Genomic DNA, 144,179 nt, shown 5'->3' on the forward strand with positions numbered 1-144,179 from the left:
CTTCATGCAAGGTATCAACACCTTTCAAAGGGATGGCTCCTGAGATAACCTCGACAGGATGTGACTAAAAGAACCTGCCAAAACAAATCTTTGGGCAAAACAGCAATGCATAGTTGGGGATTGAGTTGCCTTTTCTCTTTGATTTTTTAAAATAGGGCCCCATGGCTCTGCCAAAAACAGTGTCATATATAATAGAAAAGATACATGTACAAAGGTAAACCTGTCTTAAAGCTTTTTCCTTTCCCATCTAAATTCCTTTGTCTTAAATTTGACTCTGTTGCAAATGAAGTGTCACCCTCTCCTCCTTTTGTGGTATTATTGTACTTTCTTCTCTGAACTGAAATTTAAATGGAAAATTTGCTGAATCCCAAGTCCTCCCTTTGGACACTGATGCAACTCTGCTTCTATCAGGATGTAAGGGATGCAAAGAACTAAAAATATAGGGGGAAGTCTCTTGAAAGGCCCCCCACCTTGAAGCCAACATGGTAATTCTGATGGAAAATAAGTTTTTACTCCTTAAAATCTAATTGTGTACCAAAGTCAAAACAAAACCAAAATGAGACCCAAACTAACCCCCAAAATAAAGTAGACTTCAGTTTTGCCATACCAAGATATTTATTGAAAACCTGAATTCTCATCTGCTCCTAGCAGCTTCTTTGTTTTCTACAAGTGACATAAAGATGTAGTCAAACATCAGGTTTTTGCAGTAGTTGAGAAATGAGCTCTTGAGCACAGCCTGCACATGTTTTTGTGATGTTCATTATAGTTATCTCTCAGCAGAAGTAGCAACATTTCTTTATGAAGAGAATATGAGAGGAGTTTAGGGGACAAGTGATATGTTTTTCCTAATTATTTATTTGCTCATATTTTTTTCCTTTTTTCTTATATTGTCAGAATTGACTTTTGCAATTATGAACGTATAGTTACTTTTTGGTGATTTTTTTTAGGAAGCCATGATACTGCTTAATGTGACAATATGCATATACACGCTTCTTAATAATTTGGAAAAGGACAGCACTTAGAGAAAAGAAGGTGGAGGGAATAGATGTGTTTGTTTTCATGCCAAAAATCCAGACAAAATTATTTCTGCCAGGGGAGAATTACAAAGGACAAGACAGGCTTTGTCATCCATCTCCCACTGAATTTCAGCAGGCTTTGTATGGCCTGCCTTTTAGATAATCCTCCATTTTTCTTTACAAAAAGTTGTTTATTGTTGCCCTTTACAGCACAAACACTTCTGAACCTCAAAGTAGAATGAGGTTTCTTTGTGCAAACAGTCTTAGTAATCATTATCTGAGGTATGTGTGAGATGAAGGGAAAAATTCAAGTTTTCATTTCTCCCTATGCCTTTCCCATTGCTGACCTGTCTCTTCTGTGCCGAGTGTGGCCTCCACCAAACATCTTTTTGTGGCACAGCTGGTGACAGAGGGTTGAGCTCGTGGGTGGTGGCAGCCTAATCTTAATCCTGTCATGTTGAGGTGGCTCTCTGGCTCTCCCATTTCCCAAACCAGTATCTGCAGAAGACTGACCGTAGCATCCTCTGAGCTTTGTTCCCCAGTTTTCAGCCTATGCCTGCATCCCAGCTCCAGTGTCTCCCTACCAGGAGTGTGAGAACATCACTGTTAGCAAGGAAAAGGTTTTTAGGCAGGGCCTGGGAATGAGACAGCCAAATATGACAAAACTGAAAAGGTAGCTATGCAGAGATCCTGAAGGAAATGACCCTTAACAGGAGTAAATATCTATTAACTTAAAACTGATATTCTGGTGTGATGCTTTAAGCTCTTTTGGGGTTTTCTTTTAATTCATGACTATGTGACGGAAAAGTTGCTGGTCTGCAGCCTTTTTCAGAGTGGGAGGTGAACTGTAGGGGTGTGAAATTGGTACAAGAAAGAGCACAGACAAACTCACTTCAGTCATGTACCGAGCACCATAACTCTGGTAATACTTGGCAGCTGAATTATGAGAAAGGTGATCAAAGCAGCCCAGAAGAGATGGCGGAGATCATTTACTTGTCTTTTCCTCTACTTTTCTATGGGATGCAAGGCTTTAATTTACAATAGAATACACAGAAATTTTGTAAGCAGGTTCCACCAAAAGGATATTTATAAAACGAAGTCTTGATATGTTTATTTTCCTATCAGCAAGGGGAACAAAGTTAGAAGTGGAAGAGTTTAATTTATCTTTTGTAAACTTGGTATTTCAAAGATAAACTTGAAAGGAACCTGCATTTATCTGGATATATGGTGCCATATCTCTAATTTATGGAAGCAAACTAATGTCTGCCTGTAGAGAGCTTTCCGCTCAGATAGGAACAGCTTCTTGTTTTATTTTCAGTCTTGCCTTTATAAATTATTTTCTTATGATCATATGTCTTGGTTTTTCTTTAAGCTCAAGTGCTAAAAAAAAATATGGATTTTCTACTGAGTTGTTTTGCTCTTGTTTGGAAGGAAAGCCTAAAAATTTTAATACACAGAAATTAAAAAAAATCTGTAAACATATCTTTGTTTCAAACTGATGGTTTCTAACTGCTATGATAAAAAAAATATCAAACATTCTGTGAGGAGCATAATATGAAATCTAAAATGAAAAGGACAACAGTAAATACACGATTTTTCAGCATTTTTGAATTACAAATCAAACACTTGTTTTTTACCCCAAAAAGTTGTCACGGAACTGTTAACACCCCATATGCATTATGACTGCAATAAACTGCATTTTTGTCTGTCCCATGTTTCAGCCAAATGTTCACTACAAGTGGTCCCCCACCTGTATGTAGTGACCCATTCCTCTCTATCAAAGAGATGAACAGTTACAAGGACTCAGAAAGTTAAATGAACTGCAATTTCTGCGTTCTCTTCCCCACCTTCCCTCAGCCTTTCTGTAATTAATTTGAAACACAGTTGGGAGCTTCCCGAGGCAAACACTTAGATTTGTTAGTAATTCAGGAAACTTTCATCACCCACGTGGGTGGATTTCTCGGAGACAAATTTTTGGATGTTCTGATGTTTTGTTTTTGAGTTCTACTTTTCAGTCTTTCCTCTGATGCAGGATCTCTGTCCCTAACTTCACATACCCAGTCATTTTCCTCTGGCCCAATCATGGTCGACAGACATCTTTGTACCTTGGCTTTCTTCCCTTAAGTCTGCTGCTGTTGTTGGGTTTTGGTTTCGTTTTGGTTTTTTTTACACTAGTATTTCCAGGTCTTGTTTAGAAGCTTTCTTTCAGCCTATGAGAGAAATAACTATGAGAAACAGCTATGGTAACTCATACATCCCCCTTTTTATCATTGTGCTCAAATGGTCCAGATGTGTGTTTTATTAAAATCCTCTTTAAGACAGTCATGGCTGGTTGCCAAATCAGCCCAAAGTGGACCAATAGTGGCTGTGCTTTCTCTGAACTCATTTACTGTGGTTTCAGCTTTTCTTTCCTCATACCTGTGCGGCTCAGTACCAAAACAAACCAGTTTAAAGCTTGCTCTTATACACTGTCATAAGATGATCCACAGCAAGGCTGGCAGACAGATATACCTTTAGAGTACTTCTGGAATCCTTCTGAAGTGACTTTGATCCTGTAGCTGAAGTAGGACAACTTAGCAGTGAGTTGGTTGGCTCAACTTCCCTAACAGTTCCTGATAGCATTTCACTCTATTCTTTTCATTTTATACATTCAACTACACATGTTCTCCTGTGCTCTTGATGTGTGGAGAATGTAAGTTCTTTATTCTTCTATAGTCTCTTGTTCTTGCTTTTATTCAAATAAGTCTGGTCATTCCTTGTCCTTCTAAACAAGTTTCCCAAACAATACTGCCTCACTTTCTTTCGACTGTGGGCTTTTAAAATACGCATCGAGTTCTTACCTTTTGAAATCTCACGCCTTTTTAATTCCATTTCTGTGGCTCAAAATGTAGGTATTGTCTTTGAGCCTGCTTCTAAGTCCACTTAAGGCATGCATGTTCACTTCACAGCTTCAGAAAGATAGGTTTAAGAGAGACTCAGACTTGTGCCAAAGGATGCTCATGTGCTTTGCTCTCTCACAACATGAAATTTAATTATTGCAATATTCTGTTTCCAGCTCTTCAGAACGCTACGGCTCGTGTAATTGCTGGGATGAAAGCAATGTAAATCTTGTACTTGGGACTGACTTCCAAAGCAAGGAAGTGAGTTCTTACAATTTCCTCTGACACACTGGTCTCTTGGCACGGTACCATCCTGCGCAGTCCTCAGAAAAAGAAACATCTCCTGTAAAAGTTAGTACTTTATTTACCTCATAATGAGCACCAATTACTTGTTGTAAAATAACTGTAGTAATTTAATGGTTGCTTAAAAATGTAGCCAGCAATCCATTTGGGAACTGGAATCGTTAAACTAATTTCATATGATTTATTTAAGCACTGTTGTAGTTTTTGACTGGTAAAGCTAGTATTGTTGTTTATTTGTCTTTTGCTAGATAAGCCAAAATTATATGAGTAACCTTGGTCTCTTTTACTGGGCTGACTGATGAAGTTGAAAAAAACGCAGGTTTTTTTGATCCATCATGTTTATGACATTGTTTGTGTCTGGGAGACCCTTAATATCCTGTGACATGTCAGTGAATAAATAGGATACAAAATCAAAATGGCCTTTATGACACAGACTAAAAACTGATTGAATGCTAGGTCCTTAAGTATAATTAAAAACTGGGAATCATTGCTGGAGTTGATTTGATTCTGGAGAAGTTCCAAAGGACTGGGGCCAAAAAATGATCTCTGTAAGATCTTGCTAATCCAGTACATCAATGTAAACTCATTACTGATAAAGTTTGTAGGTTGAAGAAGGAAGCCATAAACTATAAAAGAGAGGAGTGCTGGGTGATCTGGATTGTTTGGAGAGCTCCATGGATGTAAATGACATGAATTGTGGTCAAGTACGGTAATATATATCTAGGGACAAAGTTCTTTGGCCATGCAGGGTACAATAACCTGTCCTAGAGAGCAGCAAACCTGAAGAGGGCTCACAGGCAATGAGAGGTGTGTGAGTCAGCATGGACACTCTGCTGCACATCAGGGAGACTGAATGGAATCCTTGGCTGGTGAAACACTGGGTTCCCAGTAAGAATAGAAATGTGATGTAATATCCATTTAACACTGGCCTGACCTCTGCTGAAAAAATACCTGATGCAGCTACAGTTCACAATTCAAGGAGTAAAAAGATTTAATGGGAAAGGTTGAAGGGACAGAAAATATGCCTCACAGAAAGAGACTCAGGGAGTGCTATCTATATCTTTATAATCACAACATTAAAGCTATCAACCGGGGGTAATAATAGTTCAGTAGTTCCATGAACAAATTCATAATAAAAACAAAACCTAGAAGTCAATGCAGGACCAACTGGTGTTCTAGAGAGAGGTAGAGTTATAGCTTCTTGCAAATGGCTCTAAGCAATCATTGGAACATTTCCCCAGTGGCCGTAATAGATCAGTCTTGATTTTTAACTCAAGATTGGTACATTAAGGAAAAAAAAGGACTACAGACCAGATGGAAGAACTAATACACATAAGCCCTTCAGCTTTCATAAAGCACTGGGTTAGATATCCCAATGGTCCTGTCTGGTCTTAAACTTCCGTAGTCATCAACAAAACGACCATTTATTTAAGTGGCCTCTTTGGGTGGAGTTTTCTCTTCTTAGTGTTATTCAGATTGGACTTTTTCACCCAATCTTTTCTAACCTAATCTTTTTCTTTTTATTATTTTTTTAACATCATATAGACAGAGCCATCAAAGCTTGTCATGGTGAGGTTTATAAGCTAGAGCCAGTTGGTGCTATCTCCTTGGCAATGTCTCTTTAGTGGCAGCAGCTTGCAGAGCAGTACTGTCAGACGGCAGTCGGGGCTGTCAGAATGTGCACAGCAAATGACTTAGTCACACCCCTCACCCAGGCTTGTGATATGGTCCCAATTTCTGAATGTGTGCAGGATTTTCCTTGCTGGGTTTCTCCATTGCCTTTGTTATTGATGTTCCTCTTTCTATGGACTAGCAACAAAATGGAAAGAGGTGTGTCAACCAAGGGAAAACCTCTGGGTGAAGAAAGGCTTACACACACACATACATACATAAATATATATATATGTATATTTACAGATCAGAATTTAAAGTAGAGAAAAAGCCTTTCCCTGATTCTGTTTTATTTTCCTTTAGTTTCTGATCCCAAGGAACATCTGTAGATGGAACCCAGTAGGGTCTTCATTGGCTGTCAAGCAGTTGCCATCAGGTATTACTGGTCCAAGGGTGTCACAGGCCTCAAGTTACCCAGAAATGCACCATGCAGCAGAATGGGAAGGATACTGTAAGGAGAAGTGTTGCTGAGTATTGATGAAAACAAACAGCTTGGCTTAAAGAAATAACATATAAAGTTGTTTTTAATAGCTGTCTGTGCTTAGAACACGCATCTAAAAGCTGGTTTTTATCGACATAATCTCTTAATGAGGCTGCAAAGCTGTTTTCCTTCTCTACTGTGCTATTTCTCATGTTTTACCTTTCCCTCGTGTTTGATTTTTTTTCCAACATCAATCATTCATTTACAGCCCTTCTGTTGATGTAAATGGGCTTTGGATCAGGCTCCAAGTTACCATTTCCCTTCTGTTTGAATAGGGATTTTCTTTTATCCAGAGGAAGAAAATCAATAATTTGCATGACAAACCAATGCTCATTCGGATTCACAATCATGTGATCAGCTTTCCTGTCATTTTCTAAAGCATTTTAGGATAATGGAAGAAGAGTCTCACTTGTGATTTCTGCTGTTTTCCTTTGTTTTCCTCAACTGATTTAAGGTCTGTACTTCCTTTCAGCGTTTGCAGGACAGATTACAGTAAATCTATCTTTTTGTTTGCTTTAAAGGCAGTACTAACTTTCCATGCCCTGAGTTCTGTGCCCTGAGTCTTTCCCAGGGGATCATTCAGGGATCCATCAAAGGATTAACCTTTGGCACGACAAATTAACAGATGTATCTGTAGAAACAAACTAAACTATACCTTGCAGTAAACTTGTATAACCTGTACCATTCCTTTCCACTTGGAGTTTTGCAGATGGCAGGTTATCTACAGAACTGAGCTCCCATCCTTTTTAGGTGCTGCTACCTCTGCAATCCCACCAGTGCACAGAACACTCACAATCCTTGGCTGTCTCAACACAGGGAATGCCCAGGTGCTTTCCTGCCAGTCTTCCCCTCCAAACTCATGTTTGGGGATTGCTCAGGGAGCCTGGACTGCTGTGTGATCCTGTGCAGGCTGGCAGAGCAGGCTGGAGGTCAGCGCAGAGTGGGGAGCCCTGGGCCTGATGCTTTCCCCTGACTTTGTCCTAGGACTGCTTGATCACCTCCCTGTGCTTTGACTTTTGCAAAAAGAGGGATGGGGACTGGTTGCTGATGACCCTGTGCACAGTTGGTGTAGGGTTCTGGCTAGAGAGGGAGTTGAGGGGGGAACTCACTGACACTTTTGTGTTCGCTGAGCTGGAGAGGGTTTGGTGCAAGTGTTTCATTCTCCCGTCCCTACAGCCACCTGTGTAACATTTCCTTCTCTGGGGGTTCTGGCATCATTCAGCAGTCTCCTCTCCTCGCTCCAGCCCCACGGGAAGAGCTGGAGGGGTTGGGGCAGGTCCAGGGCTAGGCTGGAGCTATGGGGGGGGGGGGAGGGGAGGGGGAGCTATGGGGGGGAGCTGGTGCGCGGCGTGCGGGTGTAATTCTGGGGGCGCGGCTCTGGCGGGGGAGGACCGAGGCAGGTGGGTGTGAGGTGTGGGTGGGGTGTCGAGGAGACAAGAAGGGGTGTAGCGAGCGCCGTGGGCTGTGCGGGGGGGAGGGGGGGGAAGAAACAGGGCGATCCTCCCCGCTCGTGATTGGCAGCGCAGCGTGTTCCCCCCTCCACCCATCCTTCCGCGGCTGGTGCTGCCCTTCGGCCGCCGCGGAGCGCGGGGCGCGGAGGGCCGGGCTCTCAGCGCTCACACATCGCACCGCCGCTCCCCTCCTGCCTTCCGCCGCTCTCGTTTGTTTTAATTTTAATATTTTTTTTTTTTCTTCCCTCCTCCTTTTCCCCTCCCATCCTTTTGGGCGCTTCCCCGCTTGCCCGCCCGCCCCGGCGGGCTGCCCTCCGCGGGCGCGCAGCGCGGGGCCATGCCGGCGGGGCCGCCGGTGCTGCGGGCTGCCCTCCTCCTCATCCTCGTCCTCCTGCTCTTCCTCGGCGCCCCCCCGGCCCGCGGAGCCGTGTACACCAACCATTTCTTGGTGGAGCTGCGCGGCGGGGGCCAGGCGGAGGCCGATCGGGTGGCGGCGGAGCATGGCTTCGGCGGGGTGCGCAAGGTAAGCCCCTCGCGCAGGGGCGGCGCGGCGCGGTGCCCTTCGCGTTGGGATGTCCTCTCGGGGCCATCGCCGGCACGGTGCTGTCCGCTGCTCACCTGCGGGAAGGGACGGAGCGGGGCGCGTCCGGCTGTCCTCGCGTTAATCCCCGCTTCCCGAGGGGGTTCGAGGAGTAGTGGGTACCAAGCGCTCCTCGGCGGCGGCGCAAGAAGGGTGGCTGTCTTGGACTGGAGAGCAGAGGAGTTTCCCCACATGGTTGACTTACTATGTAAACATCCTGCCATTGAGGAGCTCCCTATCCTGAGGGGCTGGGGCTGCCGCCCAGGGCTTCCTGAGCGCGGCAGGAACTGTTTGGAGAACCTGAGAAAAAAATTAAAGCCTGATATCCATGGAGAAGCTTGCACACAATTTAAATGGAAGATTTCGTAGGGGGGTTGACACTCAAGTTTGCGAGGCTACTGGCTTCTTAATATCCCTATTATTCTCCTCGGGAAATAGGATGACCTTAGGCTGAAGAAGCTGCTTGGTATTAAGCATGATAAGCAATCAGTGCTTCTCACTATTGAATGTAAGTTGGGAAACTTCGGGTACCATTGGAGGTTGTTTTCACTCCTGAGGTCCCAGGAAATCAAAGGTAGCCAGAGTGTCAGGGAGTCCTCTCCTGGCTCCTACAAATAGCTCTGCTACAAATCTTTCCCATTCAGATAATAATTAGACCTCTGAGTATGCTAGGGTACAGTCAGACCTGGGGTGAAGACAAGGGTAGAGGCTGATGGAGTGCCCTGGTCAATATAATTCCTGGCAGACTCGGCTTGGAGGAGCACGGAAGGAAAACGGGCTGTGAGCATTCCTCCTGCTGCTCTTGTTTAGATTTTTTCTTTCCCTAGCAGTTATGCAATGAGAGCCTGATCCTACTTCCAAGGAAATGAATGAGAATAGCATCCTGAACCTGGATGAGTGAAATGACTGAAAACCTTGATTTAAAAATAAAAATTAAAAAAGCCTATCAAGTGAGACTCTCTCCCTCGGGTTTGCCTTGTTTCAACTCCAGTGGGAGCTTGTTAGAGAAATGAGGACAAGATCATTGTTGCTGTGACCACAGCCAACTCCTGCTGCTGATAAGATGCTTTTGTTTTGGGCTCACAGCCTTGTCCTGATAGTGACAGAGCTGGGCTGCTGTTGCCTTTGGGAAAAGATTCATTGTGAGGAGCAGGTTTTGTTACATGAAATTTATATACAGCTTTTCAGTCAACAGTTTTCCCTTTTTATTTCCTCCCTGTTTGTGCCCCCTCCTGGGGATATCTGACTGATAAGGCCTTATGAGGAGGGAATGGTACTTTTCTGCATAGTTCAATTTCTTATGACTTTTGGTAGATGCTATCAGGGGAGAGAGGATTTTGCAGGATGGAGAAATGCAGCTTCTGGGCTGTCAGAATCCTCTCCCCTCCATCATGCCTCTCCCCAGGATGCCTCGGGCACATTAGGAGACATGTAGCTTCATCATGGAAATCAGCCTTGTAGCTCATCTCAACAGAGAGCTGGAGGGAAGTCCCTTGGGTGTGTGAGAGGAGAGTACCTGCTTTCCAGGACACGCTGGGGGGGTGGAGGTTGGCTGTTTCGCATGGACACGGGTGGCTCTAGGAAAGAAGCCCTGCAGAGCCATGGCATGCCGTGTGTGTGGCTGTGGAGTGGGGCAGCAGGTGGTTACAGTGGCTCCTGTACCCGGCACATGCTGTCCCAAGAGGTTTCTGGGTTATGTCATCCCAGTCCCTGAAAAGCTAGAAAGCCTCCCACCCCCTCCTACACAAATGTGAAAGGAAATAGCACCCTCCTATCTGCAAGGTAGTAATTTTAGGGAAGAGGAAAAGTTGGTGGGGTTTGACATTTTGCTGGCTGTGTCGGAGGATAATTCATGAGAGGCTGAGGGCAATCTCTGTTCTGCAGGGGAAACCCGTAACGGGGCTTGGGTGGCGGTACTTGGCTGGGAATAAAAGCTTGTGCCATCTACTCCAGTGGCTCTTCAGTATTGCTGAAGAGCCTTCTCTCTGTTTTGCTATCATCAGGCTTGTCTGGCATCTCTGCTTACAGTCTGCAGACTCAGCTTTAATGGCAATAACGTTGGTGCAGAAAGTTGAATGTGGCCATGTGTGTGTAGAGAGGCAGAGCTGTTAGTGGCAAACTCTCTGGGGAAAGTACCACATGGAGATATGCTGTCTAATGAAATATTCAAAAAAATACCAGAAAAAACCTCAAATTATACCACAAGGAGATGTGATCTTTTGATACTTCAATGACACATGCTGTTTGGATGATATAATGATTTTTTAATGTAAAACAAATCCAGTTACCTTTACCCATACTGGAGAAAAGCCATTGTCTGAAAATAATCACCTTTATTTCAGTGCAGGGATTTTCCCAGTAGGAGCACAAGGGCAGATTCAGCCTTTTTTTCTATGTGTGAATTTAAGATGTGTATGAGAAGGATTTCTTTTATGCCTGCTATGTATCACAGACCCCTTTTAACATGACTTTATGGGAGCTGATTTTTAAATTACATATTTTTAGTGCATGTTTTTTCCCCAGTAACAACCAATCTCTGAGCAAGTGCATATTACATTTACTTAATAGCAGATTTCTGCAGAAATACATGAGAAAACATTGCCTTGAAAATTCTTGTTATGAACTATGTGATGTGCTTTTTAATTGATTTTTTTGGCCATGCTTCCTACCATCATTCTGAAACTACTACAAAACTTCAGGTGGGCTAAATGTCTACCTTAAATTCAATGCTTGATGAAGAAGGGCTTGGTACTTTACATAAACAGGTGCTTATGATTAGATCTGTGATTCTAATGTGAGTTAGAGTGTCAAAAACACTAGCTAATTTTTCTTTAACCTTCCCTGAATGCATCCTGAATTCATACCTCTTTGTAACTCTGATTGTGCTCTTTGATTTTTATTTTTTTTAATGTTTGCAATTTTTCAATCTGTTTGTACCTACCAAAATCGATTCTCTGTATTTCTGGTGAAATACTGTGATAAAGCATATTTTTTTCTTAAAATGCTTAGCCTTATTATCTCTGAGCTTTCAGGAGTCATGAGGATGCCCCCCTAGTATTGTGAGAACTGCAAAAGGAACAAGTTTTTTAGCTTTGTTTGGTGTGTTTTCCCTTTTTGTCTGCCTCCTGGCATCGTTACCGCCAGAATACATTTCTTAATGCAGGCTGAAAAAAGCTTCTTTCTGACCTTGCCTGGCAATTCTTAATTAATTTCTAACAAGGAGAGTTGGAAGAAGCATTTAGAAATGCTCCTATTTTGGAGATCAGAGTTTAGGCATCTCTTTCCATTTCATCAGCAGCACTGAGACAATCTACAAAATGCCACAACAGCTAAACAGCTAAATGTTCTGCTTCTGGTAGCACTGAGGTGAAGGGTTTTAAACAATTTGGATTCAACGGCTTCAGATTTTAAAATAAGGACCAAACCAGATTTCAAAGCATGGGGATTTTTATGTTCCCCAAAGCTGATCTGTTTTTTATCTTGATGTATAACCTGATCCCTCCTCCCTCTAAATCTTGGAAAACTCAACATATATCTCACAGCAGTGACTTCTCTGCTTCCAGTTTTTGCTCTGGTTGAGGATCCAGCTTTGTGGAGCCTACCAGTAACTGGGAGTTTTTGGGGTGGTTTTGTTGTTTGTTTTTTTTTTTTTTTTACATTGCATAAATACAGACTTACTGAAAGCAAAACTTAACAGGTAAAGAAGCTGTATTTCTTGCTGCAAGAGCCCACTTCTCTGCATCCAGGCTGGGAGCCTGTGTGGTGGGAGTCGATGTGATATAGAAGGCAAGACCAAGAGGCAGAATAATGACTTTGCAGCCTTAGGAGCTCTTTGCAGGGATCCTGAAAACTTCATCCTGGGGTTTATGCACTAAAGCCTTGAAAATCCCCTCCTGTGCAGATCAGCCTGTAAATCTGGAAGTGTTTGCCTAGCTTGGCTATCTAAGGTGCCAGACTATGCTTCTGCATGCCCAGGAATCAGTGTGACAGACCGATGGGATTCTGTGCGTGTGGAAAATGCTGGCTGTGGATGTGGGCCTGTTTGTGTTTATAGGTGTGTGTATATTATATACATATGTATGTTTCTTGTTCCTTTTCCCTAAATACCCTTGCTTGGAGCAAAGAAGAGTAGAGAAAGGTGAATTCTTAGCCAAGCTCCTGACTGACCCAGTGTGCACAGGTACTAACCAGCCCACTTGTGCATATAGGTGGTGGTCCATTCTTCACATGCCTGTGTTACCTTCACGTGTGCTGCTGTCCTAAGTGCTTGTGCAGGTGTTAGTTGTGGCCAGATGAAGGCAGCACAGAGGGTGCAGGAATGCTGAGGCAATGAAGCATCCCGTGCAAAGAGGAGGCAGATTGCTCAGGCCTCCCCACATGAGGCCGGCTGGAGTCCAAGGACTTAAGATCAAGCCTCAGACTGCAGTGTTTCCGTGCATTAATACATGTTTAATAATTTATTAGCTTTGTGTTTTATGCTGGTGTAGAAGAAAGGATGTTTGCTTGCAAAAACATTTCTTTATTACAGAAGCAGAAAAACCTGGTAGACATAGAAGGTACAATGTAAATTTTCTGAGGAACCCAAGAGCTTTAATTTCCTAGATTTCACAGTTGCAATTTTGTATTACTAAGACAAAAAAAAATGTAAATTACATGCAAATGCTAATTGTGCAGCACTGAGATTTCAAGAGGCATAGCAGCTCACCATAGCAGCAAAAGCTGCAGTTTGCGTGCAAGAGAGAGTCTGAGCTGATGTATTTAAATAAGGGGGAAGAAGCAATTAAGTAGCATGAAAAGTTTTATCCTGCTGTGGGCAGGCACGCTGCTGAGTGGTGATGTAGAGCTCCCTTTTCCAGAAAAGCCTTAGAAGAAAGTAACTGGAGAGATGCAGAGAGAGCTGCTATCTGCATCTGGAGGGAGCCTTGTCAGCTCCTCACAGGTGGAGTCCAGACATGTCACTGGGCACAGGCTGAAAAGGCCTGTTTGCTCGTATTTACACTCAAAGACAAATATTAGTGGAATTAAAAAAGAGTTTTGCTGTGCTAGAAGTGAGTTTGCCTCATATATGGAAATACTGTGTTACTTCAAAATGTTGCTTTTTTTGGTTAGAGTTTTTTGATTTTATTCTATTTTGCGTTCTCCCTTGGATGCAGCAAGAGCCCCAGGAGCAAACACTGTAACTGGCTAACTCAGAACAAAAAAAAAAAAAATAAAAAAAAATCTCCTGTTACTTAAATGTAATCACTTAGACATATGAAAGCTGTAACTGTCGAGAAGAAGAAGATGGTAAACCACAGGCTCAAGTACATCCCTAACCCAGTTTCTGTAGAGCTCCTTCTCTACCAGAGACTCAAACCGACTGTTTGTTGGCGGTGAGTGTTCTGTCTGAGCTTTAAAATAATTACCTTGACAGATTTTCAAAGCATTTAGTATTTGAGTGTAAAACAAGAAGGTCAGACTCCCCTACCAGAGATCCCTGCTGTAATTGCTCTATTACTGTTTTGAATATGTGGTGTAGTTGTTTCTTGGCAAAGCATGCACATTAAACCTTACCTTTCTAGATTTTTGTTTTGTTTCCTGAACTACAGCTCAGTAAACACAAAGATATGAAATTTTAGCTGTTTATAAAGCTGCCTGCATTTATAATTTTGTTTATTCCATATTGCTTGAACCCACTGGCAAAATAGAACATGTGGTAGAGACCCAGGAACTGCATCACAAGTAATTCTTTTTTCACTTGTTTTTTGTTTGTTTTTGTTTTTGTTTTTTTTTTCTGATGCTCAGACCAACTGGGGATGTGCAGTTATTTGTTTTCATTTACGTTATGTTTAGTTTTGCCAGTGTCAGGGAGAAAACACACAAAGAATGTGTGATCCCAGCACAGCAGAACTGAATATGGTGTGTACTATCCCATCTCCTGCCATCCAACCCTGAGTGCCTGCCCGATGAAAACTTGTTGTGGGGTGCTATGAAGGCACCTGGGACACCTTTCTGCTCCAAGAAGTAACTCCAGGTCTGAGAGGCTTAAGCAGCTGAGACATCTGTGCTGGAAGTGGGGATACTGTGGGGTGCCATCTCCTGCTTTCCCAACCTTGCAGAAGCTGCTGGAGCAGAAACAGCTTATCCAGGCTCCTCCTGACCAGAGGCTGCCTGCATGCCACCAGGCCAACAGTTCCAGGACAATATGGCATCATGGACACTGGAAGTGGCCAGTGGCCCCCTGAGTACTTTCCTAGAGCCCCTGCTCTGGACGGTGCTTGTGAGGTGGGGGAACCACCAAGCAGAGCAGCTGCAAGTTCTTTGGTGAGAGCAAACAGCCTGTTGCCCTATACTGTGTGTCTTAACCCTGGTGATGCTCCTTTCCCTGGTTTTGTGAAACCTCTTCAAAGTATTGCATGGAGTGACATCAGCTCCCCAGGTTGTTTCTATCCTTTGTGCACCTCTGTGTAAAAGAGTTATGATGGTGTGTGGAGATTGCTGTGTCATGCAATTGAGGTTCAGGATTTGCACCACGAGAGACAGGATTCATATATAGGAAACAAATCTCTGGCTTTGCTTCACTTCAGGTGAAGCCAATTCCTTAGCTATTTCAGACCTGTGCAGTGGAATTTATAGTCAAAGATGTTACTTCAGTATCACCACTAAATAAACAAAGATCATTAGAATGGTCCTGCTGTAAGTCTAGGGTCTCCTTCCTTCTGCCCAGATAGCTTTCTTGCAGATGACTTCCAGGCTATTTCTGGGCTCTACAACATGCAGATATATTAATTGCCTGTATATGTTTGAACTTTGGGATCCCATATGCTGTGGGTCTGTGTATGGTCCTCCTTAAAGCCCTGAGTAGGCTTTTCAGGTGCTGAAAGCAGTTTGAGGGCCATTTCTGAAAGGCAATATGGATATCTGTAGCTGTTAACCTACCCAGAGTTGAATTTTCCCCCTGATCTTTGGCTGCAGAGCTGTGTGGCAAAAGGATAACTGTTTATGCAATAGTACCCTGCCTTGAAGACTTGGTTTTTGGTATCAGGCCAGATATACAGATCCCATTGTCATGCTGATGACCAGACCCAGATGGCTTAGGTTGCTGAATGAGGGAGAGCAATTTGTTTCTAGTTGGGGAGTTCAAATCCAGATTAAAGCTCTAGACCAAAATAACTTGTCAGTTCACTCCCAGCTGGAAGTGCTTCCATCTGAGGTCCTGTGGTATCCTTGGCATTTTTTTACTAGCAGGCAAATGGTTGCAGGGACTGACTAACTGCTAGAGCTTGGCTTCTTCAGAAAAGGACAGAGGTGTTAGAATTTGTGTTATCTTTTTGAAAATCCAACTATCGTGTGGAAGTGGAAGATAGTCTTCTAACCTTCTCACAAAATAGGACAGATGACAAGATGTAACACCCTACCCACCCTCAGAAAACTTTTACTGCTGTAACTATACTGATGTAGTTAAAATGGGAAAACAAACCCAATTGCAGTGCTGTTACTATCAGTGTAGGAGTATTGACATGTTCATCTCATTCCAAGACAGAACAATATTAGCAGAAATTTAATTTCAACTAGATCTTTTAACAGTAAGACCTCGTTGATTTAAAAAAGTCTCCCCAAACCAATCCAACAACAGCAACAGAAAAAAAGAGCATCAAACGTCCTGGAATAGTTATACTGGTAGTACTTTACAGTGTAGCTAAGTAGAAGTTTGCATGTGATCCTTTCCCTCATCCATCTGTGGAATTATTCAATTAAAATTAATACATAGAATTCAAGTTTCAAATGCTTGTAATAAGGTATTTGCAAAGTAGTTGCTGAAGCTATGTAGAATTTATTTGGTAGATAGTTTCGATTAGTAAGTTCTGAGAAATGTCCATGCTCATGGAAAATTCTGTGAGCTGGAAATCAAGCCAAAGTGCTAAAATGAATGATAAATTCTGCCAGTTCGTATTAAAATATTATAGCCTGGAAACCCTCCTATGTATTTCCAGTCCATAGCATGGGTGGGTAGTTCTGCGAGAGCTGTAGTGACAAATTCAGGGCTGTTGTTAATGGATGTAAAATTTACCTTTGTCCTGCAATGCTATTCCAGGCGTCAGAAACCCTGTTCTTTTTTTTTTTTTTTTTTCCTTTCAACTTTTTCAGATAATTAAATGGGTCAGGTCTCTACAGGATGCTGGCTGCTTGGTGGCTATAAATATTGCAGTGAGCAGCCCAGAGCTTCCATCCATCCCTGGCCTCTGGTGGGAGGAAGCTGAAATGCTGAACTATTTGTCAAAAACAGTCTGGTGGGTTGCTCTTGTAAATCAAGGCGAGCTCTACATTTAACTCTCATAGGTTTATTGAAAAAACAAACCATGTGATACTGAAATGGAGATTTAATTTCAGTTCAGCCTATGCTGTGGGACAGAAAGCACTGTCCCAGAGAGAGCTGAATTCGGTGTGTGCTGTGTGAAATCCTGCGTGGCCACAACAGACAGTTTATCATACAGTGTGAAATCTGGTTTGGTCATGGATTTATGATAGGAGCTCAAAAGTGTAATTCAGCTGAACGCTGGCTGTGTTCAGCAAATAGCAGGAGCTTGGACCTAAAAAGGAAATTATGAGCTTGCCCAGTCTTACCATTTATACACCAGGATTGTAAACAAATTGGGTAGTGAAAGCTCCAGTTTACCCTCTCAAGGAGTGAACTGGGACATAATGTTCTTTGTCATGTATTACCTACCTTCTCAAACAAAACTTCTGTGTATATGTTACATTCTTAACCACTTTGTCCACAGAAAGCAAATGGAAATAGTGACCTCAGTGTTTATATCAAACCAGTCAGCATGTCCCAGATACTCCTGACTGAACTAGATTATTTGCTTACCTGATGAGTAAGATGGGAATATGTCAGAGCTGCTTTCTCCTGTAGAACCAAACTGTGAAAACCTGAAACCTAACAAATAAATATTTAAATTTTATTTTTATAAGTAGAGAAACTGATACTGTTTCAGATGGTTGTTGGATATCAAACTAGAGCCAAACAGGTGAATCTCTTCCTTGTATAGGTAGTAAAAGAGGTGGAGTATAGCCTCCCCTTTCCCAGTGACAGAGGATCCTTCTTTCTGCGTACTCACTCTTTATTAGATGCCAGTGAAATGAAGGAGTGCGACTCTGAAATCTGCTCTATGGGTGAGCACTGTCTTTGTCACCTACTGTGCAACACCAAGTTGCAGCAGAAGCTTCTGTTTAAGGTTTTTCACTGCAGCCAAGATACGGTGAATTAGCTATAACCATGACTGGTGGATTCCCATCAGTCCCATGAGGACCTTATGCTTCCCTGTATCAGTTAATTTTAGAACGCTTTCAACTGAATTTAGCTATTTAGAAGTTACTCCCAACTGGTTGTAAAGTAGAACTGTCTGTTCAGAATTTGGGTGAAGAAGCGTCAAAAATCAGGACTGGAACACATTTGCAGGTTTGGAGGAATCGGTTAACATTGGTGGAATGATGGCTGTGGATCAGGATCCCATCTGAAATTTGCTCTTTGCAGCATTTCCACCCGTTAATTTTTACATTACCATTTAAACCCCCAAACTTCACAGGCAAATGTACTTTTCATCTCTTAACTGTAAAACCATTCAACTTCTCCTACAGTTAAGATACAGTTCAGAGTAAAACCTGGTGTAAGTAATGGCAGAATTTGCCTCTGACCTGGTCTTGTAATAGTGGGGATTAATGTCTGTGACTTCCTCTTAGCAGAGTCAAGAAACTTCACAAAAATGAGGAAAACAGCATCATCCCAACGTGTCCTCTTTTTCTTGGCTCTGCTGGAAGTGTTTTTCTTAAAGCTTCCTTCTCCTGCTCTTCTCAAGCCTACTATTTTATGTTGTATAAAAAAACAAAACAGGAGAAACAGTGTGACCCTCCTGTCCTTTAAAGTCACAATTTTGCTTCCAATTGTTACCCATCAGCTTCTTTCCCATAAAGCACATATTTTCCTCCAGGAACTGGCTGCTTCTCTGATAACTGGAAGACTTGTTCAGCGTGATGTAACGGCAGAAACTCCCTGTGAAGCACTTTCTGTCAATTGGCTACCGCTTGGCAGCCTAGCATTAAACAGACATGGAGAGAAAAGGAAAGGATAAGGGTTTTGAGTTGCAAGAGAGCTCAAATCTTCTCTGAGTCTTGGTAAGGGCTTGAATCTTTGCATTAGAGTAATTCACCTTTTCTGTGCCTTCCTGAGTAGCTCTTGTCAGTGAACAACTAATTCTGGTCTGAGCTGCTCTTATAGCGCTACTTCATTAGAGTTTGAGTTCCTGACTTTGCTTTTAGGGGCCACATGAGCTGGGCACGTATTTATATTCTACACACTTTGTTATGTGGATGTAGATTTAAAAATAATGCTGACGTGCCTTGCAGAAATTCATGTCCTGTCCCTTCTCCATCCGTGAGATATGAGTACCAGTAATTTGTTTCTGGGGCACACTGCATCTTAATTTTTTTTTTTTTTTTTTAAACAACAGAATTTATCCCATAGCTTTTATCTCAGTGTTTTTGGAGCTCATGTGATACCAGCTTCCTGTGTGACAGTAGTGGTCAACCTGTTTGGTTATGTGTTTAAAAGGAGAGATGGGTTGTAAACCAGGCGTGAGGCAAAGTGGCTCTTGTTAGCAGTGCTAATTGCTGTCAGCAGTATTGATCCAGCTCAGTTAGAAGTATACCATGGTCATTCAAATTTGCAGACTCAAAGCTGTTTCTTGTAGTATGAGTTTTCCTTAAGGCAGCTGTACTGATATGAAGAAGAGATTTCCACCATATATTAATTAAATATATTAAAGTATTTACCAAATATTTGATGCTGAAGAAGTACCTGATTGCACACAGATATATTATATCTGTAGATATACCCATTAATATATGTTTACAATGGCACTTGACGTTTTATGGTTATAGTTTTAAAGCACAGTCTATAGTGCTGTACAAACATAAATTAAATGAATCCTATTAATAAATAGAATAAATAAACAAGTACTTATTATAGTGTGCTATTTAACATGGGATGGGACTGAAACAAGAATATTACAGCCCTAGTTGCCTGAGATTCTCCTAATATTAGGAGATACTGGAGTTACCCAGCATCTCTGAAGATGCTGAAACTCATGTTGTGTGAGTTTTAGTCCTGACTCTGTCCTATAGCAGAGTGCTACCATATGAAGCAACAGCAAGGGGGAAATAGCAAAGAAAACAATCCTGGATTGAATGAACTTGGCAAGAAAGCTATTTGAGGCATGAAAACGTTTACAGAATATTATCACTTTGAGAGATGCTTTGAAAACACAGCAGAACATCAAAAGAGTGACAGGATACCCTGAGGAGCCCCATTGCACCAAGCAGGAGACAGGCACTTACAGCAAAAGTTTTATTCACCTTTGGTAATAAAATGTGGAACTGGCAAAGCCACTTTTGGGTAACCATCCTTTTTCCTCCCTTTATTCTTGAAGCATTAGCTGCCACAGACTAAATGAATTATAGTTAATTAACTGGATGAAGTACTGACCGACTTTCTGTGCCTCTGAAGAATGTCTGGAGTCTGATTTCTCTTTGTCTTTTTTTTTCCCCCTGTTTTTTGTTTGTTTGCTTTTTTGTTTTTTTGTTTTTTTGTTTTTTTTTTTTGGAGGGGGGTGTGGTTGTGGTGATGTTTTTGTTTCAACTGGATGGCAAAATTCTCCCAAATTGTGGAAAAAATTCATTTTCTGTTACACATACCTATCTTAAAGAAATTTAATTGATTCAACTTCTGATGGAATCATATTTACTTCATTATTATAAGTGATGTGTATGTTTATCTGGGTGGTTGTGGTTTATCTATGTCTGTTTGTTTGTGGGGTTGGTGTGGAGCCATGTAGCTGAATGAAGGATGCTGTCTCCTTTTCCTTATGGCTAAAAATGACAACGTAACTGATAGATGCTCACAGTGACTTTTCTGCTGCTGGACTCCGGGATTTTTCCTGGTGCCCAGGGCTTGAGTAAGGTGATCTTCTTTCAGGATACTCAACATTTATATAAGAGGACATAATGATGATTGCTCAGCCTTCATTTCAGGCTGCCAACCAAACAGTAATAATCACCTACTCCAGGTAATGACAATCTGGATTAACCCAGGCAGCCCAATGTAAGTGCTGGTGTATAAGCAACAACATTCTCCTTGAAATCTGGGGAGTACCCTGCTTTCATGGTGCATGTGGTAGGATCGATAAGGGGGCTTACAGTTACTAGGGAGTAACAGATAAAACTCTCTGAACTGCACAGATCCATTCACATAAACTAGAATAACTCTCTTAAAAGCCTCAAATGGCTTCTCCAGTTCACTGATAAAACTATCAGCAAATCCACAGTCCTGTCACTGATGACTTATATGACTGTTATGGGCTTGCAGGATGGAGCTCTTCAGTGGCAAACTTAAGTGATACAAATACAGTCAAATGTTACACCTGTGTGATTCATTCAATTGCAGATCAAATTCCAAATACCACTAGCTTGTAATCAGACCAATGGAGCGGTGTTTTGTAATTGCTTGGAAGCACTGGGTGTGATAATGTAACAACGAAACTGATGAGAAAATGAGAACTAACTATTTAACATCAGAATTGATCTACCTGAATGTGAACAGCTGTGCCTTTCTTACAGACTCTGGTGTCAAAGAGCTGCTCCGGAGGCTTAGCTCTGCTTGTATTTTAACATGGCCACCTAAAATAGGTCAAATGAATCATGCTTTGAATGTGCCACTTTTTTTTTTTTTTTTTTTTTTTTGCCATGAATTCAGATGGATTCCACATGGACAGACTGGTTATGTAAGGATTATAGCAGTCCACAACCGGTTCTGTTTCTTCCATTTACTACTGTGTATTTCCTAAACTCCTCATGTCCAGCTGTTGGGAAGACTGTTTAACCTTGTGGTTGCTGCATGCAAGAGGGACTAGCCAAAAGGCTTTGCTTTATCCTTTTGGATAAAATAAAATCCAAAGGCATACGTTCTGCAAAGTCTTTGGAAGTCGCTTTTGACATTACTCTGTTTCTAGAGGAAAAGACATTTTGCTATGGGGGTGAGGGAACCTTTCAGAAACCATTGGAAACTACTTCTGTTTTTTTGAGAAAGACTTAAAAGAACTTTTTAAGCAAGGTTACTGTTTTCTTATAGGATAATCAATACCCTAATTAACAGTAACAGGTGGCCTTGTTATCATGTGTGTTACCATATTTCTGGATTTTATGACTTCTGGATCTCTCTACTTGGTCATGGCCCTTCTTTACTACCACCACCTCTTGCTGATTCCTTTATGAGGTGGTTGGATATTTATATGAAACAGAGCTGAAAACATATCTAAGTGTCTAAGTCAGGCACTTCTGAATTATTTTGTAGGAGAATGCTTCACAGCGTCTTAATCAGTTGATTTCACAAAGATCATCTGATGATATTTTAATATGAAATGTACATTTTGGGTAATGGCTAACACATCCACCTGCCAGATTTGCCAAGAGAAGCAGCTTAGGTTTTGGTGGAGGCAGCTGAATAACACATGGGTACCATGAGAAACGAGCCAGGGAGACTGAGCCGTGACATGTCGTGACACTCAGACCGGGGCCTGACTATGCCAGCTGTTTAGAGCTTGTGCAGATCCCTGGCTCCACCTGAGATCTTTATGCTGAGCTTTCGGAGTAATTATAGGACACTAATGAGAAAGTGTGAAATCCTTGCCTGGGGCTGTGGGGACATGGTGGACTGGATTTCATGTTGGGCGAGCTCTGGCACAGCTTTAGTCCTCTGTGCTATTTCACATTTCTCCACCAACGTTTGAATTAATCCTTTCTTGTTCGTGCTTTGTTCTGTGTTATTTTGGTGCCTGGGGCTGCCTGTGTTTCAGGCTGGCTCTTCTCTTACATGGCCTTCGTCACTATAGTGAGTGAGTGCTTTTGACTTCAGACTTGGCTCCCATCTGTGTATTTAAAAGTAAAACGATTTCTAATGCTAATTGGGGTGAGGGAAAATGAGAGAAAGAGACTTTAAAAATTCATATTGAATATTTATAAGCATCCTCAGTGCATTTGGTAAAACTCAGATGAAGAGGTTTCTAAAAGGTTTCTAATTTCTGCTCCAAGGCACTTTGTTGTGCTGCAGTGGCAACTGAAGGAGTGGGGCCTGTGGGGCCTGTGAAAGCTCCAAATACATTTACTTGTACGAGGTTTAGGTCATATTTTCCATTGGTGTAATTACTGATAAGTAATGGGATGAAAGAGCTCACCTATGCTGATTTTATGGCTCCTTTTAAAGTCAGGAGTGATGCTTGGGCAGTGCTTGGACTCTGCGGGGAAGAGATGTTTTGCGTTACACTTTTTTTAAAAAAAAAAAACTAAATTTTTATTTTAAATTATTTTGGGGATGAGTATTGTGAGGTTTTTTTTTCTCAGAGCAGACAAAGAGTTTCTTTAGCATCAGTGTTTGTTTGACCCATCGCATCCATGTCCGCACATTCATACTAAGAAAGGCAAGGAGCCCTGAGGAGAGTCTTTGTCAACCTGGCTGGATGAGGGCTTTCCATGAACCTCATTCACTGATAGATCCATTTATGCTGATTTTGATGACCAAAGAAGGTGACTCTGAGGTAACTTGCTATAAGTTGCCCTTCGCCTGTATTTATAAATGAGTTTATTCAAAAGAAAGTTGTTACAGACATTGGTAACTTGGGAGAGGAACCTTAATAAAAGGTTCAAGTAAGCTGGTTTTAGAATATTATGTTTCTGGGGAGAAATCGTTGGAAATGATGCACAAAAACTGGCACTGTGCTGTAGAGATGTTACATTATGTGAAACAGGCCTGGAAAGACTGGGCAGAGATCATCCCCATTAAAATAGGAGGGGGCAATCCAAGCTGCTCTTAAGCTTTTTGTGGGCCCTACAATTTGCTTGTGAGATGTATGTACATAGAGCCCTGAAGTGAGTCAGTAAAATTTAATGTTAAAGATAAGCCTGGGAACCAAGGTACCTCTTTATTTTCATATTGTTTTTGTCACTTCTTAAAACTAGTGCCAGGCTGTGAATGCTGGACCTCTCACTGAGAGCCAGGTAAAATACTGATGCCACTGGCAACTTTATTCAACTTAGTTTTTCCTTTTAAGCATTTATTGCTGCTTCACAATACTTTTGCAATAGATGGGCTTTTCTGGCCAGGTGATGGTGATTGTTTTATGGTTGTTTTCAGTGTTAGCTCTGCCCAAGGTGGCCCTAGTGCTGCAGTTTTAGAATAAAGAACAGTGTCTGAATTTAGTCTTTCTATGGCGTCTTTTCTTTAAATCCCTGCACCACTTTGCAGCTGATATTGTCCTTTGCTTTGTGACAGGCAAAACTACGTCTGGTGCCACTGTGTGTATTGTCCAAGGCAAAACCAAGAAAGAAGGGCCGTTTGATTTTCTCTGCCAAGTAGACAAGATGGGATGGGAGCTATGTGTGTGCTGCCCTATCCTAGATCAGGTGCCTGTGAGGAACAGGCTACCTTATACCTGATTTTTGATTTGTGGAGCAGATCAGATCAGTAATTGAGGGCTCAGCAGTGGACTGTAATTTTTGTTCCGCTTCCTTCTCCCTGTCAGTTTTAGGGAATGGCCTCCCAGAAGCATTGCCCGAGCCTGGCAGGGGAGAATTGTAGCTGCCTGTTCACAGCCCTTTTCCCAGGAGGGGCATCAAGGGATACACAAAGGAGTTTCTCGCTCCTTTTCCTTGCTGGGGAGAGACCGTCATAGGTAAGGAGAAGAGTACAGAAAGGCTGGGAACCATGAATTTAACTTACTTATTTTTATTTCAACAATAATTACACCTGGACTACTGTGGTGGAGCAGTAGTCTGAGAACAGCTAAGTAATACTTCAGTCAGAGGTATTGGTGCTAAGACTGTGCACAATATGAAGTGTTTCCTACTTCTTTCTCTCATTTTAATAGAATCATAGAATCGTTAAGATTGAAAAATACCTTTGAGATTATCAAGTCCATTTTTCTTTCACATAAGCCTCTTCCACTGAAAGAGTTTTTCTTTCCTCCATTTAGTTGAACACTGAATTTTTAAAACACATTTTCTGGTCCACGTCCTTTCAGGAAGGAGGTTAAACAGATTTCATCTTTACTTCAGAAAGTCTTATTAATAACCATAGGGAGGCTGCAGATCTGAAGAAAAGGAGGAATCAGGTGTATGTATAAGGTTTTGCTCTACTTGCTGTGTTGTATTTGTGATTCTGGTTTTGCTTGTGTGTATTTTTCCGCAGTAATTCTATACAAATACTGAAAGTGACAAAGTGCCTGTATATGCTGAGAGTCTTGCTTTGTACTGGACTGTGTTTGTACATCAAGGCAATAGTAGGCCCTTTTCTAATTCTAAATAATCCTCCTCACTTGAATATTCAAGTGCTTTCCAGTAATTAGTTATCTTACTTAATTGCTAATTTTTCTCTGAGGGCAGGAAGCGTTGTTTCTGTCTCACAGAAAGAATCTGAGCCACCAGGCTGAGTGCATTGTTGTTCCATGGTACATGCTGAGCCTGCTGCTGCCAGAATAGGAATTTTACTCAGATGCAATTCTAGCTTTACAACGAGAACATTACAGAGTAGCTACTGCTGGTGACACTTCGGAGACTTCATGTACAGGAGCCCTTCTGCTTTCATTTCACTTCATTACATGCACTGCTCATTTTGCTATTTGCCCTTTTGCTGTAGCACCAAATCAGAGGAGACCTCCCAGGGAAGCTAATAGTGGGAATGTAAACCCTGCTGGGAGCTACCTGCGTCCTGCAGTTTGGTTGCTGCTGAGGAGTTACTGCCTTGGTAGCAGGAGTTCATCAGAACTGGAGGCTTCAGTCATTGCTTGCGGTATTCACAGAGCTCAGTGCAAAATCCCCATCAAAGCCTGTGACATTTTTAGGCCCTTTGCTGGCGTCTGACTTCCCCCGTGTGTACATTCATTAATTTTAAGGATTTACTGCAGTGTTGAGATTCTTCCTGCAAATTGCTTGGCTTCTCCTACTAAGTATTCACAATCCATGGTGTTTGATCGTGTCATCTTTCAGGTATTGCCTCACTGAGCTGCCTTCCTGTGTGTCCCCACCAGCTTCATTGATCCAACATGAAAACCACATGAATTGTAAAATATCTGAGTTCCTCAAAGATTACTGGGATAACTGTGGAAAGAGTGAAATAGTCAAACTTATTCATGACTTTGTCCATAAATCTGGTCATCGTTGTACTAAGTGCAATTGCAGGTCAGACTTGAATACATTAGCTTTAAAAGTTTGCTATGTAATATATTGCTTCATTCTGAGAGGCACTGGAAACTAACCCTAAACAGAAGATGAACAGCAGATACGTGTTATATATTTCCAAATTGCTGAGACTGTTCCTTAATGGAAGAACATCAAGATCAATATTTGACTGAATTTCATTTGAATGGTTGATACTGGGATAAAAAGGAAGGAAATAGTCTGGCTTCACTGAGAGAATTAGAGGGGTAATTGGGCCACAGCTTGCGATGGATAGTAATGGTTTGCATGCCAAGATGGATTTCAAGCTGTTACTGATCTGACTATTTAGATGGTGGGTTTCCGTTTTTTTGTTTTTTGGTTTTTGTTTTTTTTTCCCTTGCATGTTTTTGAGGCATAATGTATCCAATGTGGGGGAAGGACCAAACTCTGGATTATGGAAATACCGGATTACCCAGTTAGTAAAGATGTCAGATACAAGCTTAAATGTAAATCTGCTTTTTAAAACAATTACCTAAACCCAGAGAGAATTTGAACATTCAGAGCTGTGACTCTGAGGGTATGTATGAAGCGGCCACTGCTGTAAGCTTTCACAGCCTCCTTTCTCCTTCTGCCTCAGCTTTTGTGTTCTTCACATGTGTATGCAGCTGATGCAAAATATTCTGATTATTCGCCCAGAAAAGGTCTCCATCTCCAGCTGGCTATGCAGATCAGCTCCAAGGAACCACAATGATTTTGACGAAATCTTCTTAACCTTTTACATACACTTAAAAAGGGATCTTTTTATCATAACAGAATACATAAATTTTATTTTTTTTAAGTTACTTTGCACTGATGTGGTATGTATCATACACAATGGAATTTTAAATGTGAAAATGAAATGCTTTGATGTCAGTGATAGTAGAGGTTTCAATTAACATAAACAAGGACTTTTTAGGAAAAAAACCCACAAAAACAAAAACCCCAACTCGCATACTCATGGTTGAAATGTGACCAGATTTTAAATTTTCAGAATTCACTGTCTTCCATTTTCACACTGCTTCACAGGTTTGCGGAACTGCACCAGATATAATGATACATTGACTGAAACAGGAGATCATTTTGTAGAAGGAAATTTAGATTTGTGTATGCACCTGTATGCAGGAACAGAATCTGTTTTATGACAGCAGGATCCTGCTACCCTTATTCAGCCCAGGTTTTCACAATGATTATTCTGTCTAGACATCAGCCTCAGCACTTCAATAAAGAACTTTGAACTCCTTCTAAGATGTTTACGTTATCATGAAGTATAGATAATAAAAAGGAGAGAAACAGGGCTATTACGGCTGTTCTGGAATATCTGTTTTAAGTAGTTGTTTTAAATACAGGGTGGTCAAACCTTTGAAGTTGAAATGTTCACAACATCAACATATAATATACCTTCCCAACCATTTTTTTTCAACTTTTACAAGGAGAAAAATTTTTACATTTTTACTTAGCTTAAAAATGCACAGTTACTTGCTTCAGTTTAAACATTCAACCAGAATGTCCCTACTGAGTTGGAATGGGGAAAGAGCTGTAGAATTTGAGATGCAAGTTGAGCTTCCTAATTGACTGCTGGAAGTGGGGTGCTGTTCTCCTAACACCATGTCTTTTAGCCTTCTCAAAGCTAAATGTCTACTACCCTTCCAGTATTTCTCTGTCAATTCTGAGGAGAGAGGTGAATTTAATAATGGCCATACACCTTATATCCTCAGCACCTGCCTTCAGTGGGGCTGGGAAGCCCTCAGGAGGTGTTTCCTTGCTGCCCAAAAGTCTCGGACATTAAAGCTGCACCAGACTGTTCCCACCTGGACACTGAGCTGTCTGTTTTCTTAGTATGCTTTGTATGTTCCATTTCGTGGCATTCAGAAGAAATTCCAAGTATCGTATTTTTCTTTGCTTTCTGCCTTATTTGTTGCAGTGTCAGTTTGGGTGCATTATAACAGCTCAACAAAGGATGCTCTGTGTAATTTCAAATCATTTGCAGTTCATTTTGTTCTTTTATTCTGGTTTTTTTTCAGAAAATAGGGAATACATCCTGCTGTGATTAGGCTTGCATGTCAGAAATATTGGCACTGTTGATCTTAAACATAAGGTGAAAATAATACTGAGTGTAGACAAGTGAAGTTACACATTGTAAACCTGTAGCAAACAACTTCAGTGCTGCTGGGCACACTTTTCAGAGTAACTTAGGAGTGACATTCCTAGAAGGATTTGGGCTCTTTGGCATAGCTCTTTGCAAGTCTTATTGTAGATGCCTGAGTCACTTCACAGGTAGTTTTTTTGTCATCCTTACTAACAACCAGATAGCTCCATGATGGTTTTTTTGGTTTTTCTCTCTCTTCTTCAGCTCCCTTTTTTAGAATCTGGATACTTCTTTTATCACAATGGCATTCCTAAAGCCAGGAGAAAACGCAGTCTTCAACACAAGCTTCGTCTGGAAAAGGACTCCAGGGTAAGTGTTTCCTCATTATATGCAGCAATCATGTTTTCTTTGTGACACAGACCATTTTTTTATGAGATTGGGGTGATGATCAAATTTGTGTTTATGGCTACATTTTTTTCTCCATGCTCATTTCAAGCTTGATGGCTGCTGTATGCACACACCTCCCAAACAGCCTCAGCTTTTATTTTTATTTCACTGCTACAAATAGTCCTGTATTCTCTGAGTTGTATCCTCTTTCCAGTAAGACTCAGTGATCTCATAGCCCCCAGGACAACTCTGTGCACCCTGTACTGTGTGGAGAAGCCAGCCAGGGTACATCTCCTCGTTGTCCCCTCCACACATCCTGCTATCCATAGATTAGCCACCCTTGGAGTAAATGTTGGCACTTTGCAATGACACTGGAACTTTTTCTCAGGGAATGATGTGCACACCAATTGCTAAAAGACTGTACGCTGTCAAACTTCAGTAGCTCCTTAAGAGGCTCTTGATTGCAGTCTGCAAACAATGTGCTCAGTTTTCAGAAGCATAAACCCCTCAGACAGGAGAAAGAGGCCCCTTTTGTGGAAGGCTATGAGCTGGCAAATTCTTTTTTCTTTTATGTAGAGTTTCTACACCAGTTTAATACTGGGCTGGAGTTGGGCCAGGTAGCACAAAAAGTATATTTACTGCCCAGAGAAAGTGGATAAGCCAGAGGAATGATATGATGACAGCAAATAGATTATTTTTTAATCCTTCAATAGGATTTAAACTCTCTGCACTGTGAGCAAAAAAGAAGGGGGAACAATTTCATTCCAGACAGAATTTGACTGTCAGTTATTATGTGGTTTTGGAGCACCTGTGACAATGAAAATCTTGAGTAGGAAGAGAAGGAAAATAAGCTAAATAAGATCACGATTGTTGTTGTGACACCAGAGCAAGCAAGGTCTGATGAATTCCCAGCTTCCTACTTCTGCAGAAGTTTCAGGTGGTTCTGGGCCCATGTCCAGCTGGGATGCCCATGTCTGGACTCTCCTGAGGCTGAGGGCCATGTGAGTGAAGCACACAGGTTCCAGGTGCTGTCTGCCCCATCACTTTGTCCTGAGATGCTGATAGCTGAGTGCTGGCAGGTTCTTAGGGGGTGCTGCTGGTCTTCCAGTTCTCTAGGGTACCTTTTCCTGGCCCTCTTCTCCAAAGCTGGTACCAGGTACAGATGAGGGGGTTTTGAGGACCCATTCAACCTCCCTTGAATAGAAATTCTCGGGCTTCCATCATTTTATTTACTAAGCAGAGATCAGAAAGCAAACCACTGAGGAAAGTCTACAGTTAGTAGATACCAAAGCAAATGTCCTGAGAGAGGTATTTCATTTCCTTGAACCACCCAGTCTTGTAAAATCATTTCAGAAAAAGCACACAACTGAGTACATTGCAAACTAGTGGCTGAGTACAGTCATTCTGCAGGTGACTCTGTACTTGAAATAAATAGTTCTGTAAGCCTCTGAAAATTTTATAAACACCTGTAATATTTGTATGAATCCACCAATTCTGTCTGCAGCCTAATATTACATGTCTGAGCACTCCTGTACTAATTCCAGACTGGCTCTTGCAATGATTACCTCTAGACTGTGTCTGCTATTAAAAACAGCTTAAATGAGTCTGCCTTCTTGTTCAGAGATGTTCTCTTTTGTAGTCATCTGATATTTGCAGTCTCTAGACTCCTGGTTGGCTTCTGTCACATGCAGTGAAATCTCATTTTTTGCTGTTAATCTCCACCTCATCCTGGTGCTGCATACCAATGGCTCAGCTCCCTTTGGCTTCTTCCTTTGATCTCAGGGAATAAAGCCCTCTGTTTAAATAACTGAGAATATCTCCTCTGTGAGAAGAAGGATGACCCTGGTGTATTCTGACTTTGTGGGTTACTGTGGAGGATGTAAGGGGGATGAAACAACATTTCATTTTCCACATGTAACATGACATTTTCTCATCTAGCCGTCCTACTTACTCTGTCCTGTCTTTGAGCTCTTATGATACCATATAGGCCAGTTGCTTTGTGTAATACAGTTTGAGAGCAATTAAAATCATTACTCTTATCTCCCTTCTTCTTTTATATGTGGAGTTTGGAGAAGTCATTAAAATTCCTGTTGTATCTGAGTATAAGTGGAAACATGAGTTGTGTTGACAGTACTTAATTTCAAACTCCAGAAATAATTTCTAAATTTAATGGCAGCTTTCTAGACCATTTACAATCAATTTTACTTAGCAACAAATGTCAGCACTGTCATGGTTAATATGTTAACACATGAAGCCAAGAATAAAATGTTCCTGTTGTCAGGCTATCTAGGAAGAAAACTTCCACCACAGGGCTGTACAAATCAGGAACTGTTATGGTAGATGCTGTAGTTGCTTGGCCCTACCCAAATGTTGTGAGAAAGTGGGCTGCACCTATTCTGTATACTTTTCACTTTTAAGGACATTACAATTCCTAGTTAATTTTAATTATTAGCTGAAAAACAGCACAGATGTTCACTCAATTAATTAATGTTCTTTAATCAAGCAAGTCCCTTAAGGAACCATGTCAGTTTTTCAAGAGTCTGGGGAGATAGATGACAGAGAACTGTGTAAACAGGTTACTGCATCATTTCCATGCTCTGCATGTCTTTTAAAATGCTCAAAAATGCTTTGTTGTGTAAAATTTGCTGTATGTTTTGACCAAAATAATTTGGAGACACACTAAACACATACAGAAGTTGTGTGATAAACATCATTGCTGTCAAGGGGGTGGAAATGGAACATCATTAAGATTCCTTCCTAGAGATCCAGCAAGAGCTAATCTTTGTTCTGAAGAACAGTCTCAAATACAATGGTTTTCACATTATTCAATACATTTGTGTTGCTGAAGCCTGAAGCAGTCCTGGCAGCAGGTGCAGGCACCTGTAATGGTACCACATGGTGTATTGTGCTACTGAACTGTTCAAGAAAAAAGTGCAGGCATGTGAAGCACCTTGGCTTTTTCTGTCAGTACTGTCCTGTCACGATGGCAAATGCCACAGTGAATTGAACTGCTTCAAATGGAGACTGTTTAGTTATTTGAATTACATTCTCTGACATACAGAGAACCTTCCAGGACTTGCTCATGAATGACTCTTTTGCATCAGTTGCAAAGTTTCATGATTTCCAGGTGCATTTCTATTTTGCCATTTTAGCTTATGTACCTTTGGTGCCAAATAAATTGGGAGGAGGGTTCCCTTTAAGATTTTTACATATTTAAGCTGGAGTTCTTAATAAGCTAACACATAACAACAAGATTTCCAACATCCTCTATGTGAAATTGCATTTTTCTCTGCCTTTATCTGTTAATTGCTTCAGCAGAAATGTCTCAGACCAAAAGGTCAGCTGTTAGAGTTGTTTGGCCTTGGGAGACTTCACTTAAGGAGCTGCTGTACTTTGTCCTTGCCATGACCTCTGGGCACAGACAGCTGGGAGGAGGTGACAATAGGGGCAGGGGCTTCGGGTGACATAAAGCCCTGAGGAGCCAGAGTAGGATGGGACCAGACATCTATGTGAAGGTGAAGGGAGAGTAAGTGGGACAGGCTGAAACAAGAGCTCAGAGTCAGAGAGAAGGTTGACTTATTTGGGCATGGAGGAGCCTATATACTGAGTGGGACATGGAGCAGCACAGGGATGGGCTGGAGAGACTGGAAACAGGGCGTTCAAACGTGCTGCCTCCTGAGTGTAGGTCACAACACAACCTGAGAGCAAAGTGATCTTTAGAGTCTACCCTGTGAGCAAGGGGAAATACAGCTTCTGCAAGAGCAAACTCAGTTTTTAATAACGAAAGACAGTGGTATGTTTCATCATGTGATTGCCATGGAAAAGTAAATCAGAAATACAGAGACACTCCATATTGTCTTGTTTGTTCGTACAGTAGAGGCAGGATGGGAAGCAGAAACACTTCCTGCTCCACTGTAGCTAAAAGAAAAGAAATCCACAGGATTTGCTACATTTTGATTTTCAAAACTGACTTACATTCTGGCCTTCTGTGTTATTAATGCAGCTGTGGCCTCAGCTGTATTATTAACAAACATTTTGAAAACTGGCCACATAAGTAAAAGGAAAGAAAAAATGCACGGTGGTTATGTTACCTTTCAGAGTAATACTTTTTGTATTGCTGTTGGTGGATATTTTCTGTTAGTAAATAGTCTTCCACTGAAGGAGCAAGAGTTGAAACATAGTTTGTTCTCTCGAAGATTATTTTGCTTTCTTTCAAGTTTTAGATAAAACCATTTTCTTCCCACACAGTCTCTCTTGTCAGACAGCTGCCAAGATTATCCTACTCAAGAAAGAGGCTTTAATATACAGAGAAGAGCTGAGTCCCATTACTTATATCTGTATGTGAGTGCATCTGTGTTGGTGTTGGGGGAATAAATACATATGTGGAGGAGGGAAGGTGAAATGAAAATCTTCCAGTGAGAGTGAGTTTGGCACTTAGATGATGACTTCTTTGGAAATAAACATCCCAGTGATGGCAGTTGTTACGCTGCAGAAAGAGAGACTTGGCTGATATCTGTGCTGATACAGGAGTCTGGGGAGGGGGATACAGACTTCTTCCAGGGCTAGTTTGTAGGTGACCATGATTAACAGTACTTATAAACTGCTTGTCTCATAGGACAAGGAAGAAAAGGGGACTGTAAATGCAGAGGATCTAAGCTTTTAATTGAATAAATCAAAATCTCCCATATCCTTCATCACCTGAGATCCTTCACATGCCCCCTTAACATGGCTGGCTTGTTTGTGATGGGACCATTGCAACCTGTGAAGGCAGAACTGTCCTCTGATGCCAGGCAAGGGGCAGCCAAGTGCTGCCAGAGCTTGATAGTTCATCCATGGTCACCTTTAACAGAAAGAGGAATGGATGGCAGTTTGAGAAGAAGGAACACAGCTGCTTAACAAGCAGCAGCCCTCAGTGATGGCAGAGCAATGTAAATCAACTTTCAGTGCCTTTTTCAGCAGCGTTAATGACAGGCTTGAGCTGGGTTAAAGGCGGAGACTTTTGCCTCACTCCCTTAGATGCAGCATAGATCTTCCCCTTTGCCAAAGTGAAAATCTTCCTGATAAGATCAGGAAAACTCAGTTCTTCAGCCAGTGTAGAGTGCAGTGACCTGGGGATACAAGGGATAGGAGCTGTCAGAGCTTTTCTTGCAGCTTTGATCAGACCTCCGTAATTACTCTGGATGTGTAACTTGTTTCTCTAGCCTTCTGTTACTGGAGACAGGCAACATTCTGTCCCTGGAGCATAGCAATAAGAGCTATTTACAGTTACTTTTATTAAAATGGCAATATTTGTCATTTTTACTCCTTCCCATGCTTCACGTAATGATTTCTCAGCTTCCTGACCAGTGCTGGTGACTTTCATTCCCCGGTAAGTTTCTGATCAAAGGTTGGAAGGTGTATCAGGGTGCTTCCTCCCTCTGAGAAGAACACTGGTTTGCTCCTGAAAGCAAAGGTGCAGCAGGAAAAAAAAGGGCCAGTGCCCTGTTGTAATCATGCTGTTGGCTCCCTTTGTGAGTACAGGGCTTAGTTTCTGTGCAGTTCACCACAGCAGTGACCCCAGAGTCATACAAATCTTCCAACCACTGTAGAGATAAACACAAATGAATGTAATGCCCAAGACTTGCCACTCTCAGCTCTTCAGGGAGGCTTCAGTTCTCTGCCAGGCAGGGAGTTATGGATGTGTTCTTTAGGATAAAGAGACAGGGGAGAATGGCAGGACAAAAAGCCCTTCATGTTTTCAGCTCTTTTATGTAAATTGCAGATGGTAGAGGTGACTGACTTCCTAGTGAAGTCTATTTAGCATTTTGCTGTAATATCTGCTGCCATGGGCTGGCATGCTGGTAGGATTATGCTCAGGAAAAGTTTGGAGCTGCCATCAATTTTATGAGACTATAGGGCAGCATTGCATGAGCATTGGTGTTATCCTTTTGGTAGGAAATGGAACATTAGGTAATAAAAGCTCTGCTTAAGTACCTGTAATAAGTATTGAACAGCCAAGGAAAACTCATTAGGGGAAATGTCTTCTTTGCAATGCTGGAAAAAAAACCCAACCACCCTCAAACATACACACCGTTCATTGAAGCTGCATTGGCAACCTGTTTACCAAATAGGAACTGAAGAAATTTTTGTCATCAGTCATCCTGAAAAAATGAAGCATGTTGTGCAGAAAACAGACAGTGACTTCCACAAATGGATCCCTGGGTTATTGTTTCTGGTTTAGGTTGTCTTATGCTTTATCCATTGTATTTGAGGAAGGGTTTCCAAGAGTCTCTTCCAGTTCACAGAGGGAGGCCTCTTCTTGTACTACTAACTTTTTCAGGTTGATACCATCTTGAACTGTATTTGTTTTGCTTTCCCGTACAGCTTTGGACCCTTTTTGAAGATTTTGTGTTTCTAATTCATAATGGAACCAGTTGGCAAGCACTGAAAGGAAAAAAAAGATTATTTTCTTGAGGAAACTCTAACAGCTATATATCATCTGATAATTGATCTGGTGTATGTCTAATTGCTGAGAGAATTTAATGTTTAAATTTTTTTTTCCTAATGATATTTAGACCCTTTGCAGATGTTGGTGGGTAGTTCTTGAAATGTGCAAGTTCATGAGCACTATTATCTGATAAGATGAAAGAAGCAGCAGAGATTACAGCATAGTGTTAAATAAAAGGTCACTTGGAGTTCACTTCGTGGGACGGTGGAATTCAAGCTGCGTTTCAGACCTGGAAAGAGAAAGGGTCCTACTGCCAGAAAGGCAGAGATAAGTAATTGTAGGAAACATGCTTCATAGTTGTATGAACTGTGTCATTCCAGACAAGAAATCAACAGGGCTGCAAAGAGGAGATTTAGGTGTCTGGTAAGTGAGGAAAAATATTTTCCCACTACTTCGCCATTCTTGCACTGAAGACAGAAGTAAGGGGCTGTTGCTGTGCCTCCGGAGTGCAGAGGATAAACTAGTCCTTAGGTCATGAAATTGTTTGTTTCTGTGATAATGTTGAAAGAAATATGTCAGAAATTCAATGAGTTTGGTTCATGACTCCAGTATACACATAGCATGGCTGTTGTCACTGCAGACAGTGATTGCTGAATTACCTGTGATTGCTTTTAGAAAACTGAATCTGAGGGAGTCCTATTTCTTGTTGTCCCTGGCCTTTGTAGACTCTGTACCTGCCCAGCAAAGGTTGATGGAGTCTAACTCCTCATGGAAAGCCTGCCCAGCTGTGTTTTGTTTAATTGACCAACAGGGACTCCAGCTGTAAAGTACTTAGCTGCTCTTTAATTGAGATATCACAATTATTATATAACAGTCAGTTTCTGTAATACGAATAAAAAGAACTCTCTTTTTGTGATAATAAAAAAATACTGAGACCTAGAGTTACTCAGGTATTTAAGCTGTCACTTAAGTTGACGCGGTAGTCCGCTTCACTGCAGTGTGAGTGTGTTAAGCATGTGCTGAAGAATTTCACAGTTTCTGAGTTTAAATTCCTCATACTAAGTGTGGCATTGCTGGCTTGTATTTGGACTGCATAGGTATATTGTACTTGTGATGTACAATACAGTTCTGAAGTAAAATATCACCACACTATTGAGTATGGAACATTAAATATTTCAAATAATTTGCTCCTGGAGCAAATGCAAGTATATCCAGCACAATGTAACAGCTCAGCTTAATTGATCTATTATTTCTATTTGTTGCTAGAAAGCTAGGAAGAAAAAACCCCAAGCCATCAACATCAATGTTAAAGAATGTTGGAAATCTTTCATAGCTGTATTATATCAAAAAGCACCATTAGCTGCACACAATAAAATAACAGACTATCAAAACAGCACCAAACTCCAACATACAATGCCTTTTATAAAAATACTGTATAACTGAAATTACAGTGTAAGGTAAAACTATTTCTATTAGAAAAAATATAAGTGAATGTACTGCTGGCTACTGATAAGCAAAGGCAGTGCTGTGCAGATTCTTGCAGAATTTTCCAAAACCAAAAGTAGTGATGGCACTGGAGTCCTGGTGCGACTGGTGGCTGGGGAGTCCACATATTCACTGGTTTTAAGACAAGGTTAGGCAGTGATCACGGCTGAGTTGGATGTGGCCGATTCCTCCCTGCAACCCTGGGATGACTCAGGTGACCTCTTGAAGTTGCTTCCTGTCACATACTGCATCATTTTCGTACTGCTGAACGTGACACTTGGGGAAAGGTGGGGTAAGGCAGTAGAATGAGCTTTATCCCTCAAAACCACTTGTTACCATGTGGAAGTTCAGTACTTTTACAAAAACCTGTTGTGACAGCTGACCACATTCAGCCTCTGCTCTGGTGCCTGTGAATTTGTGAATTGGCATTAGTTAAGTTTTCTGCTTTATTGTTGATGTCTGTTCTTTTGAGTACAGCATCTCCTCAGTCTCCCTCTGCCTTTTCCTGTCTCCCTGTTGTTTCCTGCCTGATGAATAGAGTCTCTGTTTTGTGGAGCAGGCCTTGATTTTGTTATTTGTCTGTGCAATTTCCAGCCTTGGATCTTCAGAGGGGTCTGTTTAATATTATATTACAATCAGTGGCAGTGCAGAGAATACATGATTTGGGGTTTTTTGTTAGTAGGACGTAGAGAAGAATGGACAGTGTAGGCCAGTGGCTTTGAATTAACATGGAACCCAGCGTGATGCAGAAGTTTACTTTGGTTTGAGACTAGTTTGGTTTGGTTTTGAAAAAGGAATGCAGTACTTTGATGAGCTGAGCTAACAGTCACTGGAGGTCACGAGTGTCTCAGCATTCACTGAATCCAGGAATCCACAGGAGTAGTGTTGATGATAATCATGCCTTTCTGCCTTGGGAAGCTTGAACCAGCTGCAGCCTGTGTTGGTGAAAAGAAGGGAAGCCCTCTCTGGGCTGTCACTGGATCCTTGGTGGCCCTTTCCCTTTCTTTTGCCAGGGCTCAGTTCAGGACAGCTGGGGTTGACTTGGAAGAGTCAGTTATGTCCTGGGAGCACTTCTGCTTGATGAGGGCAAAATACGTGGGGGTTCAAAAGTGACCAAGTCAACAACATTAGAGCTATGACAGAATTCAGACTGCCAAGTGCAAGTTTTTTTCAGACTGCCAAGTGCAAGTTCATAGAATCGTAGAATCAACTGGGTTGGAAGGGACCTCCGAGATCATCAAGTCCAACCCTTGATCCACTACCGCTGCGATTACTAGACCATGGCACTGAGTGCCACATCCAGTCTCTTTTTAAAAATCTCCAGGGACGGAGAATCCACCACTTCCCTGGGCAGCCCATTCCAATGTCTGACCACCCTCTCTGTAAAGAAATTCTTTCTAATATCTAACCTAAACCTCCCCTGGAACAACTTGAGACCATGCCCTCTTGTCTTGCTGATCATTGCCTGGGAAAAGAGGCCAACCCCCACCTGGCTACAACCTCCTTTCAGGTAGTTGTAGAGAGTGATGAGGTTGAGTTGATGAGAGTGATGAGCCTCCTCTTCTCCAGGCTGAACAGCCCCAGCTCCCTCAACCTCTCCTCATAGGACTTGTGCTTGAGTCCCTTCACCAGCCTAGTTGCCCTCCTCTGGACCTGCTCCAGGACCTCAGTATCCTTTCTTCATCTTCAAAGTTACCTTCACTTTCAGTTTAGAAAATGTGCGTCTTCAGATGTACTTTATTTTTTCCAGTACGAGTAAATTTTATGCTAGAAAAGCTTCCTCAGGAACAATGCAAGACATTTTGGAGTTTTCTTTTGGCAAATCTCAAAGCCTAACAGAAAATATGGAGACCGGAAAACTGCCTTTGCATTAAACCCTTTTGAAAGACTGCAAATACATTGTTTGACATATAACAGGAGATTATAGAATTAGTTAATATATTGTGCCTGATAGTATATGATGCCCATGTATTTTAGACTGTGAGATGGTAGCTCTGGAGTGAAACAAAATAAATTTATGACAGTTTATTTTCTTCTTTCTTGTCTTCAGAAAATCAACTGTTAAAACAGTTGACTGGGTTTCTTATGTGTACAGTGAGATGACCAGGACCCTTTATCGTATATGACATTGACAGTAAATAAATGGGGGTACAGTTAAATCAATAACAACATAAGATTGGAATATTTTGTAGTGTAGTTTTTGGGCTATCTGAACATGCTGTACAAGGACTTGTGTTACAGGGCTGTGACTTTAAAAGCCCCATCACCTTTTTGCTGAGAGACTTGAGCTAAAAGAATTGGTGCAACGGCATATGCTACTATATCACACAATAAATATATTATGTATTGCATCCATTTAACATACTCTACTGTTTAAAATTTGATGAGTGTTTTCTGAACAGCATTTTGGTCTATTGGTTTATTGCAGCGTTTTCCAAAACACTGTTGCTACAAGCGTTCTGTGTTTCCAGATCTTCATAGTGTGTATGCATTATCTTAAGTATAATATTAAGGGTTGGGGTTTTTTTTGCCACCAACTCAACAGCCCAGAAGTCAACAAAGAGTTTTAAATACATCTGAGAAATCATTGCTTGTATGCTCATGTGTTCTGTGAATAGAAAAAGGCGTTTACAAAGTTGTTTGCAGTATTTAGAGACACAATGGAAATAAATTAAAGGTTTAGATTGAAGTTATCTCTGAGGAGTTGGCTGCAGTAATTGTTTGAGGCTGCATTGGAACATGGCTTTTTAGCCAAATGGGTGCCTCTTAATATCTGAGAATAGCCAATGGTAATTAAAATGCTAATACGTGTGTCATGGTTTAGTGAAGTTGAATAAATATTTCTTGGACTTTTGAACTTCCATACTGAGGGAGAGAACAGGACTGGGTAGAACGAAGCACTGTGAAATACCTAAACATCTCCATGGTACATAATTTTCCTAATTAATTGTAGAGTGTAAGTCCCATACTATTATAAATGGACTGTGGTCAGTATTACAATTTTGTTTATAAGAAGTGATAGCTGAATGGCCATATTTCTGTGAAGATACAGCTTTATGTTATATTTTGATAGCCATCCACTGTCTGAGTGCTGGTAAGAAATACACTGTTAATATGTGTAGGTTTAATATTTTTTAAATGTAAATAGTCTGTCTTCATCCTTTTTATCTTTCTTGATACAGAGGAGTACATGTAAGGGATTCATGAGCCTTGCAGATGTGAAGTCTTCACAGAAGAACCAGAGCTGGCAGATCAAATTATTATTGTTATGCTCCTGGTCTCACAGCAGTATCACTAAACTGGGCTCTAGGTTATGTAACACTGCAGTGCTGTGCTCCACATTAATACCTGGTTCTCTTCTTCCTTGCCAGCTCCTCACGCTCCTATCCCTTTTCTTTGGAGGAAGTCCACATGCACTGGATGTATCCTCGTCAAGAACCTGAAAAATAGAATAAGCCACTGGGGCGTGGAGATGCCCTGTGTTTTGTCTTGGAATCTGAGAGATCGATTACATTTGTTGCCATCTAACTTGGCTTTGTCATCCAGCAAATGTGATAAATTCAATGCTGAGCCCATCTTCTGTGTTAGGCTGCTGCTTTCCCTGGCACTCAGCCAGCCTTGCCCTGCAGAGCTTCTGAATCACTCTTGTCCTCCCTGTGGTTCCACCAAAGTCAGGGCTATTGCGTCTGGAGGCATTTTTCTCCTGGCAAAACAAGGAGTTGGAGGAGCTGTCAGCTCCAGCTACTCTGGGCTTTGGAAAAAACGCAGTCTAGTCAGTGACTACACAGTGACTTAAAAATGTGAGATTCCTCATAGGTACCATTATAGCTACTCTATTTCTAAATCCAGACAAGCTGAATCTTGTAAAACCTTCATGCATCTACTGGGTCTGCTACCATGGGGCAACAAAGATCTCTGGCAGAGTTTGGGCAAAAATGCTAATTCTCTTAGGTCAGGATATAACTGACCTAATTGTACAGTGCTTGCTCTGTTTTTTTTTTTCTCAGCTGTGATGCTCTCCTGGGAAAACATTCACTGGAATATGTTTTATTTGTTTTGGAACATGAGGTTTTCTTGGAATAATTCCCTTGATTGCTATTGGACTGTTTATTTCCTGAAAAGAGGAAGGGAATCACCCATGTCAACCTTTAATTTCCTTGTTTCCAGTTCTAACCATATACATGTCCCATAAATCTCAAGGGTCCTTCCCCAAGTTGTGCAGGGCATGTTATAAGAAAAGCTTATGAAAATTTCTTCATTGGACAAACAACAAGTAACTAAAATTACTATTTTCCCAAAGAAAAAATATTTTTAAGACTTCAACTCATTATATTTCTGATAATGAATCACAAATAAATAGAATCTACATTTTCATGTTTGAAATACTTAATCACAAAAAAATATTTTATAGGATCAAATAATTTTATTTAGGAAAAAAGCATTTAGCATTTTCAGTTGAAACCTTATAAGTTTTGTTTCATGGTCATTTTTGACTGTTTTCTTCAGTGTCATTGTTTCTTTCCAAGTGAACATCCTATTTCCGGATCTCCATAGGTCTGACTCCAGTTTCCACAATGTGAAAAATATGTTTCTTGCAAGGAAAAATAGCTAGTGGAAGACAACCTCTGAAACAAGGATCTGATGATCAGCCAGGACTCCAGCCTTCTCCTGCTCATAGAAATGGGTATCTAACTGCTCACTTCACTGCTCTTCTTAATTGACTCTAAATGACTAAGAACAAACTTAAAAGGCAGCAGTGCCACTGTGAGGATTAGAACTTCTCACAAACAAATCCAGGGGAGCTCCACTCACCCTGCCTTGTTTAAAAGCATTAAAGGAGGCTGAGATTTTCCTCTGTAAGAGCAGACTTAATATCTTGAACTCTGTTCTGAGGAGGCGATGGGAGCTGAGTCCTCCAAAGGAGGAAGCAGTTTACCCATAGAATATAATTCATTGAAAACTGAAAAAAAACCCCAGTAGTTCACTTGAGATATACAGAAGGTAAGATATAAATAGTATTTTTTTAATTACTTCCTGTAAACTAGCTGGAGAAAAACCTGGAAAAGGCGTTATAAAAATAGAAATGATTGGATTTGGGTAGTCGTCTTTAAGGATGAAAACTTTGTATGCGGTGAGCAACTTGCCATAGCAAGAAAATGCTTTTTGTTTCATTTCAGCGTTACCATATGCAGTCTCAGTGGAATTTGTAGTCTGATGATGAATTGTTTTCACTTTCATGTGTCAGTGAGGTTTTGAAGAAAGTTGGAATGTATGAAAGAAATGCAAATTCCAGATGGACAGGTATGAAAAAGGACATTGCTTTTAGGAGTATGAGTCAATCTGACATCTGCTGGTGTCATGCCATTCACTGTGGAATACTGAACATTTTTGCATAAGGAGAGGATGTATTTCTGTAAGGACAGCTGTTTACATGAGGATGTTGTTTGTCAGGAAAAATCTATTCATCGTGGTTTCCTTACTAGCACTGCACTTGAGAAGTGTGTGCAAGGTGAATTACCTACCTGACTTGCAAACACTGAATAATTTAGTGTGAGCCAGAAAGTCGAATAAATCTTCCCAAATACTTTCTGCCTGCCTACAAAATAGAAAACAGTGAGAAAGGGACTGCTTTGGTGACTTCATACTTGCAGATCTGCCACTGAAATGATCTGCCTCTGAAATGATCTACCTGTTCATCTGAAATAATGTCTGGTCTTTTACAGTATTTAATAAATTAAATATTTAACTACAGGTTTCAAAGCGTGTTTCAAATATGGATTACGTGTGTTTCACAAGTGCTGGAAATGAAGGGAGGAAGAGGATTTTAAATTTTCCAAAAGGTCATACGGCAAAGCAGAGAAAAAGTGGAAGTAGATCTGAGATGGCCAATTTACCGTCTGGATGAAAAAAAAAAAAAAAGAGGTTGGATTATAGCCATTTGTAGTCTTTATAACACCTGGGCAATAAGAAAACTGAGATGAGAACAGTGGGGAAAAAATAAAACCCCAGAGATTAGCACAGATCCTCTGAAGCCCAGAAGACTTAGACAAAGGACAGTAACCTTAAACTGTAATTACTGTTGTCGTTTAGTGTTTCCTCATGCATGATCTGGAGGCTCAGGGGAAATTACTGTGCTAGAGGCTATCTAAGCATAAAATAATAGCAGAATTGTATGGAGTCAGAGCCCCTGGGTATAATCCAGTACTAGTGGTCCTGCCTTTGCTCCTGTCCTTGCTTCCCCATGGCTCATTCCAGCTTTCCCCAGGTGCTTCTTCATCCTGGGTAACAGCAGCAGCAGATGGAGAAAACTTCTCTGGCGTTAATAGAGATTTGAGGGAGAAGACTTTGTGCTCAGGAGACTGTAACCTAAGTAACATTTTTTATTTTACTGTTTCATTCTTTGCTGTCCAGTGAACAACTCACTTTTTGTATAAACTTTGCACAAGTTATTTGACTGAACGTGTTTCAGTTTATGTGTCTAAAATACACAGATGCAGTGTTTCTCAGAAGGTAAAATCCAACAGCCTCTTGCCTTTGTATTTTCAGATGAAAAGAAGCAGGAAGTTGAGGAATTGTGTGTCTTTGTACTTCCTTAGACCAACTTTTTAGGCTATACTACTGACCCCAAACTTGTGTTGATCAGCTGGGGAAGGTACATCTCTTATTTGTCAGAGAGGTGTATCAGTGATTTCTTAGCAATTAGGGTTGTGTAGGTGTTGCAGGTTTTTATTTTAATATTTGCTCATGGAAACTGGAGCTCTCCTGGGTGTCTGACATTTAGCTCCTTGCAGTTCTCCTGCCTCGGCTGCCAGGAGCATCAAGTAGAACACAAGGACAAGGCATCTTAGCTCCGATCCCAAACTGCAGCAACGCCTCCAGGCCAGGGTTTTGTTATCTTTGAGTGCATTACACTCAGATGGAGATGGGAAGTAAAATGATAAACAGTTTTTATCCCTTTTGTGAGGTGATTTCAAACCTGTTTTAATATGTTTTGCCTGATTGAAACAGCAGCTGCCTACTCAACCTGACTAGAGGAGCTGGTGATCTTAATGAAAAACATGATGAATAATTTGCTTGAAATTTATGTGTGTTTTTTTTGTCGAGTCCTGGGTTAAATTGAGAGGGGACATATGAGGGGGGAATAGGAGAGAACTTTATTCAGCTCTGCCTTTGTTTTTTCTTGTGAAGATTAATAACAGGAAAAGTGAGGTTTTTTTCTTTTCAGCCCTATTTTCCATAAGGACCTCAAATAAGTTTTTCTGAACAACACAGTACATTTCAAGGACTCTGTTTTCATAACAGATCTCAAGAAAGACAAAATAAACATCTGCTTTCTTCATCATTGACCAAACCATGACCTCAGTTATACACTCATGTAGGGTATGAGGAGCTTATGCTTTCATCCTCTCTGCACTAGGAGGTCTCTAGGTCATGTCCATGTGCCCTTGCTGCTTGAAGTGCCTGAATGTACCAATTTTCAAAGCTCTGCATGCTGCTCTGTCTTGGTAGGATGCACCTCTTCTGGGCATCCCTGATTACTCCTTCCCCCTCAATATCTTAGTGTCTTTTCCTCACCTAGTAGGTTGTATATTTTGATTTGCTTACTTCTTCAGAAACAGGTGTTCTCCCCTGAAGCAAAGAATAATAATTTGTCCTCACAAGTTCAGCAAGTTCAAACTGGAATTCAACTGGAGGGAGGCTTTTAGCAGTGTTTTTTCCTCACAGGGATGGTAGTAAACACAAGAGACAGACGTTTCTCCAGTTTGCAGCAGTGAAAATCTGAAGTAATTTCACTGAAATGAATGCAGTAAGTCTGTATTTACCCTTGGGCCAGAGGAGGTAGAACCTGGGTCTTTGCATTTCTGGAAAATTGAATCTCAGCCAAGAAGCTTAATACCAAACATACACTGTTGTTCCACTGTGGTGGTTCACCTGATTTTTTTCTCCGTGGTGTTCCTGAGTTAAGCATTTCTGCTTCTTCCATTCTTACTGTTTGTTCTTCTGACACCATTCACACTTTTTTTGTTGCAGGGATAGCTGGTGTTAGGATAGGGAATATGATTGCATTTTAAAAAAGTTCTTTCTAAGCTAGAGCATTTCCCTGATTTCATTTGCAATTCAGTCCAGAGTGGCGTGTGGCGATATGAAACAAGAGGGAATAACTTAAATTGAGTTGAACCTTCCTGGAAGAAAAGTGAGGAGTGATGAGATGCCCTACACAGTAAAAAGTCTTGCCCAAGACATGCAAGACTATCCCAATCTAGGCATCTGTTTGAACCGCCATAAAATCAATCCTTCTCCTGTAGTAGATTTTCCTAAATCTCCCTTTTTTTACTCTGGGAAGTTCTGGTAAACTCAAGGCACTTCTTCAGAGCTTTCTGTAACACGGGTTAACTCTGGCTTTTTGGAAATATGAAGGGCCCCTGAATGTGCATGCTGCAGGCACTGTTAGAGTCAACCAGAGATTCATCACTTCTCCTACCAAAGAAACGCAGTTTCATGAGGAAAGCTCTTCTGTTAGATTTTTGCTCTGTGGAAACCGTAACATGAATTGGGTCTCAAAGTTTGGACACAAAGAGTGATTTTCATGTAATTTGTGCATAATTTTTGATTGCCTGCTGTGAGAATCCTGAGCAAATTATTTCCTTCCATGATTTGCTAAACATTTGTCTCAATGGAAATAAACTAGAAAGGGAAAGAAGTGTATGATGAGGATAACCGTTTATAGGAATCTATGGAAATCTTCAGTGACAGACTAAACCCTAAATATGCTTTTGCTTTTCTCAGTCCCTTTGGGTACAGGCTCCTTTCAGTGCGTGTGAATAGAGAAGTCCCTATTAATATTAATGCAAGTTATGTATGTGCACTGGGAGCAAAATATACCCCAAAGTCTAATTATTTTATGCTAATAACTGAACTGAAAAGATACTTCCTCATTCCTAGCCAAAAAAAGCAGCGATAGTTCAAAGAATTTGCAACAGGATGATCATTTTATAACTACATTTAAACCAGCCTGTGCTCTGATCCAGTGGGAACTAGGGAAAATTCTGGTACCAAAATCCCTGCCTAGTGCACATGCAGATGCAATTAATAATGAGTTTTGTAGTCTTCAGGGCCCACTTTACATTGCTTTAGGCAGTGGATAAATAGAGGGGCTTGTGACAAATCTGAACCACTCAGATGACCTGTTCCCTTGAAATCAAGGCAGAAATCCCTTCGTTTCTAAGACTTTTGAAAAGAATTTTAATTGTGCAGACATGCTTTGCAGAGAGGCTTGGCCAACAACCAGTGGGACAGGCTGCTAGAAAACATGGGCAGGGATGTAAAAAGCCTCTCTACTAATGGAGGTGCAGAGAAAACCGATAGAGAACACTTAGACCACACTTCCATGCCTTAGAATCACAGAATGGTTTGAGTTGAAAGGGACCTCAAAGATCATCTAGTTCCAACACCCACTTAGGCCAGGTTGCTCAAAGTCCCATCCAGCCTGGCCTTGAACACTTCCAGGGATGGGGGATGCCATGTTTCTGTGTTGTCACAGAGAACAGTGTCATCTAGGATAAACTGAGCATGTTAGTACTTGTCTCAGTTTCACGGGTTTTTCCTTCTCTGTGTGCTCTGTTTTGCTGGGACCAGCTCTATGCGTCTCTCCCTGCATTGTTGACCCCACCACTGCTCTGTGTTAAGTCTCCTGTCTACAGTCTCATACCAGGTGTGATTCCTTTGCCAAATCGCTCATGACCTGGTGCCCCTGTTGTCAAGAAAAGAGCTGCAGGCTTTGCCTGGGGGAATATGTGTTCAGTACGTTACCCAAGCCAAGCGCTGGGCAGCTCAGGAGTTCAGGGGCAGAAGGATGCTTTCCTGCCACATGATAACAGCCAGATTCTGGGATGAGGTGGGGAAAGTGTCCTGATGTGGATATCTCTGCCCTGGCTGTGCTCTCTGCCATGGTGCTGGGCACCAGCGAGCTCTGCAACTGCACTCTGCAGGCTCCAAGGCTGGAATTGGAAGATAACATTTGAAGATTAAAATTAAGGATTCTGATGTATAGCATTGTCTTGACAAGGATCAAGCTCAGTCCTTTAAAAGTATCAAATTAAAAAGTGATTTGGACAAAGGCCAAAATAATAGGACATCAGCTATTTCTTTCCTTTTTGCAAACCAGTCTCTTATTCCCCCTTTTTAATACAGAAATTGTTTTCTAGAAATGACTCTGTTTTGATGCTTCCTGTGTGGCAGATGGCCTGTCCCTGGCAGTTCTACTCTGGTAACCCAGTGCTGTACAGCAGTGACACATAACCCTCTGCTGATTTTATTAACATATTTTGTGATGGGGATCCATAAACATCTGAATCAAAGAACTGAAAAAGCGTAATTGCAACCTGCACAGCCTGGTCAATATAAATCATCAGTTGCTTCCAACTGGGCTGAGAAAGGCAACCATGGGAGCAAGCTCCAGTGTCTTTTCTGTTCAGTGTATTTATGGTAATAGAATAAAGAAGTAGCTGTGCTATAAACAGCTACTCTGCTGTTGGGTGCATGAGCAAGTATGTGAATGTGAGCAGCAGCATAATTGCAGTTTTCCCTCTGTCATAAGATTGGCTTCTGTTTTGTGTCTGGCTTCTAGTTATGAAATTTCCTGAGAGAAGACATTGTACAGCCCATGTAATTCCCACTAGACAGCACTTTAGGAAGGTCAGTGGCTTGCAATTCTGTATTCTCATCTCCACTGCGATAGCAACAGAGCTCTGAAGGTGTTAAAAATGGACAAGAAAGGCTAACTAATATATCACTACCACTCACGTGAACATTGAACTTTTAAGTATTACAGGTGTGAAATATTAGAATAAGCTTAGATTCTTTTGGCAGTTGTTGCTATATCACTCCAGGCAGGCAGCTTTGTAAAAGCAGGCTTTGCTTTTTATTAAAGCTAAATGGGCCTTCTGCAGATGTCATTACCACCTGGCTGGGAGGTGTTGACAGCAGTGAGCAGTAATCCATGCTAGGAACCTATCAGCATGGTGCAGTGGGGATCTGAGTCAGACTGCAGGAGCTGCTGGAGGAAGAGTATGTGGCTGTTTGTGGTGTCCTCCTCTCCTTGTGCAGAGGTGCTCCCTTCCACGTTGGCCAAAGCAGATGCCTTTTTGGGAGGTGTTCTCCCCAGTTTCAAACTGCACCATTTGCTTGCAGAGCAGAAGAAACAGGGAAAGGAAAAATTGTATTGAGCAATGACAGTGCAGAAGAGGTTACAGAAGAGAAGATTTGTGTTCTGTAGGGCGCTCACAGCGTTGCAGCCAGGAAAAAGAGATCAAAAGGCACTTATGACTTTCCTGAAACCAGTTTAGAGAAAGCCTAGATTCTGCCTGATGAAGCCAACATTTTCTTCACTGTCACCCCATGACTCCAGGTTTTGAGGACCCACAGCCAGTTTTAAATAACTCTTTTAATTCAGAATTTCTTAATTTATATTAGATTGATTTTCAGCTTGGTTCATGCACTGCCTGTAGGACAGCAGCACTGACATTAGTCTGAGTACCTTCCTTCCTAGACCTATGATACAATTTTTATTCTGAGAAACTGTTCTTTAGCTGAGATTCTGGCAACAATTTTGTGTGAAAATATTTCACTACCACTGGATCCAGTGGTGTCCATCTGCTCAGAAGGAGCAGAGGTAGCTGAAATAAACTTTATTCTAAGTCCCACAGCATGAGGGGAGTCCCAAACAGCTCCTGCCATGGTTACCATGACTGAAAGCTGTCATTAGGCTTGGGGGGCAGCTCAATAAATATGTTTGGTTTCTTGACTCAGAAGGTATTTAGAGAAAGAGTACAAGTAGAGAGCAAAATAAATTACATGAAGGACATGGCAGCTCTTCAATGCGTGTGACATTATGGTGTATTTACTGTAACACAGGAAGGGGATAATCCATGCCAGTAATTCCATGAGCGAAAATGCATGTTATATTTTTCCAAGCAGATGTTTCAAGGCGAGTGATGAGCTATTAGGTGACATTTGAGTGGGAAGGAGGCTGTGGGGAATGAAATGGAAGTATGATGAGTTACAGCACAGGACAGAAGGCAGTTTTTAAGTGCAGAATCACTTTGGAGATCAGGGAGTCTATTTTCAGCATATGCTGCAGACTTAGTTTAAAGTCTTATCCTCTGCTGACTCAGTTTCCTAAATGATGATGCAGACCTACATAGGTGTTTTGTGAAGCACTTCCAGTGTGTCCATACAGAGTACGCTTAATGTCTGTAGAGCAAATTGGCATCTTGGGAAAGGAAATATATGAAGTTAGAGGTAAAGCTGCTACAAATGATGCTTTATGACTTCAAATGTTTTTGAGCATTAGCACAAATATTCATGCATTTACAAGAAGTCTCTTCCATGTCAGAGCGAGTCAAGGTACACTTCAATAAAAAGTTTAGTTGTCAGTTGAGTCTTCCCTTAGAAACCAAACTGTGCAGATTTTTCTCCAAGTGATATTTTCTCATGGTCCTCACTTATCTGGAGACTAGCTTCGTGAAATAAATTAGCTTAAAATCAACAGAGTTAGAGGAATCTTTAGCCTGTGAGCACTCCTGTTCTCTTGGGATGTATCAGATATTCATTGCTTGTGTGGAAGCAGCAACTGTACTAATGGAATCTTTTAAAAGGAGGTTTTATAAAGAATGGACTATGTAGTTACATATCTCCTTGTAGGACCAGTGAGCTGTTGTGAAGTAGGAGGGAAGTCCTTTGCTGGCCAACTACCCAGGGGTATAAAAAACAGTCACAAATGTTACAGAGAGAATAATCAAATTAGAAGATTCAGCATCATGTGAGCACCTTTCTTCTTTGTACTGCACAGATATAGCCAAAAGGTTTGCAGTCTTAAAGATGAGCTGGGCCTGATTTTCATTTAAACTAAAACCCTTCTATACCACAGAGAGGCTATGAATGTAACTTAGACCTACTTTGGTTGTCACCTCAAAGGCTGATGATGGCCTTTGTTATAAGAGAAAATCGCTTCATGAGAAGACTTACTATTGAGAAAGAAGAGGGCAAGGGTTTTTTTCCAACCATGGTGATTAAGGAAAGGCCTGCAGCATGTGGCAGAGGGATGTAAGAGAAGGGAAAACTGACTTGCAGAAACTAATTTTGCAGCTAAGAAGGGAGGATCTGCAGTTGATAATGCCCTACATGCATGAGGCCCAATTTTCTGTCACCAGGCATGCTGTTGTTTATATCCACAATGAGGGGTGGTTATTCTGATTGATTTGGAGAGGCTGATCATTTCTGTGACCCATGTGACTGGTGAGACAGCAAAGTGCAAAATTTACCCACAGGCTGCTGATATAGTGTCCTTGTGGTTTGCAGGCTCCCCAGATCTACTGGAGAGATGTGGTTATAGCCCATTTCCAGGGAATTTAGTTCTTACAGAGATGGTTGATTTTGTAACTAACTGTTCTTTTTTTCTGCTGTCTTGCAATAAGATGTTGTCTCTTCTGTCGTTATATAGAATAAGAAGCAGGTTTTCATTCCTTTGGAAGTATCTTAAGATTTCAGAAATGCTCCTCCTCTCGTGTTGGCTCATCTAAGCAGTGAAAAAAATTGGAAACAGAGTTCCTAGAATAGCCAGCACCTGTGATAGTGTAGATCCTGATATGTCCCTCATGCCAAACTGAGGAGAGAACAGAAGTGTGAAGCTTGTTCTTGAGACAGTGCACTGCATATCAAGATATCCAGGGCTTTTTCTCTGTCTCAGTCTTTCCCCTTAATAAATTCTATCCTAAAGCAAAAAAATGTTGTCAAAGAGGGCATGATCCTGTGAAAATTTCTGGTTTTATCCAATTGGCATTTTTTCCACTGCAGCCCATCCATGCTCAGCATTCATTTTACGTTGCAGTCTGAACAGCTCACTTGCATTTCAAAGTAGAAGCTAGAGGACGTATTGATTGCTTAGCTGAGCAGGTTGAATATGATCTGCAGCCTCCTCTTACACATTGATTCCTTGTCTCTTTACTCGCTGCTTCCTGAATGTCACTGAACTGTGAGAGGCCTGCTAAATGGACAAAAATATTGATTTCTTTTCCCCTTCTTTTATTTTTTGAAAGCTCCTTATTTACCAAGCACTGAACTAATATGAGGAAAACAAAAGGTCACAAAATAAGGCAGAAGCAAGTCAGTTCTTTCATATTCTTTTAAAAACATATGAACTTGGTTGAATCTGGAGTCCTTTAAATTGTGTTTCCATCAAGAAAGTTTAATGCTTGAGTGGAACCTTTGAGCTTAAGCTGTTCAGCTTCATATTTTACTATTGTCTGATTGATGATGAACTTCTGGGGCTGTTTCCTTAATGACCATACCTCTGGTCTTATGATTTTCCGTGAATTTTTGCAGAGAAGTTAATGAGCAGTCCCAGCTCTGCTAGGATTTCCTGTGGAATGCAATCAGTAAGTCTTTTGTTAGAGTTTATGATGCATTGTTTGTCCCTGTTCTGTTCACCTGGAAGTGTGATATTTTGCAATACCAAGTCCAGAGAGATAGAGAAATAGTTCAAAGAACACAAGGTGAAGTCAAGTAAAAATGAGAAGACATGCCAAGAGGGATGGCTGGAGACAGCATAAGTGTCCAGAGACTTTAGGATCTGCTGCTGGTCTGTGTAAGCTTAGAAGTGTTTGGGCAGGCAAATGGGGCTGGTTAGAGAAAGTGAAAAATTAGAAGTGGTCCAGAACATCCAAGTGTAATAAGCAAAAAAAACCCAGCAGGTCCTTGATACCCAGTGACTCTGTTGCAACTAGTAACAAAACAAAAAAGTAACAGCAAGGTAGAGGGATGGCTAAAAACAACGATAAAGGGATCTATTTTAAGGGGACATTACTTTTCCTAGAAACCAAAGCAATTCTCATACAGTCTCTGCTTGTCATTATGAGAATAGCCATTTAAAAGCATATAAACCAAGAGTTATGCAAGTATTTTATGGAAAGAGATTTTTAAATTGAAAAAAAGAATTTCTTCCTCTGCGCTTTGATTAGAAGTGGTGGGGAAGGTTGTGTTGATAAACTTTGAAGTTTCTAAGGACTTGTGCTTTAACAGCTGCTACGTCTCTGCTGTAGTGGCTCTAACTGCACCTGCCGAGGAGTGGCAAGATATCCTCGGGCAAGAGTCCCTGTGCAGAACACTCCCCAGGGATTAATGGGTACGGTAGAAGAGGTACTTGAAAGCTCTTATGAATAATCCTCCAGAAACACCTATGTTTAGCAAATCATTGCTAGGTGTGGAGAGATCCATGAGAGCCTTTGAAAGTCATTAGCTTGCTTAAGGGGAGCAGTTGTCATTTGATTAGTAAGTATTGGATGGTCAGCGACACTCACAAGGCCCCTGACATCTGTGCTCATTCTTTCTAGGCCATGAAACAGACTCAGAAAGATTGAATTCAAGTAGATGGATCCAGCCATGTCACAACAAAAGGCATCAATTTTCTGTGTTGCATTGGCTGGATGGAGTTGAGCAGCTTCACCACAGGTTATAGAAGTGAGCTGTCTCCTTTACCATTTCAAAGTGCTTCAGTTTTGCTTGGTTTATCTGGCTTTGGTTACAGTTCAAGTAGATCTGTACTTTATTTTTGCTAGTGAGGAGCTTCAATGTTATTTCTTTCATTTTGTGGTGGAGACTCACACAAAACTCAGTTACTTTGTGGCTTTAACAAAAATGTAGAATGTGAGATAGGTGCTACTCTCTGACATTGTATTTCCCTAATATGTACATCTTTTCTGAGGATGGAGTGGATAGTAAAATTAAATGCCTTTTTGTTTACTTAGGAAGAAATCAGAGATGAAAAAGACACACTCGTTAACTCTTCATGAGGTTTAGAAGCAGGGGGATGTCATTTTTGGATAATACCCCAAAAAGCTGTTGTATGCACCTGATATCCCATTCTCATTACTTTTTAAAGAGTTGGCTGTGCATATGACTGGCTCACTTTAACTTCTTTGCTCTCTCTTTTGTTGCCACCATGTTTCTTTGGATATCAGAAATTAATGATACCAAAAGTCAGGACAGGTTTCTGCTACCTGAAGGTGGTTTCTTTGATGATGTCTTTGTGCATCTGGACACACTGTTTCAAACCGCCTTCAAGGGATGTTGGTCTTCAGTTCAATTTTTGGGGCCTAAGTCTAACCACCAGCCTGGCTTCTCCAAAAATACAGGCTATGAGTTTCTAACTTCTTACTTCACTTTCAGGAACAGACCTGTGTTGATCCTGAGACTTTAGAGAATAAAGAACTGTGACTTCCTTTGTTTGATCAACTCATGGCTATATGTTTGGGGTTTTTTTTTAAGAAGACAAACATGCCTACTAGATGTCAACAGTTGGGACTGCCTTCTTCCTCTGGAATTTGGCCCAAATTCTCCTGTTCTGAAGTTGATTTCTGAGGTTGGGGTTGTGTGTACTGTTCCACTTTTGTACTTTTGTACACCCACTGGTATAATTTAGTAAATCTGTCATTTATGCTCAGTATAACAGAGTCATTTAACTGCAGGAGCTCACCAGTACAATTAACCCTGTTCCATCAAAATGAGGAGCTGATTATCTTGGCATTCATGGGAGCAGGGAGCACAGTTACAGTGCTGTGGTTTCTGGCCCTCCCAGAGCAGTATTGCAGTCAATTGATTATTTTGCTAATTTGTTCTGCATCGGTATCCTGCTGGTTTATTATCCTCCGAGTGACTTCATGCACCATGCATAAGTACAAGTATATTAAAAATCAATACTTGAACCTTTTTTTTCTTGTAAAGATCTTATCATCCATGGGCTACCTACTTACAACACGGCTAGTAACTTTTTCATGATTTAGTCCTATGCTAATAAAGTAGATGCTCGGATTCTGATCTCTACTTCATCCTCTATCCTAATGAAAAAGGAATAATTAATTAAGAATGAAATAAACAAAAGGCTGTTACTGTAGATAAATAAGCCTAATTTTGAGATGGTAAAATTCATGGTATTTTAGTAAGAAAATCTTGTTGCTTCACTAGGCTCTAATAAGTATCATGCTTCACAGGCTTGAATCATTTAGAGACTATTATCAGAAGCCTGAGTTTTATGAATGCTGTTTTTCCTGCTCCAGTTAGAGAAACAAGTATTTAAAAGATGTCATGAGGTTATATGGTACATGGGATTGAGGGCTGGATGCCAGGTCTGAACTCCATACAAGTAGGTGGGATTATGACTGTTACAAGAAGTGAATCTTTTCCAATACTTTTCTAGTGTTGGACATGCAGAGGTGTTGTCTCTTGTATGTGTTGCTGAAGCATTTTACCTCCGATGTGGTACTTAAATGCATTTTGGTTACTGATGTCATGGGGAGGCCTACGTTTCTTTAAGAAGAAAAACAAGAAATAGAAGCAGAATCAGATGCATCCCTCTCCTGATCTAGACTAGATATGAAAATATGAGTTCCCAGCTCTGGAAAAAATACTGCTTTTCTAATATGGATACCCAGTTGGTGAGAAGACTGGGATTTTACTGAGTCAGCTGTCTGCAGCAGTAAATGAGCAGTTTTCCGCTCAGATCATTGGATTTGCATTATCATTTTCCAAGTTTGTTCTTTGGGGATTTTTTTATCTGGAATGTATGGATGTTACATGCTCTTGGGATTATTGCTTTCTGTACACGTCTTCATGAGGAGAAATGTAAGTTCTTACCTCGTGCTGGCCGAGATCTTCCTACAAGGCAACTGAATGAGGCAATTTGATGTGAGAAGCTACCAGGACCTTACCCAAACCTTTCAATTTATTTCATGACAAAAATCCTTAATTTTTTCTGGATTTGACTGTATGATTTGGATTTGATTTGTCATTTGCAAATGTGATGAAAACCCCCTTGTTTCTATAGTGGAAAAAGAGGGCCCGTAATTTCTGAGGCTGTTATATCTGTGGATGGTAACATCCTGTATGCCCTTTCTCTGACTGAAACATTCAGAAAACAGCCTGCTGAGTTGTTTCAGTTCAGAGAAGGTTATACCTCTTTGAGGGATATATTTCCTTGTCTGAGGAACTTATAGTATAATGTAATATAATAGAAAAGTAAATTATATTTTATTGTGAAGATGGAACAAATCAGACAAATGAGATGATCCTGAAGAGGGAAACCAGCCCATGCTATTTCTGCAAATTACTCCCCCTCTTTCCTCCAGGTTGTCTTAAAGACAAGCCAGGGTTCCGCAACACTGCTTTTTAATTAGTAGAAATCCTTTTGTACTAAACCCTAATTCAGTGCCTTAATGCAGCAGGTCCTGCAGAGCCAGCAAACTCGTGTGGGAGCACGAATACATGAAATCTTTTTCCTTGGCATCCCTCTGAATGAAGGTTGGCTTCTGTTCCTAGTTATCTTCTGTGGTGACAGCTCGAGGTTTGCAGTGGCAAGCAGGGAGGCAGGGGTGGGAAGGGAGGGAGGGAGGCATAATGACAGGTGATTGCTCTGTTGTCTCCATGGCATCACTGAGCCTTATCTTAGAGGTATCAAGCACTGTGGTTATACCTTTCTTTGCTCTGTACAGCTACCTGGCGCCACTAAGCACACAAAGTGTGGCTCCTGCTTCGTCACTTAGTCACTCTTCCAAACTTATTTTATGTTAGGTTTTTTTCTTTACTCTCAATCTGCTACACTTTTAATGAACTTTTATATGTGAACACACATATAAAAGAAAGCACTTACCAATTCAATATTTTACCATTTGCTATCTTTAGTTAAGAAGTTAAAATTCATACAAGTAGATTGTTAGAAACGTTTGACTTTTCAGGGCACACTGTGTGTGCCCCTTCCTGCTCTCTATGAATTGGTATTAGGTTTTTGGGGTTATAATGAAGCAATACAGCTCTGAGGAAAATAGCTTTCAACCCCCGTCAGTTAGATCCCAGTTTAATCTCTGCCTTAGACACCTCACTGAGCACTGTCTTTTGAGGCTCCTGCTTTAATTAATGGAGACAGAAAAACACGTCCAAGAATGACTCAACTGACCTAAGATCTGATTTAGCCTTTGGATGAATTTCTCCTCTGTTGATTTTGACTGACACTGTATATATGAGTTGCTGTGACACAGTGATGCAACTCCTGGATACGCATTTTTAATCTGAAATGCCAAAGCCACAAAGGTAGAAAAGGTTCTCCGAGTTATTAGATTTATTTAATAACCACGCATTCTTTTCAAGAACATGCCTAAGGAAATGTTAGGGGGCTTACTGCCTTCTTACTGCACCTCCAGGTGTACTCAGTTTATGGTTTTAAGCACTCCTCTTTGATCAAGAAGGCTAGATTTTTTTGCTTTTTGTTTTTTAAATTAAATGCTGGGACTCTTCATGCTACCTTGTTTTCAGATGTTAGGCTGAAGAGTACAAAATGAGTATGCCAAACTTGACAGCACTTTTGCAAGGTCTGTATGGTAGTACATGTTACAACTCCAATTACAACCATTCAGTAGTCTCCTCTAGAAATGCTCTTTTGCATGAGTACAAGTAAGGTGAGTATGGCATTTGAAGCTCCTGTCTCCAAAGATATTTGTGTGTCTGACTTCTTTTTTTTTCTACAGTGCTTGCTTAAATGTTTTGTGGATTTGCTGTGCATAAAGCAAATGATTTCTAAAAAAACTATGGCTACTTGTGTTTCATAATCTGTATTTTTGTATCTTACAAAAGAGCCAGTTTGATCAGTTTAGTGGCTTTCCTGCCATGTAGTTTTTCTTGCCAATGTATTTATTTATCACTTTTATATTGCAAGGATAATCCCTGAAAGAAGATCACTTTCAAGGCACATTTTTGAGAGCCTCAGGAGTATGATGAAAGTGCACACCACCAGATTTTTTTCTCCTAGCAAACCTCTTTGGCAGGAAGGGCTATCTAATGCTTTGATAATGCCCTGGAGAAAAATTTTTAAAAAGTAAAAATGCGGTTGAGACCTTCATCCTCATTTTACCAAATGTCTGCAGCTTGGAACTGTGGCATATTTGGAATTAGTTAAATAATTTTAGGTTCTATTTCGGTGGCAATGAAAAATAAAAGTATGGCAAGAAAATTGATGATAATAATGATGATGCCTGGATAGGGGCTTGCTCTTACACTGATTGTTTGGTGTCTAAAACATGCTCATGTTGTAGCTTTCCTTCAGATAAGACACTCTGAGTGTCCCTTTCCCTCATAGCTGGCAGTAGTCCTGGAGTTCTCTACCTCTTTGTGAATTTTGACTGAAATCTATTGCCAGTTTAGAAGTTGCAAAGGAATGACGTAGACACAAATAGAATGATTTCATAACCCTTATCTCTCATGAAAGAAAGATTAAAAAAGCTTCATGGTCAAGAATGTTGAGCTAAAGATGTAAAAATTAACTCTTCCAGGTGAGGAAAGCTGTGCAACAGGAGGGCTTCAGCAGAAGGAAGAGAGGATATAGAGATATCAATGACATTGACATCAACATGAACGACCCTTTATTTACAAAGCAATGGTACCTGGTGAGTTTTGAAAGAAAATCACAGTGATCATACCTAAATAATTGTCATTCAAGCCATTCTGTGCTGCTGCAATGTTTTACAAGAGTTCTTTCCACCTACACCACGAGAACTTGGGAATGGATCCAAGCCTCTGTTGTGTTGTTTTTAATTGTACCCCTTTTATACTGGGAAGACCCAGCATGTTTCAAGAGCTAAATTTCATTTCAGTCAATGGAAAGGTCCTTAGAAGGCTTGAAAGAGAACTGTATTGATGTCCTGTGGGCATTCCTGGTGTGCTGATGTGATCCCTAAAACTGCATATGAATCATATCTTTGATCTGATGCCAGGTAAAATATTGTTATAGATTTAGAACAAAAAGTTCTGGTATCTTGACTAGCAAAAGTTTAGGGTTTTATTTTCTTATGGAAATTTGAATATTAATTGATTTTCTTCTGTCAGACTCAGAACAGCTGAAAAATGATGAATTTTGTCATCATTTGTCATCAAGCTAATGTCAAAGGAAATTAATATTTTTCTAAATTGTTTCATTTTTAATGTGTCATATTTTATAGGGAGAAGTCTTTAGTCTTAAAGGATAAATCATATTTTTATGTGAAAGTAAAGAAATTTCTATGAGTATTAAAATGATTTTTCTGTTTAAAAAGTTGATAAAGTAATTCTGGTCAGTTTTAACGTTGCAATCTATTTATGATACTTAAAAAATGCAGTACTGCCTCATTAACTTTAGAAGGGTCTTTTTACTTAAGAGCAATGTTTCTTATTCTCTTTTCTCTTAATCCATTTCTTACGTTTTATGAATCCATCCAGTATGGCTGTGGGTTTTTTTCATAAGGCAAGAGTTTTCAGATGAATGGGGCCACATTAGCATGGATGGGATTTCATCCTTGATGAGTTGATAAAATAAAGTGTGGATTTTTTTTCTGGTACTTCATCAAAATATTGCAGTGATAAAAAATAACAAAAATTTAGGAAGCTATGTAGTAGATCCTTGCTTTCAAGAGAAAAGGATTTCCTGCTCGTAAGTAAGTTCTCTGTAAAATCCATTGGTGTAACTTTTTTCTGGATTGACCCACTGGCTTGACATGCTTAAGCAGAAAAGTCTTTTTTGGAGTCCAAAAGATTCGGTGTTTAACCAAATCTTATAAACCACAAAAAATTGAATTTACCCAGTATTGGTTTTTTTAGGGTTTTTTTACACTTGCATTGTTGCAGTAGATATGATTATGTACAGATGTGCACCCCAAAACAAATGGGATATATTTTCCGTACCAAAGGTACATGCAAAGACATAAAGAAAAATTCCGTTGCTGTGGCAATATGTCAGTCAAGTTAAAAAAGCTATTTTTCTTTTTCACTGATGTTATTAGATTAACACTGGTCAAGCAGATGGGACTCCTGGACTTGACCTTAATGTAGCTGAAGCATGGGAGCTGGGATACACAGGGAAGGGAGTAACCATAGGAATTATGGATGATGGTAAGTGAATACTGAGTGCTAATTTAATATTTTTAAGTAGCTTTTTTTCATGTAGTCAAAGTCAAAAAAAATATTAAAAAGTAATACTAGATTGCTTATAGTGGTGAGACTATTAGCCTCCATAAAGACTTTGAGATCTTCAGGGAAAATATGATATACAAAGACTTCACTAGGGATACCGAGGCATGGATATCCAAATATTAAAAGTAGTTTGCAATTATCACTCAGATATCTTCCAGGGCAAACTGTAATGGCCCTTGAGCCAAAGTAAAAACTCCCCTTAACTTCTGTAGGCACTGATTAGGGGATGTAATTGCTCTGCAAAAAATACTTAAGAAAATGTTTTCTGGGTTACATTATTCTCAAAGTCATACTTGACAGCTGAAATAATTAAACACTTTCATGCTGAATGTCAATGAAGATCTGCATACTAAATGTATTACTAATTTGAGGCTAAGTTCAGGAAAGATGAACATAAAAGTTACAGTTGAAGTTATAGTTGTTCTACTTATGGGTTCCTTGCTGAAGTACAGGAATTCTGTGCAATCTCTCAACACTTTTCTTTGGAATAAATTTTGAATATTTTCCTTTTATGAAGAATGAATTATATTAAAAATAAATAACTAAAATATTTGAATCCACATATGTTTTCTAGGGTCAACTGAGATATGTCCTCACTTACTTCTGTTCCTCGTTTGCTTACTCCTAAGACAAGGTTTTTGTGGAAATAAGAAAGTAAACTGGATACTAGGAAGAAATTCTTTATTGTGTGGGTGGTGAGATACTGGAACAGGTTGCCCAGGGAGGTTGTGGGTGCCCCAACCCTGGAAGTGTTCAAGGCCAGGTTGGATAAGGCCTTGAGCAACCTGGTCTCTGTATATTGATGAAAGATCAGTCTCGTGGGAGAGATGATCTCTAATGTGTCACAATTTCATTGATCCCACAGAGGCAGGACTTGGCTTTCAGATTATGACTGTGATGGGAATGATGGCAAACTATTCAAGCTTCAGGTCAAATTGAGCCGAATGCCCATCAGATACAGCTTTTAGAGAAAGCTTTGCCTTATAATTTGTTTCCAGTAACTCCAGAAAAGACGACCTGAATAACAGGATTCTTCACTGAGGCTTTTGTTGCCCATTTACCATTTGGATCAATAAGGTACAAGGGTCTCTCTTCATAGAAATCTAGTGCTAAGGACACTACAAAATTGGAGATAATCTCTCATCAGAATAACCATGATGATATGGCATTCTAATTGCAAATAAAATAGAGCTTATAATGGTGTTGTGGTTGGAGAGACACAACAGAGTAATAATGAAAATGTAATATGGGATTGCTGGCCATTTCTTTGTATGTTTTAACTGGATATGTAATAGCTCAGGTTATCCCATTTGAATGTAGATCTGCTGCTTCTGTTACACCTTCCACTAGGATTTGTACATTTGCCATTAGAATGAGTATATTCCACACCAGAGCCCTGTTACAGTCTTTGCCATGATCATTTTCCTATGGTTGCAAGGGAATCTTGTCCTGTGATCATTTGAAAATTTTTTTTGAAAGTTGTAACTGTTGGTTTCTGTTCTGTCATTGTCTTATTGCAGGAATTGATTATCTGCATCCAGATCTTGCATCAAATTACGTAAGTAAACGCTGACCTTTTCTGTAAAATGTGGATTTTCTTATTATTATAGTCCCTCTGCTACAAAATTTTAAATAGTGAGTAGACCAGCAGTGCACAGCTGAACTTCTGATCTTACAATGATGAATTTCCCATTGAAAGAAGCAGACTGAAAATGGGACTGCCTATGCAAGGAATGGCAAGGTGACAAGGCTCTTTGTGAGGAATGACAGTGCTACATCACATTGCATAAGCTACAGCTTGCAGTATTGGATTTGGGACTGAATGAGTAACATGTGAATTGGCTCTAAATCCTACTATTAAGATGCAGAATGCTGCTGTCACTTGGAGGGCCATGGAGCTGTGGGATGTGGCAAGGCTTTTAAAAGCCTACAGGAACAGTTTAATTCCTTACTAACAGGTGTTTTGATCCAGTGCTTCAAAGCACATACAGGGCAGATTGTGTGTTCTCAGCACATACTGTACCAGTTGATTGTTCCTCAAGCCTCAGATTTCATACCTTTGGACTAGAGATTTTCATATTTCTTAACTCTTCCAGGCTCTCTCCAACCCCCTGTTGACGCTGGCACTCCTATCTCCAGGTGCCTACGAGGGCTCCCAGCACCCATGGGCTGCTCTGGCACTGTGCTTGTGCCAATTCCTTGGGCCATGGGCAACAAGAGGCTCCTTGCCAGGGGAGTTGGAGTGTCTCTGCTTGAGGTCTTGCTTTTCTCCTACGGTCAGTGTCTTCCTGAGGGAAGCCCAGGCTGCTTCAGCTGAGCAATGCAGTTTAGTTTGCAATTGCAACTAAATGAAAAAAAGAACAAAGACAGCTGGAGATTTCGGTACAAATATGAGCCATTCAGATAGAACAGCTCCAAAATCAGAAAGGCATACATACTTGCATACTTTTACATACTTGCAGATTGGAAACTAATAATACACAGAATGAAAACCTATTTGTTGTTGCAAGTAGCAAAGCACATTTGGTAGATAATAAATGGTTGTAGAAGGTGTTTGTGTTGCACAAGGGTTCCGGAAAACAACTGACCACAGAGTGCAGATTAGCCAGTTTCACTCCTTATGAACTGGCTTAATAACTTGATGATAGCTAATTAAACCCTATGCCCCGACTGCAAAATTCTCTCCCAAGAGAAATAATTCAGTAGGATGTTCCCAGAAGGATGTTCGCATAAAGTGATAGAAATAAAGAAGATTGTAAAAGACAGCCTTTTTCTTTGCAAGAATTGTGCTCTGTATATGTTCTAGAATGTGATGTGGGCACAGCATATGCTCTACACTCACTTTTCAGCAGCAGGCATAGACAGAGAAAGTGGGAATATTATTTTTCCAAAAATCATATTTCAAATAAAAAAGCAATAAGTCTGTACAACGTATGTAATGTAACAGTTCTGTTGTTAACAGTGAATTTAGGATTATGCCCAGAAACCAAGAATAGATTTCGCTGTAATACAGTATTTTCTCTTTAAATTCCAAAAATATTTTCTGTTTGATGGATTCAATTTGTCAGGCTTGGCAGAAATGTATTGTTTTTAGAGTGGCATTAGTGAGTGTTCTGGAAATGAATGGAAAATGACACAGAGAATGACTGTGCACAGACATGATGATAGAAATCATGAAAAAATGGAGCTAGAGAGAAATCTGAGGATCGAGAAAAGAGATATATTGGGGTGAAAATTGAAGAAGAAAAGCTGTCTGGGCATGGGGACAGCAAACTTTTAATGGCAGTCATGAAAGATTTGTGAGGAGACTGACCTTGAGATGAGAATCTGAAAAGGTTTGTGTAGGATTGACTTTGTCCAAGCAAGGAGAGGTTCTGTAGTGGAGCAGTGATCAGGCTGTGGAGGGATACAAGAAGATTGTCTGGCCAATACAAGTTGCAGAATTAGGCAACAAGGATAAGACAGTCATTAAAGGAGCAGCAGAAACTCCACATGAAAGATCACAGTCTTAAAGGAGATAACACCCCAATGCTTTTAATACAGAACTACAAAAATACGAGCTGTCACATGAAATCTCTGGTTCCAGGCTGTCACAGCACTGTGTCTGAGAGGTGGCTGAAAGTTGACTCCTTCTCCTGCTGCTAAAACCTGCCAGCCCCTCCCTCACCCAAGCACAGCACAGCAGTTGCAGGGTTTGGTTCACCTGTGCTTTGCCTCTTGCCAAGAGGCTGCATAGGCCTCCTTGAATCCCAGGATATCCTGCTCTGGCAGCATCTGCTGTCTCTCAGAGGCCACAGGGCCCTTTCTTCCCAGTAGGCAGTAATTTGGGCATGAACTGAAGGCAAGGACTTAAATTCAGCTGAAGGAAGCATCAGTTTAGATGTAAAAATGGAATGAAACCAGTCTCTTAAGGAACGAGCTGTTACCTCGCTTCGGGCTGGCACAATTGCAATCACTTTTGTATGACTCCTGTACCACATGTTTGCTGTTTCACAACATCTGCACTTTGGGGCAGCCTTCTCTGAAGTTATATTGTTTATTTTTTAGGAAATTAAAAGCTTGTAACTTATATTATCAAGTGTGTAAGTGCCTGCGTACCCTGGCAATGTCTGTACATCTTGCTTGGAAAATCGGGAGCAATTAGAGAGTCTCTCAAAAGTGGTGGTTTTGGCAGCTGAGCATTTTCAAGTATAAAAACTTGGCATTGGTTAGTCAGTTTAATTTGGCTTTTACAATTTTGACTTTCAGGGTTTCTTCCATGAATAGTTTAATGGGGGTTAGCACTTAGATGAAATGGAGTGTCAGGAAAAGGTCTTTCTGAAGAAAAAAACAATTTGTATTTTTTCCTAAAACTGCTGAACTTCGACCTGTCATATGGAGTGCACTTCTATCCGTATTTTTCTTTGGAGTTTTTGAGCTTTACTGCTTGAATCATCCATTTCTGGTTTTAATGCACTTTATATACATGGAAAGGAGTGTGCCTGCTCACAGTCAGGATGCACTGCTCTTCCAGCACCACCTCCCCAGCTTGCTGCAGTATATCTACTTGCTTTTCTGGGATACGGGGGCTATGGCAAAGCTGGAATTTTCCATTCTGCACTGTGAATGCAGAGAGACTCTTTGTCAAACAATCTATATTTTCTTCCAAGCCTTGGAAACCCTGCAGAGGTTCAACCTTCAGGAAATTATTTTTTTCCCCATAAAGAGAGTCCTTCATTATGAACTGTTAATTAGAAAGCTGGAGCCAAATGTACTCTATGGTTTTCTTTCAACTCAGAATGTACATATAAAGCCAGCAATTTTCAGGACTGACTTCTCCAAGATACAGCATCTGAGTGAGAAAGAAAGTGAAGTTACAAGGGCTGCATATGAGGTATGTCTAATAAAAGAAGAAAACAGCAGCCGTGGGGGGTGGACATTACAAATTTCAGTACATTGTTTTAAAGAAAAACCTAAGAGAGCAAACGGAGATTTTTTTCATGTTTACAGAAACATAAGCTGAGCTCTCTCTCATATCAGTTTGTATTGTGGTATTTTATACTTAGCCACTGTCTGCTGGTGAAGGTCAGTGTAGCAGCATTATCCCACTTAGAGCAGCAGGGAGCTGATCATCTCCTGTAAGTGGGTTTGTCCCTGATTAGCAGTAGTGAGGAAAATCAGGATCCCACCAAGAGACTCGGGCCAGGAGTTAGAAAATTGCCGGTTTCAGTGTCTGAACTCTGCCTGAAGCTGAAAGCCTGTTTCAAAAAACCTAGGGAGGGAAAGAGAACAAACACTGTAGGAAAACCAGAGGCAACCGTGTGAGTAGGTAACGTTTTCACAAAGTATCAGTAAATGTAGGATGAGAATCATGCAGCAATTCTTAGTAATAGATAGTAATTGAAGATACACAAATAAGAAAGAAGATTTTGAAATCTGTGAAATTACACAGATGTAACATGCACAAACTAGTGGTGCGCAGTCATCTGAGCAGCTCTTCATTTTTGGCCTTACCCAAACTTCCTGTCTTTTCTTCTCTGTACCATGGATCATTATGGTGCAACCTTATCTTCCAAGGTTGTTACCAGCTGTCATTCAAGCCGTACATGGGAAAGGCCCTATGAGGGAAGACTTTTTGGATTTACCCCAGGGTTAATTGATGTTTTCTGTAATCTACCATTTCTTGTTCAGATGTGAACAGCAGATGGTCTTACCTGTCTTCTCTTTACATTTTGTTGACATCTCCAAACACTCCATACACTTCGTTGAGCCTCTCTCTCACAACTTTTGGTAACTTGTCACCAGCTAATGATAACAGCTCCCCCTAGCTTGCTGAGAGGCAAGTGGGAGCATATTTTTGGAATAATTATAACATAAGCAGTGAAGCAGGGAAATGTTCTACTTCTGTTACGAGCGGCATTTGCCATTGTTTGCTAGAGGAACAAAAACATGGTTGAATAATCTTTTCAGCCACAAAAGAAATAAGAAATAGTACAGGCAATAAATTATATGCTGCAATATGTGCAGCAAAGCATAGTGACAGCATAAAGGATCTTCTTTCTTTTAGAAAATCTGTTTTTCCTTCATTAGCATGAATTTCTGAGTATGCTTTGGACTCCCTGCATGCCACCAAAAGGACCAGCAAACTGTTCATTGCCTGATTACAGTGATTCACCAGAACAAACAATCAATATCTCTACTAAAATCACTGGGACCTAGTTGTGGGGTTTTGTGAGTTGACAGAGCTCCACTGACATCTATTGAACCATGTGCTGCTTTGACCCTGATGATCACCCCAAAATCCCAGCTGATGTAATTGCCTGAGTCAAACAGAGTTCACGTGTAAATGGTGGGGAGAAAAATGTTACCCTTCCAAATCTAATATTTGTTGGAAACACTCTGAAGACCTTGAAAAGCTCCCAGTGTCTCTGCATGGTCATTAATGTCAACCCAGGGGACCCACAGGGATCGCAGAGCCAAACCACAGCAGAGTCAGGGAATGATTCCACTTGTCTTCATGAGACCCGATTCCTACAGTAGGATTTTCAAAAGACCCTGAGACACTTACACTGCCATTTCCTACTGCATTTCAAAGGCTTATTGAGCACATGCACTAGACACTAAATTTCAATAAACCCTTACTGCTAATAAATCAAATGTATTTATTTTATGGGCAAACTCTGTGTGCTGCCCATCGTTCCTAGTGCCTAGTTTTAATTGTAATGTTGAAATAGCACTTATCAAAAAATAAAGAACAGAATAAACTTGTTTCAGGTTTTCCAGCACATCACTAATTAGATTTTGGGTTGGTTGGTTTCATTTGTGTTTTTTGGTGTTGCTTTGGAGTTGAGTTTTTGCTAACAGGTCTCTAAAATAAAAACACTTTATAACAATTAAAAATTATCAGCCAAAACCTGGGATAAATTCATAATACGTCCTGCTAGCACTAAAAATGCAGTAAGAACACTGATGGATGGATGCTGTTGCAAGCAGATTGTGGCAGAAATTTCATGAAGAAATTGCTGAGACAGAATGAAGGAGAGATGATTTGTGTTACAGAGTTGTGTTTGCAGCTGAAAACTGGATTTCTCTCGCTGAAAGATGTTATGCAATGGCTCTGCTAGAGCCCATTTTGAGAGATCTGGACTCTGAATGCTTGACAAGTTCTGGGGCTTGGTGCTTAGCACGATCCATGCTGGAGCTGGCACGGCTCCACTGATGTGGGCCTCTCCAGAAGGATCCACTGATTTACAGTGGCTGTAAAATATCCTCAAAACACAGCTCCTTTGGATTAAGAAGATACTAACACATTGTAAGTGTATTTGCCTGAGATTATTTTCAGAGCACTGAATGCTGGCAAAAAGTTTCCAGCTTTATTGTATATTAGAACCACCTGAAAGGGATAATCTTCAAGTTAAATGCACTCCTGATGTGTAAGAAACATGAGATGGTTCCAAAGACACTCCTTTTGCAAACTAACAACCACTCATTGTCCACAGCATTTATTTTTCTCTATAATCAATGTACTTAATTAATCAGCTGCACACTGAGAAAGTGCAAGGTGGCTAATTGCTTTAATCATTAAGCACTGGCATTAATTTTCACTTAAGGCATCATCTGTGGAAAGTAAATTAAGATTGTTGAAATGAGAAATGCACAGGGATGGAAGAGAGCAGTGGATATTTCTACATCAGTTCTGGCTAGTGCTTTTGCAATTGGCTTGTGCTTCTCTCCAGGGTCTCTCCAAGTAAGTCTTTTGGAAATATTTTCTTCTTTTATTTAGGCAAGAAAAGCAGAGGAAAGATGTTGGTCTTCACTGTTTGCCGTGGAGGGAGCTGGCGTTGCTTCGATTGTTTTTTTTTTTTTTCTAATTGTCTGCCTTTCTGCAGACCAATTAGCTTTTGGAACTGGCCAGAAATCTTCCATTAGAACAGCAGTTTTGCTAGTAAAGATTAGTGGTTTATAAAATTAAAGTGTCCACTGGAAAATTGAAGTGAAATATTTTTGTTTTGGATCAGTTCAACCTAATTTTAAATGTTTGACTTCTAGAACATGCTGAAATAAAACAGCAGCAACAAAATCCCACTCTGATGCATGGTCCACTTGGGAGAACAAGGTCAGACACACAGTCCCCTGGAGGCAATGCACACCATGGAATTTTAAAACCAAGTTCAACAAATTGAAGGAAAGAGCTTTTATTTCCCCAAAGTGAAAATAATACATTTTGGGTTGAAAATGCTAAAAAAAATGGGAAGATTTTTCCATTTGAAAGCTTTTATTTTCTGTTTTTCTAAGAATAGTTATTTTAACTTCTCATAGTATGTGGAAATCTATGAATGTCCATCAGTATTCAAATGGAACTTAATTAAAATTCATGCTGTAGTTACATTTTGGCTACCGAGATATCACCAGGGAAGTCTAAATTGGTGCATGTGGGGAATTGTAGTCCCTCACAAAGCTTCATCAAAATCTGATGGGTGTTAGAGAGAGATTTTTGGGCCCAGTGATGATTTAGGCACTGAGAGTTGCAAACCCACTGTTAACTAGTGGGCATGCAACTGGTTTTACAAGGAGAGTTTTGGCCAAGCCCTCTGGATAAGCCAAACTTGCAAAGCAAAAGAAGAGAGGAGAGCAGGGATGCTCAAGGAGTCCCCTTTCTCCTGCGAAACCATAATGGCCTAAATACAGTAGATAAAGATGCAGATGATCTGCAATACTTTAAACATCTATCTTTCACTGAACTTGTAAATTAATTAGGTTAATTTGAAAATAATATAATCTTTTCTGACCTGGCACTTCATCTTGGCATGGTTGTTTGCTTTGCATTGTTTGATTTTAGTTGTAATTATTTTCTCCATATTAATACTTTACTTCTTGGTAGCTATGTAGGTGGTTAAGATATTTTTAAACACCTACCCTATTTCGGATTGCTCTGATTTAAATATAATTTTCTTCATTTCTGTTGCATTCCCAACAGAAGCAATAAGCATAAGAAACATCTCTTACCAGGGAACAAAATGGCAGCGCACAATGTCTAATAAAATTTTGGCCACACTGAAGTCACTAATAGTTTTTCTGTACAGTTCAGAGAAATCCGAAATTTGGCAGATCCTACAAATAACAGGTTTGTAATATTTCTTCTGCTGTATATTCCTTTTTTTTTTAATCATCACGGTAAGAGGCATCAGCTTCAATAGAGCAAATAATGATACCAAGAGCTATGGAAACATGACTGCCTGGGATAACATGTTTTGCTGTAGAACAGGAGCTTGTATGCAATGAAATTTTGGCTACTTCCAGTACTATGTAGCTGCTGTTTGGTGAAATTTAAATGGATATGGTAGCGCAGACCGCAGTCACACGTCCCCTCTGTTTTCCTTACTTGTAAGCATTGATGTAGATTGAGGATTGTTGGAAATGTTTTGCAGGCAGGTTGTGTTCTGAATTTTATTAAATGAGGTGAATCTCTCTTTGAATATGTACCGAGGAGAGCACAAAGATTGTGCTGTGTTCAGGGACTTCATAATTTCAATGCCGGCACATGTTTTTTATGAGAAACTAAATCACTTTAATTCAGTGGCACTTAACTCGGTTGCAGAATTAGTCAACCATGATACCCTGTCTGACTGATGTAATTATGAACTTTTCTGTCAGTCAGCTAATGATACCTAGGATATTTCTTGAATTTACACATTGAGTAAATTACTGTAAAAACATTCACTGTGATTAAATATACTAATCTTTAGGAGAAAAATCTGGAATGATCATGTACTATTTAAAAGCATAAATACCTGCAGAATATACTATCTGTGGATTTCCATGAGAACATTCTGAAGATCCCACCTTCTCTTCCTGTAATTTTGGATTTAGCTGTCCATTGGTTTGGCTGATTCCACATGGAATAAGCAATGCAAACTTTTTAATTAATGCAAAGGCGTATAAATTGGTGCATTAAAATCCCTGAGAGCCCAGCATGTCTTAACAGATATTATTCACATAATTAATACTCCCCTGGCATGCTCACAAACCATGCTAATGAGGTCAGCGTGCATCTGGAATAAAGCAGAATAGATCCTCAAGACCTTTTAACTCTGAGGCTTATAAATCAACCTGTGTTTGGTTTCTGTGACAGAAGAAATGTAGATAATAAGTTTGCATTATGTTTTTGAGTCTCTTTGAAATTTTCACCTCCTTTTGATTCACCTAAAATGTCACTTTTGTGTCCATTCGTCTTCTTCAATATTTATGCAATTTAGGTGGAACACGAGCTGTGCAGTTATTAAGTTTCTTCTCTTGTTAGCTGAGAAACCTTTCACAGGAAGGAAAACATTCAACCACTTTTCTGTCTCGTCTGTTCTCACTTCTAGTTCCTATGCATCACCAGATTAGTTCTCCCTGTCCTCCCCTCTCCATAACCACTGCAAACCAGGTCTCTCTGTTGTAGCTAAACTCCCAAACCACCTAAGCCACGTTGATTTGCAAAGCCACAGTTTGTCAGTTCCATAACAAAGACTGGTGTTACCTCTGAAGGTGGTCACCCTCAACAACCTGCCAGGTTTGTTTTATGAATGCCATTACAACCACGGGCCCAGCATTCCTGCCCTTTGCTGTGAGCATTGCTGACAACTGATCAGTTTTAACGACTCTGTGATGCCAATACCTGCTAACCACACACCACAGCAGAGTGTTGGCTCTCCCAGCCCAAGTGATTACTCTTTGCCCAAGACTATGTCATGCTAAATGACTGGGCTTGAATGACTGCTGAGTTTGTATTGCAGGCTCTGAGCTATTGATTTTCTTACAATAATGGACAAAAATTCTCCCTTATCCCCAACATGCCACTTAAGAGACCTTTATGCTGTGATCTGAATCTCGCTGTGCTTGGTGGGAGAGCCCATGGCAGATATTGGTAGATGTTAGATTGGGCTCGTTGACAGAAGCAGGAGTTTTTAGCTCCCCTTCTCTTCCCACTCATAGCTCCAAGAGGCTGTAAGTGCTGGCTGCCATCAAAACTCTGCTAAGACAACCTTTACTGCAGCTCAGCACCCAGCACATATTAGATGTAGACAGACTTGTCAGCTATTTCTTATAGGGATATAACTAAGAATAATGGACCTGAACCTTATTTCTCTGCTGCCAGCTTTATAACTCTATTACTCTCTCAACTTCAGTAGGTCACACCAATACATAATCAAAGTATCTGAAAGGGGAGAAAAACTCCATGTATTGGAAAGGGAATGTGGGCCAGGTTTTTAATAAAACAGAACACTAAAGCTAGGTGAAATTAGTGTTCACAGTATTTTTCAGTGAAATCATTGCGCGATTTGTATTTCCTACTATGGTAAAATAATCCAATGGCTCATAAATCTCTAGCAGCTCATATGCCAGTTTCCCCTCCCCCCCTTAATTAAAGAAATCAAGGAGTTCATTCCATAATCTGAAGCTTTAAAGCTTTAAACTTACTACTTGCCTTGAAAATATTTTAACAGTTACTACTTGCTTAATTTATTTGTGTTTTACTAATTTTATTGTTTTAGCCAAATAACTCCCTGTAAACATATCTCCTGGTACTTTGTGGTTACAGCTTAGAGATTCTTCTGCATCTCCTCTGAAAATTAAGGAATGTTTGGCTGAGCAGAAATAGGTTTCAGTGTTCTGTAGGTTAACTTGCCTTCAGAGCTTTGGCTCTGAGTAATTAACAACTGGTGATGTGCTTCAGGTTTTCTCCACATCAACCTGAAAACTGTGGAGCAGCCTAAGAATGCCAAGAGGTGAATCATGAAGCAGTGTCTCTGTTATAAACACAAGTTCATTTGGCTGCTTGCTTTTTAATAAAGTGTCATGCCGCCCTCAGTTTCTTACCTGTTTCCCTACATCAGATAAAGATGCAGGGGGAGAGGAAATGAAAGGTTTTTCAATAAGCTAGTTCTATTTGTAAAAATTGATTAGAAAAAAAATTCTCCACCTCTTAAAAATTCTGCCCAACCTAAATTTTCTCTGAGTCTTTGTGATTCCTTTTTATTTTTGGTCCTGTTTAACTATATACCTCTGAGCCAAGTGTTAGCAAACAGCCACAGGGTTAGATGGCATTTAGCTGGATGCATTTGGACTCTCATTTTGTTCACTGGAAAAACATTCAACAATCCTGGTACCTAAGAATGGAATTGCTAATTTCTTCTGTTCTTTGGAGCTGGAAAATGTTTGTGCTTAGTGTGCTATACAGCACTGCTGTACTGCCCATCTGCTTTATCCCCATGTGAAATAAAAAGCATGTTTAGCTGCAGCCTTTCTTTTTGAAGATGCTTATATGCTGAAGAGCACCAGCCAGCAGTGTAACTCGTGTTGGTTTTGTGAATTTGTCTGCAGGGGAAGTAGGAAGGAAATTAGTGGGGAAAAGGTAAAATAAGTGATTCTGTGACATTGCAATGTGAAGTGATATTGTAGAAGGATCATCAGTTACTTGACAAAGAAATCTGTTTAATGTAGAAAAGAAAACAATTTGAGATTATCTTAGTGAAACTATTTTTCTTCATAACTAACTGTAGCTTTAAATGCTACCTTAATGAAGATAAATGTTAATGTGAGACTCCACGTTTTTTTCAGCTGCCTTTTTTGTTTGTTTGTTTTTAAAACTAAGCAGTGAAAAACTTTCAGCCTTGCAAAATAAGTTAGATCAGAGATGGGACAGCCAACATGTCTTCCTATAAATTCAGAAGCTGGATTATTAGAATTCTTACTGCTTGTTATCTCAACTATTTTTACTGGTCTAAATAATAAGTAATCACCTCTTTGTTGTTTGCAGTCAGTTTATCGTCTTTTGTCTGTAATTCTACTAGTTTTGGCCTAATCCCAGATGCTTGGTGGGTGTTGAAGAAATTGAAGGAAGAACTTTTTCAGTGCTAACTACAAAATGAAATCACCATTGTGGTCTGCTCTGTACTTGCTCGTTCTGTGGCCAAGCAGAGCCTCTAGTGAATACCTGAAACTGGAATACCAGAAGGGCTTATGGGCACTTCGGGTGTTATTCTGGGCCAAGCACACTATTCCATCCATTTCAAGTGATGCTCTGATGTATTATTCGATGGCTGTTTTGAAAAGGAGAATAGCAGACAAGTGTGCTGCTGTCTTATTCATTATTCAAGATCTGGCTGGTGTTGTCTGGCTCAGTATTTTTACTTGTATGATGTACCTGTAAGAACTGTAATTTTTGTTTCTGGAGAGAGATGGCAAAACTCACCAACTGTGAATTTGCTCTTGAAGGTTAATATTTTCGAACACAACTTTGTATATATTCTCTGTGTTGACAAGGTCTTGAATACAGCTCTGAATTTGCTGAATAGTAATATAGGACATGTCCATTAGTTCATGTAGAGGTACAACTTACGAAATTGCAGATTTTTTTCTTTTTCATTTCCATTTAAACCCCCCCCCTCAAACCAAACCAAAATAGAACAGTGTGCTTCCCATGGCAGAGAGGAGAGGGCTTACTGTATGACAGGTGACTGAGCAGCAGTGCCTCTGTTTTTCATTAATGACCTTTAAGGCTTATAGCACCTCTCCTAGGCTAAATATCATGTTGACTCCTTTTTGGCCTCCTGGTGAGCATATTCCATTTTCTTAAGCTTGTGTGTACAAAACTGAATTTCATTTTTCCACCACATGACATTGGGAGTTATTTTAATACAGTTTCTCCGAGATGTTCTATGTTGTAATTTGAGCCCAGGGGGGTTTGCTCACTCTTTGGAACAGTAAAGAAATCAAACAAGCAAAAGGTATCTTCTGCCTGAGATCTCTAAAGATTTGTAGTTACCTAAGAGGGTAAGACCAGATGCCATCTCTGTTAAAAATGTTTCTCTTCTTTGAAAAGATACAAATCTCTGGGCTAAATTCGCCAGTGCTTTAACGTCATGAGTAGAATCAGACTGTGACCAGTGGGATGTGTGTCTTTAATTGTGTCCTGGATTAAGTAGCATGTGGGCATAGATATATTCCTCGAGTTACAGAGAAAAAGAGAAGTATATGTGAATTACGATACAGAGGCCTGTAAAGTCATATAAAAATTTATGGGCTTGCTGCATTATTCAAGGTATATAATTTTATTACAGAGCTGAGCAACACATGGGACAACTGATTTACTGTTATAGTCATATTTTACATAATGAATGTTTTCCACAGAAGATTTTACTGCATATATTTTAAAAAGTACAGGGCAATTTTTGGAAAATTCTGGTCTGATCTTGTTTTTAAGGAAAGCAGAATTTTATACACAGGCAAAAGTTTAATCATTTGTGCTGTGGTATACAAGCTGTTACTTAATAAATGATTGAAAGGGTCTCATCACGTGATCCAGTACTCTTCTGTTAGCATTTTATTTGGCATAGAGGCTAGAAAGCAGAAATAGAGATATGCCTTAAAAAGCAATACCATTCCTCTCTGTAATAGCTTTTTTTATTATGTAATAGGTGTTTTTCGTAAGTAATTGTGTATATGTGGTGACTGATAAACATCAGGTTCAAATCACTTTGCAACAATGAGCTGGTTTTAATTGAACACCAGGGATAGGACTCATCTTGTTCTAACACTGAGTCCTTAATGACTAAGCTAAGACTAGATGCCAGTCTGTGATCGGTGTCCAAGATTGGTGGCTTGAGTCCTCCCTGGAGGAAAAGATCTGGCAACTACCTTAGATATTGAAAACCAAGTGAAAGACACTTCAAGTCCAAGAGAAGGAACTGCCAGTAGGTTAGTTTGGCATTAAAACTGGACACTGAATCACCTGAGTGGAAAAGCAAAGTGTTTTCATTTCAGTGTGTTGTTGCAGATTCTCATCTGCACTGCTTTTGATTGCAGCCTCCCAGGTTCCTACCCTGATTAATTCTCCATGTTAGCGATAAATTCTCTCTTGCTGCCTGCTGGGGACTCCAGCCTGTGGAGGAGAATGGCAGACCACAGATTTTAATAATTCACTTCCCAAAACACAAGATGAAATATTTTAGCTATCCACCGAAGCAGTTTCCTTTTTGGTACAGTGTTGAAACTGATTTAATTTCTCACTTATGGTTAAAAAATGAAATAAAAAATTAACAAAGGCTGAGACATATATTTGTGGATTTGATCTTTAAATTAGGAACTTAAAGCAGCCCATTTGTACTTGTCTCTGATGTTTCATTACCCATTTCCCTGCTTCCATAGTGTGGGCGGAATATTCCTCACTGTCTTTTCTCAAAGACCATAATGAAGATAAATTGTGCAGTCAGTAGTTGTTTTCTTTCAAGAATTCTTCTTAATTTTGCCCTTTGTGGATGGTTCCTGCAACATTAGGTATCTTTTTCCTTTGAGTGCAGTAATCCAAAATGAAGTGAATGAGAGGATGTGGGAGATGCTGCACAACTTTGTTCATAGCCTGCCTGAAGTCACCTTTCCATAAGCTGGCATTGGGTTACATGGGATATACAGCAGGGCTGCAATCTGCTGTAGGGTGTCTGAATCATTCAGGCTGGAATCCCTTTGTCTGTCACTACTATGGCACAGCTAGAAGGGCTTTCCATCCATAATTTTTGCACAAGGGAATTCTAGAGTCGAGAGTGGTTGGATAGCAAGTACGAGGTGCTCACATGTCTGGTGGTGTCCTGAAAACTCAGCCTCACCAGATCCCCTTTGATCTTAGGCTATGTAAGTAAGACTGCATTTTTTCCAGATGGGAAAATAAAACACAGCTGACCTGTGACTGAGTTTAAATTTTCATTCGTACAGTATTTTTAGAATGAAGGCAGTTCTGAGTGAATATGAAGCTGGCAATATATTGAAATAATTACATTTAGTACTGAGTTAGGTCATACCTAAAAGATATGATCAGAAATCACTGGAACTAAGCTTTGTTATTTGCAGTCTGAATAGTTTCCAGGCCTTGTCTATTCCAAGACAGTAATGCAAGAAAATTTCTTTAATTTGTGATTGAAATGCATTTCTCTCCAAAGGTTGCCAGGGTAGGCTCTATGACAGAGTAGGTTTTATCTGCTAATTAAATTACTCAGAGAGAGTCACCATTTCTCTTTTGGCTTTACCATGGGATGTGGTTCTCCAGTTTGTCCTACTGGAATAGATACTGTATTAGTAATAAAGACTAGGACTGGATCTTCTGTTGACAAGCTCATTTCTTTTAAATGCCATGGTGTTATCGTTTACTTTGGCTGAACCCCCGGTGTCCACCAAGACTCTGCCCAACCACCCCTCCAGAGGGAGGAGGAGGGAAGGGGGGAAAGGAAAAAAAAAAACTCGCAAAACTGAGGCTGCTGAGAAAGGCGGTTTTATGTTTACACAGAAAAGAAAAAGAGAACTATAAGCACTATACGCATAGGGAAAACTAACAATAAAGACTACTTCCCCATGAAAGGTGTTTTCCTCCTCCGAAAACAGCCGTCTATCCCGTGCAACTGTTCCGGAAGAGAAGAAGGAAGTTGTTTCCTTCTCGTCTCTTTATATCTGAGCTGACGTAACACGATATGGAATAGCTTATTGGTAAAACATCAGGTGACCTATCCTAGTTCCGTTTCCCTCCCAGGAAGGGTTACAAACCCACTACAATCTCCACCCCTTATTCCATACCATTTTATGTCACACTACGTCCCATATTCTCCTGTATCCCATGCTTATACAGGTCTTGTCTTCTACGGTTGTCTTATCGTTGAGCACTAGCATCAGCTTAGTTTGGGTCTTTATTGTCTGGTGACTTATTTCCTGCAGCATACAACTCAGAATATGAATTAGTTTTTTCCCAAGGTTAAATCTCCTTGAGGCACACACTGGGTTTCTCCGTCTTCTCTCATTATCCACCAAGTATATCCTGGTCCTTGAGCAAAAACAATCCCACAAATGGGTTTGCCTTTGCTCAAGGGAGGGTTAACCCAAACTGCTTTACCTAACATACCTCTCAAGTGAATTACTGGGACTTTATCTCCATCCACAGTGTGAAGGGACTCTGACTGGGCAGGGCCAGCTTGATTGATGGAGCCTCTAGTGTTGACTTTGCTACATGCTGATCCCAATTCTTGAAAGTCCCCCCACCCAATGCCTTCAGAGTAGTTTTCAACAGTCCATTACACTGCTCAAATTTTCCAGCTGCTCGTGCATGATATGGGGTGTGATATACTCATTCAATGCCATGTTCCCTTGCCCAGGTAGTAACTAAACTGTTTTTGAAGTAAGTCCCATTGTCTGACTCAATGCGCTCTGGGGTGCCGTGTCGCCGCAGTACTTGCTTTTCAAGACCCAGAATGGTATTTTGGGCAGTTGCGTGAGGCACTGGATAAGTCTCTAACCATGCAGTGGTTGCTTCCACCATGGTGAGCACATAGTGTTTACCTTGGCGAGTCTGTGGCACTGTGATATAATCAACCTGCCAGGCCTCCCAATATCTATACTTATCCCAACGTACATGGGCATCTACATGGCGGACTCTCACAGTCAGCTTCTCAACTCGAGTGGCAATGTCTTGCCACAAATCAGCAGCCCAGATGGGTTTTACTCTACACATCCAATTAGTCTTCTTCCATCAATCCAACCACCTCCACAGAGCATTGGCTATCATCCACAAGTCAGTGTAGAGGCAAAGCCTTGGCCATTTCTCTCATTCAGCAATGTCCAGGGCCAATTGAACGTCTTTCAGTTCTGTGAATTGACACCTTCTCCTTCAGTAGCTTCTGCCACTTATCGGGTGGGACTCCAGACAGCTGCTTTCCATTTCCAGTTCTTCCCTACAATACGGCAAGAACCATAAGTGAAGAGGGCATAATGTGTTTCTCCTTCAGGTAACTGATTGTATGGTGGAGCTTCCTCAGCCCGATCCACTTGTTCTTCTTCCTCCTCATCTGCCAGACTGAAGTTTCCACCTTCAGGCCAATCTCTAGAATTACAGGGCGATTCGATTTTCCGATTCGGGCACATGGTGTAATCAAAGCAATCCACTTACTCCATGTAGCATCAGCGGCATGATGTGTAGAGGGCACTTTTCCCTTGAACATCCAGCTCAGCACCGGTAGTCGGGGTGCCAGGAGAAGCTGTGCTTCTGTGCCACTCACCTCTGAGGCTGCTTGTATTCCTTCATAAGCCACTAGGATTTCCTTCTCCATGGGGGTGTAGTTGGCTTCAGATCCTCTGTAGCTTTGGCTCCAGAAACCAAGTGGTCGGCCTCATGTCTCACTAGGCAGCTTTTGCCAGAGGCTCCAGGAGGGACCATTATCCCCGGCTGCAGAATAAAGTACATTTTTCACGTTTGGTTCTGTCCTGACTGGTCCAAGGGCCACGGCATGTGCAATCTCCTGCTTAATCTGTTTAAAGGCTTGCTGTTGTTCAGGACTTCATTGGAAATCATTCTTCTTACAGGTCACTGAGTAAAGAGGGCTCACAATTTGGCTGTACTCAGGAATATGCGTCCTCCAAAAACCTATGGCCCCTAGGAAAACTTGTGTTTCCTTCTTGTTAGTCAGTGGAGCCGTCGCTATGATCTTATTGATGACTTCTGTTGGAATCCGACAATGTCCATCTTGCCATTTCACCCCTAGGAATTGAATCTCTTTGTCAGGGCCCTTGACCTTACTCTTTTTGATGGCAAAACCAGCTTTGAGAAGAATCTGGATGATTTCCTTTCCTTTTTCAAAAACTTCCTCTGCTGTGTCCCCCCATACAATAATGTCATCAATGTATTGTATGTGTTCTGGAGCCTCACCCTCCTCTAGTGTAGCCTGAATCAGTCCATGGCAGATGATGGGACTGTGTTTCCACCCCTGGAGCAGTGGGTTCCAGGTGTACTGCACTCCCCTTCACATAAAAGCAAACTGTGGCCCACACTCTGCTGCTAAGGGGATGGAGAAGAACGCCTTTGCAGTATCAGTGGTGGCGTACCACTTCACTGTCTTGGACTCCAGTTCGTACTTGAGCTCCAACATGTCTGGCACAGCGGCACTCAATGGTGGGGTAACTTCATTCAAGCCATGATAGTCCACAGTTAGTCTCCATCCTCCATCAGATTTATGTACAGGCCAGATGGGGCTATTGAAGGGTGAGTGGGTCTTGCTGACCACCCCTTGGCTCTCCAGCTCTCGGATCATCTTATGGATGGGAATCGCAGAATCTCGGTTTGTTCGGTATTGTCATCTATGTACTGTTGTAGTGGCCATTGGCACTTGTTGATCTCTGATGTGCAACAATCCCACAATGGAAGGATCTTCTGGGAGGCCAGGCAGGGTAGATAATTGTTTAAATTTCTCTGTAACCACTGTAGCTACAGCAAAAGCCCATCGATACCCCTTTGGATCTTTGAAGTATCCTCTTCTGAGGTAATCAATGCCAAGGATGCAAGGGGCCTCTGGACCAGTCACAATGGGATGCTTTTCCCATTTGTCCCCCATTAAACTCACTTCAGTCTCTAGCACTGATAATTCTTGACATCCTCCTGTCACTCCAGAAATCCAGATGGGCTCTGTGCTTTTATGCCTTGATGGCATCAAGGTGCACTGTGCACAAGTGTCTACTAAAGCTCGATATCTGCAGATCCAACGTGCCAGGCCATTGAATCTGCACAGTCCAGTAAACCCTATCGTCCCTTTCCTTCTCCTGGCTGAAGGCAGGGCCCCTCTATTGTTCCTGATCAGAGTATTCACTGTCTGACCTTTGCATTGCCCAATCAGAGGTCCCCTCATCAGGATCACAGGAGTTGATCTCAGTCTTTTTGTGTCTCAAAGGTTCCTGATTTCTTTCCAGGGCCTCTGCATCAACTGCATGGGCGACTTTCTTACTAGCTTTCTTCCCTCTTAATTCTTGTAGCCGGGCTTCTCGTCTCTTTATATCTGAGCTGATGTAACTTAGTGTGGAATAGCTTATTGGTAAAATATACATCAAGTGACCTATCCTAGTTCCATTTCCCTCCCAGGGAGGGTTACAACACCCCCCCACATGGATGAAGCCTGGCCCCTTGCACAAGTCCTTTTCACTGCCTGGATGCTGTAGAATCCAGACTTCCTCTGTTGCATTAAGATGGGATACCTGTGCCACCCAGGCACACTGGTGAGGCCCAAAGTCTTCTAGCTCAGGATCCTGCCTCCAGCAGCGCCAGTGGTGGATGCTTGGGGAGCAGCATGATCACCCAGTCAGAGGCTGTGCCTCCCTAGCTTTTGGCATTCTGGTTTATGGACTCCTGGAGAAGGAGAAATTGCAGCCTAATACTCCATCCAGATTTACCTTTCACTATTTTATCTAACCAAATTTTATTTCATTCAGGCTTTTAACCTCTGTGTTGCTGGGCAGCAGTGAATTTTGTAACTCATTACATGTTCTGTAGAAAACTACTTATTTTGTGCTGCTTCTAAGTCTCCCCTCTGGTAATTTCTATAGATTCCTATTAGCCTTAGTATTATGAGGAGTAGTAAATAATAACTCCCTGTCCACATTCTCTGTACTCTAATGATTTATAGACAACTGTCAAATTCCCCTTTTTTCCCTGGCTGAAAAGTCGTGTTCTGTTTACTCTTAGCTCATGCAAACCTATGCCTTTCAAAGTGCTGTATAAGCAGTTGTGATAATTAAAAGAGGTAAATTAATCAGACACCTGGACACATAGAAGGACTGAAGATTTGTGGCTCTAGCTGACAAGATTGGAAGGCATCTTCAGGCTGAAAATCAAGGTCTTAGTGAAAGATATGGAGGGATCAAGAAGGATCTCAAAAAGGGATTCAGCTGTGAGCTGGAGGAGAGCATCAGGCCATGTGAGAGCCATTCTGTTCCATCAAAATGCTGAAAAATATTTGTTGTCTGTGCTGAATATAAGCAACCAGGCTTTCTGAAATGAGCATCCAAAAAACCCAGCTGTACAGTAACTTGAAAAATACTTAGTTTTACCCTACAAGTATCAAAGACAGTGCTGTCCCTTGTTCATTCTTTTTGGGGGTTAGGGATTTTGAATCTAAACCCCAAACACTTGGGTGCTACCAGTGGACTGTCTATTCCTGTACCCCAGGAACTGAGAATCAGCTGAAGGGGAATGTTTTTAGGAGCAAAGCTATTCATACACGAGTCTCAAATTATCTTCAACAGCATGCTCAGCCAAATCTTAAAAGGAATACAAGTACACATTAATTAAGAATTAACATAATTCTGTTCCTTGAGTATGGTGATTATTAAAATGTAAACTCAGTGAACATACACTTGAGAGGAAGCTGCCAAATATTTTTAAAGCCTAATTTCCAGTCACCCTTTATTTATTTTTTGATTAAGAGAGAAGAAAGAAGATGGCACTTGACTTTCTGAAACTTTCCATTTACTTCTTAGATATAGCATCAAAAAGTTCCTGAGTGTCCTTAGCTGCTGATAGGGCAAATCAGGAATGATTTAGATTTACATGGAAAGCACAGACATGGGATGACATTTTGAAAAGCACCCAAAAGGCACATTTGTGAAGCTGTTCACAAGCTAAAGGACCAAGAAAATATGCAAGGGGATTTTCAGGCGTATGTGCTGACCATTAATGCAGCTTTCACAGTTGAATTTTGAGAAATTTACATTCTTAGGCATTGAAATGCTTTTAGAAATCTGGCTGTTGTAGTACCACAAATGAGTTTTTAAAAAATAATTCTATTTCAGAAGACCTATGTGTCTGGTCACTTCCAACACTGTCTGGAAAATACGATTAAACCTTTGCTTTGCCACACCAAGGTTAACACCTGAATACTTTTGTAAGTGTTGATGAAAAGTACCTCAGCAGTGACCTGAGCTCTCACACCACCCTACAATTTGACACACTGTTTTGAAATACCAGTGGTCTGCAGGAGGCTTGGCTCTCCAGAAAGCATCTTTTCCCAGGCTTGCTGGTGTGGGAAATGGGAAATGGCACAACAGGGACTGGTTTCTGTCCAGATGCGTCTTGCAGAATGAAGAGAATGAAGTTTGCTGATGATTGTCAGCTTCCCCTTCAGTTTGTGTTTCGCTTTGCCCTGTGTGTCTGGTTTTCAGCTGATTTTCTGAACTTCTTTGTGTTTTGCAGAATGCCAAAGCCAGCTACGACTTCAGCAGTAATGACCCCTACCCCTACCCCCGCTACACAGATGACTGGTTTAACAGGTAAGTGGATTTTAGGCAGACTTGCCCTTCACTTTGGTTTGCTTAAGAAATTCTGAGTATTTGATGACATTTGTGAAATGGCTGTTTTCTGCTAAATTCCACGGTCACCAGAACAGACACTGCAGTCTCACTATTGCTTGAAAATTAGAGGTTACTTATGACTTCATTTTTTTAGGTAGCCTCTAAATAGCACTGAACAGCCATTTTGTAGTTTATAAATGAAGTTGTTGCTTCAGAAGAGTGTATTTTTCGATTGTTTGAATAGGTGAAAGCTACATACCTTTTTGTCAGCTGTCCTAGGGCATTCCAGTAAACCAAACTGTATAAACTGTTTTCTCATCAACTGTGTCTGAGGAAGTATTGCTGCCAGCTAATTTTAAAGGCAAGTAACTGGAGAGACTAAAGATTTTTTTTGGGGGGGAAAAGTCTTTTCATCTCGTTGTAGGCTAAGAAGGTAGAAAAGCAGCATGGTGCAGAATGACCAGTTTAAAAACAATTAGATTTTAAGTTCTGAATCATGTATTTTCACCTTGATTTAAGGGCAATGTACAAGAGTAACATTTTTCTAGCTACTGAAGAAGTTCAAGTCCACATACAGTGACTGGGAAGCTGCTCTGTTTTGTTTATAAACTTGGAATCAACAGTGCACCTGTGCTTGTTGTGTTAATTCTCCTGAATACATAGTGAATGCCCAAGACCCATTTCTTCTTCAGTATGTTCTGAACTTGACTCTGAACTTAGCCAGTTTTCAGCAGGAGAAGGACTGGTCCTCAAGGTATGGTATAAATAAGAATGGCCCAAAAGAAAAGACTTCAGATTTTAGAAAGTGTGACTTTTTTTGGTTTCCCTAAACTTTTTTTCTTTCCCACATGGCATAGACACATTTTACAAAACATGTGTATCCCAAGTTCTGCATTTGTCCCATGGAAAAGCCCTTTCCGACAGCTCCTAGCAAGACATTAGTGTAGTCAAGGGTGCAGAGTCCAAGGTACTCCCACAAGGTGTGATTATAACCTGGTGATCTCAGCATACAGCACCTCTGGATCTGCCCTGAGGTCTCAGCAGGTTCCAGCTTGGATTTTCAAAAAATTGTTTCAGGACTTTTTCAATGAAATTTCCAAATGTCTTCTAGGCAGATGTTGCCAGTATTTATGTAACAGCGGTGCCGAGGATTTGAAAACTTTTCAAGGTTTCAGGGCTCAGTCTAAGTGCTTATCAAAAAAATATTTCAGGCCTATTTGATGTAGTTGGGATGACTGACTGGTCTTTGAGTTTTGGAGGGGGTTTTTTGTTTTTATTTCTAAAGAAGTCAATTGTAGTTCTGTCAGAGTGCCACAACGAAGAAGCAGCTGTGCTCCCACCTCAAACAGAGGCCTCCTGGAATGGATCAAACAGATTTAGCAGCTGTGATGTCCTCCTTTGTAGTCCTGCCATTTTTCAGCTAAAGCAAGATCCCAAAGAGATTTCTCCTTCATTTTGGGGAAGGACATCTAACATTTTTAAAGTAGTATGAATCCAATTGGTGAAAGGAAAGTCAGAGAAGAACTAGGGCTCTAATTTGTGAAGGTCTGCTGCCTTTCTGGCTTTATTTATGCAAAGGATCGTTACAGGAGAAAGATATCACTTAGCTCTGGAGAGGAGGAAAATTAAATTTAGTTTTAGTGGGTAATGGTGGCTTCTGTCATTTTCAGTGTGGAACTGCATACAGCTGTGTTCTGCCAAGCCCCATTAACACTGATTGTGCTGCTGTCAAGTATTTTATAGTGGGGTCCAGTTTGCAGTCCTCGCCTGTTCTTCAAAGTGGCCCTGGAGGGAGAGTTACCTCCTAAAGCCTCTTCAAACAGACCTCAGGCATCCTGAATGTGGCAGAGGTCATGGTCTCTGGTCCTAGGTGCCTCTGGCTAATTTCAGACACTTACGTGAAAAAGCAAATGGTCACTTTTGACCCAATCTGTGGTAATTAAGAACATAATTCTGGTTTTCATAGAACTGCAACACTTTCTTCTATTTCTGGAGGGAATGGGGAGCTCAAGTCAGCAAGTCAGGAGGAGGAGAGCAATGGAGAAATTGCTCTGCGGATTTACTTCACTATTCTTTTGAGAAAAAAAAATTGGTACCTAGAGTGTATAGTATTCTTTGCCAGTGAACCTCTGGGATGATGGGACTCCCTACCCCTGGTAGTGTTCGAGGCCAGGTTGGATGGGACCCCGAGGAGCCTGATCTAGTGGGTGGCATCTCTGCTTGTGGCAGGGAGATTGGAACTAGATGATCTTTAAGGTCATTTCCAACCCAAACCATTTTGTGATTCTGTGAACCTTGAGTTTTCTTTCATGAGACAGGGAATTTTCTGCCTTGCAAGGTAAATCGTGGGAGCAACACATGCAGTAAAGCATCCATTTCCTGCCTTTACAATATAAGAAAGCTTTAAGATGAAAGATTTCTTGTTTTCTACAGATTAAGATGCAAACCAACACACTGTATTCAGCTGTTCAGGAGTAGTTGTGACTGTTTTTCTCTGCATATTTCTTTGCTATACAGTTAATTGAGTTGATGTATTCCTATATAAGCTTGACTTCTGACTTCTGAATTATTGTTACTGGTAGGTTACAACTGTCTGCTCTGACAGTCTGTCCATATGTGTAGCTCTACAGGTGCATCTGGATAGGAGTGATTACACAGAAAAGCTATTCAGAGAAACCTGCAATAAAGGCTCCATTTTGCTCTGTTTGCAGTCAGTGATGCACCTCCCACTGAATTTAATGCATGCAGGAGAATCAGACTCAGGATAGCATGATATCCCTTTTTCCTTGAAGAATGCGTTTCTCTGTGAGCAATTCAAGTGATTTGTGGAACAAGAAGCAGAGGACTGATCACCCAGGGGCTTTTGTGAGGTGCCAGCTGCATGTGCAAAGTGTCATTAGACTTTAAGAAAAAATGGGAGTTTTTGCATGGAGTATTTCATTAATCACAGCTGCTCTGCTTGTAAGCACAGATTCTCCTTCCACTTGGTGCTTTTTAAGGCTGCTGGAAGCACTTTGGCCTTTCCATCTAACAGCCAGTGGCCTATGAAACCAAGCTAGGTGGATTTTAGAAGGGCAGAGTGTGGTGCCTCAGACAGGGAATTGCAGTCAGGCAGTTCAGCTGCTGCTACAGGCAGAGGCATATGGGTGGCTGGGCAGCCAAGGGATTTATTCCCATGCTTACTGTACTCACTGCTTGGCTGTGTTCAGACCCACAGCTTGGGGACCAAGCCAGGAGAGGGGACACTGGGACAGAGCTGTGTTTGAGCCTGAGGAGCAGTGAAAAAACCTGAATCAAGCCCTGTTCCCAAAAACAGAGGCAGCCCCACAACACTCAAAGTGATTTTTAGGAACCACTTTGGGAACTACCTGTGATTTTGAACACCCTCTCCTCCTGAACCACATTCAGTACCTTGGCATTTTCCACGTTGTACAGTGTGGAGGTACCGATAGGGATCAGTGATAGCTTGGCCTTTCTGTACAGCCCCCTGATTTCTTGTTGTGAGCATGCAGAAGGCACAGCTTGGGCTCCCCATCTCAAAGCACTGAGATTACAAATAACCGATCCAAATAACCAATAATTATTTCCACTCCTGTGGCCTTTGTATATTCTCTCACTCAGATAAGAGTTAGCAGGGCTAAATATATTCACTATCTTGGAGACCCCATATTCTTCAGAGGTAAAAATGTCATTTACTAGTTAAGGATCCAAAGCAAAGTAGAGGAACACTTTCCCTTCTGCAAACACTCAAATGCTTAGAGGCTGATAATGTCATGTGAATAAAAAGGGGATGTCATTTGCTTCACAAAAGTGTCCCTGTGAGCTCTGCATATTTAACTGCTGCCCAGTGCAAGCAGCTAAAATGATCAAGATACTCAGATGGTCCCAGCTCTTGAGACTGCAGCTCTGTAGCTGAAGTTAGGATGGATGGGTCCTGTCCTTTGCTGTCTGCAGAAGCATTTCAGAGCAGATAAAAAAGGACCTCAATGAAAATATGTGCCACCTCTGACACTTTCAAAAAACACATTGATAGAAGAGCACACAGAATAGCATTGGCAGTAGGTTTTAGAAACAAAAGTAGTTTTTAAAGACAAAACAGAGTGAAATTTTCATGACTTGTACAGGTACCTTACTTAAATGCAGAAGGCAAAACTGTTTTTCAGTTGAATCCCCTTCTCCCGTCTTATTTTTTCATGAATGTTCATGCAAAATGTTTTCATTTATGTAGCATTTATGGAAAACTTTCTCCACTTACTAACATATGACTTGCTCGTCTTGCTAATATGTGGTTTACTTTTGAAGTAACTTGTTCAAAAGTGAAAATATTCTTCATTGTCTTCTATCCCCTTGTTTCAACCATGAGAGTAATAGGGAAGAAGTCAACACTGTAGAGAAAGGGTGTGATTTGTGCTCATGACATGGATCACTTCATAGAAACCACAATGGGTTTATCAATGATACATGAACAGCAAATAGTGCTAAGTTGGAAAAGTCTGCTATTTGCCATTAATAATTCAACCAAATGCATTTCCACTCACTCATATGTGGTTATTTTTTTTTCTCTAGTTAGCAGCATGATATTGAAACCCCGAGCTGCTGGAACAGACCTGCTTACAGTCTCCATCATAAGGGCCACAGTGATAGGGAGGTCAGGCGGGGGAGAGGACCTTTTTGTAAAACCTTTTCACAAGGGAAGTCCTAATACAATTTTTTTATCTGTGAGAGAAATAGCTCACCTGCCAGCGTCACTGATTTTTTGCACCCCAGCATCAGTCAAGCCAGTTTTTAACAAAGCCATTTATTCTGCTCTGTGGCTTATAGCTACCCCACAGGTGACTAGATAATGAATGCCTAGCACAGTGTGGTTTTTTCACACTTCCTTGAACAAGGGCATGAGGAAAAACCTGCTTGATTGCTGAAAGAAATTTGTGCAGCAGCTGAATAACAAATGTATGTCACTGTTCTCACTGCCCCCTTTGAAAAAGCAACATACATGAGATCTTCAGTCTTTTGTGATCATTCACTGTGTACGTTCAAGACCGGTCATTTGCTTTCATGGAAGTGCCTTTAAAAATATATTCTTCCAAGTACAGCAGGAAATGTTGTTGCTTCTCACTCCATTACTAATGTTACTCTCACCTTTGCTAGAGGTGCTTAAAGGGAAAGAGAGAGAAAAAAGATGATTAAAACTTAATTCTGCTGCCTCCCAGGGTGGTCCATCTGATAGTCAGCATAGCCTTTACAATACAGCACTGTTAATTGCTTGAATCCTTAACTTGCTATAGGAGCAATGCCAATTTTAATGCACAGAATAGAATGCATGAGCAGTAGGATGGATTCATATTGATTCAACATCTTAAACTTAAAAAAAAGCCTGGCAGCAGCACAGGTTTCAACAGTTTTCCTGCTGTGCTATTTTTTTAAAACTAGGTTGTGTTGTCCACGTTTATCTTGTCTGCAGTTTAATTTCTGTGATGAATTAGGAGAAAGGAAAATGCAGTTTGCCTTCCTGCAGGACTGTCTGAGAGTCCCTGCCTGTTAAAGGGTCTCTGTTAAGGGCTGCAAAGCACTTCAGAGACACCAGGTGTTTTTGAAATGCTATATGTCAGCCCAAACCTGGACCTCTGTGTCAGAGCAGAGACATTTCCCATTTGAGCAGAAAGAAGTAGCACCATGAGCTGACAGCTGGAGCACCTTGACAGCTCCTCCGGGAATTAGGCACTGGGGTAGAGGCATGCATGTGCTCTCAGGTCTGACAGCTTTGGGCCTGGTCAGCCAGGCCACAGCTCTGCTGTTGAGAAGTGCAGTGACCATTTTGGCTCTCTTCTGCTATTCCAGCTTGGTATTGCACCCACCTCTTCCCTTAGCATTTCTTTTGTGGGCAGGGATATGCTCCTTGCACATGTTCAAATAGCAAAAAGTCAATCAGCCTTTGTTCTGCAGGGTTCAAAGTAATGAGTGTCATGCTGTCAAGCCACAAAAATAAAGGAATTAATATTGATCTTATGTTTACACTGTCCTGTCAGGGGCCTGTTTCCTAACGACTAATATTTGGTAATGAGGCAGAACCTCTCTGACAGAGTTAAAAAGAAATGGTCTGAATAACTTTGCAACAAAATGCAGTGTTAGTATGCAGAGGGGAAGTTGGATACCTCCTGCTTCAGGAAGGAATGAGCTCATCCAGGTATCCAAGTACAGCACTCAACAGTTTGCCATGGAATGGTTTTCCTCTGCAGCACTGAGAGCTGACTGAGGAAAAACAAGCTCTTGATGATCCAGCTCAATTCAGCACATGCATTAGCTGGGATTCATGTGGGTCTCTGTCTTCCCTTTCACAGCCATGGGACAAGGTGTGCAGGAGAGGTGTCTGCTGCTGCCAACAACAACATCTGCGGCGTGGGAGTCGCCTACAACTCCAAGGTTGCAGGTATGGTAGCAATTTGAGGGATAAATGGTCACTGTGCCTCAGGCAGAACTTCTCCTGCAGAGCCAGGGAGCATTGCCCAGGACAGGACTACAGGTTGGCACCGGGCCATATATTTATTACTTTTCACAGAAGCTGAGGAGAGGAATTTCTCCATGGCTTTGCCTTTTCAATCAAAGGCCTCTTTAATAGCCTCTTTAATAACTTTGCAAAGGAACAGCTCTGCTCCTTCATATGCCAGTTCCTGTTCATGCGCTGATTTTCAGTGCTTCTTCCCTGCGTAGCTGCAGAATCATTTCTGGCAAATCTCATTTTGCAGAAGGTAAAGTATAAATTCCTGCTACGCTCAGAAACTATTTGAAAAGGCAAATCTCATGCTGGTCTTACTCTTTACGCTCTCACAGGGCAGGGCCTGCAGAGCTGTAAATCTCTTTGGTCGTTGGTTTCCTCTGTTTTAACAGTGATGCAAAATGGTAGGAGCAGATGCAGAGGATGAAATGGGTAGTACCCAGCATTCACACTTCGTGTGTGTTGGGTGTTTTTACTTCTAACAGGCTCTTTTCTGTGCAGATAGACTGAACACAGTGCTTGGAGTGAGTTAGGCTCTTGGACACCATGTGTTAGTTTAGTTTAAACTGAAGAAATCCAGTTTTCCTACGGTTCCATGTTGAGAAACAAGCCACAGCAAGCAGAAATAGATGCTTATGAATTTCACTTAAATTCCCCTGATCCACACCAGGACACCAGTGTGGATGCAGCTGTTGCTTCCTGGGGATGGTTCACAACATGTGTGCATGGACAGCTCTGCTCTGCTTGGCCAGTCCCTGTTTCACTGCAGTGTCAGAAGAATCTGGGGAAGGCTACATTTTGTCTGTCACCTACACAATCAAAAGCTGAATCTCCACTGCAGAAGGGCACCAAGCAATGTTTGCTGAGCTGTTACCCAAGAAGTATCACTGAGAGTTAGTAACTGGCCAGCCCTGTCTCGTGCATGTCTCCTTCCTTCAGTAATGGTAACATCCCCTTCAGGGATGGACATTCCACAAAATTTGCATTCTGGCAATAGCTACTGTTAGAGGAATGTGAATTGGTGCGTGGGATTTTGACTGGACCTTGTCTGTGTTATTCATCTAACTCTACAACTTCAAGATGGATGCTTAAAAATAAAGAAGTGAAGACTTTTTCTGGTGACCAACAGCCTACAAATAATCTTCTCTACTTCCCCACTTCGTAGCAAAATCCCCACAGGATTTTGGAAGTGCCAGCCAACCTTCCCTGCCTGAGAACAGTGTGCACCTGCAGCACCACCGTGTGGTACATGGGGATGTGGAAGTCCATGCAAGTTGAGAGTCTGCTGCTGTCATGGTTCAGGGTCCATGTTTGCAAGTGGAACTGGAAGTTGGTAGCCAAGGATCTGGAGTGTCACTTGTTTTTCTTCTTGTACCTCTTTTTTGCTCTGAAGACGGCTTGGCTTTTCCTGTTGTTTCCTTATCTCCCCAGGGTCAATAATTAATTCTGTGGTTTCAGTGCAGATCTGCATTTTACAAGTACATGAAGGGATTTCTCAATCATTGAATTTGACTTCGTCATTTCTAGCTTGAAATAGTAGATCAGGAATATGCAGCTTTGGTCTGGTTTCTATTTGAATATTATACCACTTTTTTTCCAGCCTCATATTTGGCATATGGGGTTTATACTGAACGTAGTAAAACCACTGGTTTCTGAATCAGGGTCCTCACGACCATTCGCTCTGTTTGGCTCTGTGCTACTGATTTCTGTCCCATCTGTGTCCTAAACCATTGGGAAAACCTGAACTTCCACTCAGGGCTACAAATGAAAGTTGGAATGAATCCCTGGTTACTCAGGTCTCACCCAGAGGCCACCGGCCGGTTGGCTCTCAGTGAATCTGTCCTGTGTGTGGGGCATGATGGATGTAAGGGCTTGCACTGCTGTCTGTCACACTCTGGCTTGCTTATAGCCAACGCTTTGAGGTTTTATGAAGTTGACATGTCCTAAGATTGTATCATTTAAACTCTTAACTCCTACTGCAGTGTGGGTTAAAGGAAGCAGGTTTTAGTTTGGTTTTTTCCTCCAAATCCTGGCCGTATTTTGCTATTGCATCTGCATGTTGACACAATGATATTTTTCCAGGAAATTGCGGGCAGTGTGTTTCTCTCCTCTGATTAAATTCTGGAGAGCCACCAAAATAAATAGAAAAATTAGTTGAAAAACTAATGACCTGTCAACACAAAACTGAGTATTAATTCGATGAGGGTGGCCTTAGTCTTTTTCCCTAGTTGTTACAAAATACTACTTTACATACCATTAATATTATTTAAACGCTACAAATTTCTGAGACTGCTGAATACGAGTATTTTTTAAGTGTTCTCCAATAGTAGATGGAAAATGCTGTGTAATGAGAAAGCTAACAGTAAAGTACTTTCTCTTTCTGGGCCACGCTGCCTTGCTGTGGCTGGGTGTTTAATGCTGACATCCTACTGGGTAAGCACACCCTGGTGAAATGGGAATGGCGAGTGTGGAATTACTGAGTGATTGAAATTGCCAGTGAATTAAAATACTTGTATAACCAGGGACCTTCTGCAGGTGCTGGGATTTTATCCTGTGCTGGGTAATGCATAATTCATGTTTATGTTGATTAAATCTACAGGTATTCGAATGCTTGACCAGCCATTTATGACAGACATTATTGAGGCTTCCTCCATCAGTCATATGCCTCAAGTCATAGATATATATAGTGCCAGCTGGGGGCCAACTGATAATGGGAAGACTGTGGATGGACCTAGAGAGCTAACACTGCAAGCCATGGCAGATGGTGTGAACAAGGTAACAGTCTTATTAATAATCTGGGTACTGGGGCAGAATGGTGTGTAGGGGCTCACATTGAAACCAGTGACTTGGGAACACAGTGCAGTTGTGTAAATTCTTCCAACCTTCAGCATATTCCATTGTTAATTGGAATATGCGCAATTGCAATATGCTGCTCTCTGCAATATTTTGGTAATATTTCGGCATTGCTTTTATTGTATAGTCTCAGTATACTGTGTTTATCTCTAGTCTGCTTACATATGCTTTTCATATGCCAACACAGTCAACAAGGAAGAACTTGATCCTGTAAATATTCCCCATGTTGAAACATGCCAACTGTGCTGATGCCACATTGTCTGTTTTGGTGTGTTACCAATTTAATTATTGTTTTGGATTTAGAATGTCTTTCAGGTCACTCATATAAGGTCATTATTATAAGCTTGATTCAACTGCAGCTGTTTAGATGTTCACGGAGTAGTATCATTTCCCAGTAGCAGGAGCCTCCTTGTTTATTCCCACCTTTCCACCTTCTTCTAGGAGCAGTCTGTGGTCTTTGTAAAAGACATTCAATATTGTCCTGTAATCTCTTTAGCCTGTACACTATTAGAAGGTTGGGGAACATGGGTGCCAGAACTCAAAAAAAAAGCAAATCAGCCCAAAACAAACCAACCAACCTTGCATGGCTTTGTCTGCATCTCTTCAGTGTCATGCAGCCAGATCAACCACAGCTGCTCCTGCTAATGTAGGGAATGAGCCTCCTCCCCTTGGTTGATTATAGATGGCTTTCCATATTGACAAGATCTGAAATTCCCCAGAACATCTGGGGTGGTTTTGTGTGGGAGCTCCACAATTACTCAGTTTTCCATCCAAATTATTTCGTCCTCTTACTCGTGCCAGTTTCTCCCGCTCTTCATCACCACCTTGTTATGAGCAGCACATTCAGTTTACCCTGTTTTGTGACATGATAAGTAAATCTACTGCTGTGGTAAGTAGTGAAGCTTCTAAAGCTTTCTCAAATCCTGAACCCCAAATGTTTTGCCTATAACAGGTTGATTATAGTTATCCTCATGCTCCTGCCATAAAATTGGCAATATACTGCAATAACACAGGAAGACTTATCACAAATTCCTCCTGAGTCTGCTCAGTTTTATAGTATAAACTCTACAAACCTCTGATGAGTTCAGAGTCCCTCTGAAGTCATCTTACATAAGCTGTGTTTTTTCTTGTAACTTTCTTTCGTTTATCTAGTGTTTCTATAAAGATGCCCTTTGGTCTTGAGGAGGACCTTTCTTAGGTATGTGGCAGTTTTAGCAACACCTTAATGTCTTAGTTACTTGGTCTTTCTTCCACTAATGTTGGTGGGAGCAGACATAAATTCTGAAAATAGAAAAAATTCCCATATAATTTTTGTGTTGATCTCCTCCCATGCAGAACTTGTCTAAAAGTAGCAGAAAAGGCGCAAATAATCCTGGCAGAGGAATGCAGACTGAACTGAATAGAGTTATTTTACCCTCCAAGAGAAGCAGATTTTAAATTGTAGTCATGGGGATTTTTATAGTTTGGTGTGTAAAAGATCTTTAAATTAACTTGCTGTCGTGTTACCTTATGCTTTAGTTTGTGGAGTTACACTGGAATTAACCTCTTGGAATGTTACGTATTGGAGAAGGGATTTTTCTTTTCTGTTTTATTGCCTGGTTGTAGTCCCATACCTGGAGTGCTGGGCATATTACTTTTTTAATTGCCTTGCCCTCAGGAGTGTCTGTGATTCCCTTCAAGAAATAATTTGCAATATTAATATCAGAAGGGGCCCTAAGGTCACTTGGGTTGAAGGCTTGGGAAGGAGAGGGAACAGCGACAGTGAGCTGTGCTCTGGCACATCTTGCTCTCATACCTTATCAGAGACATAAAATCAACAGGACAGCCTGCATTAAGAAAGCAGTTCTGTCAGCCATTGCAGAATTAGGAGGAATGGTACTGGATTCTACCCAAGAAAAATGCTGTTTTCCAGGGAAAATTACACTTCATCTTGTAGTGGCAGTAACCCAGCTAACTGGGATACCTGCACAAAAGAAGAGACAGCCCCACCCCAAATAACTCACTTTGCATTGTGATCATAGCTCTATCTACCCTTATTTTGTTCATTACATTTCCTGTCATAGAGCGATTTTTTTTGGAATGGTTTGTTCTGATCTCCTTTTGTGGAGTGCCAGATTTTCTGGAGATACCTCAAGCTGTCAGTGGATGCTGGGTAATCTCCGCGGTGCTTTGAAAAACACACTACAGACTTCCCTGCGTGCAAACGAAGACTAACAAGCCTTTGATGTAATATCCTTTTACCTAGTTTGGGTCTATAATATATGCATCAAATTCTCTATTGACTGTACAAATGTAAATCTAATTTATGATCGTTTTTCAAAGTAACCCTCCTGTTTATTAAAAAGGATCTTTTATAAACAGAGACAAATAAATGTAGGAATTCTTCTTATCAGCCTAGAGTTGATTCTCACCAGAGTGATGGTTCACGAATTAACGATGAAGCTGAAATATTGGCAGGGAGGAAGCAACATGCTGAGAATAAAAATATGTTCTTAAACTAAAAGCAATGTTTCCAAATGTCCTAGAAGGGCAATGTAAGATCTCTTTCATGGAGCAAGATTAATATCCTTGCTGCTAATGCAAAACTAAAAATCAGTAAGTAGGAATGATGCAAAATTCTCACAGGGAAGATGCAGTTAACTGAGCTGACAAACACAGATAACATTTACCTTGTTGCCACCACGCTTGGGTGAAACTCACTGAAAAGAGTTTAATCCTTCCCCCAAACTCCATTGCACTGTCATGTCCTTTAGATGTCCTCCTTCCAGAGCTGCTGAGATGTGGGGGTAACTGGTCAACTGATAACAACAAGATGATGAAAACTGCAGAAACTGTGAAACTTCTTGTTAATAAGTCTGTTTTTGTGGCTTGAAGCCAGGCAGCCATAACTATGTGGACTAAGGCTGACATATCTCTTATATCTGATTTATCTTCTTCTAGTTGAAGAGGTCCCTGCTTATTGCAAGGCGGGTTAGACTAGTTGACCTTTAAGGTCTCTACCAACCCAAACTATTATCTGATTCTATTTTCTTACCTTTCTGCTTCCATTACCCGTTCTTGGTATGTGTTAAGCTCATCCTTGCCTTCTGTCTTAATCATGCCTTCCCTTCGGTGCCCTGTTTGCGTGGAAGGTAAATAGCATGAATAGAGGCAGCACTAAAATAGAATAATTAAGGAGAGCAAAATCTGTCCGTCACACTGGCAACTCCTTTATGGTCTCTTAATAACTGCATTTCTAAGGCTGAACACAAAAGGGATGGTGTGTGCATGAACTTGGTGTCAGCATAACACATGTAATCAGAAGGTCTTGGGAAAGGGACTCAAACTGCTTTTTGTTAATAAGACACAATCGAGTTTTTGAGTGCAGTCTTCCTTCACTGTGCTATCTCATGGTTTTAGTTCAGGGACAAGAGTCAGCAGCTTGACTGGACCCCTGAGTAGTGGTAGTTGCACTACAAAGACAAATGAGCTCACAGCTGAATTGAGGTGCTTGAGAATAGGGATTAAAAGAGCTTCTTACACACAAACGTCCACAAGAGTTTGACAATTACTGGCACTGGTCTGATACAGATGAACACCCTTACCTAATGCACATTTCAGCTGCTAGAAAAGATGTATTTGAGATGTAATCGGAAAGGACCTAATACCTAATACAACGTGTTTAAAGTTGTAGTTTTTAAATACTAGGTTGAAACTTGTGAGTACCCAGTACCTGCCTAATGAGGGGGCCTTGCACTCATTCTATGTGTAGTTTGACTGGAGAAAGCAATACTGTGTAGTTTACATATCCCTTGTCTGAGCTGTGCTTACCCGCTTTGGGGCAGGACAGCTTCAAAAGGGAGGTAGGGATGGTAGATGGAAATCCTGTGATAGCACATCTCTCTTAAATAGAGACTTTTTGATTGTTGGTACTTTGCATCCAGAATTGTATCAGCAGTCATCTTAAACAGGAAAAGGCTACTTAGGTCAAGAAGTAATTCCACTCATGTTTTATGGTACATCCTGTCTTTAATGCAGTGTGTCAAGTAAACATTTCTTACTTGCCATTTTGCGAGTCCAGCTCTTTCCATCTTCAGTTATTGGAATTTAGGGCAATAAAAAGAAGTAATGAGCTAAGCTGGTTTCTATCTATTGAATTTTTATGATGTAGGCTTTTATATTACTAGGTTGTGAGGGATTGCTCACGGACAGAATTAATTCCTTGAGACTTCACTGGCTTAGCCAGAATATATAAGACATGATCCATTCGTGCTTGTGCTGGTGAAAACATTATTGCTTCCATAATATGATCCTACCTAAGAAAATGCTGCCCAAGTACAAATTGCCAGGAGAACAGTATTTAATATTTATAGTCTCATCATGGCTTTGTAATTGGACTGACCAATAAAAGAAGAAAGGACATTGTTAAAAGTAAAGGGAAATATTTCTTATTTGCCTCTCTTCAAGGGTACAGACATTTTGTACTTTATTGTACTTTAAAATATGCTGAAGATGGCACGTTAATGAAGTACATGCAGTTAGATATCTCTAACATCGTTTTCTTTGCTCAACAGCCAAATGAGGACATGGAAATTAGTTTATGATCTGGCAACCATCTGATTACTCCATTTCTGAGTGAGCCCAACAAGCTTCTTTATAACTTGGGAGCCCTTTACCATTATATTGCCATTGTGTCTGAAATATGCATTAGAATTCCATGCCTTGTCTTATTTATGTAAGATAAAATCAAACCTTATTAAAACCCCACATGAGTATGTTGTGTCTTCTTTGAATTCTGAACCCAGTTCATCTGACAAGGATGTTTTCAGGCTTTTGTAAAACAGCATGACCAGCTTTTCCAGCCTGGTGACAGGATACGTGACTTATGACTGAGTACATGACCCAGGTTTGGAGATCAGTCTGCAGCAGTTTGCTCTCCTGCTACAGCTCAAGGAATGGATATGTGCCTCTTCGGTTGGGGGCAAATCTCAACCCCCACTGACATCTGTTGTGATACTGGCCTCCTCAGGGATGCCTTGGTCAGCTGAGGACCTTGGCTGTTGTGGGTTTGGGCTTTGTATGGGCCTGTGACAGGGTTAAATATTGCCCTTCACAAAAACTCAAATGACTGTCACATAAACAGCAGAATGCTGCTGCATCAATAGGTTGGGCCAATGTGGCAATATTTGTAAGCTCCAAATATAAATATTTTCTTCATTGACATGTTTTCTACTGTTTTCTAAGGTGGCAAGACAATAATGTAGCCTCTACAAAAATGTAGATCTTGCTGTCTCACTCTGACTCCAGGAGTGGTTTTTTTGCCTAATCTCTGTGCCACAACTCAGCAGACATGCTTTAGTCTCCCAGCAAGGCTGATTCTATAATTTGGGAACCTTTGTACAGTGCTGGCAGAGGCACAGGTGAAGCTGTGAGGACAGAGTTCCTCACACCACTTGGGAGCACTTGGGTGGGGGAACCAGCTTTGTCACTGGTAGAAAGTAAATTGGGTGTTTAGTCTACTTCTCAATGACCGTTTAGCTCAGAAATACTAAGAGGATGAGGTGGATTTTTTTCAAATATTATTGATACCAGAATTAGGCCTGTGGAATTGTTGGACTAGAGTAAATACATTATTACTTGTGGTATGCAGCCCAGCATCCAACAAAAAAGAATGGCTAATTAAAAGGCTTTGCCTCAACATTTTGGAAGTTCCCTCCCCATTTCCCTGCGAGACTGAAACCCAGTTGAAACCTAATGCTTCCCCTCTTCACCAAAAGTGTAATTTTCCATTCATTTCTCTTGGCCAAGAGAAGTCCATCCAATTTTAACAACAATTTAGATGTAGAAAATGGCTCAAGCATTATTTTTAGCCAAAGGAGGTATTGACAATTACACAATTAATTATGGGTTGGTGGATGTGAGTTCAGTACTCTTCTGTGATGAAGTCTAAAATAAGTTACATAAAGCCTTTTGTTAGGGTTTACAAATTATAGGCTTAGGCTTTTTGAGAATCTCATTTGCAGCAGTCTTTTGGACTTGGGTGATTATTACTTGACCCAAATAGTTTCAAAAATCTGTTAGGAGGAACTGCAGCCAGTTATTGAAGACAGCAAAATGTGAAAGGGACAAAAACAGGAGAAGCATGACTGAAACATGGTTCTAAGTGACAGTTATCCTCTGCATAGCAGCCAAGCGTTGAGCTGAGTTCTTGCTCCTGCCAAAACAACCTCTCCTCCTCCACTGAATGCCAGAAGGTTAGACAGGACAGCCCAGAAGGGACACAGCCTTCAGCGGTGGTGAATTTGAGGAGGATAACCCAGCTGCTATTTCTTCTGAGCTGACTTGTGGCTGTGCTAGGCAGACCAGGCATCCTGGGCTTTTCTGGGGACACAGTTCAGCAGCTCTGGGTTTCAGAAGGGACTGGATATGGAAGAAGTGCTAAGGCATTCAGCTCAGCTGTCCCCCTGGACCTGTGTGGTGGCAAACTTTGGCTATCCAAATATGTTTCCTGCTTAAAACTCTGGTAGACAGAGGTGAAGTTGAGATTGCTTGGCTGCTCTCAGGCAGATTTTGCTTTAGGTTTTGACAGTGCCCAAGAAATCAGTATAGGAAAGGAGCAAAGGGATCCAGGAAGTCACAGGCTACCAAATTGCTCTGGGCAAATCAGCCTAGCAGCTGGAGGAGCCAGGAGAGCGAGGGCTCATGTCAGGGATGCAGGAACATGCAGGCAGGCTCCAGAAAAAACTGGGAGTGTAAAAAATGAGCAGCAGTTCAGGGATACCAAGGACTCGCTGACTCCAGCTGGCTCCAGTAGTCAGACTGATGGTGCACAGGAGGCGTGGGGAGACCAAGGCAGAGCAAGATCTCTGTGTCGTCTCCTGGAAGTCTTGGGACCCCCATACAATGCTCCCCATCAGGTCATGACAGCGGGAAAAGGGTCCCACAGCTCTTCCAGTCTGTCTTTGTCTCGGTGTGTCCCAGCCTGGGGACACGATGGCGATTTGTGTTGCCTGCCTGGGCTGCAAACTACACTTTCTGCAATAATGAGCAATCTATACTGAAGGATGCAGTTTTTAATTGCAAAATATGTAAGGATCTTCAAATAATTCAGTCATGAAGAGAAAGGAATGCTCTTTTCAGAGCAAAATTAACAGGGGATGGAAACTAACTGAGTCCTATTCCTAAGTCAGTAGGACCCATGACAAATATATGAAGAAGCTGTAGAATTTTTTGCTTTTTCTAGAAAACCAGCCTATCTCTTACCATAGCAGGCAAAATGGTAATAAATTGCTATTAAATTATATAGAAGGTGCCGAAACACTTCTGGTTTTTTAGGAGGAAGAATCACAAAATAGCTATCATATGCCATGCAAAAAGAAAGATGCTTATGAAATAATATGTGCTTTGAATTTGTTACAGAAAGCAGTTTTCAGTTTTTTAATTTTTCTTGGTTTTTTTCAAATGTGCTCCATCTGCATTTGCTTCCACAGAAGTAGGCCATAAACATCAGCAAACCATTTGGACATCCTTATCCTGAAATGTCACTGCACCTAAAAAAATACCTCCTCGCAGTCAGGTGCTGCTCTTTTTCCTTCTTATCCTGCTCCCACCTGCCTGCTGGTGTCCTGATTCTGTCTTTCCCTGGTACTTTGCTTTTCAGGGCAGGAGTCTGTTCTTTATTTTATTGGTTGAAAACTGTTAATCATGATCTGTGAATGAAGGATTAGGCCAAAGCCAAAGGGCACAAGAAACATGCTGTAGGAGCCATTGCAGAGGGCATGTCATGTTAGAGACCTGGCTGTTATTCACGTGGGAGCTTGCCAGCCTTGTCGGGAAAGTTTAGGGAAGCTGGAGGAGATTTATTTGTCAAATACCACCCATTTTTCTCTGGAAAGTGTGATCCAGCAGTTAAAACTTTGGGAAACACTGGCTCAGGCACTAGCCCAGCAAGCATGATGAATGAACACCAGTAATAAGGGGGAAAAAATAGTTCCAGATATGCCTCAAGTTACATAAAGTCAAATAGACTGTACTCCCCTGCCAGCTCACTTTTGCAAGGTAGTTCAGTAAAGCAGTCTTTCTGGATGTCTTAGGGATATTTTTTGCTGGTAGCGCAACAACCCACAAGGGACACTGGAAATAGAAAACCTGCTGTTTTCTTGAAGAGAGCTTCTCAGGAGCTGTCTATGAGTTACTAAGCATGCAATGTTGCCCAAGATTTAATTCTGGTTTAGCCTGAATTGAGAGGTGGGCCTCTCTGGGGCTAAATGCACTGAGATTAATTTTCAGCTCTGAGTGAGATACACCTTCAGGTGTCTCAGAACAGCGAGTGCCAGGCTGTGCATCACTTTTGAGGGAAATGAGCAGATTTCCACAGGATTCTGAAGGAAAGATACTCTAAAATGTACCTTACTGTCTTGCTGGTGTTCTCTCTCCTTCATGACTGTTATTTCAGGATCCCCCTGGTGTTTATAGTCTATGTTACTACTGTCTTCTCCAGTCCTACTTTTGGTCCAAATGTACAGCAGCCCGAGTGACACATCTGAAGTTTTTTAGGTTCACATAAGGTTGAGATGCAAATAGAAGCTTTCAGTTTGCTTTAAATATGACACTTAGTTGACCCAAATGGGTTTCATTTATTTAGCATAGAATGATTTGGGTTGAAAGGGACCGTGAAGGCCATCTAGTTCCAACCCCTTGCCCTGTCTGGGAGCAGGGATGCCACCCTCTAGATCAGGACTAGATCAGTTTAGACTACTACCATCCAGAGAACTGAAAATTCACTTCCCCTGAAGCCATATATTTCTGCCTGAGGACACTGTGCAAACTGTCTCGCTACTGCAGGTCTGGCTGTGGGACATACAAGCAGTATCACTGCAAATAAGGCACTTGGGCTGCTAACAGTTTATTCTATAGTGTTTGCTCCTCTTTCCGGTCCTGGCTACGAAGGAAAGGCGATTGAAATTAGAGTATTAAGAAGTGAATTATGGGTTTTAACACTAAGCTGCACTTGTGGATGTGTCTCTCATGAAAGTGATGTCTTGAGGCCATTCTCAAGTTACAGTAATTTTGTGCATAAAACCTGCCCCAGAGTTTCAGTTCCTCCGTGATTTCTCCCTGTTCCACACTGGCAATCTGCTACACCCTTTTTCTGCCATTTCACCACAAATCCCATCCATGGGGTAAAATACTTGGCAGCACAGAACAATCCTGCTGAGCAGAGCTAAGTCTGTTTCTCTGTGCTGGACACTGCAGAGGTTAACTTTTTGTTAGCAACTTGGATGAATTTCTCACATGAAACTGAAGTGGTTTGCTCCATAAAAAAGCAGTGGAAGGAAAAGGTTATTTAAGAACGGATCTATACATGCCAAATTCTTACTCCTGCCACCAGCAGCTACCTGCCTTCTGCACTGGACTGCTGCTTGTTTTTTTGGGACAGAGGCTGTCCAAAGCAGGCAGATGATTGCAAAGTGGTGTGGTGGTGTACATGGGCATGGTTGTGGCAAGCTTGGGGTGTAGCCTCTGAAGACAGTTCAAAGGCTGGGTTTGGGTCCTGTAGGTTAATGCCAGTCAGAGCACAAAGTGGGATATGGAAAAAGTCAAAGGGAAAAAAAAGGCATAACTGTTCTTGTTATGCTGATTTTTTTTCTTTTTTAATAAATTGCTGGAAGGATTTTGTTCCTAAAGGATATATTTTTGCAACAGTATCATCCTCCCTTGAAGCTCAAATGACTGATCTCAGGTCTTCGTGGGAGTTCTTAGATGGATTTCATTGAGCTTTTTCATAGTCATTATCTTTATTATGAAAATCTATGTCCTGAGATGTTATATATCCCAGTGGCAGCAAACCTGCTGCGCAATTCAGTGGATTATAATGCAACTCATTAACGTGCTTGAAATAATGAGGTTGCTCTGTTCAGTGGGGTGCGATGAAAAATAGAAGCTGCTGCTGGGAACTCAGATTTGATTTAAAATCCTGAGAGAAAAGGTTCCCTATTAAAATACTGTTGCAGGTTACTAAGCTTATATATTCTTTAGCTTCCATTCCATGCTGGGCAATCAGGAGGCCAGAAGAAATTTTTTAATCTTCTGCCCAATGCATATAAACAGCGTGTTAAATTCAGGCCTTGCACCCTTGTGGTGCTCTTGGAAGTAAATGTTGGATTATATTGGACTAAACACAGAGAGAAATGGTGGCTGTGCTGGAATCAGTGGGAGATCTGAGCTTTGGGTTCAATAGCCCTGATCTTTCCCCATGTGTTGGGGTTCTCAGGTCTGACTCTTCCAGACAGCTTCTACCTCTTTCTGAGAATGAGATTAGAGGCAGCTGAGTTGATCCCTTCCCACCTGCTGCCTATCTGGAAGTTCTGGAGAGGATACAGATTTCTTTCCTTTAACTAATGGGAAGCCTTTATAGCTGCCCTTCAGCTTCAGTCTCTCCCGTCCATCTCAGTGTAATTGCTGGACCATCTTTAGATTATTTATATGGTCTTGTAACTTTATTTGCTCCTTAAAAGTAGAAGCTGGTTTGTCAGAAAAAACAGCTTTGGGGGAGGGGAAATCTATAGAGAGAAAAAGGTGCCAGTAGAGCTTTTTAGCCATTGCCTGAAACTAATTGGATCTTACAAACCCAGCCTGTGAGATGACCTATATCCCTTTTAAAGAAACACTTTCCTCATAGCACTTAGACCTTGACATAAATGCTAATGAATCCATAAAATGTCTTAGTGCCTGGCACAGAAGCCTTCAGGGCATGAAGCAAAACAGGAGATAAATGGAAGTACTCTGTGTACACAAGGCTGCAGAACTGGCTGTGGCTGCCAGTTACCTGGATTTAATAACCTGCGTGAATCCATGTATTTTCAGCTTAAGGTTGATGTATATTTTCATTGGGCCAGTTTTCTCCTTTACAGACACACAGCTTTACAATGACACGTGCAGTTTAGTGTAGCTTGGCAATTTGACTCAAGAGGGTCGATTTTCTCCTTTCACAGGGCCGGGGTGGCAAAGGCAGCATCTATGTCTGGGCCTCTGGAGATGGGGGCAGCTATGACGACTGTAACTGCGATGGTTATGCCTCAAGCATGTGGACAATCTCCATCAACTCTGCCATAAATGATGGAAGGACAGCTCTGTACGATGAAAGCTGCTCTTCAACCTTGGCCTCCACCTTTAGTAATGGCAGGAAGAGAAATCCAGAGGCTGGTGTGGTGAGTCCCGATACTACTGTGCCGTTGCTGCTGTCTCTGTGCACTCCTGTGACCTATTACAACTCTGTGTGCTTTGGAGCAGCAGATGGTTCTTTGTTGAGATGCATGTTTTCTCATCTGCATTATATGATGGTGCCAAAACTGTCAGCTGAAGAGAGGTGGGATTAATACTGAGAACAGCAGTGATCTTCCATCTCTTAGACCTTCAAAGGAAAGTCGGTGCTTTCCTTTGTTCGAAACCAGATTTAGAAGTTCAATTCTCCTCTTCTCAGAGGACAGTGTGACAAAAGGTCTCTGTAAAAATCTCAATTGAAAGTGTTAACATCTGAGATCGTGTTTACTTGTACTGGCAGACTTCTGCTGTACAAGCAGCACAGAACAGAAAGACATTTAGTCACTCTAGAGGACATATGGGGGTTCAGATCACCCAGAGCCTCCCATTGAGCAGTGCCCCCTGCAGGGCCATACCTACAGCTGGAAGACAGGCAGTTTCTGTTCCAGTGTATTTGGGATTCTCTTCCACCATAGTGATCAGTGCTCTTCAGCACCTTCAGACTAGCCAAGACATAGTCCAATTCACAGGGTGGAAAATTCAGGTGGTGTAACTTAAGGTTAGTTTTTGCCAAAAGCTGTTATACATTTTCCATGGCCCTTTCTCAAACCCCAAAGACATATTATACAATCCTAAATGCCCATATGTGGTAGCAGACAGAGAATTATTGGTTTCTGTCTTGATATCAGCTCTGTGTCACCTTTCTAATTATTGCCATAAAATGTATTTCTAAGGTTTTCTTCTAGTCTCTTCTAGTGGCTAATCTGCATAGAAAACAGCAGCCTGGTACTACTGTTGGTTCTGGAGTTGCACAAGTGTTAGAAAGCTCAATACTGTTAACAATTCTAGTTTCAAATCCTTCTGATCAACACAAAGGAATTTAAGGCCTCTGGTTAAAATCTGTTTTGTAAGAAATAAATGCCATCTGTATGAATTCATGAGTGATAATGAACATTGGTTTACTACCTCATGACTTGCTCTTGCATTCACACCCTCTGTAACCATGTCTCACCGTGGTTTGAAATCGATACACTGTTCTAAAGAAAAAAAGGGATCGTGGGCTCAAGCACACAATCTAAAGAGCAAGGGAGGGCACAAACACTGCTTTCTGCATTTTTCTGAGTCTGTAGCTGCAAGGAATGTGGAATAGCTGGTTTCATTAATTACATCTAATGTCATTGCAGGCCACGACGGATTTGTATGGCAACTGCACCCTGCGCCACTCGGGCACATCTGCAGCTGCCCCCGAAGCAGCCGGAGTGTTCGCCCTGGCCCTGGAGGCAAAGTACGCTGTTGGGAAATTCCTTGGGAGCTCTAGGGAAGAGAGGGCCTGTGGTTTGTTTAATGGTGTTCATCATTTCACTTGGCTGGCTGTGGCGCGGGGCTGGAACGAGCGGCTCACGAGCTGCCTGTTGCAGCAGTGACGTGTGTGGTGACTTACAGATGGAGCAGCAGTCTTGCCAAAGCTGTATGGCAGATACATTTTGGCTGGCTGGCTCTCTCTCTGTGTCCTTGTCATCCACTGCTTCCAGGGACTTGTCTTCTCTTGCACTGTTTGGAGATTATTTCGTTTCTCCACATGTCCTGTGTGAAATGCCCAGCCCACAAAACATAAGAACGAGCCTATAGTATCAGACAGGAGTTCATCTGGTGCTGTCTGCAATGAGAGATTCTTAGGGAGGGGACAACCAACAGGGATTAAGAGTGATCTTTCAACAAGAGCTTTGGTGGTTTGGAGAGAAAGCAGTCAGACTATCCTGTTTAATAGCCACAGGCAGATTGGTCTTCTGTAAATTTGCCTAACTCTTTTCCAAGTTGTCTGTATTTGGCACCTGTGTCATCAAGTGACAGTCAGTTCCACGATATTTTTTGGCAGTAGTGGTGGTGAATGTTTTTTTTTGTTTTCTCAACTCATCGCTGCTTCTATGTTACCTAATTGCTCTGTTATGTGAAGGAATAAATAAATATCCATTGTCAGTTTACCATCTCCATGCTATTCACAAAACTGGAGCCCTCTCATATATTTCAGAATAATTATCTTCTTCCCCATTGATTAAGAAAAGTGTTCCTTACAATAACTTATGCCATCCTTTTACTTTGTGTTAAATTATTTCATGAAGTGAGGCAACTTCATGCTCAGTTTCACAGCTTCAGTTGCTGTAACTGTGGCATGAAGTGAGCACTGTGTACATAGTTTCCTTCAACAGAGCAAAATAAAGAAGATTTGGCAGAGGAGGCCAAGTTTACACCATTAACAGAGCAATGGTTGTTATGCTTAGAGCATGACTTGGGCCAAATCTCATTTTTCAATTTTATACACATAAAACACATGTCAAGTGTTTAACTTTGGATGATCATTCCTCTTATTATCAAACTCATTCAGTGGGGCAGCCACTATGTAATAAATTAATATGGCCATAAAAATATAAAGGTTTAATGAATTTTCTGACCACTGCATGTTTAAACTGGACTGGAACCTAAATATCCCAGTAATGATTATTATTCCTTTTCATATGAGTTATCCCTAAAGACTGGAATTACTCTGCCAACTTATCATGAATAGGAATTAGACTGCCCTTGGCTGGCACTAGAGTTTGCTGAGAAGGCAGCAGGGGAGAGAAGGAGCTGTCATTGTCTCCTATCTCCTTCCAGTCTGGCTCTATTAAATGGTACTGTACAGAACTACCCTGGATGAGCTGCACTAGCCTTCCTGGGAATGGCTGACAACCTCCCATGCAAACTGTTCTTGCCTGCAATATGTCTGTCAGCTCATACACGACACACGTCTGACACGTCTCTCAAACCAGACCAATCTTTGAAATGGAAAGTACAGCTTTAAGATATGTAGCAAGCTCTTAAAAGATTTCAATAAGAATGATGAAAGTGATATCTGCTTTTCAGCTCTCTTGTGTCACCTTGGGGAAATGACAGTAATTGGCTATTCTGGTGTACATTCAGCACGCACACATGCTTATTACTTGGGGCACAGAAAGCTGAAAAGCAGATCCTTTTAGGTTGATGGTTTGAATCAGACATATTGTGATGTTGAAAGAGTTCATCATAAACCAACTGGAATAGCTTTAGTTATGTAGAATTAGAATGTCAGTTCTAAAGCTTCCAGAATAATAACTTATAAATGCCCTTCCTGTCATCATAATCACTGAACATCCAGGAAGACAAGAGCTGCTGATGAAAAATGACCATTGAATGTAGGCAAATGTTACTTGACTGCATCCATCCATGCTAGTATATCATGGGTGACAAACCTCTGCCATCCCTTATAATGCAAACCTTCAGCCACCCACAGCCTACATACCTATATTCACAGAACCCTGATACTACTAGCACCTGGATCATTAGAGCTTATCAGCTTCATCAGACTGGGTCTCCTCAGGGTGAATCTTGGAAGCTCCATGGGAAAAGCAGGAGTAGCAAGCAAGACAAAGAGGGCAAGATTTAAGAGGAAGGTTAGGTGAAATTTTCTCGTCATCTTTTTATATTTCTGTCAGAATCTGGTATAAAATCCTACTCATTTTATTAGGTTAAAAATCGAATGGTGGATCTATATAATGTACAGTTAAAACCAGTTATTTTTAAGAAGTGAGACAATCAGAAATGATTTTGCAATTTTGGGAAACATATTTTGGAGAAGTACTATACAATTAAAACCTATTCTTGTTCCCACTGAAATCAACAGCAGCTTTGTTATTGATATGTGTATAGATACCATTTCAATGTTATTCATAGAAGCAAATTTACGAAGTGGCTTACTCAAACACACAGTCTTTCCCTGATATCTGCTTGGAAATACTGTACTGTGTGTTTTCCATGTTCTTCCACAGCTTGGATCTGACATGGAGGGACATGCAGCATCTGACAGTGCTCACCTCCAAGAGGAACCAGCTCCACGACGAGGTTCATCGGTGGCGTAGGAACGGCGTTGGGCTGGAGTTCAACCATTTGTTTGGTTATGGTGTCCTGGATGCAGGAGCAATGGTCAAGATGGCAAAAGACTGGAAGACTGTCCCAGAGAGATTCCATTGTGTCGGGGGGTCAATACAGGAACCTGAGTAAGTGAATAGTCTGGTGTACGTGTTTGGCTTCTTCCAGGCATTTAGGAGACCGCACGTATGCAATTACATTGGCGAAGACATAGCCTGAGGAAGCCTAATGTTACCAGTAATAAATTGAGAAAACATTTTTTTATCAACAGTAGTTGATAAAACTACATGATCTTTCAGTTCCTGGTTTGCTTTAGGAGTACATTCTACAGCACATCTGTATCCTTGTTGCTAGTGCCAGTAGCGTTAATAGCAACATCCATTTCTCCTGGGTGCTCACAGGTATGTTTGTGCTAAAGTTTCTGTGAATAAAGAGCCTGTCCCCAAGTGAAAATCTGGGAGGTTGCCACTGTAAATTACATAAACTGCTGCCACATGAAATATCTGTCAACCAGGTCATATCTAATTGTGACATTTCCCAGCAGACAGTTTTATGTCCAGAAGACTGAAACAATCATCTACAGGTACCAGTGATTCAGTTTGAACACTACAGCATTTAATTGTGCCTAGTTTATGCTCTCCAAGTCTCTAATTGCAGGCTAGATAGTCAGATTATTTTCTGATTTACCTTCATGTGCTAAAGTGACTGATTCAACAAGTGAATGAATTAATACTAATTGACTACAACAGCTGTAGTTTAAGTAATTGAAATACTAACCTAATAATGGCCAGTTTATGTCTATGCCATTTGAAATTGGACTTTTCAGTGCTGTTTTTGAAGGCATCATTATTCTACTGGGAAAAAGAAAACAAACCAGTATGCCACCTTGGCACATAGCTCAGCCAGGCAAAGAGTGAGTTTGTCCCCAACTTTCCAGATGGGTTTGTATTTGCATGATCCAAGATTCTGCAGCTAAGTTTTAATTTATCTGGCCTATGCATGCTCACAGGTTAAAAAAAAAAAAAAAAAGGAGGAGAGCTAATTTTGAGCTATCTCTAGTTTATTAATAATTAAATGCAGACAAATAATCTCATTTATCTTAGTGCAGCTCCGTTTATTGAAGGGGGGATCATCCTAGAGGAGGAGAGACCATTTCTTTCTGTGGGCTGTCTGGGTGCCCCCTCCCTCCCACTACTTGCCTGAGAAATCTATATGTTAATAGCACTGCAGTAATATTTATGTCCCCTAGCGAAAATGTCACTGACAGGAGATAATAAGCATCACAAAGTACAACATTTACATTTTTAGGATTTCATTGTGAAAAAAGCTAGTAAATCTCAGCATCTCTGGAAATTCCTTGGAAATGAAAACTACACTGCACCTCTGCCATGGATAATTGGGTTATTTTTTTAGTTTGATCTTGCTAGATTAATATTTTCTATATATGCTCTATATGTTTATTTAAGTATGGATATTTGTATACACGAAATACATGTTCAATGTAGATGTATGTAGGTGAGTAGCTGATACAGAGGTGTTTTAGAGCAGCACTGTCAATTAGACAAAAGGCCAGGAAATAATTGACTAAGCAATCAGTATATAAAGTAAAAACACTTGTTAGCAATAGGAACTTTTCCTGATGAGGGATCTGGCTCGTTTAGGGAAACACAAAGATGATTTAGGACATCATAGTCCATTAGCTGAGGAACAGGAGCACATGCAAGTGTGGTTCTGGAAGGAGGTTAGCTCCCCTATACATCTCTAACTGGGTACTACACCATGTAAAAGTGAATATATTTTATGTATATATATATTTATAAGTTGGGCAGTGGCACACTGTGAGGCTGTGGAAAATCCACCTTCTCTTCCGCTCCTTTGTGTCAGGCTTTTTCCACCACCCCTGGTTCTTTTTGTTTCTTTGGGAAAATTCACCTGGACTACAGTAATTAGTCTAGCGAAGCAGAGAGTGTTGGATCCTAATTAATAGGAAAGGAGGAAACAGAGCAAGCCTTTTCTCCTGTGTTTCAGAGAACTGAGATAACTTTTGCACTGCAGCACTTGAGAAGGTGCAGAGAAAAGCTGTCTGCAGCTGTCAGGCTGACTGCAGAGAGATGGAGTGGGACCACACCGCCCTTCTTTCTTTGGGTTTTGTTGTTGATGGGTAGAAAAGACTCACACTGTGGTGTTCCTCCTCATTTACTGGAGGAGATAAAACTTATCACAGCTCTGGGAACGAAGCAGTGTTTCACAGAGCTTTGTCCACTGTGTGAGAAGACTGTGAGACAACATGAATTTAGATGGAGTTGAGATTGATGCTTCCCAGGCAGAGAAACTTGAAGCACATGGCAACTGTGAAATTATGATCCTTCACCTCTGACTGCATATAGTGCATTTTTCTTGTGCTTTGACACACAAAGTAAATACCTCAAGGGTGTTATAATTAGATGCTCAAATATTTTTGCTGTACAATATTTATGTTATACCAGCTTCTGCTCCAGGGCATCCATAATAGTCAGAACAACACAGATTTTTCAGTTTTAGGTAAGTGTTTAAATGCCCTGAGGACTTGAATCTGAATGACTTTTTACTCTGCAAGTACTCCCAAGAAGGCTCTCTATGAAAGGGGAACAGAGACTGGCCTGAGCCAATTAGTGATGTACTAAGCCATAATACCTGGAGTTCATCTCAAGAAGGAAAGAATTCCTGGAAGCAAGGCTTGAATGAAATGCTTTCACTGGTCTCTAAAGAATGCAGTATTTTACTAGCAGAGGGAAAAAGCTGGTGCTCATTTCTTTTGAAAAGAAGGTGTTCTTTACTGGTCAACACCCTTCCAAAAAGGCTCTGGAAGACAATGGTAATGACAAGGTAACCAGAGTCTTTTGTGAATTAGTCTCACTTTTAATGATTGCAGTAATTCTTGTCTTTCAGTTATTTCCTTTAGACAGAGAACATCGTCACACTGTTCACAAAACACTGATGGTAAAGACACAGAGCATTTTTACATTTCCTATGTATTTTGCCAGCCAGTTTCTGGAGGTTGTGGGTAATTGCCAGTTGCATCCTGACCCAAAAGGGTTTAGAAGGCACTTGATCGCCCCAGCTCCTGGGCCAGACAGCACTTTGTCAACTCAGTAAACACATGTGACTGCTTTCCCTGCTGTATGTGCTCTCATACAGGAACCATTCTAAGATGGAAGTCTTAATTGAAAAGTATTTTTCAAATGAGCTGATGCTGGGATCCCGTTTGTGCTGGTTTCCAAAGCAGAACAAGGATGTAGGCTTTAATGTGACTGCACTGAAATTCTGTGCCACTGGCTCCTTCAGCACCAGACAGCCATTTGCTGCTGTCATTTAAGAGACTGTCTGACATGACTGACTGCTCCTGGTTCTTCTACTGAATATACACATTGTTATGCAATTACTCAATATAGGAGTGTTAAGTAAAGCCATTTATTTAACCTTAAATATGTTAATAGTTCTTAAAGAGCAGTAGGTCCTTCTCAATTGTGTTGCTTCTCTCTTTGTGTAGGTGTACATTTTGTATTTATTTTCAAATTAAGGTTTTGGTATCATTTTCTAAAGAGAGAATGTTTCCTTTCTGGCTAAGTTTGCAACTATTATTTCCTTACTTTTCCATGTATTAATAAGAAAAGTATTATGGGGTTTTCCTTTGAGGCGCCAGTAATTTTAGCATAAGCCATTTCATGCCGTGTATGTCCTTTTAATTTGCTTAATTGTCCTTTTGACCCACAGAAAGATACCACCAAGTGGCAAGCTGGTTCTCACGTTGACAACTGATGCATGTGAGGGGAAGGAAAACTTTGTGAGATACCTTGAGCACGTCCAGGCAGTTATAACTGTGAATTCTACCCGGCGGGGAGACCTCAACATCAACATGACCTCGCCCATGGGAACAAAGTCCATCTTGCTGAGCCGGCGGCCCAGGGATGACGACTCCAAGGTGGGTTTTGACAAATGGCCTTTCATGACCACACACACTTGGGGGGAAGACCCCCGAGGCACCTGGGCTCTGGAGATCGGGTTTGTGGGCAGCCAGCCCCAGAGGGGTGCGCTGAAGGAGTGGACACTGATGCTGCACGGGACTCAGAGCGCACCGTACATAGACCAAATAGTAAAAGATTATCAGTCCAAACTGGCCATGTCCAAGAAGGAAGAGCTGGAAGAAGAATTGGATGAAGCAGTGGAGAGAAGCCTGAAGAGTATACTGAGCAAGAACTAGTGCTGTTCTGCATGATGGTGTCTTTCCTTCCCCAGACCCCTCTACTCACCTTTCTACTATCCAAACCTCTGTGTTAGACATATTACAATGATCGTCTCTGTAGCCAAATTATCACCCCTTCTTGATTTTAAAGTCTTATATCTCGTCAATAACTACTTTATTTGCCACTGAAGCAATCAGTTTTTTACTCTAAACCACAAATGTACTGTCTCCCAACGGATACTGTGTACAGTTTGTGACTGTAAATGATTTTTTCTTTTGTGTCATACAAATAGGTAATAACCTGCAAAGAAATTGACGGCTTTTATGTTCATATTTTTGTGGTAAACGTTGTTTGTATTTAAAAAAAAATAATGAATTTTAACATTGGCAGTTGGTGGTAATGGGCACATTTTTAAAAATTACTGTGAGAGAGGGAATCACAAAGAGGTTGTCTGGATAGGTCTTTAAATGTCTAACAGCTCCTTCAGCATCACTGATATCCATGGGACTTTCCCCATTGGGTTCAACCAAAGTAGCACTAGACCCTACAAAAAGAAATAATCCAGAGATGAGGAAAATTCACCAATCCAACTTGCAGAAATCCAATTATTTTGTTTTCTTTAATAGTACACTTATACGACATACATGCTAACACTTCAGCCACAGGATGGGTCAACATGCCATAAGGAAGGCGAAGTGATGCCAAAGCCAGGTGATGGGGGGGAAAATGCTTTGCAAACTGGGTCAGGGCGTTCTAGAAGCACAAGTTACAGTTTTGGTGGAGGTTCTTCATTTGGTTGGTTGGTTGGTTTTTTTGGTGGGTGTGTTTTTTTTGGTTTCTTTTTTAACTTTGGCAATTTGAATCAATTTACCATCTTTCAGCAGAACAAGCACATAGGGATGAGCTGTAGGATTTCTGGCAACTTGTGTGCAGAAGTGCATGTGGTGGTCTCTCTACTGAGATGTACTCCAGCAGCATAAGGTGAGGCTGTGTCAGCATTACCAACCACAGACCCCTATTTTCTGGGGTTTACAATGTGGCTGCCAGTAAATTGCTGTGGGAGAAATGTGAAGCATGCAGTTTCAGTCCCAATGCAATATTTAATTCAAATTTCATTTTTAAAAAATATCTATTGGTTTTATGTTAGACATATTTTTCTCTTTAAATATATCTGTATAAGTTATTAATGCGTAACGCAAAGTCTGCCTTCTTGGGAGATAAAATATAGTGTGTTTGGGAAGATTTGTTGGCAGTTGTTGCTCTTTCCCGTTTGAAGAGTCCCACCTTGACTTTTTATACAGGAGTTAAAGTCAGTCTCTCTCGCCCTCAGAGTATTACTGCAAAATGTAACATCCTCCTTGGTGGGAATTACTCATGGTAGCAACCACTACATGTTTCCAGGTGTGAGATCCCAAATTTAGTATTTGAATAATAAAGAGTCTTGATTCTGCAAATACTTAGGCACTTACAATAAAGGCCCCCAGTGGACCTACTCAGCTGGTGAGTTTAAGCAGGCATTTCAGATCTTTGCAGGACCCAAGATCTACTTTGTAGCAGCGACAGGTTTTAGAATTTTATTATGTATTTTTAATATGCAGAGTATTAATTTAAAATGTTTTAATAAGAGTTGTCCTGATAGAAACTCATTCAGTAAGTAAATATTTATCTAACAAAACATAACCCAAAGGTTTTTGGGTGGACACATTCCACTGAGGAATGTATAATCTGTGCTGTTAATTTGAGTGAAAATCCATCTTTTATTTTTCCATAAGAGGTCTGTTCTTTCCTTTACAAATCCAAATGAAAAATAAACAGCTCAACCTACTAAAAGTCTCTGTGAATTACACTCTAAAGGCAAGCCAAGGAGCCTTGCACTACTCACAGGTTCCTCATTGTGTGCAACAGTCCCAAAGGAAGAATTTACCATATAAATATATATATTTATGCATACACCTGTATGACTAAATGCATATGACACACCTGTGGCATCTCTCTCTCTCTGTATATATATATATTACATACAATATGTATATTCAGAGTATGTTACATATATTTGCTTAAAAATATATTTAGAATTACATATGGTATGTAATGTATAATACATATATACACATCACAACCTTTTGTGTGTATGTGATCAAAGAAAGAGGTTACTGAAAGATTTTTAAGGACTTCTAAAATGTGGAAAAAGTTTTGGAATAAGAAAAGTCCATGTGGTATTCTTAAATGAACATGTACCTGACTTTCCATTGCATTAATGTAATTTTGCAGTTCTCTGTTCAATTATTAAATATCTTATAAAGCAGCAAAATAACTAGATGGTTGTTCATATTTTCATAATGCTGACATAATTTATTAAGTGAAAGATCATGATAATGAGAGATATACAGAAATGGTGAGTTTTGATATAAGTATATATAAAAAACTATATGTATATACAATACAAAGATCTACTTCAAATTCTTTAGGATTTTTGCTTCAAGGGATCACTGAAAAATGTGTCCAGTTAGACTGGGTTTTTACGGTATTGCTGATGAAAAATAAAGTTAATTTGTTAGTATTTATAATAAAGGAGAAAATAAAGCTCATGATGCGAAATAGGTGAACACTGTTTAACTAAAGTGATGATGTTTTATAATATGAGTAAAATAAAGAGCTGTTGTAAACTGGCAGGTCCTATCATCGTTGCCTATCTGAAGGTACATGGGAGATAATGCTGCTCTAAGGGGGATGACTTCCTTCTCCTCTGCTTTTTACACTGATAAAAAATACAGAGAAAATAAAGATGATCCTCCAAAAGAGTTGATAGCAACAAGTGAAGAGTAAGGAGCTTTATGTTAACTCTGTGATAATCTAGGACAAGGAAGATTCAGGTTGCAGGCTGGGAAGAGCTGTGGGTGTTAGTGGTTCAAATCTGTTAGCTCCAAGGGCAGCTCTGCAGAGGCAGCAGCAGTGCAGGTGCTGAACATGTTTGGGAAGAGGATGCTCAGGAATAGAAACAATGACAGTTTTGCACTGCAGTCCATAAGCAACTCTGGCCCTAAAGAAATGCTACAGCGAGTTGATTTTTTTTTTTTCTTCCTCTGCTGTTTAGAGCACACTAAAAGCCCTGTTTTCCTCCCTGTCTCCCACCCAGACTTTTTGGGTACTTTTCAGCTCATATGTTCCCATGGCAGAAGGTGCATTTCATTTTATAATTTCTTACCGTATCTGCAGCAATAGACGATTACAAGAAACCTCCTGATCTAGCTCTGGGTGCCTCAGAGGCAAGAATGTGCCTGTAATAATTTGAGTTTCATCCCAGTCTCTGGTGAATAGATGCTCACAAGTATTTCACCATTAGACTTTAGCATTTAAATGCTTCATTGAGAATCTGCATTTAATGCAGAGGTTAGCCCATAAATCATGAGATTTCCTATACCTTTATATATATTTCATACGTATATATATACAGTATATCTATATTGTGTGTGTGTGTATATATATATTCTATACCTTCGGCATGGTCATTCTGAACCAGAGTTCAGTTCTGAACTACTAATGGATTTCCATATAATTTTCATGCAAATCTGCAGAAAGGTGCCCATCATCTGCAGCCTTATGGGGCAACTACCATGTTTGTGAAAGGCAGGTCAGAGACTGTAGCAGAATTTAGCCCTCAGCTCTTCCTGGTCCTTGACCTCTGGTGATGTTGGTGTGTGTGATGCAGCTCAGCACCATCTTGGTTCATGTTTTGCAGCTCAGGTTGCTGCCAGGCAGTGCAAGTATGTGACTCCTACAGCAACAGGTGCCATCAAACCCAGTTTAGGACCAGTTCTTACATTGCACACCTGCTGAGCAAGGGTTACAGGCGTCAGAAACCAGGTCTGTGTCATCAGCAAAGAGCAGTGACACCAGAACACAAAAGAGATGAAGGTGGTGAGGGTATTCACACACTGGACACATAGCCCAGACTCTCCTGACTTGTTGCCTCATTGCCATTGACTGAGGCTTTTTTTTTTGTATTCTGAGTATTGTGTACACTGTTTTGCAGTGCAATCAGATGGACTGGGAGAGGGGGAAGAATATCCAATTCTGTCTAAGTACTTCCTGAATCTGTTTACACCCTGTTTTGTGACAGATTAAACAAACTGCCTATTGCTGCAGTTGAGGTGGGGTTTTTTGGTTGTTTTGGGTGTTTGGGGTTTTTTTTTTGTTTCCCTTGCAGTAGTCAAACTCTGCTTTCAGCAGTAGTTATTCTGAGCAGTTACTCCCAGCTCACCAGAGCACAGCCTGCATATGCATTGATCAATTCCTTCTCTGCGGTTATTTACGCTGTTAATAAATTAAACTGAAAAGCAACACACTCTAGTAAGACATGTCTGGCATAAACTCCCACAGCATTTCAATAAAACAGCACCGACAAAATATCCTGAATAACTTTGTGACTGTGAGGGTCAGCTGTTCCTGTTTCTAAGAAGAAGGTGCCACTTTACCACAGAAAACAAGTCACAGCAGATCGGATGCTACACTTGTGCTGGAACCCATGGATGAAAAAACTCGACATACTATTGAAGGAAAGTCTTGAGTGCTGTGAGAAGGATCCTGCAGCTCAGGCTTGTCAGCTCAAATGGCTTTTAGTCCCTTCCTTCACAGCTGCTAGTAGTTAACAGCCAGAAGGAAAAGGCACAAAAATGGTGAAAGCTGAAACAAAAACTTTGAGAACTGGGATGGGAAAAGAATGTGTAGAGCCTAACGTAGTAAAGCACTTCAGTAAGTACTGGTGGGATCATTTGTGTGCCTGGAGTCAAGCTGATGCCTAAATGGTGCATGAGCACATTAAGTAGAGCTCAATATTTGCACACACACAAGTGAAGGGTTTCCTTTCCCTGGTTTTGATTTGGTTTTTTAGTTTAGGGGGTTATTTTTCCTGAGTTGAAGGTTCCTGGAAGCTGCAAGAGTCTCTTGCAAGTGTTGCTTATTCCAGCAATCCTATGGAACTCCATGAGACTGCAAGAGACTGGGTTGTGACAGGATCCTGTGGCAGTATTGAACTCTACAAGTCCAAGGAAATACTTTACAAGTAAATATCAAAACACACAGTCTTTGGCTGCAGTCCACTCGAAAGCTCGTTGACAACCACAAATACCTTAGTTCTGAGTTGGTGAAGGACAAATAATGCCTTTAGTAGCTTTTATAAGGGTGATCTCCCACTTCAGTGGAATTTCAAGTTTTATTCTGAGATCTCCAGTAAGAGCTTATTTCAAACACAGAGAGTTCTTCTTTAGATCCAAAATGAAAGGTCTGCCAAGCTCATTGCTATTTAGAGACTGTAACTGGGAGAGATTTGCAATTATTATTGCAATTGCAATTATTTAACAGGTATCCAGCCCTTCTCCTGGAAAACTCCTGCACACCTCAGGTGATGTTTACGAGTAGGGACTATCAGTCAATGGTAAAGGCAACACAAACCCACAGTGGGTATCTTCGGTAGAAGGCAAAACTTTTATTAAATGAACCAGATGTCACAAGTTAACATTTGCAGCTGTCTCAGAGATGGGGAATTGTACTGTGGTTATAGGAGCAGTAGAGGAATATGCAAATTTGTCCCGGATACTGTGGAAAGCCAGGCAGCTCTGTCATAATAGTTACTTTCAGTGTGTCCTAATCATGAAAATCAGTTGCATAGGATGTACCCTGGAGCGTGCTAATGGTCATTGCACCAAAGGTGAGCCTACATCAGACAGAATTGTCATCAAGGTTTCAATCTGTTCCATACCAAACAGCAAAAATCTCACTACTGTATCATTCGGTCAGGAAAAAAAAACAAACATTCATATAATAACTATGCCAGACAAGTTGACTATCAAGGGGGTGTGTGTCACTTAAGAGCCTTTGTCTCCTGGTTTCTTCTTGCTTGTCTTCTCTATCATTGTCTCAACAATCATCGCTGTCTCTTCATATGTCTGAATTCTGTCATCTGAAAACTTCTCGATGGACTCCACCACCTCCACCTTCTCGTAGCTCATAGAGCCAGGCAAGGCTGCTTCCCTGAACAAAAGGCCCTGCTTGTCTTCTCGCTCATAATCTGTCTCTCGAAGGAGTCCCGGCTCGGTTGGGCTTATCAGACCAGGGGAAGGAACTGTCTCAGGCTCAGAGATGTCCGGATACTTTGTGATTTGCTCGATTTTTCCTCTTGTTTTTTTGCCCCATTCAAGCACCTCTTCTCTCTCTTCCTCTCTCTGTTTATCTGGGATTTCAAACCCTTCTCTCCTTTCACAGATATCTGCTTTCTCTTTTTCTGGTGGTTCGGCAGGTTCTGGCAGCTCCGGTATGGGCTCCACCTCCCCACCATTCATCACCTTCCCGTTGCCAGTGGAAACTGTGATCCCTCCTGGAGCAGGGATAGAGGGGGCCAAGATGCATGGTTCTTCATAGCCTTCCTCCCCTGTCACCAGCACGTAACGCCCTTTGGGAGGCGCTTCAGGCTTAGCCTCTGGTTTCTTGTGGACTCTTATTTTCTCTCTCACAATGTTACACAATTTATCAAAGGCTTTACTTATCTGGGCTCCGTCAGGTACATCCTCTGGGCCCATTTCTTTTTCATCAAATTCTGAACCTTCCTGCCCAGGTTCACACCTGACTGAGCCTTCATGTCTGTACTCCATCTGATCTTGGTCAAAACCTTCCAGAGTTCTTTCATACATTCTTTCAGGTGAGTGACTGTCAGTTTTGTCTTTTGACATCAGCTCCTTTTTCCTGGCAATTTTCTTTGTCAGTGCTTTTTGTCTGGGCTTTACACTGGCAATGTCTTGCATGGCTTGGGTGATATCTAGAGAAAAATCAAAGCAAACAACAGTGCTCAAAGACGGTCGCTGCAAATGCTAGAGCTGCCTCTCACCCTCACTCACTGCTGCAGGTGGAGAGCCTTTGTGTCTAAGAGGCGCTAAAAGTGAGCCAGACACCTCCACTCATGGCAATTTGGGGTATTGGCAGATTCTGAGAGGCATGTCAGGAGGGAGTAGCCAGCAGCTGGTGGGCACAGAGCTGGGAATTACGGTAACATGGAGACAGACAGGTATTAACATGCTTTCCCTAAGGCAGCTGTTTTGTCCCATGTCACAGGTACAGTAAAACACATGAAATGCCCTGCTTACCACGCAAGGAAGAAGCAGAGGTGTTGCTAGAAACAGGCCAAATCCTTAGCAGGTATGAAACAAGACTTTGCAGGATGGTAGTTATCTACAACTGCTGAGGATTTGGCCTCAGGCATTGTGGACCCATTTCATATAAAACTGCCACAGTTCACACAGTGGTTAGAAAAATTGCAGCTGCACTCCAAAAAAAACCCGTCATTTGATGTTTTGTCTCCATTCTCAAGGCAGTGTGTTATTAGTAACACCCCAGTAAGCCTTGGATTTAAGTCATACCAAACGTTAGTGCCTACTGCACCTTTCTATAAATCAAGTTCTCTCTTTGTCAAGAGCAGTCTTGCTTGTTTAGTCCCTGACCGTTTCCTTGTCACCAGGTTTACAAGCATCATAATTCTAACAAGCCATTATAAAACATGGAAGGAAAACAGATTCCAAAAAGGGTCCTCTGCCTGCCTGTGGCACTCAACATGCCTTGGTGCTCTTTGCACGCCACTAAAGTGCAAACAAACAGTTCACAAGTCAGCACAAAACCTGCAGCTCTTTCCATAGTTTCAGGTGCCTTTTGACTTTACTCTCTTGATTGGCCTAAGTAGTAAATTGCAGAAATTAGCGAAGAAACACTTTTGCTTGTGGTTTTGGCCTTTGACAGCTTGTCCCAAAGCCAGCTGAGGTAAGCTGAAATGGTTGCATTTACTTAGCAAGCCTGGAGTCAGGCTGTCACAGCTGGTGGGTCATATGGAAGACAAATGGACAAACTTAAAATACAATGGTGCTGCTTGTGACAGACACAGGAAGACATCACGGGTTTACCTCTTCCCCTCGAAACTTGGGGCTGGGCAGGTCTGTAGATCTGTGTGAAGAGTGTGACTGGGGTTCCTGCTATAGCAGAATTTAACCTGTGGAGAAGACACACATGGATCAGATCTCTCCCCATAATTTTCAGTGAAAGCAAGTGAAATTGTGCAAATTGAAGTACAGAGGGTAAAGACGTATTTCTATATGGTAAGGATTCAAAAAGAATGACAGGAGCCTGTTTCTTGTCAGGGAAAAATCAACATAGCCATAGCACCTTCAGAGGAGTGAGGCTAGCCACCCAGAGGAGAAAGGCGATGCTCCATAAGGTAAAGTACAACAGTAATTATAACCTATAGCAACAGCTTTGTAATTTAGCATGGCATTTTGAAAAGATGGGAAGATTTTAGATGGGCAAACAGTCAATCCAAGACTACCAGACATCAGCCATAAATTCATTTTTACCATGCTGGCTGGTAAAATAGAAAATTTGGTAGCCCTTACAAAGCAACTTGCATATGCCTGAGTCAAGAAGAGTGAGATAAAAATGGAGCAGTCTTCCTTGGAAAACATTTGAGGAGTCAGCAGTATTAAGGGTTAAAAAATTAAAACAAAGAGACCAGCCTATTGCAAACCAGGTACTATATCTTTGGCCTTTTCTGTCTGCCGTGCCAGAATTTGAGATATTTTGGCCTATCAGAGGATATACACCTGTGTCAATATGCAAGAGATGCCCATTTTGATTTTTGGTGCTTAGAATTACCCTGTTGAGATACTTCTATCCAGAACTCAGTGTCCAAAATGAGACCCTGAAAATGGATGAAATTAGTCAGTGTCCCTCCCCTGCATCTTCAGGACAACCTGGAGCAGCAGTTTGGGTGCTCAGGGGTCTGGCTCTGCTGCTGAAAACCCAGCTCCTTTTCTCATGTGCAGCTGATGGTTGGCGTTAGAGGGAGGCAGAGTTCCTCCATAGGTTTAAACACAACCCAAATCCCAGCAAATTTCTCGTATTCTCCCCTTTTTACCCTTTGCCTGATGAATGGTTTTGCTGTGAAAGGGTGCTTTGCTTTACAGGATATTTGCCCTGTCTGCACCCTCCAGAATCAACATGCCTGTAACACCCAGCAAGTGTCACCAACACTTGGGCTGGGTAGAGGGTGTTCAAATTGTTTTTGTGTGCTCCTGACCTCTGGGCACTGATGCCAGGACAGCATGTGGAAATCAGACTGAATGGACAAGAGAAGCTCCAAATGTCTCTGACCATTTCCTTGGAAGAAGCTTGATGAGATTTTGCATCTGTTTAGATTTCTGTCCCCGGACATCTACCAGTCAAAGGTGTGAAAAGGCCATAGCTTTGGGTGGATCACATGTCCTTAAACATACACTTTTCAAAAGAGATAAAAGAGATCACTGGCCCCTTTGGGAGTGTTCAGAAATCCAGCCTTACCGACTGTCCTCGTTCTCGATGATCCGCTTGTACCGCTCCAGCTCGTTCTCCAGGGACTGCTGGTAGATCACCAGCTGGCGGCAGTCGGTCGTGTACTTCTCCAAGATCCTCTCAGCCTCCTCTATTCCCTTCCTAAGGTTTTCAATCTGCTCATTGTAAAGCTGAATTTCATCATCATAACTCTCCTGGGTGTTTTTAATTGCTTGCTCCAGCATGGTTGTCTGGTGAATAAAATTGGTGGGTGAAAGAAGCAGCTTTGAAACATTCACCATCCCCATACTTTAAGGGTAATTAAAGGCAAGTCATGTTTTATTACAATGTGATATTGCACTGCTGAAACACAGCGGCAATTTCACTACATTTGTTCAGTGACTCAAAAACAAGACCTCCTCCTGCTGCCTCCTTTTCTGTCCCAAGGTTTCTGTTCCACAATAAGCATGATGAGATCAGCATGGACTAGAGAATAAGCTGTGTGATGTCTCCCTCCTCATGCACACGAGGCTGGCTGATGCCTCACTGTGTGACCTGCAGTTCCCCGTGCCCTTCCTTGGCAGAGCAGGCAGTGTCTTACCGGGACAGCAAAAGTGCTTAGCCGGGAAGACGTTCCAAGGAAAAACCTGTTCTTCCTTCGCTGTGGTCCGCAGACCAAGCAAATAAGACCAAAGGTCTTATTTTAAATAAACAGCTCGCCTTTTGAATTCAGTTCCCTAGCTTTTTTACTTTGGCGATAAAATCAAACAAGCACATCAGCCAGGAGGTGGCGATAGGCACCTTCCAAAATCAAGGAGCAAGAGTTACAGGTGGGATATTTCACGTTGAAATTCTGCTCTCACTTTCTTCTGCTATTTTCAGCTATTTATTACAGTTCTTTTATCACTTTTGCCCCCCCCATTTCAAAGAGCTTTTAAAGAGATGTACTCACAAAAAGCTAATGGGGCAATAAGTGACTAATGGGTTCTTTAATAACAGATTTATTTCTATATGTTTCAGGCAAAGGTTTTTAAAATCCTTTTAGGAGCCTAAATTTAGGAGCTAGGTCCCTTGGCATTAGTTTTGTTCTATTGCAGAGTACGAGTGGACAAAGACCCTTTACTGTTCAGTGCTCACAAGGTGGGGTCCACAACCACTCAGCAACACAGCTCTCAGGTCCAGAAAGAGGAAAGCAAAGGACCTTGATGACATCTCAGTCATCAGATCCAGCCTTCACCATGACAAGCAACCCTGTCACTGACCTCCACTCATAAAGGTATTTCACTCTTTTAATCTCAAGGCACAAGAATGAATCAGTTAATAAACTCTTTCTAAACAGGATGTGATGATTTTATTTTGAAAGCTGGACGATTAATTCCCCAAAGGGTGCTGGAAGGATGATTTCCTCCTGGTTTTTTCTATATTGATTTATAATCTCACTTATCTCTATATTGATTCTTGCCCTTCCCAGAGCACATGTGACCTTTCCACCAGAGCATCAGACATGAGGAAGAGACCAAGGAAAAGACCTGGGGGTAGCACTGTCCACACCAACTCTAAGGAAAGAAGTTATGCTCAGGAAGTTAGAAGCTGCTGCTATGGCTGTCCAAAGGAGTCCAAAATCCCACAAAAAAAGATGTTTTATGCCAGTATTTCACTCCTCTCACCCAGATGGACAACTAGTCAAAGTCTTGGCCAGATATTTTCTGCAAGTCAGGAACTGGCAAAAAGCACATGATTATGGTCCAAGCACAGGAGAGGTGCAGATCCTTTCTTAGTGCTTAGAGTGACAGGGATAACTGCAGGATGCCAAATGTAGCTCAACAACTATCTCAGTTTTGATTACCAAATCTGTCCAGTCCTCTCACAGCAAGCTTATCATTGGATGGGGCAGTGATAGAAAGGATTGGGCAGAGCCTTGAAGATCCCCCATGGATTTATGGAGCCAATTTCCAGCCAGAGTTCAGCAAGTGGGAGAGTCACTAGAGCCCTTGGGACTTTTCCATCCACACTTCCTGCTGGCTCTGTCCTACAGGAATCTAGTTGCACTGGAGAAACATTCTCTCACCAGCAACTCTGATAACCAAAGACAGCTTCATTGCACCTATGCTACCCTACAGCCCTCCCTGGCCATCTTAAACTTGACAATTTGGACCACTGAGAGAATGAGAATGAAACAGCTGAAGGAAAACTGAAAGGAAAATCTGAAAGGAAAACACACCTCCAGGTCAACCGAGTTCACAAAACCCTGTTAGAGGCCACTCAGACTTTACCATGTGACCATAGAAAGAACAATTCATGAGCATCATGGTTGTGTTTATAGTCAGTGATGGCAGTACCTCTGTCTGCAGCTTGTATTTCTGCGCCTGTAGCTGGCAGAGGATGCTCTTGTATTCCTCCAGCTGGCTCTGCAGAACAGGGATCCTCCTCTCTGCTATCACTTTTTCCTGGTTAGAAGAAAATAACGTGTGTACAGGAAAGTATGTTTCACTCTTTTAAAAAGAGCCAAAAGAAATTCCACTACTGGAAATAAACTGTAAAGACAAACAGAAAATTACAAAAGATAGATAAAAAGATAGGTATTGAACCTCGAGTCAACTTCCGTGGCACGGCTTTAAGAATAAAGATGTCACATGGCAGGGCTGTAACAGTACAGCTTACGTTGAAATTAGACCCTGTAGATACAGCTCTTCACACTTTCTTCCAACTAATACGTGTTCTTGGCATAGCCAGTCATATTGGTGTGAATCACCAAATTTTCATCTAGTCTGTATCAATTTATTTGATTTACAAGTTTTCACCACCTCTCACCCCTTCAGGGCAAGATTTACTTTCTCTTCAAATATTCACTTATCCTGCAGCTCCTCCTCAGAGAGGAAGCACAACTACATCAACTGCCTTAGAACTGCACTTTTTGGGGGCTAATACATATGCTGGAGTGCACCTGACCAAATGCAATCTCTCTTTCCTGATCGATAGAGTTTTTCAAAGCTACAGGTAATTTTTTTCTCTCGTATTCAGTACTTACGCATAGTTGTGACAGTTTTCACTTAACCTTGGAATGGGAGTTAAAGGATCTAGGACACTTTAGGAGTAAACTTCATCTCTTTCTTACTTTGAGTAGTATTTACCAACTGCAATACTTGCCTCACATATGCCAGTGGTTATGGGGGACACGCGAGGGGTTGTCTGGATGATCTGCTGCAAAACATTGACGTAGGTCTGGATTTCCATGAGGTTCTGTGGTGAAGTAAAAACCATTTTCATCAGAAAATGCCACAGTAAGGTGCTCCCCTTCTAGGGATTATTTCTAGATATTTACTTCTTTCAGCATATAAAGGTCCAGTTCATGTTCAGATCTGATTTTGCAGCGTGATTTTAGACCTGATTTTGAGGGCATGAGTGCTAACAGTTTCATCATGCTGAGGATACATTACTGGCATTTTAGCTAAGTGACTATACAGTTCATAGTCTTTTTAGAGATTCCATGAGTTCTGATTTCACAGGAGATTTTCAAAATGAGAACCACAAATACCTTTGCACATGATCTGAAAAAGTGAGTCTCTTCTTTCAAAAGCAGCAAAGATGGGACAGTGGCCTGATCTCAAGCCTCACAGCATTCCCAGGAAAAGGAGGCTGCACTGGAATCATACAGCCACAGGCTTATGCCTGTTGATTAACTGGGATGCTCTCGCCTAGAAAATTGGGTGATGAAAGCAACAGCTTTCTTAGTGTGAAATATAAGACAGCTTGTCCAGCACTTTGGGTTGAACCATGATAGCAGGTCAACAAATTCAAGACATTGCTGCAGCTGTGGGCACTGGACCCTGAGGGAGTTTGTTTGGATACTGGCAACCATCCAGCTGTTGTGCCCACTGAAAATAAAAGGTTCTACATGTACCCACCAAAACACAACTAGGATTTGCTTTAATTTGCCACCATTTGATCCCACAGAAAGGCAAGGCTTCACATCTATCTCTAGAAGGAAGAGTGAAGAAAGATGGCAAATTCAGCCAGTTACCTTCTTGTATCTGTCCTTTGTGGCATTAATATCATCCTGCAGGAACTGGGACTCTATCTGCAGCTCCAGGTTGCACAGCAGTGCTTCATCAGCTTCCTACAATGCAGAGACACGTGTCATGGTCAGCACATGTGGCTGGAGTGCCAAAATCACAGCAGCCACGTAGGCATAATGCAAGCCATCAGCCTGTATGGAATAGTGAAACCTACTGGGAGATACAGAAGTATCACGAAAACAGCAACAAAGAGGCATCTTATTCACAATGTTCTGCACAAATATGATTGATGATACAGTTTGACGCTGGCACTGTCAAAATATGTTTACCATATGCTTTTATGAATGCTGGAAGCCAAGTGGTAGACACTGTGAAATACCAGTTTGATGCTAAAGGCTTGGAATGGTGCATGAGTGTTAAACAAATGACATCAGCAGACTAAGGCATCGATTCCTCTAGTATTTATGACAAGATCTGAGGTATCCTGATGCCTTTTTAATATTCCCAGTAAATAAATCCTTATAAAACCCCATGATGGTCCAAAGTATTTGCACTCTGTTTGGTGTGTTGTCAAATGCCACAAATACACGAATTTGGAGCCGTTTCTGGAAATAAAAATGACAGATGACCAGGTCTAGAAAAGAATCATCTTGCTGCAGAAGTTTCTAATACATTGGGATTTGCAAGGACAAAAGTTCATAATATCTAATTAATTCAGAGCACAAGCTGTATGACTACCAATCACAATCTCAGAGATGAGTGGCATTGGTATTTAAACCCAGTGACATCTCCATTTCTGTTTAAAGGCCTAATTTAGAGTTTTCCTGTCATGTTATTTAATACAAATCCTTGAATAGAGTAATTTCCATGATACTTGGTAATATATTTTACAAATATGTAAGTGTGAATAATAAGCTTTATTTTCCTACTTAATGCATGAATTCTTGGTTAGGTTTATCATGAGCTAAGATTGTAAAATATCACTTTTGAGGAAGTATCTTAAAAGTTGTCAGCTGGATCTTCCCTGCAACTCCACAAAACTTTTAAGTTCCTCAACCAGTTTGCAATTTGCTTCAAGAAAGTCTTGATTTCCGCATTTAACTCAAAGTGGAAAAAATAATAATAACATAAAAAGAATTTAAAGGTGTGTTTCAAATTGCCTATGTGCCATTACTAGCTGTAAAAATATCTTAGCAAGTGGATCAGGGATTGCACTGAGATCTGTGAGTGCAGCATATGACTGGTAGCAGGGGATTTTTCTTTTTTGCACGTGCGAAGCACGAGCTATTCCAAAAATGTGTGGATGCTAGCTGTCCCATTGTGCTGCTGAGCCTCCCGGGCAGAGAACTCTCCAGCCGGCTCTGCTTTGTGAGCCAGTGGCTGATTCAGACACATCCAGCCCAGCACATTCGGAGCCAGCCATCAGGAATGCCCGATGCTTTTCTGCACTCCTCTGCCTTCCTATTGAGAGGCAGATCAGTAGGACAATGGCCATGCTGGGAGGTTTGGGGGGGAGCCAATAAAAGCCCCCAGATGATACCGATAAGCAAATATTTCTGCATGTGATAAACAAAAGCCGCGTTTGACTTTCCAAATGGGAAAAATACTTTAAGAGGGAAAAAATATTTTTGCTCTTATTCTGTACTTTCAGAGAGCCCAGCTTCACTGATGAAGCTGCATGTCAGAACAGTGCAGCAGCTACATGTTTTGTTCTGAATTTTGCACTTTGCTATTCACTCAACTTCTGAAAAACCATTCTGCTTTAGGTGTTGATTCCAGAACACTGATCCATGTGCTGAAGCAGCATTTTCATTTACCATGGGAGAGAAATCCCTTGGATCTCTCCAGAATGAGTGTTTGCTATTTTTCCAACCTGATTCTCCATCTGTTGGACAAAGCATAGGTTTACACCTGCACATGCATATTTCAGGCTACATCCTGGGCACTGTACAGAAAACCACCACCACTTGGTGCTCAAGTGCAAGGAGTTGTTGCAACAGGGGCAGCCCAGGAAAATCCCAGGATAGAACCCCCCACACCCTTCTCTCAAGATTTTTTGAACTGTGCCTGGGACTTGAATCAATTCACTTTTCTTTAGCCACAGATTAGCTGAGAGGAACTGTGAAGACCTACCAGCTACACCAACCCTTTACAAAGGATTTGCCTCCACAAATACTGTTAAGGGCTTGCCGGGTTTCCAAGAGCCCTGTTAGTACACTGGAAAATAGCACCAATGCTATTGGACATTAGGACGTCTAGAGCTCACTGTAGATAGAAATGCTAAAATGCACTTTGTCTTTTTTTAATATAAAACATGCATATCATTGATATGACAGTGCTCAAACAGAACAGCTCCTGCCATTTATAGTGAGGAAATAAAATAATAATCTCTATTTAATCCACTTGTAATTGTTTCCCAATACAGAAAATGAAAGGTAATCTGTGAAAAATAGAACTGTGAAAAGACATAATACTACTTTCTTCACTCAGATGACAGCTAGCAACAAGAAAGGATGAATCAGGCTTTCTCAGTTTCACAGACCTGGCCTGGAAACTTCCAAAAGAAGTTAGCCAACTTTTATCTTTTCTCTGAGCGTCACTATTATTATATTTAATTATATGATGTTATTGTTATTACTATTATTTCTTTTCCATGGTATTAGTTCAAGAAAGTACAGCTTTTACCTAAGGGGAAGCTGAGGATCTGTCTAAGGAAGGGCTGATCATATCCTGCAAGGAACTGAGGAGCTTTGAGACACACCAGATTTCAAAACCTGGACTCAATCAGCAGTTTTTCACGCCATGATATCAGTACTAAAAGTATTTTGATACAGTAGCTGAATTTTAAAAGGTTTTTAGCAACAAACACATTTTCTCCAGTCACATTTTGGACTCTCAGATATGTGTATTGGCTGCACAGTATGACTAATAAATGGACTTTTCCTACCTGTGTTCATTCAGAGAGATTATTTTCCAAGTGAAAGCATGTTAAAAGAATTAAGAAGAGTTATTAAAGGCACCTAAAAATATTCCAGATCTTCAGCAAAGGTGAATTTGTGACACTTATGTCAGCTACAGGTCCCGAAATGAGTGCAAGGGCCAGTTGCTGATGCTCTAAAAGGAGTGTTAAACAGTAGATCCTCCCAGTCTTCGGTCTCACTGAAAAATTAATGAAGTCCTGAGCACAGCTGAGTCTGTGGGCAGCACATGCTACAGGACCAAAATCAGCAGGACTGTGCAAAGTAGGGATTACACAGTGCCTACACACACATCGAGGTTCTGACACTTGCACAGGGCCTGGGGAGGGGGATGAAAGGGAAGGAGAACTTTTCATCAGGGCATAATGACAAGAAATGTCTTGCTCTGACATTTTATCTTCCCACTGCTTCTTGAAAGCAGCTTGCTGTAGTAAATGCAGCCGAAGGAAAAAAATTATAGAGACCTTTCCCTTGCCATTTTCTCAGGCTTACCTTATTAAGGCGCTCAAGGGTTTCTTTTAACCTCTGCTGATATTCACGTTCATTTCTATACCTGCAAATAGAGAAAAGGAGATAAAAGTCAGTGGTTCATCCTTCTGTGAACTGCATTTTCATCTGCACTGTCATGCACAAGATATGCTTCTCATTAAAGGAGGATATGAACCTTGAAAAGACCCAAAAGATTTATTTATACATTAGCATTAATTGTTTTTTAGTCCTGGATGCTGAGACTCATTTCAGAACTGATTAACTGCTTGTCTTCTATTTACGTTACAGAATACAATGAAATGTCGCACATTTGCTATCACTTTTTTACTTGGAACTCCCAAGAACAGATTATTTACAATAAAAGCATATTCCATTGGCATTGGACTACAGTGACAGCCGTTCATCAGTGGTTACTACATGAGGATTTGCTACACTGGCGCATTAGCATTTCATTACATTGTCTCTGGTTTTCTGTCCTACCTGCTGTTGTTCAATAAGCATTTTCACGACAGACACATTAAACGCAAAGGCTGCAATTTCATATGTTGACTGTGTATGAATAATGTTGCATTAGGATGCTTTGATGCATCAAGCTTTGTGTCCTCTTTAATGACAATTCGTATTTTAGTTTAGTCAAAATCACATGTGAGCCTTAGTAAGGACAGCATTTATCCTCTATTCTTATGCATTTACAAAATGTCCACAAGTGCATGTTCCTGTGCTGAGTGAACCTTGAATGTATACTGTGTTTATCTTTGGTTTGAGGAAACAGCACATACTCCTTCAGAATTAGGGTTCTGTCTTTGTATGTTAGATAGAATTATCTTTTAGTAAGTCCTTTTGGTCCTAGAGTACAAATCTTCCTAATTGTTGATTATTTTTGTTTATTCCTTTCCTAAATAATCTGCATATAAAATGTTTAGTAATAAATGTGGTTTAATGAGATTCCATAAAAAAAAAGGCCAAACCAAACGAAAAAAACCCACATCATTAAAAACACAACAACAAAATAAAATATAATCACCCAGAAGCATCTTTATAGTACAAGGCAATGAGACTTTGCCATCAGTACTGAACAAGTGTCTCATCAAACTCCAACAACTGCCACTGACAAAGTACAGAAATACAGCCTATTCCTGTTTATCCCTTTACCTTCCCTAAAACAATAGAGATACAGAGTTATAAAAAGCTGTCATTTTCTTACTTGCTACCAGAAACCCTCATGGTGGGTGACAAGTGACCTTTGGTGGTGACTCTCACTCATTTGCAGTACAAGCAGTGGTCATCAACGCAAGCGCGAACCATGGCTGAAATTCAGAATTGAACATAAGCCCTTGTCTCTCTTCTGAAATCATTGATTTGGCCCAGATGTGCTGTTGGTATCTAAAGGATTTGCTTGTGTCAACAGGGAACTTGACAGGTCCTGGACTGAACACAGCAAGGATCAAATTTAAATGATGGTGTCAACACCTTGGTTCTTTTTGTCTCCCAAAGGTTGAACAACCAATGTTATCGTCATCTCTTTCAACATGTATTGGAAAGCTGAAGGGATGATGTCACTCATGAACTGACTAGGACCACAAAAGAAGAACTTGGCAGAACAAAGAAATAGACTTGGTGCTTTGGTTTCCCAACTTTCCCTTCTTCTGAAATCCCATAATATTAGCGGGGGGTGCTGGTCTGTTTTCAGTTCTTACCATGAGCAGCAAAGAAACACATGAAAATGCTGAGGTTTCACTTCATTATCACTCCTACAAATTGCTGATAAATCTAAAACAATGTCTTTTTTTGCCAAATAGTATTAACACCAGGTTCACTTCCCAGGATACAACAAGAATATGCAGTGAGACTGCCTTTGTTTCTGTTGTTTGACAAGTAGCTCATCTCCAACCAGTTTTCTATCTATCTCATGAAATTTTTGTGTGCAGCTGACAGTAAACACTTCACTAACTTAGATACTTTCTGACAACCGAGAAAGGAGGAAGCAGATTGTGGTAGCTTGTGAAAATCAAATACACAGCTACAAAAAAAGGCTGGTTTTACACTCCCAGTAATATACAACCATCTGATGGAGTCAGGGTCTAAACATCAGCCCTAATGTCATTCAAACATGCTCAGATCTGCCTCATTGCTAGATCGTCACTCAGAAATTCTTTCAATGACTAAAGTATTCAGCTACATTTTCCTTCACTCTCAGATAACAAAAATACCTGCTGTGCCACACAGCCATAAGTCCACCTGGCAGTCTTGAAAGAGTTAGTATTGCGTGATTATCCTTTGAAGGAGGATCGCTTTTAAGTGATGTTCAGTCTACTCCAGAAGCTACTCAGTGCAAAAGGGTTAAGGACCTCTTTGAAATGCTTTAGAGACCTCAGGACACTTCTGTGCCTACTGAAACATATCTGTGTAAGTGCAATTGCTGACAAATTAGAACCCTGTTATGCTTCAAAGTTAATTTCAGTGTTCAAGTAATTGGTTGGACTTGTTGAAAAGAGCTTTTTTTAGATGGTTGCTGGTCAGACTTTCCTGGAGCTTAAGAGGCATGAAGTTAATTTGCTTCATTACAAAAACAAACAGACAAACAAACAAACACTAAACCTCTCGCCTAGTCAAGTAGCTTTAGGTCTGTAACAAACCTTTTTGGACTGTTTAAAAAAAAAAGGGATGTTAATTTTTTTGCATAAGGGGAAAGAAATGGAGTAGAGGGGGTTGCCAAGCTGAAAGTAAGCAAATGAGAGGATTAAAGGCTTCTGTCACCTCTGGTTTTGGACCTTGCCTCTGCTGCAGTGCAAGGGCTTGCTCCTCTCCAAAGAGAAGAGTCACAATCCATCCAAGCAGTACTCAATGGCCAGATAACCAATTTGGTGTCAAACCTGAGCCTTTTATATGGTGTTTCTCTGTTGAACCCTACCAAACTCTTCCAGCAATATATGAAGCGTCTTGGCTACTATTTCTCTCCTTTTTCCTTGCCCTGAGCACTTCACTAACCTTCTCTCAACAGAGACAGCAGCAATTCAAGTGCCAAAGAGAGCACAGACTACAAAACACTGGTCCCACAAGGATGAGGGACTGGCCAATAGTGTTTGTGGTTCATACCCTGAAGGCTCAGATGAGCCCCATGAGGGCTGTGCTCTGCTGATTTATGAGCGGGTTGCTACCTGTGTTATCAAGAAGACACTATGGAGTGGCTGACAGCCACAGGGCAAGCTTGCAGTGGTCCAAGGAGGGGGCGGAGGGCAGACAGAACCTCCTCATTTCAGATGCAGCAGGATAAAGTCCTTCCTATCATCAGAGAAGCAGCAGCAGTGCAGAGACAATCCTTGCAGACAGGGCTGGAAGGCAGCTTTGCCAGTGGAGTCCCCATATCCCAGATATCATGTTTTCCTGCTTCTTTTTTTTGTTTTCTGTCACAAGTGCTGGGTTTCTACTTTGGCCACACAGGGTGTCAGGCTCATCAGAGCATCCTCACGCAGCACAGCTTGGAGAACATACTGCCAATTTCCATGGCTAGCAACTTCCAGGGAATCATACTGCATGTGCAAAACCCACTAGATTAGCAGTGAATGAACTTTTAAATGAAACAATTGATTAGCGAGACTTTTCGTTTCTGAAGTTAATTAATCCTGCTCTGTCAAGGCCACTAAAATCTGGATTTCAGCATCTTTCCTACTATCATGGAGAGAGAAATACACTTTCCCACAGCCAGATGCAATGTTGCTATAACAATGATGGTCAATAAAATTAGCATAATTAGACTTTATGAAATGCATCCAAATAATTACTAGCAATGCTTTTTTTTTTTTGCAATTTCAAGAGAAAGAATTCTCCCCAATACAGAATCTGAATTATTCACGTTAATGTGAAAAGCTATGAATGTGACTACAGAGAATTTAAAAATAAATTTTAACATAAGGTCTACTTTTTAATGGTTCATGCACATTTAATTGTAAAGACCCAGTAGTATCAGGTCCTGCTGTGTTTAAATGTAGCTTTAAAAGGCCTATTTATATAAATGCAGCTTTAAAAGGTCTATCTATAAAAATGTAGCTTTAAGAGGTTTACTTATATCTATAAATCTATTTCCCAGATTGCAAAGGTGATTGAAAGAATGGGTTGCAAGAGGTAAAATTCTTTGCATTAGTGAAGGACACAGACATTTGTCAATTAATTGAATCACAATGCTCCACTCTAAGAGATATTGTTAATCCCAGTGTGCCAAAAGTAGATGCTTTATGGTTCAAAATGAAGCAAGAAACCCATAGTGCCTGTTGACGACTGAGCACAGACTCAGGGAGGAGGGTAGGTCTTCAGCACAGGAATGCTTCTGGTTTCGGTAGATCCTAATATGGCACAGAGAATTTTTCCTCCCATATTTTGTTTAGAGAGCTTTATTTATAACTGTCAGTAGCTGAAATCGGAGCCATCAGGATGGTAGAGCACTGGTCTTGTTTTAACACCTGAAACTCAAAACCCAACCAATTTTTGTCAGATGCTGAAGAAGCTTTCATGTCTGTCTTCCAGCCAAATTCAGCAGCTCCCAAAAGGAAAAAACAAACCCAAAATTCTCTTCTTAGTATAAACTGAAGGCAATTTGGTCAAAAAGCAGCCACTGCCCTTCCATTGTAATGGCCTTATGTATCTTCGCAATTTTTGGCTTAGATATGGTCAAAGTTTCATTTTTATGTTTAAAAGTTTTATTTTGTTTACAGCTGCTGAGTGAATATTCCAGGATATGGGATGGACAAAACATTCCCATTTTCTCTAGGAAGTCATTAACTACCCCTGTAGCAGGTCTTAAATATTACTTTTTAAAGTACAGCCCTTTCCGTGTGTGTTTCCCACCCTTTCAATGCCCTGTATTCTTCCCCATCTATGTACAGCTTGCATAAAGCAGCTCTAATAAAACTAAATTATCTTTGTGTCACATCACTAATCCTGCAGAGTTTGCACAGCTTTTTAACTAATATGCAGCTAGACACTTAAGTACCAAGTTTAGTCAAAATCTCATGAACACCATATAATAAAAACATACGAGCAAGTACCAGAGTTGACAGCTAAATTATAGCATTGGCTCATAGCTGAATTTACTGCTCATAAATATTGGAATACAAAGCTGCCTAATTAGGTGCTTATTACTCGCTGGCACTGAGTCAAGGCATCTTGGACATCTGACCATTGGCAGCAATAAAGCTGAGTGCACATGGATGGGCTATTCTCTGCTGTCAAGAGAGAAAGTGAGATCAGGACTTGGCATTTCTATAGCTGTGCTGTAGCTCACAGCCCCCACGACCAGTTCACATGGCAGCATGCTGAATTGGGTGCCAAATTTTCAAGGGTGAATTAGCCAGACAGACATTTTGGGGGTAAAAAGAAACATTGACCAATAAGTAACAAGAGGATTAGACCCCTCTCTCCTGTAAGCAGTCCTTTTATGAGCAATTCTCACCAACTCTCACATAATTAATCAAGTATTTGGCCAAAACTGCCCGTTGCTGAAGGGAATGGGCTAGAGGTGTTTGAAGTCATTCATCTGCCCCAGCCCTTGATGTTCCTGCTCTTTGATTTATGGTGCCACTGAGGTTAAAAAGGTGGAATTAGGGGAAGTCTATTCTTACAGCTATTGCTCTCGTGGCATGATGTGGCAATGAAGGATGCAAGGAAGAAGAGGAGGGCAAATTTCAACATACCAAGAAAAGAAATGTGTCTACATTCTTTTCATCTCACATCTGTAGTGGTTGGCACAGCCAGGCCCAGGTGCCTCACAACCCCTGTAAATAAGAGTTTCTCAGACAGACTCTGCACATTTCGGGAGGTGTTTGGGGTCATGCAGCTCTGTGATGCTCACACACAAGAGTTGCTTTGAGACACCTGTTTTTCAGCTGGGTTATTTCCTCTTTGCAGTTAAGAACAAAATGCTTCTAAAACTAATGAACAATAGCAACCAATGTGTGTCACAGTGAGGACCTGCCGCTGTGGAATGGAGAGGGCAATTGTCCCTCTAGTAGCAGACAGACCATGAAATGCAAAACTGGAGCTCCTTGACACCTTACTTTTCACCATGGCATCTGTAAGTGTAAAAGACCCTTCTGGAAGATGTTACTGCAAGGAGATTAGGGTTTTTCACTTAAGGAAGGTTTCCCGCCTGGAAAAAGGCATCTTTCCCAGAGACAGTTGTAGATGTTTTCTCCTCCTGCATTCCAGTGGAGCTGACTCCCTGGTATGAGAAAAGAGAAGCTCTTGCAGACATGTCTGAAGGCTCCACAGCAGGGGGGCCAGGGAATCATAAAAGCCCTGAGAACAACAAGTGGGTGTCTCTTTCTTAGGCCCAGTGCAGATTTATGCTGAGATCTTACGTGTTCTCGAATTTGGAAATAAATTCTCCTCTATCCTTCCGCTGCCTGGTACTTTAGGGGTACCTGCGTGCATTTGACCCTTACAACACCCCTATCTACGAGCCTGATACACATGGAGAGGCATCACAAACACACAAGCAGCAGCCCAGTAACACCAAACCCGTCCTCATCACAAAGAGTAGCCACAGAAATGACGCCACCCACCTTCCACCCATCCCAAGCCTTACTTGTTGCGATACTCATCGAGCATGCGCTGGGCATCCTTCTCCTCCCGCTCCAGCTTGGCTCTGTCTGAGGCCAGCTCCCGCATCCGCTGCCGGTTGAACTCGATCTGCCCGGCGAATGCTTCGTCCAGGCCCACCAGCTCATCCATGCGCTGGAAGGTCTCCAGCTGCTTACGCAGGATGGTGTTGCGCTGCTCCAGCACACGCGCCCGGTTGATGTAGCTGGCGAAGCGCTCGTTGAGCTCCTGCAGGTTCTCCAGGCCCCGGGCTTGGGCCAAACTGTCAAATTCAGGGGAGCCTCGCAGCTCATCATAGGCGTCCGACCGCTCATACTTCTCCTTGCGCACCTCGCGGAGGAAGCTGCTCCTGTACATGGCTTCAGAGGGGCTGCACGGTGCCGGGTTCCCCTCTTGTGTGCCTGCCTGTCTCTCCAGTTTGGATCTGAATTGTGTCTGGGGGGTTTGGGGAGGAAGAACTGAACATAATCACCCCCCCAGATGATTAGGGCTTGTCTCCAGGGCGGTTTGTGGCACTAAAGGCATCGTCTGCAGCAGTGAACTAAATAAATCCGAAAGGCCCCGCCTTGGAGCTGCCCATCCAGGCGTCAGCAGTTCGGAGGAGCAGTGGGCATGGGAGGGTGAGGGGTTTTTCTTTTCGAGCGTTGCAATCGCATACGGCCAGAATAAAAGAGAGCAACGTCCAGCTTTCACCCGGCGGATTAAAGCATTATCCATGGACAACAAAACAAGCGCTTTGCAGTTTCAGAGGCTGAGCTCAAAGCCTTTCATGGCTGTGCTGTGGGGTAGAGCTTTGTCCCATGGTGGTGTCCCCAGGGCTGTGTGCAGAGGCCTTCTGCTGAGCCAGGATTATGGTGCAAGTGGATGGTAGGGCTTGATTTTTTGGTAGGCAATCCACCTAAGAGAAGGTCACTCTAAACAAACCTACATCCTGGGGACCTCACTGCCACTGTCCAAGCTTTGCTCGGCCCCGGCAGATGAACCTCAGGACTAAAGGGTGGGCTCAGTTCAGCGCACGCTGTGTCTCACCTAAAAAATCCACTGCGCAGGCTGGAAGGGTTAATGACCTTTCCCAAAATCTTCGCTCGCGAAGACTGGCCATTATTATTATAGATAGAAGCCATCTCCTCTCCTGACTTGGGGGACATACCATATTATCCCATGGGGACCCGCCATCCTTCCTTCCTTCCTTCACTCCTACCATAATTGAGTTCTATGTGCTGACATTTCCTGAGACGCTTTAATTATTCTAGAAATCATGGATATACTTCCTCTAGTACTTTTTTTTCCTCCAGTCTTTCCTTTTGAAAAATCCTGTTTCTTGGGCCTGTTCTTCCAGAAGCACATCTACTCACCCAGCCAAAAAGCACAACATCAAAACAGTCCAATGTTGAGATCTCTGTTAATAATTCCTACAGGTCACTTTCTTTTTTTTAATGAACATATGTTTTATGACTATCTAAATCACACATGTTGGAAGCTCAACAGAGAGCAGCCTCACTGATGGCAAGTGCAGAGGTGAAGAAAGAATCTGGTGCTCAGATGAGTCTATGATTTGGGTTCTGTGTTATTGAATCCGAATCAAAAGGAAAAAAAAATCCATTAAAAGTTTTCTTCGTCTTTCTTATTCTGCTTCAGATTATCTGGAAGTGCAATGGGGAAACATCAAACACACACTGTGCAGCTCCACAGACTGCCTCAGAACTACATAAATGGCAAAACAGGGGTAGAGCTTTCAGAAATGTTTGGGATCTTTATCAGATGTGAAACCTCTAGTCTCCATGTTGCACGAACACACCAGCATTTGCAGCTCTTTGGCTGGACTAGCCTGCCCAGCCCAACAATGTAGTTGAGCTTTTTACAAAGTTAGTCTTCCAGAAGAGATCAGAAGGTAGATTCTGCTGGACTGTGGGCAGTGTATTTTCATGGCAAGAGGTTTTTTGGCTCCAAACAGCCTTTCAGTACAATAATAGCCTGTGTGAGTGCTATTCCATCCCTCTCTCTGAGGCTGGAAGCAGCACTGACTCCATGCTGACCACGCACCTTAACTCCTTAGGTAATTACAGGAAAATTTCTGTACAGGCCTCTCAGTGACCCACCATGTCCCTAAACAGAGTGGTCTGTCTGCAGGGGAACACTTGCAGTCCCAATTTTTGTTATTAAAATTTAGCCCACGCTTTGTACTAGGAAAATCTGGGTTTGCTATAGCATGTTTTGCTATTACATGCATGTCTCTAAGGTGGGATATCCGATTCCAAGACCTCACATTTGGCAGTTTCCTCTGTTGATTTGCTGTACACACAGCTTTACCAGGACCAGGTTCTGTGTTACTGACTTTTTGAGATGGAGGTGGCTTAAGGAGACAGCTCCTGACCATTCAAATCATAGAATCTTAGAATTTTTAAGGTTGGTAAAGACCTCCAGGATCATCAATTCAACCATCAACACAGTACTGCCATATTTGCCACTAAACCATGTCCTCAAGTGTCACATCTGCACATTTTTGAACAGTTCCAGGGATGGTGACACCACCACTTCCCCAGGCAGCCTGTTCCAATGCTTGATAATCCTTTCAGCAAAAAATTTTTTCCTAATATCCAATCTAAACCTCCCTTGGCAAAACTTAAGGCCATTTTCTCTCCTTGGGAGAAGAGACCGACACCCACCTCACTACAACCTCTTCTCAGGAAGTTGTAGAGTGTGATAAAGTCTTCCCCGAGCCTCCTTTTCTCCAGGATAAACATCCCCAGCTTCCTCAGCTTTCCTCATCAGACTCATGATCCAGACCCTTCACCATCTTCATTGCCTTTTCTGGACACACTCTAGCACCTCAGTGTCATTCTTGTAGTGAGGAGCCCCAAACTGAACACAAATAAAGCAAAACAGGATGAGACAGCCTGAAAGAAAAAACAATTTGGAACAGATTGCAGCTGCTATTCTTTTAAAAAAGAGAAAATCAAAAACACCACAGAAAAATCAATCTGGTCCTGTCACGCACTGAGTTATTTGGTTCATCTAATGGACCACCAAGGTGAATTTCCTACAGAGGGATCCTGCCCACTGTTTCCTATTTAGAGGGGGCTCAAACACCAAACAGTGAAAGGTTATCTATATACACATTAATGAAGTGCCTGACAAACTGCTTGAAAGCTTTTTAAATTTAAATCAATGATCGTGTACACAAGAACATTTCTATACAAAAAAATGTAACCTTTTTATCTTAATGCCTTCAGTATAAACAAGAAGGAACATACAGAAACAATTTGCATCTTTCCCTTTTTGTCCCCAGAATATGTGTGACTTATTCTTCCAATAACAGAATCGGAAGGCTGGTTCTTTGCTGTTTAAATGCACATACATCACCATCACCCCAGAATGTGTGTTTACCTGGCGCTGCACAGCTCAATAAATCCATGGTACAAGAGGGTTTGTTTCTTCTTTAATTGCTTGTATTTCTATAAACTCTATAAACTATAAATTAAAAACCACAATCCAAATTAACATTATCTTTCTGGTACAAACAAGTCCAGCCCTAGCTGTGATTCAGCCAGATTGTGATGGCCATGGCTGCAAGACAGTTCTTGGGCTCCTGTACTCTCCTTACCCAGGGGACTTCCAGCTCTGCTCCTTTCCTCACAGGGAAAACCCTTTCTACATCAGTGGGTTGAGACAGGGTAAGAGTCAAAATATATCCCCTCAGGCAGTCTGCTCAGGGTTTTCACATTAATCCTCCAAGCTCAGTGTTTTCTCAGTAATAACATGACAGCTTGTTGGTACAACTATATAAAATGATCACATCTACCAGTACAGCCAGTTGAGGCATTCAGTTCACCTTTGCTGTCTTTTCCAGTTATTTTGCTTTATTCAGAGCCTAGTGCTGTAGCCCAAAGTCTCCTCTTCCTGTAGTCCAGAACAAAACTTCAGAGCAGGGCATACTAATGAAATATGTCACCAGCGGTTCATGGCAAGATCTCATCGGATAGAAATGGAGGTTATTCTTCATTTTGAAAACTGATGCTCAAGAGCCACGTCCAAGTACATCACATCACGTGGCTAAAAAGAGCTGCTGTGAGGCATTCAAAGCAGAACTTCTCTGTGAAAATGATCAATGAGAAAGATGGAGTAGATTCAAGGAAGGCTCAAAGGACATATATTCAAATATGGAAGAGTTCAGTACACAGATAAAGGTTTGTTTTTTTTTTCTTTTCCATGACCACAGTGAATAGGACAAGATATAATGAGTTTAAACAGATCAATATAGGATATTAACAAAATACAAGAAAAACAGTCTAATTGTTCCTCTAATGAAGCATAGGAAATAAAATATTGCAAAATCTCAGTCACCGAAGCACTTTAAAGATCAGGCTAAGCAAACATCACCCAGGACTAAGGGATATTTGATTAATCCTCCTTTAGGAAGGAGAATAGTTGATGACTATCAGGACACTAAGGGGGGGGAACCTTACTGGCCTCTTAGTGCCCCAACAATGATTTCTGAGGTCTCTCCCAGTCCTGTGAGATAAATATTCTCCCATTTTCTAAGAACGCTTGCATTCAGTCTCTCTATTTGCCTTAGAAATTTTTAGCTGATGGGTGGCATCCATGCTGTGCATCACAGCTGGATGCTGACTTGTACCCTGCTTTTTGGACTTTTCCCCTAGAGATATTCTTAGCCCCATCAGTCAGGGTCCAAAGGTGAATTTTAGTGATAATGTTTCAAAGCTTTTAACAAAATAAATTATTTGGTACCAGCAGAGGGCTGTAGTCCTACAGCAGGAACAGGCTGTGGATTGGAGATTCAGCACCATGTGCACCAGTCCCTGACATAAGTAACACCAGCGATTCTTGCAGAGAATTTGCTCTGAGGTATGAAACAAGCTGGGTTTTGTCCTAGTTGTGATAGTGGATGTGCTGCAATAAGCTGTTGCTTCTGCTCAAGGGGATCAAACCCTGCAACAGTCAAGGGGTGAGCAACAGTCTTCCAAGGGTGATGAATAGGCTGATGTAAATGTATCTGTGTATCTGCTGCATTGCTCAGGACACATCTCCCCCCACACCAGCTCAAATAAACACCCCAAAGAAACAGCAGCCCTGGGATAGATGCTTTGCTAAGCTCCCACCAGGCCAGCAGAAAGTCTGCTGCACAGATCTGGTGCTCAGCTGTGCTCTTCAGAGAGCTAGGCATGGCTTCAGGAGTCAGATTAAAGAAAACAACATGATTAATTTTCTGTAGGGATCATAAACAACATCAAATAGCAGTAAATTTGTGCCTGTTTTGTCCTAGCAAGTCTGTGGTAGTAAGTAACTAAGTTTCCCAATTACAGTGTTAGGTAGACAAGTTTTACCAAGTTAAGCTGAGAGGTTTTTTCCCTTCATTTTGGCTGTGAACCAGAAGAAATGCCACTCTGAAAGATGCTCTTTCAGTTATAGGATCAGATGTGAAAAGTCGGTAAATCCTCGGGATTTTCTTTTTAATTTTCTACTTTCTTTTTAGTCTAACCACCTGGAATTTTTTCTTTCCCTTTCTGAATAATGTACAAAGCAGCAAGGGACAACATATCAAAAATAAATGAGGTATCTGACAGATGACAGTTGGTTTAGACCTCAGACCTCCTGGGAAAAAGGTGGAACTGAGGAAAGTGAGAAGAAAGTTTGAGCTAAATGCAGATAACACTCCTTTGAGCATTCAACATCCCTTTACTTGGGGCACAGGATGGCCCCTTATCCATACACTTCATTATTTAATACTATTGCTTATTTGGAAGAACAGAACATTTTGGACATACTCTCTTATGTCTGCATGTTGTCACCCTGAAACCACTGAAATACTTATTTAGTCTTTGTAGAAATAACATTTGTTAAGAACTTGATTCAGAAGCTTAAAGTACTGTGACTATTTTCTTGGTACTTCAAACCACAAAAAAATTTATTTGGACAATTCCTTTTTTTTGAGGGGAAAAACACTGTAATTGATATAAAAATTCTATAGGACTAATAATATATTTCACAGCATAAAAGAGAGAAAATAAAGACAGTTTTGTCACTGATGAGTTCATAATATGCGGAAAAAAAAGACATAGCGTGCCTCATAAACCACGTGGTTTTTCCTTACACCCAGGAAAAAAGAGCAGGAAGCTTTGTTTTCTGAGAGGGTGCTTGATTTCCTGGGGGCAGGAGGAAAGTGAAAAGACAGCTGAACTGAATCTGGACTCCACCTGAACCCTGCAGGCAATAATCTGAATTCCTGTAACAAAACAAGGAAAACAGGAGCCAGAGGAGATGTGAAATAAAAACACCCCAAAGGAATGAAGTAATAGAACTGAGGAAGGGAGACAAGAAAAGCCTAAAAAATGGGGTCAAAAGGATAAATTTTAATTTGGGCTGGTATAGAACAGCTGTCTGCACATACCAAGCTGTTTGGGTAACGCTACTAACGGCGACACAGAGGAAGAGCTGGTGGCATCTCAGCAGTGGAGGTGGTAGGAGGTCCAGCATGGTAAACAGGGCCAGGAGCCTCCAGCAGACTGGGGAGAGAGAAGGAGGATGACTAGAACAACCACTCCTCTCCTGTCTCTGCCCCAGGGATGGTTCAGTGTCTTGGGAACTACAGATGACTGCTTTCAGCTGCCTTCACAGAGGAGGAGGAGGAAGAGGAGTGGAACCACAGGCCACACACACTCCAGCACATACAAATCTGAAAAGCTGACTCTGGTCCTCACAGCTACCAAAGTCAGCCAGGTTAAACTGGCATTCAGAGATGATGAGCCCTTCCTGCCCTCACAGACCGAAAAACGGAGCGAGAAGGTAGCCAGAAACCGGTCTCTTTCCTCCCCAGCAGCACCAGAGTGCACACAGCACCTCTTCCCTGTCTCTGATGCCGACAGCTCTTCTTGCCTTTTGCTGCCCAGAAATCCAGTCAAAAACCACACAACTGGCAAACGATGATGTTTTTCCTAACAGCATCCACACGGGGGTGTTTGCTCGCCTTGGGGAGGTACTGTCAGACACGTCTCAGCAATGTCTCATCACGATGCTGGAGCTGAATACAAAACGGCAAAATGAAATGAAATCTTACACACACTCTGCACAGAGAAGAAGTTCTAAACACATGCTATTTATTTTTCTTCCCCTCTGTCCCTCCTTGAATATTTAGCAGAGAACTGCTAAAATCCTGCCTTAAGTTCTCAGAAGTTAATAGAACTAGATAAGATGCTTGAATTCTCTCCAGTAGCAGACATATAACAAAAGGTACTGAGCAGGACTGATTTTTCCCGGATCACATCTCCAGTGCAGTGTCACAGGAGTGAAGCAGATAGGTTCTAATTCAAAAAGCAATTTTAAAACCCGCCCTGTCTTTCTGGAAAATCACTCTGCTCTTACAGCTGCCAAAGGCAGGTCTAGCAACAAACTGAAACCTAGAGAGAGAGAAGTAAACAACACAGAGGTTTTTGGCTTGAGGAAACAAAATTCACCAGTTGCAACAAAAACGATCAATCAGAGAAGAGTTTAAAAAAAAAATAAAAAATCACATCAGGCACACAAATTAGTGTTTTCTTCTACTCTTGCCCTAATTTCACCAAAACAGAAAGTGGAAATGATACAGCATGTAAGACATGCAAAGGATAAATTAAGAAATTCTGAATAAAGGAGAGCTGAAAACAAAATTACCTCCCTTTCTGTTTGTATTGCTTTTCATCTCCGCCTGCCATGAATCCCATTAAACATGAAACATAAAGCACTTTTTTAGTACTCCTTCACTAAAAGTTCAGGAAACAAAAAGATAATGTCTGTGATTGGATTAGAAGACCTAAACAGTATTTTTTAGAAATAAAACCCTTGCTATTGTTGAATAAACAATACATCTGTTCACTGCCATCGACACTGGTTGCAATAGTACAGCAATCAGCTTGATATTGTTGCTATGGAGTAAGACTGGGTAAAGGACACACAGACTACAAATATAGAAAGAAATTAGGTTGATACATATAGGGGAAAACATTAGCTATCACTATAAATCCAAAGTTTTCCACATTACAAAGCCATTTGCAGAGTCTCTTGTTCATCTCTCTGATTTCCCACATCAGGGAGAAGTTGGCCATTAATCACTGACATTCATAGGTACTGAAGTAAAAATCAGAGTCCTGTTTATTCCAAGCCTGTTTCTGACTGGTTCCTGCTGAGAGCAGATTGCCATGAAGGGCTTGGGTGGCCATTTCAGATTTTTGGGGAATAATGACAATTCTTGTTTGACTAGTCTCTGGGTATTTGAAGAACAAGCTCCCGGAAACACCAAGTGTTTTTTAGGTTTTCCAGCCTCTCCTTCCTCCCAACAGCTTATAAGGCCTTTCTGGCAGCTGAATCACTGGTATAGAGCTTTTTTGGAAACCCCAAGCATCCACAGAGATGTGAAAACACCCACCCTGTAGGTTCACAGGTCTTCACAAAGGCAGCATAGCAGAAGTAGACCAAAATATGGTCTACCCCCACCCTCAGCTGCTCTGTGCCGCTCTGCAGAACTACCATCACTCTTCTCCAATGCAGAGAAGGGGTTGTTCCTGGATTTTACCATTGCATTCACTTCTGAACTGTGCAGGTATTTGGAAGCAAGATGGTAAAGAGCAGCTTATCCAAAGGTTACTTCATTACTCTGCCCAGTGATTGCTGCTGATTATCATCTCAGAAATAAATGGCCAGGTTTTTTTATTTGGGTCTTAGTATAGCCTGTTATGAATCATCTAGTTAAACACCTCACTGTCTCTCTGACTAAAATGCACTTCAAAGCTCCTGTACTTTGCAAAGTGGTTGTTGGAAAACTTAGAAGGGGCACTTGTGACGTGAAGCACACACCTACACTTGTCTCTAGCTTCAGAACAGTGCTGGAAAATACCTCTTCAAGGACATGATCCTAATTAGCCTTTTAATTGATCTGCTTATACCAGTGCTGCTGTGACCTGAGTCATAGGAGATTTTCTTGCTGGTCCCCTTGTCTGTCATCATGCCTTCAGTTTTGATTGCATCTAAATATCACCAGCAAGAAACAGGGTAGTGGTCTGAGGTGGCTATCAGTTGGATAAAGCTTCTGAAATGAACTCAAAATCAGAAAAAATAAAATCTTCCCAGCAGTGAGAAACACCACAGTTTTCTTTCCTTTTTGAGATCCCCCATACGGATGAAATGACAAAGGTTATTTTCTATAAGAAAATAACAATAAAAAACAGGGCATCCCTTCAGGATCATAGATGTGAAAAAGTCTAGATTATTAGAATTAGTATTTCTCTAATTGGGCTTATCAAGGTGACTGTCACATTGTGAAAACATACTCAAATCACGGCTCCACTGTTGAGACAAATAATTACTTGTTTACCCAGTTAGATTGCTCTGTGAATATTTAATAATTAGAAATCTTCCAGAAGACAAAAAATGCCCAATTTTGTTAAAAAAAATAACTTACTTGTGTCATAATAAACCATCAAGCTTAAGGCTACAAATGCAGAGCGTCATCTGTTGGGTGTCTTTATAAAGTTAAAAAGGTGCACAGAAACGCTCACATAGACCATTATCATCCCAAAAGACTGCTACGAACTTTTCAGCACAAAAAAGATCAGATCATTATGCAAATAAATCCGAGGGTGCTTGCAGCTGGTGAGGGACCAGTTGCCTCTTGAATTAATGTGTAAGATACTGGTATTGATTTTAACACAGACAATGTCTCTGATCCTCAGTCCTCTGGGATTTGGCAGTGAAAAAAAAAGCCAAAATGTCAAGATCCTACAGCTTAAATGTATGACACAGACTGAAATGGAGGAAGAGGGAAGAAATGCCAAGATCTCCGTCAAGCAGAAGTGCCACACTGTCCTGTCTGCCCTCACCTTTGTGACCCCTGAAGCAAAGCGGACTTTAAGGTGCCATCACATGAGGCAATGCTCCTAATGCCATGGTCTTTGCTTTTGAAAGTACAAAAAGCATCCCTCAGCATCCACTGCAGAACTACCCAATAGCCTCCTGCATTGATTCTGCCTGAAAGCCAAGTATTTTTCATGGACTAAAATTTTGGGTCCCAGGTTACTTCTTGAAGGACATGAAATATCTGCACCCTGAACCATGCTAGCATTTACAGGAGTCTAGTACCTGACAAAAGGAAACCAGTCATAATTTACTCTGAATTCATTGCATCAGCCTTTAGATAAGATTTCCTAAACACTCAAGGCGAATTCTCCAAGTGTGGTCATGCAGAATTAATTTGGGGTCACTGCTTGATCCCCCAAACATGGTATTATTTTGTGACTCCCTAATGCAAATAGAAAGCTGTTTGTTACTGCGCAGTCAACTGTGTGATTTGAAGGAGGTGCATTAGGGACATATGGATCCCCAGTGCTAGCTGGGAAAAAGGAGACCAAGTACCCTGTAATGAGACGAATTTCAAGATTAATTCCCCTTTTCTCCATGATGCCACAAATTCTCTCTGATGCCTGGCAGGTTGAGTCAAGGAATTAGGAAGGATCTGCCAGGAAAATATGAATCTCATTTGTGGAGAGAAAATGGAGTTGAGGGAGATAACAGAGAAAAGTTGCCTTTAAATCTCCTGGTGGGTCTCAGGCATGTGGAACAGCTCTTGCCCTGTTGTAGTCCTTAGCTGTGGCTACCACTGGTTGCAGCTCCCTGAGGAAGGACCTGGTCCAGCAGTGCTGGAATTTGCAGCCCATGATGCTCCTTTTGCTAAACCCTGGTCCTGGTTGTCACTGCTGCATCATGTTGTCCTTGGGAGCAGAGGAGGGGAACACTTCATATCACTTGTTATCTGCATTTCCCTAATACCACGGGGCTCCTGCTTTACATCAGAACAGACTGTGCCCAAGTTACATGTTCCCAGTTGTCTTGAGGTGTGTGGACCAATTTATCCTTTCATCATCACTTATTTTTAGCATATCCTCTTCACCTCATCCATGTGCTCTTTGCTTTCAGACCACAGAAGTTCTAGTTTGACACTATCTGGTGATCTCTCAAATTCAACCTTCTTCTGGCTCAGGGCTGGGCTTGCTGGTTTTGTATGCAAAATTCCACATGTATTTTTGCTGCAGTTACTTCAATCAGCTTTGCCATTTTCACATCCACTGCAGTGCTAGAACGTCACAGCTTGTCAAACCTGACCCACAAACTATAACCCCATTCTCTGAATTCTACTCATTTTTTACTCTCGGGATTACTATCAGTTTTTATGTGCAAGCCATTTAATGCGAAAAATTACTTCTCACTGTAAAATAATTTGTATAAAAGTATGGATACCATCTTTAGAAAGGACACAATTTACTGGCATTGTTTTACTGTAAATCTCACAAGTCATTAGGAGTCAGGTAAAGATGTACAATTTTCCTTCCAGTGTCCCATGCAATTTATTTCATGGATTCACTGAAAGTTCAAAAACTAACAGGGATCAGATTGAATTGAACTGCTGAACTTCATTAATCTTATTCCTTCTATCACTACAAAGCTTTTTTTTTTTTCCTAGTTTCCAGACAGAGTGGGGGAAATGTGAAAAACTTCAGACCAATTTTCCAGAATGTGCATATAATATCACAGAATAGATAGTGGGAGTTTCACTGGCATTTTCTGTGACCCACCTCCCATGTTCCTGGCACTATTAAGAGGTTTGCAAAAACCAAACCAAACAAAAATGGAATAAATCTTTTCCCTTAGCTTTCTGTCTAGATGAGCTTGTAACACTTAGTAAAGATTAGTGGCTGAAATGTTCTTCAGTCATAATTCACTTATGCAAAGTTGCAGTTCTGAGAGTGAATTTCACATTTC

At 41.2% G+C, this 144,179-nt stretch overlaps 2 protein-coding genes across 2 annotated transcripts; one reads left to right on the forward strand and one right to left on the reverse strand.

Moving 5' to 3' along the window:
* The first annotated feature begins 8,138 nt into the window (after positions 1-8,138).
* PCSK2 (proprotein convertase subtilisin/kexin type 2) lies at positions 8,139-111,627 on the forward strand. Its single transcript, XM_027736803.2, has 12 exons — positions 8,139-8,324; positions 28,015-28,119; positions 56,422-56,535; positions 57,904-58,012; positions 59,614-59,651; positions 80,106-80,182; positions 86,542-86,630; positions 89,296-89,471; positions 100,523-100,738; positions 101,975-102,075; positions 104,633-104,860; positions 108,486-111,627. The coding sequence occupies exons 1-12, from the start codon at positions 8,139-8,141 to the stop codon at positions 108,970-108,972; spliced, it is 1,926 nt and encodes a 641-aa protein (XP_027592604.1). The 3' UTR covers positions 108,973-111,627.
* A 2,797-nt stretch (positions 111,628-114,424) lies between these two features.
* On the reverse strand, positions 114,425-132,960 carry BFSP1 (beaded filament structural protein 1). Its single transcript, XM_027736804.2, has 8 exons — positions 132,361-132,960; positions 125,784-125,844; positions 122,319-122,414; positions 121,445-121,537; positions 120,637-120,744; positions 118,328-118,548; positions 116,899-116,984; positions 114,425-115,766 (listed from the first exon to the last, which is right to left on the reverse strand). The coding sequence occupies exons 1-8, from the start codon at positions 132,729-132,731 to the stop codon at positions 114,820-114,822; spliced, it is 1,983 nt and encodes a 660-aa protein (XP_027592605.1). The 5' UTR covers positions 132,732-132,960; the 3' UTR covers positions 114,425-114,819.
* Positions 132,961-144,179: the final 11,219 nt, after the last annotated feature.

Source organism: Pipra filicauda, unplaced genomic scaffold (genome assembly GCF_003945595.2).
Source record: "Pipra filicauda isolate LSUMZ 115617 unplaced genomic scaffold, ASM394559v2 scaffold434_size586239_pilon, whole genome shotgun sequence".
Lineage (NCBI taxonomy): Eukaryota > Metazoa > Chordata > Aves > Passeriformes > Pipridae > Pipra > Pipra filicauda.

Coding starts and splice junctions, on each gene's coding strand:
- PCSK2 (XM_027736803.2), top strand. CDS start 8,139: ATGCCGGCGGGGCCGCCGGTGCTGCGGGCTGCCCTCCTCCTCATCCTC. Junction 56,536..57,903: donor TTACAAAGCAATGGTACCTG/GTGAGTTTTGAA, acceptor TGATGTTATTAG/ATTAACACTGGTCAAGCAGA. Junction 58,013..59,613: donor CATAGGAATTATGGATGATG/GTAAGTGAATAC, acceptor GTCTTATTGCAG/GAATTGATTATCTGCATCCA.
- BFSP1 (XM_027736804.2), bottom strand. CDS start 132,731: ATGTACAGGAGCAGCTTCCTCCGCGAGGTGCGCAAGGAGAAGTATGAG. Junction 121,538..122,318: donor CAAAGGACAGATACAAGAAG/GTAACTGGCTGA, acceptor ACTTCACCACAG/AACCTCATGGAAATCCAGAC. Junction 120,745..121,444: donor TAACCACTGGCATATGTGAG/GCAAGTATTGCA, acceptor TCTTCTAACCAG/GAAAAAGTGATAGCAGAGAG.